This window comes from Scleropages formosus, chromosome 6 (genome assembly GCF_900964775.1).
Source record: "Scleropages formosus chromosome 6, fSclFor1.1, whole genome shotgun sequence".
Lineage (NCBI taxonomy): Eukaryota > Metazoa > Chordata > Actinopteri > Osteoglossiformes > Osteoglossidae > Scleropages > Scleropages formosus.
In genome coordinates, this window is record NC_041811.1 from 20,599,594 (window position 1) to 20,724,772 (window position 125,179).

A 125,179-nucleotide genomic window follows, 5' to 3' on the forward strand; every position below is an offset into this window, starting at 1 on the left:
TATTAGATTGGCATTTATTGATAGTTGTGATTGGTTCTCAGTGTGATAGGCTGTTGTTGTCCCATATTGCCTTGCGCTCAGCATAAGTAAGTTTCTGTACATTGTGAAGGGGGCAGCTGATTGGATAGCAGCTAGAAGTGCTGCCTTTTGGTACTTACCCTAATTTGCTCCAGCAAAACTCACCCAGCAATATAAATAAGTAAATAGTTGTAGGTAGCTTAAAGCTGTAAGTTGTTCTGGAGAAAATAGTCAGCTGTATGTATAAATGTTAAATGAATGTATTGTATTGCATTTTTAAGTTTCTTAAATGTCTCCATGAGTATTGTGTTGATAGTCTGAACCAATAGCCAGGAATGGGAGTTGCCTATGTGGGGTTGACCACAACCTGTGTGGTTGAATTATTGGTTGCATCTTTTACAGGACTGCATGAAGATCTTGAAAAAAATTAAAACAATACACAACATGCAAAAATCCTGTTATACTGAATTATTAGTGAATTGTATAAGAAAATGGCACATGGTTTTATAAGCCACTGTAGCACTTTTTTCATTATATGACTATATAATTTCACCAAAAATTATAAAATACTGAATAAATACTGGTAGGCTAAACATTAAGTTTACTCGGGTATGACAGTTATGACTTCAGCAAAACAAACACCAGTCTTACCCATCTTTGTAGTTAATGACAGTTTCCACAATGGCATTCATCTGTTTCGTGAGTTTAGGAGGGTTTGGGGGAAACTTCTCTGCGGGTGGTCGACCACGCCGTTTTTTCACAATTTCCCCGTCCTCCGTCCTCAGTTCCTTCACAACATGCCTCCTGCGCTTGCGCTTCTTTAGACGAACTTCCTCCATTTCCTCCACGTTTCCTTCCCCAGCCACCTGAGTGTAGACAGTTCAGACATTAGTAACTGGCAAAGTGCCTGAAAATTTTCTTAAAAGCACCAGCATGGAGGTCAGACAAGATTCCCTGGATGATTTAAAACCTACAATGATGCAGTGTCATTTACATTACATGGGTTTCAAAATGTCAAAACCACATTCCGCAAACAGCTGAAGAACATTGCAGAGGTTGTGAACTGGCTCAGTCACATCAAATCCTTTGTAATATTTTGATGTAACAGAAGTTCATCACTGAAAAACGCTCAACATTCTAAGGAAATAACACGTTATATTTATTATGTTGTTCAAGAGAATAAGAAATAATCCAAAAGAGAAAATCCACTTTAACAACAGTCAATATACAGTCTCGGGGTTATAGGGCTTCAGGAAGTCATTGTTGGGCTTTGAACTTCAGTTTTTATATTAACCTTAATAAAATACTCAACAACTACTAAGAAACCATGAACGAACAAAAAACTAGAAAAGTAAAGACTTTCAGCCCAGTTATCCAAGACTTGTTTGAAGAAGTTGGAAGGAAAAGAAGAAGAAACCAGCGAACACATGGATGGGCTCAATAACAGATACGCCCCTTTCAAGCCAAAGGACACAAAAAGACAGATCATTCAGGAGGGAATCTGTGTGGTCACTGAGAATCGACATGAACTCAGCAGCAATATGGATGAGAATCCTTGACAGCAAAGAAGCAGGACAGGAACAACACAGACTCTTCTACAGTGTGATGATAGAACAGACTTTCAAGGATACCACAGACAGTCAGCAAAACAAACAGATGGATCTCGGATCAAATCAATCCAGAATTCTCAATGGAAGCACAAATAACTTCACTGAGCTATCATACCAATCTTCATGAGAAGATTGGACTCTTGAAAACAAAGTAATGTTTGGAAAGATGTTGGGAAAAAATAATAAGTGGACAACTAGCAAGAAAACGCATGGACTCAATCACAGCAATAATGGACACACCCCTTCGAAGCTTCGGGACAAAGTGAATAACAGCTCATTCTGGAACCGCTCCATCTACGAAGTCACCAAGAGTCAACATCAACACAACAGCACATGACAACAACCCAAGTCAGGAAAATCAAAGGAAAATTAAAGTACTTCTAGGTGTCTGAGAAAATGAATGGAAAATTACAATTACAACCCACAACTCTGGTGTCTTTTTCTACCCTAAAAACTGTCCCCCTTGAGAGCACAAACTCAGTCCTGTTAAATGTTTCTTAAGCAGCCACACCTTAATAAATGTCCTTACAGGAAGTCAGGGAAATAGGGGTATGTCCAAGGCAATCACCTACCACCTTGTTTAAACAAAATAATTTTCAAGCTATAAGACAGGAAAAGCTAATACGTACCATACATGATTAATAAATACATACTTAAATAGTTAAAGAGTTAAATATATAATTCATCCTTGCACATTCTACACAATATATCTCCACCATTATAAAACACAAGGTTCTTTAACCAGGTATGAGTACACCATTATACACATTTTCCAAGTGAAACCTTACAGAAGACAAGATTTATTTCAGGAATATATCATAATTTTGGGTTAACAGTTTCCACATTCCTTTTGATCATCTCACACCTGAAAATTACAACTCACTAGGTAATAAATCCTAACTGATAACTGCATACATATGTTCATTTTTGGAAAGTGGGAAAAACAGTTGGATTACAATTGTGCATTGTTTTGTAATGGAAATACTACATATAACACCTGAAATGGATAATGGCTGTGGATGTATCAAGATGCAGCATAAGAACAACCAAAACTGTAGTTATTGCATTTCTAAAGCAGAGTATATGAAAATAGATTTTGATTATTGGAAATATTTTTTTTTACTTCTTTGTTGTCTTAAAAAAGAAAGTAATCACAGCAACACTGTAACAGCCCTATGAAAGACATTTTGCAGAACATTTTCCACTTAAACGTTCCCAAGAACCAAATATAAGCAAGAACACATTTAAAATGACTATCATATTTGGTGCATGATACAGCTTATTACAATTATGATATATTATTGTAGAGTAAACAGACAATCCAGTTCAAGTGGTTTTCATTTCCAAAGTATAAAGTACTCTGAGAGTCCGTCACGGCTGCAGAACTGAATATGTCAAACATCCCTGGAAACGTGCTGGAGATGAAATTAATCAGCCAGGAATTCCTTCTCAATCTTATTTCTTTTGTTCTCACGGAAGAGATGCACCATGAGCTCTGCCTCGTTCCTTTCCGCACACAGAACAAGCTTTCCTCTCTTTGCCTTTTTTTCCATCTTTCACACTGCAGCAGCACAGCAAATGCTGCTAGTGCATCTCCATTGCAGAGCCACACAAAGGCATTTTGTAGGGCTAGCTTCAACAATACAGTATGCAGACAGAGATGTGTTCTAAGAGAACTGCACCTAATACGACCAGTCCACTCGGCTGCAGCGAAGGAGGAAAAAAAAAAAGACGGAGCATTGTGGTTTAACTCAAAAGACTGAGCAGCCTGCCGACGCTCGAATCCGGCAAACAACAAATGCATATCCTCAGGGATCCTGTGGGAGAGCAGGCCTAATAATCAACAGCAAAAATCTCCATCACTCTCTGAGAGAATGCAGAATATTACACGGCAAACGCAAATACGGGAGACGAGCGAACACAGCGAAGACGACAGGGAAAGGAAAATCTGTTAATAATTGGTTGACTGCGGTAAGTTTAAAACGCTTCGAGCGTCTCCTCAGAGAGCTGCAGTTATTTTGGCTGAATTCCAGAGGATAAAGCATAATCTATAAAATAAAAAAAAAAATGCTGCATGCATTTTGTCATGTTTCTTCTCAGCACAGTCGCCGCAAATACAAGGCTGCCTCTGCTGCCAAATATATGTTTGATCTGTTGCACACTTAAATATAGTGCCTGTGATGTAGCCTCTCTAAATCCTGGTAAATGGAAAAGAAAGGAGGATATTTACCTGGCTGCAATCAGTAGGCCGGCTATCAGAAATCACAGTTAGAGGGGATAAAATTAACAACCCAGCAAAGCAGCGTGCAGCAAGTCTCTTCATCAGCTGATCAGTCAGAGAGCTGGGGGAATGCTATGTTTTCAAATACAAGTAATTTTATCTTTTCTGTTTGAAAATTTAATACTGAATGAATTATCCGCTCCAGCTCTGCAATTTCATTCTTCTCAGTGCAAGGCCTGAAATCTTTCTCCCTAGGCTTGTTATAATATTGACAACCACTTACCAGTTTTTTTTTTCCACGTGTTTAAGCGGTCGAATCTCTTTTTTCTTATTGTTATTATTTTTTATTATTATTTCACTGTGCATACGGTTTCATTTGACAAAACACAGATGCATGCTTTAATGCACACTTCAGCACTGCCCCATCTTAAAATCCAATCACTGCACAGGCAATTTGTCAAGCCCAGCAACAAATAGTGATGTAATGGTTGATCAAATCCGTGCCTATAATCATGCTTCATTTGTTGAGTTATAATTGGATAAAAAAAGCAAATATTTTACTGGACTGTATAAGTGCAAGTTATCAGTCCTATAAAGAATGAACTACATTATCAGTTCCTTTCCTTCAGTAGCCAACTCTAACAATCCAAAATAATAATTTACTGAATTAAGTATTTAAAGCTACAGTTACGCATACTGCAAAAAAAGTAAACATTTGTAAAATGAACCTTGCAATAAAAGTTCACTTGAAGTAGTTTCAGTAATTAATCAGACTGCGTTCCGTGTTTCTCTGGAGAGATTTAACAACTTGTGCCAGAAAACATTTCTCAACTTGGTCCTCTGTCCTGTGAAATCTGGACTGTAATTGGTGGGTGCAGTCCCAGCGGAGTCACTAGGAAGCACAGCGGTCAGCTGGGATCAAAATTACAATCTCATGTTCGATGTTAAAATATCATGTCGTCGAGGCGGCAGCCATCTTCCTGGCTCTTGTACTCCTAACTCCTCCTCGTCTACAAGGCTTCAGAAGCTACCGGTTGGTTGCAGTAATAGCCGATATCAAGTTCCTTCGGGAAGTAGGACTACCTTTTAAAAGCACAAAGCGGGAATATAAAAGATGAATACACTACCGTGGTGTTCCCTGCCATTCTGTGACCAATACAGCCCCAGTGGGTCAAAAGAGGAGGCTGCCTGGCTGAGAGCTTAGGAAAGAAAACAGCACTGGTGCCAGTGGGTATTAGGCTCCAGCTGAAACATGTTTTTAATTTTGGCACCAAAAAAAAAGCTGTTTTCATGAGACATGTGGTGTAGCAAAAAAATAATGTCAGTGACAGTTACACATGAGCATGGAGATGATGTACATGGAGAAAACGGTCAATATTTACCAAACTTGTGATTCTACAGAAGGCACAATCATTGGTGCTTGTGTTCTGGTACATAACATCGCTGCGTATGATATGGGCAGGATATGTTTGTTTTGACAGTTGAGTGTACCAGTTATTCCAGAGCTACATACCTGGGTTATTTTATGGTCACAGTTTTAAATCTTTACATGTCATTATTTCAGTTTAAATTACAATTCATATGTATAAGTTAGGAAGGAGTTTATGAATTTTCAAAGCATCTGTTTAATCCTTAAAATATCTTACATTTTGCTGGACTGCTGTGCCTCAGCATAAATATATTCTTCCTCATTAAGTTATCGTCACAATTTACACGTTATAGTTCTATTTCTGTACTTTTTCAGATCCAGTGTTGTTGGAGGGGTCTTGAACTAATTTCAACCTTTCCCTACCTTCTCCTTTGTTCTGTCCCTGCAAAACTGAACTTCAATCCTTCAAAAAAAATCTGAAATGAGAAAAAAGGACAACTGTATCATCAGCAGCACCCAAAGCAGCACATCATCTCAGCACATTTAATAACAAACAGCACGTTTTTATTAAAACATTCTTCTTTAAAACGTAACATAGCAAACGCAACCCAACCCCACAACAAGAATTCCTCCAAGTATCTGGCAATTGGTAGTAACCACTTAGGAAGTGAAGTAGAGTATACCCTGAATGGGACACCAGTCCATTGCAGGACAATCGCACACTCACAGGTAATTTAGAGTCATCAGTTCAAGCAACACGCATCTTTGGACTATGGACAGAAGTCCACGTGAACACAGAGAACCTGCAAACTTGTCACACCCGTCAGAGATGCAGTTCTTCCTGGCTGGCCCTTTAATCACTGTTACCGCTTTGGAGCTCAACTTTTATTTCTCCCATCACAATTCTAAATGACTCATAATTGTTATCAATCAAATATTAAACGTATGCGAATATACAGACCCAATTTTGCAAAATTATGCTTGATGTTTCTTTTTCCTCTCTCTTCTACCAAAACAAGACCCCCAGAGGAGCATTAACATTAATGAAGCTCTTCTTAAAGAGAGAATTATTCATGCAATTTTGAGTATTTTTCATCTCATCCCAACAAAATGGGATAGCATGTTTATTAAGACTATGCTGCTCAGAAAAGTGATCATTTCAAGTGTTGTCCAATACCTTTCAGTGTGTTCATAAACATTTTCTCCTATCTTAAATTGGCTCAATAATCTCCAAGTGTGACACTTGAGTGTTGAACTTAATTGGACAAAAATTTAAATTAAAAAGGTCTTCTAAATAACAGCTAAAACCCTATAAAGCAACTTTAATAAAATACCAGAATGTAATTGGTCACCGGGCCAGTGAATGAACATTGACCAAATGATGGAAAATTACCAGAATTACCTCAACCAACCATCTATACCCCTACAAGTCGTGTTACACGAAACAAAAGAAGGAAAAAATAAAAAAATGCTGGTCTTGAGTTATGTATGGGTTTTGTGCGTATGTTTGGGACAGTAGGTAGTGTAGAATTTAGACCTGTCACCTTGCAATTGAAGAACTTGGGTTTGAACCCCTGCTCTTGCTATAATACCCTCGAGCAGGTACCTTAAATTGCTTCAAGTAAAACTACCCATCGGTGTAAATCGGTAAATCATAGTAAGTAGCTGAGCGCACAAACCAAACAAGACACACTGCACAAAGGTATCCGCTAAATAACAACTAAAAAAATAATAATTTATATTACACAAATGATAGCCATTATTAACAGGGCTTCCTAGAAATTCTCCACACTTAACACGGTATGACCTTATTTACGTCAGTGATAATCACTAGTCACTAAATGTTAAGAAAAATATAAATCTGTTATCTTTAGGATAAAATACCTCATGAGGGCATTATACTTTTTAAATCCTTTTTTAACATAAATATTCTTCTTTTTTTAGTTTGCATTGTTGGGTGACTTAATCTCCATAGTAACTATATGATATGAAAATCATAACACTATATACAGAAGCATGTATTAGTATTTCCCTCACTGAGATGGGAACACGTGACCATTACATTGATTTCCATACTGCAGTCTGGTGAGCCGTGGTAATTCCAATGATGTTTGTTACCATGACAACAGTAAATTAGTAGTGGATTTCACCCAGTGTAACAAATTACAGAGAACTATCACTTTCTGCTGTGAAACTGCTATGATGATTCTGCTACTTTATAGCCACTGTACTGTATCTGAAGCCCCGAGCTTGACTACAGACACAAATACAGCATAAAGTGACAGTGTTTATTCCAGTTTTTACTTTATTTTAGACTATTACGGGTTCTTAGTGTGTGTGGTTGTTTCTTTATCATTCTGGACTTTTTAATTATTGTTTTATTTTTTGGGTTTTTTCAGGAATTGTGCTTTAAGAGTCAGTGCTACAGGTTTCCAAGGACTTATTGATGGGAGGTGAAAAAAAACAGCTTGTCACTTTCACCCTGTTACCTGGTGTCTTGCATCACTTTCTGGCTCAGCTTCTTTTGCTTCATTAACTTCTCCGTCATGCTTCTTACTTGTGGTGAGGAGCTCGCTTTAAAAGACATTGTAGGATGCACATTTATTAAAACTACAAACACATAAGGAAAATACCAGTATTCACCAAGACATCTACCATCATTTCTTTACTTGTTTAAAGGAGAGTGATTCCAGGAGTATTGCAGTATGTGTGAAATTACACGTAGACACAATTAATGAACTCCAGGCTTTATATAATCCTAAAGTACCATTGAGGGAGAATAAACTGTAAGGCTCTCAACCGCATTGCAGCTTTTGTTATTATGTAATGGATGACTTGACCAAATAAGTAAATAATTGAAAGACACGTTCTTCCCTGCTATGACTTCAATAAATTGTATCAGTTTTACTCTTATGTGACTTAATGTATTTTTTGGCTCAACATCTATTGTTTCACCCTCTGACTGTGGTACTGCAACTTGTCAAACACAAGATAAACTGGTTTGCTATCTAGTCACACCCATATTGCCATGAACCAAGAATGGCTGAAAACAAAAATGTGCAACTCCAGAACTGTGTTATTTCAGGGGTATATCCTGTCACATACAGTTAAAGCACTGAATAAATGTCTAGATTTTATGTGTTTGCAAAAACGTGTCACCATGAATAATTAAATTCTCAGAGCATTCATGTTCTATAATGGTTACGTACTTTATCTGAACGTGAAATATGAATACAAACAATTGATTCATTATCTTTACCTCTAGCTCTACCTCACTTCTACCACTAGTATTAAATTTGAATTTTTGTTTGTCAGATTTGTTTAATCTGCAATGGGTATTACAAGTTTGTGGGGGAGGAGGTGTGACTGATCGACCGGTATAAACCAGATCTCTTCCAAAATTGAAGACACAGTCTGTTAAAACAAAATGGACACTAAAGAGAGTTGTGTTCTGATTATAGATTACAGGAAATATGTAAAAACCTGCTTGTTCCGAGAAGTCTCCCCACTGGGTTTGTCAAGGTGACTCTTTCACTGGTCGGTTGAAAAGCATCTTCCATTCCTTGGTTATGCATATTTCATACATGCTGTTTCATAAAAGTAGCATCTCTGGTATAATAAATCATTAGGAGATCAAAGCAAATAAATAATACATAGTCATTTCTAGCATTCTGAAAATAATTCACCTGCATACACCATACACACAGTATCATTAGAAAGAAAAAACACTGTCTTTAAAAGAATATTTAAATAAATACCATAATTTATTCATCCCCTAAGACTGAAAGCTCAATGCATGTGTAGAATAAAAGTCTTTGCTCTCTTTGCAGCACTTAAGATGCTTCATTTTATACATTTTCAAAATCAGCCCAGGTACAGAGACATCGCTTCTATTCTCTCTACAGTTAGTTTTTCTCAACTGAGTGCAGTGCCTTATTGTGTGGAGAGTAAGATTATGTATGTTTTCAGTTGACTAAACCGATTTGTCAGTAGGCTGGGGTTGAAGGTATTTTCATCTTATGAAAAATATGCTTCTTTTGCTGCTTTTTAGAGGGTGCGGTGGCGCAGTGGGTTGGACCATGGTCCTGCTTTCCAGTGGGTCTGGGGTTCGAGTCCCGCTTGGGGTGCCTTGCGACGGACTGGCGTCCTGTCCTGGGTGTGTCCCCTCCCCCTCTGGCCTTACGCCCTGTGTAGGCTCCGGTTCCCCGTGCGCGCGCGCTGCTTTTTAAAACTCATTATCAAAAAAAAAGCATTTAAGAAAGTGTATCCATATACTTCAGGAGATATTTCTGTTCAGGAGAAGCCATTAAAATGTGATACTGAAATACCCTGAAATATAGTATGTTCTAGTAAACTATCTTATTGCTCGTTTCGGTTGTGCTGGAAAGTGACTTTAACGATGCAATATTTAGAGAGACCGCATGAGGGCAGTAAGGCCAAGACATTTCCAATGATTATGACAGTGGAAAAAGCCATCTTAATTCAGAGAATATCCCTGCATAAAAAAAATGTTATACCTTGCAACAGCAAGAAAAATGTTTTTTTGAAAAAATAGTCATTATATTCATAATGCTGGACTTCATTTCCACAGGATCATTTCTACTGCATCTCCAAACTTTTCCAGACTTCCGCAGTACATCGTACATGTGTACAGCCAAAATCCCAAAAAAGAGACAGGTTATGCAGGCACACTCCTTCAGTTATATTCTACCCATTCCACCCTGAATAAAGCAAAAATACATACCACTGATGCTGTCACCACATAGTCCTACAAAAAAGAAGTTGGCCCTTACACTCCTCGAACCATCTGTGGACCACATGTAGATAGAGCAGGACATGCCTTTCGCCAGGCAAGAAATTCTGCATCATGGCAAGATGATCAGATGAACACTGAGGAAGGTAATATGTCAGCATTGTTATACAGTACAGTGAAAACAAACTGCACTGTATACCTGAGGCTGCCAAAAGTTTAGAAAGGCAAGAAGAAACAGAATGGGCAATATTTTCATACTCTGACATTACAAGATTTCACTGCCCTGCTGCAAAGCTCCAGTTTTTTGCATTTACATTTGTATAACCATTAAGGTATCTACAACATGTATATATTCAAAGATTGTTATACAGTAAACATTTGATTTGCTATTATCAAGTGCAAACCAATAATAACAAAAACTTGAATCTGACAGCATATTAAAGTCGCACTGAATAGCACAAATATTAATTCACAAACAAATGCAAATTTAATTCTGGGGCTTTACACAAATATTGAGACCTACTTTTCCAGAAATATAATTAAGACATAATACATTTAAATTTACTTAGCTGATGCTTATCTCCAAAGCAGCTTACACTGTTAAGCCATCTACAATGATTTATCTCATTATACTGCAGGGTAATTTTCAACAGCAATTCTGGGTGAATACCCTGGCCAATGGTACTATAACAAGAGGTGAAATTTTTACCTGTGCCCCTCAAGTATAGGGAAGCAGCTCTAAGCACTTTCATACCTGCTGCATAAACACATAAATCAAAACTTTATCTAAAAACTACATAAACAATTGGCAGAATTGTTCCAAGTATGTTAAATGTTGATAGTTAAATGGTGATTATTGTTACTGTTATCATACTGTCATCAGCCATCAGAATTTCACTTGGAATCCAACTATGAAAAAAAATTAATTACTATTTAAGGATAAAGATTATCAAAAGCATAAGAAATAAGCACTTACTAACAGGTTTTAAGGAAAAGCAGTGCTGAAAACTGAATTTATCAGAGTGGCGGGAAATGATTTGGTACGTCCTTCAAACAGGACCCTCAGGAATATATACAGTATTGTGTCTTTATAAATAGGGCAAATTGACGCATTGCATTTAAATTGTTATCTATGAGTTTAATAACACTTTAAACAGTTTTACTAAGGAAAATGTTGCAAATGTCTTACAAAAAAGGCAGAACTGCTTATTAAGAAGAGTCTTCATGGTTCTGTCAGAAAGGATATCCTATAGTGTGGCAGATGCAAAGAGGGATATATAAAGATTAAAAAAATTGCTACATACATTACATTTTTCTCAGATCTGTGAAATTCTTTGTTACAGGGTAACAACCTCTTTTGCATCTTATTAGCAGCTGTTCACACAAGCTTTGACTTACAAATTACAAGTAAACCTAATTTATGAGAAGGATTGGCTTACAGTATAGCTTTGGTGCACGCAACAGATGTAAGTACATTTTTACATTTGTATTCTAGGCTCTAAGTACATGAAAATAATAGCAATAATATTACATTTTCAAAATGTTATTATACTGCAAATTTCAGAAAAGTTATACATACATTAGGGAGCTGTTGGTAGTGTAGGGGTTAGAGCTGCTGCCTTCACATCCAAAGATTGCAGGTCTAAACCCTACTTTTAGCTGTACTACCCTTGAACAACATACTTACCTCAAACTGGTTATTAATATGTTTAGTTACATGTAATACCTTAAATACGTGAAAAACGTTGAAAGTATTTTCTTTTACCACTCAGCCATTAGGCACTTTGGTCTCATGATTTGCCTGCGGGTATAACAGTCAAGCTGGGAGGGCCCTGCTCCACGCCACCCGTCTCCCGCCCCCTCCCAGGACTGTTTGTACAGACACGGTGTTAATAACGCCGACCGGCTGCTCGGGTGACAGATTGCATCGGCTTTGTTTACTGCAGGTGTTTTCTAAAACAACAAAGTTACCTATGCGCTTTATATTTAGTACTTGCTCACTGTATTTGCATGTGACATCTGGTGCGGGGTTCATTTTCCTTCTGCCAGCGGTGTGCTCGGTCCGAACAGCGGCCTGTGCATTTGAATGACCAAATAAAGAGCAACTACACGACATTACTATTGTTATTTTTAATAACAGAACTGGTTCACAACATCAAAAAAGACAGAAAACACACACAGACCGTATACTAAGAAAAGAGCATTGTAATATTGTGCCTTACTGAAGAACAAGCATGACCTTGAGATTATGTCGTGGAACAAAAGGAAATCATAAAACCGTGAAGGCGAAATATGTTAATAAATAAGGGGAGAAGTTGTTATAGCCGCTTAAGTTGATCAATACTAGGAATACTAGTAGTATTAACAATTTAAGTTGCTGAAGTTGTAGAAGCAGCAGTAGCAGCTGTGGTGATGATTACAGTACGACTTGAAAAAGATTACATATTCACTTAAAAGCTATTCATTCTATAAATTAAGAACAGTACACAGTAACAGGTTTTCAGCCATGTCCGAATATAGCACTTGCTCACGAAGTTGCACAGCCAACAACTGCCTACGTGGACAGCTGGTAGAGCAGTGGTTAGAGCTGCTGCCTTGGGACACAGAGGTTGCAGGTTTGGATTCCAGCTGTAGTACCCTTGAGCAACACACTAACCCTAAATTGCTCCAGTAAAATCACCTAGCTGTGTAAACGGGTAAATAATTGTGAGTAGCTTAACATTGTATGTTTGTTTGGAGAAAAGCCATCAACTAAACAGAAAAATGTAATCTTCAAATCCAAATTACATTTCTAGTACTGAAATAAAGAAAAGTACAAGTACTCACATTCTCTGCTTGATTTTAAAATGCTTCCGTTGAAAGCTTTGCTAAGAAAAACTACATAAAAAGAATATGAAGTACACTAAAATACATTTTTTGAGCCAGGACTTTTTTTTCCATCCATTAAAAAGTAACAAACTAGCATGGCTAGACAAGACTAATAATAAATAATTACAGTGTCATTCATTGCCTATGAAGCGGCAACACTCTTGATGTTATGTCAAGCATAGCCGTTTTTCAATTACTTGACCTCAACTTCTTGACTGTTTATGGGTGATGAATTTTCAAGAATTTTGTAAGTGGTCTCAACAAACCAAGACGTAATACTTAACAGGGCAGAAAATGTTTTTTCAAGATGGGGCAGGAATCCAGAGAGGTCATGTACTTGATGAAACTAAAGGAAAGGATGTCAAGGTAAGCTCTTTGTAGATTTCTTTGTTGCTGGTGCCATGACAGTAATTTTTATAGCTCCTGGATGGTTCATTATCACAACTGGCCTGACATCTGGTAGTCTATCTAAGCTATGGAAGTAGCACTAGAAAAATTACATACACACACACACACACACACACACACCTCAGTTTGTTATTCCCCTATAATGGAAACATTAAAGCTTTTATGAGGATCATAAAAATAGCACTGATGGCTATTTTCCTGTCGCAATAGATTGCAATATTCTGCACTGTACTTTGTTCCTGTAAGGATAATGTGCAAGCAAGCAGCTGAAATACTGCACCTCAAAAAAAACTACATTCCAAAGTCAAAAAAAAGAAAGAATACACTTTTCTGAACATTGCCCAGTACCCTAAGTGCATTATAACCTAAATACCATGAAGCAGTGACAGGTTCTGCTGAAATGTTTTTAAACCCTTTCTGGTGTCGTTTAAAACACCATTTCAGCTAATTTTCCCTTTCAGGTTACAACATTAGATAGATACCTAACAAAAAGACTAGAAGCCCATAACACTGTGTTTCCAACTCTGCAAACTTGTCAAAAAAAAAAGCTATCATTATTCTCAAGTGGTCTCAGCTTGTCACACTAAATACTTTCCCCTTAAACCACACAAAGTCCACTGAAATCGTGCCTAGACTGACACAACTAACACCTGTGACTAACTGGTTTCAGGGCATGAAGATGTATGGCGGCCATGCTGGGTGTTGTTCTCTGTGGTTTTTAGGGTGGTGGGTGGACTGGGTCCTTGTGTGCAGCCGTTGAACCACTGCAATTAGTCAAAAAAATACAGCATAATATTGTAACGACCGAAGTAACTGGGGAGGGTTATGTTTGAGTCGGAAAATGGGTTATTATTGTACATAGCTGAATTGTGGGTAAAATGTGAATTAAGTGTTCAACCGCTATGGGGACTCATGGGGAATTTAAGCCGTGAGTGTCTGCTGAAGGAAAAAAAAAAATATCGAAAAGCTTGACAAGCGTTAAGTCGGCTGGGGAAAACGGGTCCTCGGAACCGATCGAGAGCATTCGTTGTGTTCGCGCCAAAACCTCGCTGTGTGCCTGCGTGCCAATAAACATTCGTGACGAACGCTTCTTCGCCCCATTCGAACCCAGAGCACAGCGCGCAAAAAATGTCAGTCTCTGTCAAAATAGCATTTTTAGCAAGAGAACGAATCTTTCCCAGCGAGAACGTGTGGACAGGCTGATCTTCTTGTGTCTTCTTTACCGCGTCCAATCCCATAGAAGCGCGAGTGAAGTTTTACAGTGACGCTGTGACGGGTAGACTTATTTGCATCCTATTCAAAGCCCAGGAAAACTGAACTTTCGATTTTTTTTTTTTTTTTTTTTAAACAAAAACTGATACTCGTTAACAGTTAACACCCATCACCAAATCCCGTCTAAATGAGGAATGAATTCAACACACTTGTACCTCAACGCTGCTGGGGCCGGAAGTCGGTTCATAGCTCGGAATTGTTCCTTATCTACCCACTCTGTCTTATCTATACAATCCTAATTCGGCTTCACTCTTCGATTTATTTACGAATTAGGTACCATTTGAAACATCGCATAAGCTAGAATAAAGTTTAAATTCCCTGTAAAACTATTGTATTCTATTTTCATCAACTCCTTCTTGTTCAATGGAGGTACGTCGGTTGTGAAGGAGGAAGGAACGTGAGCGCGGCTAGTGTGAGTTTCTTGTCTTTTATGAATTTGAAGCAATATGTTCTTCAGTTTGAGAATTTGAAAACAATAATTCTTTCAACGTCCTATGTCATCCTTCCACGCAGGAGACTGTGCCATGGCGTGTTCCTCCATGAGGTGCCGCAGGTGTATAACAGAGTGGCGACGGGAAGGACACCGAGTTGCTGTGTGTAATGGAGGACCATGGCATGTTTGGGGAAATGAACTAAGTGTTTCACCTTGTCTACAACGCGTCCAGTGACAGAAAGACCAGTGCATCACATAAAACATTTCGGCAGCATCTGGTTAACTCTTTCTCAGTGGGAAAAATCGTGACAGTAAAAACGTACCTGTATTTATTCACTGGGTAGTATCTGCAAAAGTTGTGGTTAAGTAGTAATAAAAAATACGTGGAATCCAAGCCCACGGCCCCCTTTTCCACAGATTCATTTGGCGTTCTACTGTGTCTAGGTGTGTTTTGCCGCCCTCCAATGGAGGAAAGCGGGAATGCAAGACATTCCACTCCACAGAGAAGTTGTAGAAAACAAAAATGTGACGCAAATGGGAATTAAAAAATACCATACAAACTGACAACATTCTTCAGAATTTGTAACACGAGGGGAAAGTATATATATATATATTTCTTTTCATCTACGGATCGTAATGGATCACCAACCCACCCAAGGTGTCTGGCTCCACAAACTCAACTGAATTACTCGACAGGAATAAATTTCTCTATTCATCATTTCCAATAATTTAAGTCTTTATTCAATAAATAAATTAATCCTAAAAACTGCCCTGCAAACAATAAAATTTAAAATAATACTAAAATCAATAAGACCAACTAATATAAGAACCATATAGCAAAACGTTAAAACACTAAAAGACATACCCCTTACCTTGGGGCAAGTATAATTAACATACTATAGAATAGCAGTGTTTTTACAAAAGTGCTTTTTTTTTGAAAGCTTCCTATTTCACTCTAAGCCCCCCTATCGCCACACAATGGTTAGGAGGTCAACCCTTGAACACCCAGAATTCCCCTGTTACAAACTAAGCGTCAGCAACATAACAGCCAATCAGAAAGGAACACAGGACTATGTACAAGAATAGACACTAACATCAACTATTTACATTAATTCATGCGAGCCCCCCTCAGCACCGTTGCAATATTTAAAGCCATCCTGGAAGTCCAGTTCAATCAATTTGTCATAGCAACCGCTTGTGTGGTTCCTCACGCCTGGGAGGAACGGAAGTGGTTTTCCGCTGTGTTCTCCCATGTATGTGGGGTAAAAACACAACGAGAAACAGGCAAACTCCACACACCCCAAGTAGGAGTTGAGCCATGTGTCCACCAAGCAGCTCAGTAGTTCCTAGACACATTATGATGGTTATTAGGCTGCCAAAACTGTCCTGCAAAGATTAAAACTTATGGCTTGTTAAGCTAGTCTCTTCCTATGCAACGCAGTAGCAACATTTTCTTTTCCTAAGCAAATAAGGTTTTCTTCTTCTTCTTCTTCTTCTTCTTCTTCTTCTTCTTCTTCTTTTTCTTCTTCTTCTTCTTCTTCTTCTTCTTCTTATTATTATTATTATTATTATTATTATTGTTCTTGTTGTTGTTGTTGACGATAGTATTGATGATTAAATAATAGTAAGAATAACTATTATTATGTATTTATTATGTTGTTGTTATCAAAATGCCTGTGCCAGTTACCAATTTATTTATTTATTTATTTATTAGGCAACCGTGATTAACAATAACAATCAGGTTGAATACATTCTTCATGAGATTACTAAAACTGAAAATTGGTTGTTTTGTTTCAAAGCATTGATTATATCTATGTAATTTCTTAAGCATGATTTTATTTTTTTATGGATTTGTTACATATTACTGTTTCTTCTATCTACCACACACCTCAAGCCAACTATAAATAAACACTGGATGGACATTTTTCTGTCATTTTAATTGTTTATCATTCGGACTGACTTCACACCACGGTAGCGTAAATCCAGCAGCAGGGACCTTAAAAGCGATATGACAAGTATAGCTCAATGCAAATGATTTTCAAAATTCAAATTGAAACAGGTGATGAAATATTTTCAAAATGGGGATAGTGCAAACATCTGTAATTAGTGCCGAAAGAACTATTATGTGGAATCATTGCTGATCTTTGAAAACTGTTCAAATACATGTAAATAGTGATGTACCAGTAATGTACTTGCCAAGTTTCTGGACTTACGTATAATGTCTGTAAACACTATACAAATACTTTATATTTCATTTAAGGCTGCACACTACAGAAATATTTTAGATTCCAGTTCTTCAGGCTGTAATAGCATTTTAAATAGACAAGTTATAATGGGTGTTATATTTGCATGTAGAAAAACCCACTGGTGATTATGCAAACCTCATCATAGTTGGACACAAACAAATGCAAAATCCAAGCAGTTTGCTCAGAGGCCATCGTTTCACTGGGTCATTATCATATACTTGTAGTCTGAGAATGTATGTAAATTATAACCACCTAGTTTTAAATTAAAAACCTAACAGATGCATCAGTTCTACCTTCCCTGTAACACTGAATTTTCTAAAAACTATTTCCCATTATTGCTTAGCATGTAATACCAAAGATATCGTGACCAGAATGCTCATCATGCCATATGCAAAAATGGCAATACTGAATGTATAAATGTAACTGAATTTTTCATGGGGTATGTTTTTGGGATGTTGTGAAGGACACAGCATCTTTATGGGAATTCTACAGAGGTCAAATAGTAAAGTTTATTAATTGGAATTGAGCCCACAGAAGCCCAGTGGTCATTCACACCACAAAACTTAACCCTAATGCAATGGTTTGGTTCCCAGGTTTTGGATGAGGGTTACATTTATCTGTGTTCGTGTCACACAAAAATCGCTTTTAAATTTGTATGAATTATAAGTTGCCATCGCCATAGATGCTAAGCCAGCCTTAACAGCAGATAAATTTGGCATTGTGTGACAAATGTCACATAAAAAGATATTTTGTTATTTATTCAAAACTAAGGTGGCGTAGTGGTGCAGTGAGAGGAGATATTGAACTAAATGACTCCAACTGCATCTCTCTCTCTGTTGACAAGCTGCAGTCCTGTTTACTCTGAGCTGTTCATTGCTGTGCAGAAATGTATCTGCTGAATGAATAAATGTAATGTTAATGTCAATAACCGGGTCTTAGAGTGCCACGCTAGAGAAAAATTCCCTTATTAATCGATTGGATACCTGACCCAGAGGGAGGTAACAGTGGGGAAAAGAGCAGGACTGTGAATTGTCTCCCTCCCATTAAGGAGATCACAGACAGGGTAAGATATTCCCTGCTTCTGGCAACTGGGGGGATGGCTCATGCATGTGCCTAGGTCAACAAGAGCATTCAGTACTGACTGAGAATAATTTTGTTTTATGTTTGGGGCACAGAAGTTCCCATGATCCTTTCCACTTGTTGAGGTACAACAGGACCATTAACAGTTCTGCCCATATTCTTCAGTGATACCAATAATAGTAATGTTACCCCATGAGTGTATACCACCATCTACTATATCAGAATAACTGTTTATCTGATATATTTGCTGTAGTCCACTGTAATACTACACATCAGCTACATGTGAGTTTGTCATATATTATATATCGATTGGATACATGACCCAGAGGGAGGTAACAGTGGGGAACAGAGTGGGACTGTGAACTATCTGCCTCCCATTAAGGAGATCACGGATAGGGTAAGATAGTCCCTCCTTCTGGTTTGGCCTGTGCCTGCTGTGTGGTGGGCCTGGGGTTCGAGCCCTGCTTGGGATGCTCTGCGGCAGACTGGCGTCCTGTCCAGCGTGTGTCCCCTCCCCCTTCGGCCTTGCGCCCAGTGTTGCCGGGTAAGGCTCGCCACCACCCTGCTTGGGGCAGGCCATTGTGGACGTTACATTACAATTAATTATGAATATTTGTCCTTTGCACATTCTAGTTTATTGTTAAGAACTCAGTCATGTGCGTTTGTGTAGTGACCAGGGGAACAATCTTATAGTTACTTCCCCCATACTCTTCTGTGTTCTGAGGAACCTTGCGTCTACTTCTCTACATTCTGTGAAGTTTGCTGCTGTAGCATGCGGTGATACAATGAAAATCATTCCACCAGAGGACGGTACTACTGAGCTACAATATCATTAGGAATTTTGTAATTATTTAAAGGAACGGCATGAGTATACTTTTGTTGTCCATTGTAGGGATTTGTAAAAGCAGAGGAGTGAAAATAAATAAATAAATAGTGCAAGTTGAAAAGCTTACAGCAGGATATCATGTATGCAATGAATGAGTTGTTCATTCAAAATCAAATGAATAGAGTAATATTTATAATATAGTTAATAAATGCTTTTGATCTGCACCTGAGAATATAACAGTGTAGGACAGAAAGGCCCAGCTGCAGGGCTTGGAAAATGATATTTCAGAACATTGCTTCACTGCTGAATGTTTTCACTTTTAAAACTAACCTTTATTCCACTCACAGACTTTAAGGAGCTTTTTATTTATTTATTTTCTTTCAGCAAAAGAACTGCAAACATTTCAGTTTGTTTAATACGGACATTTAGATGCTCAGGAGGTTCTGGGGAAGCTCCCTTTGCTGGAATTCCCATGAAATTAAGGGTATTTTCTTTCATTTGTTCACCAGCTGCAATTTGTCACAGTCAGCTCATCAAAAGCTCCATCGTCAGGTTACATGTGAACTGCCATATCTTAAAGAGATTTATGAAAAGCAGAATGGAATATAAAATATCATATTTCCATGGTTGTATTAATTTGGGGGGAAAAATTGCAAGGTAAATGAAGATTTTCACACTAGGTAATCCGAAATATTTGGTGTGAACGGCAAGCCTCTAAAGTTAAAATGCAAGAAGCAGAATCTGTCAGTGAATAAAACAGAAGCTGGCTAAACTTAAAACAACAGCAGATACTGAGACCTATTGATTTGCACGTCATTATGCTTCTGAGCTGTCCTGACCGGATTCGTGTATCTTAAGTCCTCTGCGTCAGCAATATTTGTTGCATAAGTTTCATCGACCTTCTGCTTTTTAGTGCATAAAAAGAAAAAATATTAAATTCGAATTTATTGAAACACTCCGAGGGGGGTGCGGTGGCGCAGTGGGTTGGACCGCAGTCCTGCTGTCCGGTGGGTCTGGGGTTCGAGTCCCGCTTGGGGTGCCTTGCGGCGGACTGGCGTCCCGTCCTGGGTGTGTCCCCTTCCCCCTCTGGCCTTACGCCCTGTGTTGCCGGGTAGGCTCCGGTTCCCCGTGACCCCGTAAGGGACAAGCGGTTCTGAAAATGTGTGTGTGTGTGTGTGTGTGTGAAACACTCCAAAAAACCAAAAATCTATAATTGAAAAAACGGACACTGATGGTTATAGTTTGAAGCATTCTAATTTCAAATAAATACACATTTCGCCAAACTATAAATTAACAAGAAAATAAAGAACAATGCATTTAAAAAATAATAAAAACAAAAAATAACAAAATGTAAAATAATAAATATATATTTCTAGCTTGGTTATTTTCATGTGTAATTTATTAACATCATAATGTTTTTGAAGGTTGAAACCTTTGTCACGCCCACCATCACACCCCAAACAAGGACACCTGGTGCCAAGTGGGATGGGAAAATAAGGTACCAAACCACGTCTTCCAGTTGCGGGATCTCAATCAAGACAACCGGCCTCTCTGTGCTCACTAGTCCTCCGAACCTGTTCCTGCTCTTTGTCCCTCTGCTCCCTGCTCCCATGTCCAGTTCCACAACTTGCGTGGTAAAGACCCACGGCTTCATCCCTCTCGACTACGTCTCCGGATTCTCGAACCCAAACAACATTCGTCTTGACCTGACCCTTCGTCTGTCCCCGACTGCGATACTTGCCTTGTCCCTCTTGATCGCAATAAACTTTGATCCTGCATTTGGGTCCACCATCCTGCGTGTGGGCTCGCAGTCTTTACAGAAGGTAGACAGTCGCTAAATTACTCAAAACTGAAGATGTCAGTTTAGTCTCACATTTTGTAAAAACAATTCATTTGGATAATTAACGGAATGCTTGGTCATTGTAATAATTATCTTATGGCTCATTCAGTCACACCTGGACCCGATAGTGGGTGCACTGACCAAACAGACCCGATGTGCCACAGGACCAACACTAATGCAAACAAGCAATGGAAATATGCAGAATGTTCTGGATGAGGTTAGTTCCTCCTTGGGATTTGAAATGGGCTTCAGAGTCATTTTTTTGATGGCTGACTCCAAGCATGCTTGCCTAGGGCCAGTGGAGAGTCCTGATGGCTGCTCTTCCCTCTATCTCCCAGGACTTTGCCGTCTACCCATCACCCCACCTGTCACTCCATTCCAAAACCCATCTGCCATTGTTTAAGCATGCTGGAAGGAAGAGGGGCCCGCAATGGACTGACTGTAAACATCTGGCCACTGCGAACCTGGCAGGATCGAAGAGGATTTGGGCTTTGATATTTCCCACAGATGCAGAATATTTCATTTTCATGTGGCAGGAAACGAGACACGCTGCACTTTATCTATGCCAATATTATACGATCTCATATCAGTCCAAAAAAATTATGTTTTTATTAAAATGTACAATGCAACATGCAAAAATGTGAATAATTTAATGTTATTTAAACTTTGAGGTACGTGTAATTTTAAGTGCATTACTCATCAAATTATTGCCCTGGTCAGTTGTGTGTCTGAATGTTATTATTTAATTGCATTACCTTGGCCTAAGGGGGACAATTAAAATACGTAGCTACATGCATGTATAGTTCATACCACAGTTTACAATTAAAGTAATTTTAGTCACAAAACATAGTACCTGATCCTGAAGAAAAGATCACCTCTGCATTAGCATAATACAATTTTAGATGAATATTGGAGCAATGTTTTCTTCATTACAGAAATTACTTTCACAAGAAGTAACTGCAAAGTTTGATTATGTTTCACCTAAATCCCAAATGCATAGTTCTAGTTTTGGAGTTTGCAGGTTTTGAAAAGTGCTTGTTTGACACATGAAATAACAGTTGAAATGACTTACTATTCAATGAATTCATTTAATAAAGTAATTTTGAGTTGAGACTGAGTGAAATCCAGTACATTCTGCAGCAGACTGGGAGCAGTACTGTGCACCTGAATTAAAACAACACTGTACATATCCATTTTAATGAGATCAATCTTGTCAAATTTGATACTGAGTTATGAAAGGCGTCAAAACACATTGGGTGGGAGCTTGGAGGACAAGATCAAGTAATAATAATAGAAACAAATACTGACAGTTATCTTTGAAAGAAGCCACTGGTAATGTCCTAAATGCAAAAAAAAAAAGAAACATGATTTGCTCTGCAAAACTGATGTCAGTTCATATGGAGAATATAAGGATGCTTTCTACCGCTGAACATGAACTCCGAGAGGTAAAACCTAAAATGCACTGGTATCAAGTTACATTTTTCAGTTTCCCACCATAAAACTCCTTTCTGTTCACTCCCTTCTGAAATGTATGTGCTGAATGTGAAGAGTGGTATTTTGCAGAAGAAGCTGGAGATATGAGTACTGTAAAAAGTGCACGTTTTTGGGATTTCATCTTACATTTCTGGTCAATATCTCTGTTAGCTGTCAGATATCTATCGGCTGAACAGGCCCTTGAATGAAAAAGTCTTTCATCATCATTTTTAATAGTATAAAAAAAATCACTGTTATCCTTTACTTATTTTTGGACTTGATGCAGTCCTTCTCCACAGTATTAAGGTACATTTTTTCTGATTGATCAATAACTGCTTAAGAATGCTTAAGTAAAGAAATAACAAAATTCTTGTGATATTTTGCTATAACGCAAAAATACGACCCTAAAAGCTCACATTAAAATTTCTATAAGTGACTTGTAGGAAAGCATGAAAAATGTACTTCTTTCTAGAAATTGCCCTTTCTGTATTGTCTTAGGTTGAGTTTCTATAAATGTTAAACATTTCTCAGCGAGCTATAAATGCACATTCTTTTTGCTTCCTCAACACTTCTTGCTGAGATACATTTTTTATTAATGGTTTCATTATTCCTTTTCTTATAAGATAAAAACATAAAGTATAGATGTTTTTGCTGGCCAGAATTACCCAATATTTGAAATAAATATTATAGTGAAGATAGATGGCACTATATTCATGGCAGTAGAAAAATATTAATATTTATTACATTAAAGTTAACATTTTGTTCCTTTTTCACATTGACAAGGATCTGGAGTTCGGTATACAGCATGTTTAATTATTCCTGAAGAACACTGAAGAAGGTAGAAGACCTTTGCTTTTAAATGTAATCTTTAAAAAAAAGACTTCTAAAATTAATTCCCAGAGGGCACTTATTACCACATATATATATATAACATAAATGTTTCTTTGGGTAGTAATATACTACCTGCAGCATATACTATAAATCTTTCGTAAATTCTAAACCTCTTGCCTCTCTTCTTAAAAGATGTATGACTGCGGACTTGGACATGGCATCTGAAACACATATGTTGGGATCCCCTACTGCTTGTCAGAGAGTCTTTTGATAAACTCCTGAAGGACGTTTTAAACAGGTACTTACATACCTCAAATTTTACACAGTTTGGTGCCTCTCGCGGTTCCTCCTAACGTGATTTCAGCAATAATCCTGAATGTCAGCAAAGCATGTCATACGGTATGTTGTGTTACAGTGAAAAACCCAAACCAGTGCTAGTGAGGAATGACAGTCGGGGTCTGTTCTGTTCAGGTCATGTGGAAAATAAATGTCACTTATACTTTTAAGCCTTAGCTTGAAATATGCTGTATTTCTTTAGTAAATTCCACATAGACCTACATTAGGTCACATTACCGTTCGTTTCCAAACAATTATTTCACGAAAAACTCACTTTTTTGCATTACCACTTTAAAATCTGTTTTACATTTCTATTTACTGAACCGACGACACCACTGCACTTTATTCCATAGTGTTTTTAGTTTAGTAGTTAGTTATTGTGAATTGTACTGTTGTAGTAATAGTATAGTTGTATGCGTTGTCCTCTATGTCACACCGTGATCCTGGAGAAATGCTATTTCATTCCGATGTATGTTCCAAACACATTGTGGCAGTGACAATAAAGCTGATTTTGACTTTGAAATACTGGGGACCTGGAGCACCATGGACAGCATGGGGAGGTAGGGATGGTTTCCTGAGTGTACATCGGAATCCCTCACCAAATTTTTAAAAGTGTTAAACTGTTGGTCCTGCTGGGGGAAATGATTGCACAGCAGGCAGTGCTGGTGCTTCTCAGCAGTTTTTGATTTTTGCTTTTGTTTGCAGGGGGGTGCGGTAACGCAGCGGGTTTGGCTGGATCCCGCTGTATAGCAGGTCTGGGGTTCGAGTCCTGCTTGGGGTGCTTTGTGGTGGACTGGTGTCCCATCTGAGGTGTGTCCCCTTCCCACCCTCAGCCTTGTGTCCTCTGTTACTTGGTTAGCTTCTGGTTTGCTGTGACCCTGCTCGGGACAAGCAGTTTCAGACTCTGTGTGTATGATTTTGTTTGCATTTTCTCACTGTGTTCATGTGGGATTCCTCCGCATGCTCTGGTTTCCTCACAAAGACATGTTTCGGGGAACTGATGACCGATTTCCTTGTAGTGTGTAAAAGAGTGAGTGACTGCATCCCATCCGGGGTGAGCAGCGGCGAGCTGTTATTACTACATAGTGTTCATTGGAAGTTCCGTTGGAGAAAAGCATTGGCTAATTAAATAAATGTAAATGAACGTGTAATAAATGTACCCAACATCTGACTTCCTGTGTTTTCAGGATATCCACTGGACTGCCATGGCGCCGCAATGGATGATCTATTAGCTCATATTAATGGATCACCATATCATTGTTCGATGTATCCTACTCTCTGGGCTTAAGGTGGAATTTCACATTCTTCCAGCAACAGGGGAAACTGGGCAAAACCATCATGCTGACAGTGCAGACATTCTGGTGAACAAAAAAGCCAGTTTATAAAAAACAAACAAAAAAAAAAACTAATTGCATTGCCCACAACTTCTTGTCCCAAGCAAGGTCACGGCAAGCCAGAGCCTACCCAACAACACAGGGTACAAGGGACCGCAGACAGGATGGCAGTCCACCGCAAGGCACCCCAAGTGAGGCTCGAACCCCACCCCACCACCACATCATCCCCTGTTACAATAACTAATAATAATATGAATTTCAGCATACAGTAATTACATTGTAAACTCCCAAATTTTCAGCTCCCTCACCACTTACTAGCTGTAGACTTTGCAGGCACATCCCCCACATGAAGCTACTATGATAGCGCAACACTGAGATTTAACAGGGAAATTTTTGGTGCTACAATGTGGTGTGGATATAACACAATGATATTAATACTTTTTTGAATTTTCTGATGGTTAATCCCAAAGATAAATAGACGATAAAAACAGAAAACATACCCAGTGATTCCTTTCCAAGGAAGGGTTGAGTGTAGTGCTGAGAACGAAGACACCAGAACAAGTAGATGAAGCAGAAACATTCCTGTTCCTTGTCTTTACTTTTTACAAGATGTGCTCTTAGTAGAAGGGGGTGCGGTGGTGCAGTGGGTTGGACCACAGTCCTGCTCTCCAGTGGGTCTCAGGTTTGAATCCCGCTTGGGGTGCCTTGCGGCAGACTGGTGTCCTGTCCTGGGTGTGTCCCCGTCCCCCTCTGGCCTTACGCCCTGTGTTACCGGGTGGGCTCCGGTTCCCCGTGACCCTGTCTGGGACAAGCGGTTCTGAAAATGTGTGTGTGTGTGTTCTTAGTAGCGCAAAATCTAGATGTGGAGCTGTGTTTCACTCTCTGTGTTAGACTAAAAAGAGGGTTTCTAAATGTACATTGCATAGCTCTTTAAGGAGATTATATTGCCACAATGCCAGACTTTCCAAGCACATACTTGTATGCAAATTTGCTAAACACATATTAGTATGCAAAAATAAATGTGTAGCTCAACAGGGTTAACAAATTTTGCTGTTCAGATTATTTATTTCTGTGCATGTTAAAGTATGCTAATTGTTGAAGTGTTACATGAACAAAAAAATTTGCCCAGGAAAAACTATATGTTTGTGTGTAAATATATATAATTATAATTATATATATATATATCTATATGTATGTATATATGTCTTAATTTAAAGCCATAGTTAATACTAAAATATTACAGAGTAAAAAAGGAAGCACAAATGTCTAGAGCGTAGAATGTTTGCTTTAAGATCATGGTTTAAAATGGAATATATAAGAAAAATTAATACAGACTAAATACAATGCTTACTGATACCTTCTTTCTACATTTTCCCCTCTAATTGGCCTAAAAATAGGGAGGAATTAAAGCCAGAAACACGGTGTACAAAAATACAACCAGATGACATTTCCAAACGTTAGGCAGGCAGTCCTCTGTTATTTAAAGTAATGAGTGTTGCACTGAGTTTGGCCAAAATATAGCATTTTCAGTGTTTCTGTTTTTTTCTTGTTTATTAGGAATTTATGCTTTGGCCCTGGAAATAGTAAGACTGAATACAAAACAGATAACAATCATTGTCTGATCTAGAGGCTATGAACCACTGTATGTCACCAGAAGACGTTTTTTCCATAAATTATGGAAATAAAATGTGTTCTCCATAATAAAATCTGAAAGTACACTTAAGATTTCAAGGCAAGGTCCAATCCTGATAAAATTCAACAGCGGATGACCTTTACTGTGGTTTCCCATTTATGATGTGGTGTATGCTAATCTTAATCTTAAGAAATTACATATTTAAAAATAATATATTATATTTTCACACTTAGGATATAGAGACATACATAAAATGACCTCCACTAGCGAAAGAGAAAAAAAAAAAGGTTCTCGAAAGTTATTTTTGATAATTATTTTTTGTATTAAGTTTAACTGTGGTACAGTTTAGAGGAATGGACTGGAAACTATGTTACTGACTGGTCCCATTTGCTGGTGCTGAAGGTCGTTTCAGGATTGATTCAACAGAAAAAGTTAAAGTCTCCGTGGACGAAAGTCTTGTTTCCATTCTGTTGAATTCCAGACCTTTTCCATTTCTATCAGTGTATCTGTTACTCTGGATTGTTCCAGGAGGGCTCTGGATGTATTTTCTTGGCGCTTCTGCAGGAATCCTTTCGTAGTGTAGTGTCTGAGATTTGGGATCCAAAACATCAGGGAGCTTCTTCTGGACCATAGGGCGGAAAGCACTTGAGTACGCAGAAACCTGTGCACTGTCTTCCCTCACCTTCTCTGATGCATGAACACCTACACTGGGCGACACTGGTACAAGGAAGCTCCTGTACATCGGCATGGGTGACCACTCGTTCGCGGTTTGAGAAAGACCTCTGTGAGTGTGCAACCGTGCTTTCCACAGGTCGCCTGTCCCCAGCGTCACTTGTGAGTCCCTGGGTGCCGAGCGGTTCTCCATAGCAGAGAGCGCTCTGAGGTCAGGCACGGCCCTGGGTTTGGCCCCTTGGAGAGGTGCAATGTCCAGGAGGTGCTGCCCGTAAAGGAGAGCCTCTCTGGTGCAGCTCGGCCACATCAGAAAGCTGGCTGGGACTGAGCACTGCTGGCAAGAGGCGGCCATGCTCACACCGGAAGTCACCAGCTCTTTGCTCCCAGCGCTGCATTGCGCCGACAGGCCCGGGTACCTGGGATGCGCACCCCCAAGGCCTTTAAAAGGCACGTCTACGCTGGAGGAATAGCAGGCTGCTGCCACGTGGCCCACGCTGCTGGAAGAGCAGAGGGAGGGAGCAGCCCCCTCTGCCGATACCAGCATCTCTCGCTCTCTGTGCTCCCGCTCCATCATGACTGCCTCGAGCTCCCTGTCAGCAAAAGCCCTCCTCTTCCTCATACGGTCGCTCAGGAGTGGAGACGTAAAGCGGTTTCCTCCTAAGCAAGAGTCTGCTGGGACAGGGCGATACCCTGAAAAATAAGAGAAATGATCAGCGAGAATCGTGTCTGTTTGGACCGGCAAAGATGGAATTTTGAATCTTTCGAATTTAACAAACATTTCAATAGGGAAAAATGTTCATATAGAAATACCAACAAAAACAAGATTGGAAAATATGTAATGTCACATAATAAACGCAAATGTGGAATTTTAAGGTATTTGGTAATTAAAGCAAGGTCCCACAACATAAAATTTTAAAAAGAAGAAGCTGTGGATAAAGATGCAAGAAGGTCATGTCATTGGTTTACCGTGAAGAGTGTGGTATTATCTTACCCCGGAGGATACTTGATGCCAACGTGCATATGGGTTGAAAACACCTCTGATAGAGTGCCTTTCTTTCCGAGGTCATCGACTTTCCCAAAATTCCCTTCTTGTCCTAAAGCAATATGTCACAAAGTCAACTTTAAGTAATGTGGCCAACAGAAAGTAAGAACTGCAAGAAAGAAAACAGGTCATGAAAGCCTGGTTTGTATTCATGTAAAAAAAAAAAAAAAAGATCCTTTAGCTGTGTATCTGAAAAACCCATATCACAACATTTATATCCCATTACAAATAGCCTGGTGAAAAGTAATATGCAGTTTTGCTCTCCACATGTGGAGACGACGAGCCCAGATTGATGTGTTTTTTCTCACTATACGGTAATACTCCTGCCAAATGAACTGAGGTGGAAGTCAGAACACACACCTCTGTAGCCTGGTGTCTCCTGAGGGCCACTTGAGCTGCCATCACACGCTGTCTCTCCACTACTAGGAGACAGTTGGCACACTGGCAGTCCTTCCATCTGCAGAATCTCTTGTGTCCTTTGAGGGATGAGACCACCCCGTGGTTCCTGCAGCGGGCGCACTTTGGGGTACGACCCAGTTTCCTCTGATCCCCGCACCCGAGTCTGTTTTCCTCCTCGGTTTTTGTGGAGGAGGGACACTCTGCTTGGTCATCACTCACACTCTGCTGCATCTCCACATCTATTTCTATATCTGTCATGATAGCTCAAGTCAAGAAATTCCTAAGGTGTCCGAGATGCACAAAAAGGTCCCCGTCTGACAAAAAAGTACCAAATGCATGAACAAGTTGTTTAATAGCACAGCACGCATGTATCCTACCTCCCACTGGAAAACATGTCGCTTTATACGTCAAAAAGTAGATTTCAAGAATAAATTAATCAGTATGCTTCCATATTTATTGAGTGGTATAAAAAAGTTTATTAATTTTAATCAAGTGTGGAAAAACCAGGCTCCTAATCTTGTGAATACACGTAACTTTGCTTTATTACTGAATGATGAAACTGGAAAAAAGAGTAACTTACCTAAAGGCTTCCAAAAGAAGTGGCTTTGAAAGCCAGAAATAACGTAGAGTCAGTCCTTCGTGTGTCTTTCCAAGAGTTGTTCCAGATTTTTCTCTTCGGAAATGTGAATGGACTCCAGGCTGCGTCCTCTGTTCTGCGTGTTTGTGTCCACACACGCACATGGACTCACTTCTGCCATGGAGACTTGGCGAAGGTGTCCGTACGTCGTCCTCAGGCTATCCCTGGAACATGTCACAGTGTTTGGTCTCCAAGTCAAACTGAGGATGTGAACCTTGACTCGCCACTGGACCCCTTCAACGGGCCGCCCACATCCCGCTGTATATTCATGAGTTACAGTGTGGTTCGTCTTCTTTCTGTTTTCCTAAGATGTGCGTCCCTTTTCAAACAAGTGTCTGCTAAATTAATAAAGGTAAATGTATTTTTTTTAATCAATCCAGCAATAAGCATAATAAATACAAATATTGTGGTCAAATTTAGGTCAATGTTACTATACAGTAGTAGTAGTAATAAATAAATAAATATATATGTATTTAGGGGTGGTGGTGGTGCAGTGGGTTGGACCACGGTCCTCCTCTCCAGTGGGTCTGGGGTTCGAGTCCCGCTTGGGGTGCCTTGCGATGGACTGGCGTCCTGTTCTGGGTGTGTCCCCTCCCCCTCTGGCCTTACGCCCTGTGTTACCGGGTAGGCTCCGGTTCCCTGTGACCCCGTAGGGGACGAGCAGTTCTGAAAATGTGTGTGTGTGTGTGTGTGTGTGTGTGTGTGTGTATATATATATTTAGGGGGGGCGCAGTAGGTTGGACCGGGTCCTGCTCTCGGGTGGGTCTAGGGTTCAAGTCCCACTTGGGGTACCTTGGGATGGACTGGTGTGTCCCCTCCCCCCCTCCAGCCCTTTGTCCTGTGTTGCCGGATTAGGCTCTGGTTCCCTGCGACCCCGTATGGAACAAGTGGTTTCAGATGGTGTGTGTGTCTATATATACATATAAATAAATTTAGTAGACACTTCTTTGAAAAGGGGACAAACTTTATATATAGATATGTATATATATATATATATATACAATATAGAGTAGATGTAGTGGATATAAGAGATGAGTCTACTTGTATGAATAAAAATGTTGTTTAGAGAACTTTCAGTTGCATGCAAGGTCTTCCTTTCGTCAATAGGAATGATAGATTCATATTCAAATATCTCTTTAGAAATGCAAAGGCACATCAAGGTCTTTCACAAGTATTCAAATACAAAGTCAACAGCAAAGTTACTTGTGTGAATAATGGATATTTATTGAAAACGGAATGGTGAAATACTGCTCTGTCGTGATACCAATATATTCATGCAAATAATGAGCTTTCAGTTTACCTGCGGTACCAGATCTCACACTATGTAAACATCACAGCAGATGTCTGTCGCCTCAGTTTCTTTATTTTAAAAAGAACTGGCAGTAAATATAAACTCACATAAACATTGTGATTAATTATAGCACATATGTTATAGTGGAAAACCCACCTTCAAAACAAAAAGACTTTTGAATGAACAAAGAGGACAAAAGCAGCCATCCTTCAGTTTATAAACCCTCTTTTTAGGCAAATAGTTTTGTGATATGAACGAATAACACTAAATTAAATGTAAAATATTCGGTTGCTACTGTTTTACCCACCAAGAGCAGCAGCCCATTGAAATCTAGACCTTTTGGAAAAAAAATACCAAAGCAGAGAATTATCTTTAAGACAGCTTTGTTTTATTAATTTTCAAAATATTCTATTCTGGTTTCTTTTGGTTTCACAGAAGTAAAGCCAAGTAGCTACTGCCTCAAGTTCAAGCAGAAATTAATGAAGAAATTAATATTTAAAAATATGCATTTAAACATTTCTAATTCTTGGTATATGGAAATTTATTTATTTCTTTCCCGGAAAAACAATCAATAAGTCAAATGTTTTTTGAGGTACTTTTTTTAAATCAAAGTATACATGAAATGCACTTCCATATTTCACTTTATACCACTGAACCTACTTATTTGTCTCATGTAAGGACCAAACATGAAAAGCAGGTGAAAAATTTTTATACTGATGTATGTTGATAATTAACTTATAACTTAAAGCATTCTGCTTGATTGTTTTAATCTCACCTTCCAAGTGGATATTAACAGATAATAGAAATGTTAATAATATAGTAATATATAAAAATCATAGGAATGGCACACATTTTGTCTGAAAATGCACCGCAAATCATTAGTAGATGTATGTGTTGCTCACTTGTTTCATCACTATCCACCCTCACCATTCTCATCCCAGCACCTATTACGGATAGATGCCACCGGATGGCGATGTCCCACTTTACACTCTCTTGTCTGAATTTTGTACTGTACAGTCAAGTATTCATAACTGCTGTAATTCATTGCACCATTCATGGCACTGTGACCATGCTTACAGGAGAGAGCCTTGAAGTTGGGACCTTCAGACTGCAAGGGAAAAGCCCGAACCACTACGCCACCTGCTGCCCACAATTGAGGCAAGTGCTTTGAGGAGCAGAAGGGAAGATTGATCATTTCCATGAGGCTACTTATTTTGCTTTGGTTTTGTGCTTTTACTTTTAATTTTTTCTAACTTTTGTGCTATGTGTAGCTTTGGACACGAGCGTTTGCTGAGTGAACAAAATGGAAAAATGCCAGAAATGTTACTGAAAGGATAACACTGAACATAGGTCAATGCTAAGAGATGCTGAAAAAACTAAAACAGTATGCAAAACTTTGAGAACCCCTAGTTAAGCTGCTGTCAAATGTTTTGCCGCACCTCTAAGTGAAAAAAAGTGAAAAACTCACCAGGGTACAGATTTCAACATGTCTTTGTGCACTGTACAATGTGTGTGCGACTTAACAGGCAGAAAAAAAGTGAATTCCGTTTGATCAGCGATGCCCACACTGCTGCATACAGCTATATTCTAGGTTCTGAAGTTCTGCATCTCAGGCTAAGTATTTTTTTTTTTTAATATCTTTTGTTCATGGGTTCTACAGCGATAACAGATCTTATTTACCGGAATGTTCAGTACAATACAGGTGTCCGGACACTGAAAGCAATGTCTTTTACTTCGTCACTACGAGATGTCTGGCGAAAACATTAAGTGTTTTCCAGTATTTCCAGTGTACAGCTGGTTACATTATTGGAAAAATAAGAATGATGACTTGTGATTGATTGTAACAGATGACTTTAGGCCTTTACTTCCATTATGTAATAAATCTGCAGGTTCCACATTAAAACAGGCTGCATGGAGATGGAGTACTGCATTGTTCTGATTTATGTATTCATGCATTATTCCAAAACGCTGTTCACTTGTCACAGTCGGGAGTGATAGTGATTTCAGGGGTGGGCATGGGATGGATATAATACTTTAATTCTGAAGAAATTAAATGTAAGACAGATTAAGTTTAATATGAAATTTTAACACATTTCAGCAAAAAAAGAGACAAAAAATGGCAGAAGTATTAACTGAACTCTGTGGTAATTTTTGGAGCTGTTATTACATGGTTTTTTGTAAGTAGTCTGTTAAGGACCTGTCTGCTGGCACGGCTGCCATTCAGAAAGTCCTTGTGTCCAAAGGGAGAGCACAAAAATGCATGACATAGAGTAACGGGAGCAAAACCTGGACCCCTGGGCAGCGTGGAAAAGAAATATAGACGGATGAGTCCTCTTTTACTCGTTTTCCTACATCTGGAAGGAGTTATGCTTGAAGAAGTCAACGGATGCCTTCGGTGAGATTGTCTGTTGCCATGGGCAGCCATCCCATGGGAGTCATTGGGCACAATAACTTCTCAGCATGATCATATAATAGTGAAGGAATAAAGAGCTATTTTAGGTGAACAGGTGCAGCACCATGTTGTAAGCGCTATTTCCTCCACAATTTTTCCATGTTCTAAGATAATAAATTTATAGGGCTACAGTGTCAGAAACAGAAATGATGAGAAACAGAAAATTAAATACCCAACTTATGTGAAAATACTGACACAAAAAATACATATCATAATTTTATTTGGTATACATTTGCCATGCTACATCATGTGCTCAACTGTAGTCGTAGGGTTTACTTACATTAAATTTTATGCTTGTTTGAGAGAAACAAAAATTGAGAGAAAATGAGTGTGTAATGTTTGTATTTATTATTTATCTAATTCATTTTCCAGACATTCTGAAGGGTTATGGACCATCAGTGATTCACTCAACAAAAGATCTTAAGCAAAGTTTAATATGTTGTCTTCTGCGGTAGATGTTTCATTGTTTTAATACAAAATTGTTGCTTTTATTTGCAGTTTTTCATTTATTAAGGAGTTTTGATACAACACTGTTTTTCGTTCATCACACAGGTCACGCTGAAGAGTTTAGAGTTCGAGATTCGGAGGAGGCAGATCTTCCCTCATAGTCCTCATCTATGTACGTGGCGTGTTTGGGTCCCCTGGGGCTGGCCTCCTCCTCCACTGTAATCCCGTGTTCGTTGGAGAGTCCGGAATGTTGGTGGTGGATGGATGAACCGAAGATGCTGCTGGTAGCGCCGGAGAAAGGAGACACATACTGGGACCTGAGCTGATACTGGTGCTGGAGCGTCATGGTGTTCCATAGGGTCATGTCACTGGGTAAAAATGGGTTGGCCTGGTTCCGGGACATGGAGCTTCTTAGCATCAGTGGATACCGAGGTGTGTGTGAGAGGGCGTGCTGCAGGGGTAGAGCAAAAGGACTGGTAAGTGTGCTGGAGGACTCTGTTGGGAGTTTCAAGGAGTCAGGAACACTGAAAGCTGAGTCCGCCGACCATTTAGATGAGGACACGGGATAGGAGCCCAAGGTGTGTTCAAAGAGATGCCTGTTAGACGGGAAAAGGAGGTTGCCTGTGGTTTCGGTGAGCGGCCTATCCACTTTGGAGGTGGGTCTACTGGAAAGAAGCACCTCAATGGCTCCCACCAGATCTCCTCCACACCCCTTGAGGATCAGCTCAAGAACCGTCACTTTGTGACTGGGGAAAATGTTTTTCAGCACATCCAGCGGCGGACGGTTTGCCTTCAGATCCATAGGGAGGGTTACAGAGCCGGAGAGGCCCTCGATGACCAGGCTTTCTTCTCCATGGTAACCGGGGCTGTTTGTTTGGGCCTCGGTATCTGTGCTACCTTCCTGCGGACTGTAGTGTGGTTCCTTCTGTGCAAGAGAGCCCACAGCAGTGTCTACGCTGTAGCACAAGCTGGTCTTTGACACCTCTGGGGAACTTGAGCGGTCCTGCTCCTTGTCACTGCTGTTGTCACCATGGTCTGCTTCTGACAGCTCCTCCAACTGATCTCCACTGGGATCTAGGAATCAAAGCACCAGTAACCATTGAATATCCACAGCTGAAACAATGATGGTGGAATCTGATGGAAATGAGGAGATGCGTATATGAAAGAGAAAGTCTGTAGCATTGTTTAAGGACACAGGGCTGGAATACAAAACCCACCAGATCACATTCCATAAGCAGCTTTTCAGTAGTATCCCAGAGCAAGGTAATTTATCTGACTTGTTCCAGCAGCAATGTCCCGCTGTTTAACTGGTTTTAAAAATGATTGAATTGTTTTTAATAAAGCTGTCAGCGAAGCAATAAATAATTAATATAGTCGTGAATTTATATTTGTAATTGTTATTCTCAAGGGTTAATTTGAATTTGTAGTTTTCTTGCCTCATCTAAAAACACTGGTAGGAAGATGTAGCGAACTTATTCGTTTAAAAAATGCTTTCCTCTAAAGCTACATGCTGATTTACCCAGGGCGATCACAGGGACAGCTGGTAGCATAGTGGTTAGAGCTACTGCCTTTGAATCCAAAGGTCACACATTCAATTTCCCCCCTTCACCTGTAGTACCCTTGAACAAGGTACTTACCCTAATATTACTGCAGTACCCAGCTATATAAATGGGTAAATAACTGTAAATACCTTAACATTGTAAGTCGCTCTGGAGAAAAGTGTTAGCTAAACGTAAGAAACTCTGGAGATAGCTAGATACCTTTTTCACTCAATCAATTCAGGGTAAGTACTGTGCTCAAGGGTACAACAGCAGGAGGTAGGATACAAGTGTGTGTCCGAGTGCAAGGCAGCAGTTGTAACCACTGCAACATCTGCTGTCCCAAATGAAAATAAATGTTTTATCATGCAAGACAAGAACCATAATTTGTTCATATATGCTATAAACTGAAAAAACTGAATGGTATTTGAGTGAGTGAGTGTATGGAATAAGATATAAGGTAGTGTACACCATGGAGCTACAAAATTTCACAGTTAATTTGCTTAACATTTTCAAAAGGAAACCACGTTTTTTTGTTGAAAAAAGAGTTTTGAAATTTTTGGATTGTCTTTCCTTGGTAATATTTCTTAGGAAATATTATGAATTTGTATTACTCCAAAATTATATTTACATTACATTGTAATTAACCTATCCTGGCAGGAATGTTTTAAAATCTATGCCATGGAAATTATTAAATAAAAATAGATATTATATCTGCCGCTGACAGAAATGTTTTCTCGTAAAAGATAAAGAATAAAAAACTAAATAAGAATGAAAGTCTTCGCTTCCAGTACACATGTGTATGAATGAAGCTGGAAAAAAAGCATTTTACTGCACAAATTACTGGGAAATTAGGTACATATGGTTATTCCTGTAGTTTACAGTTTTAGCAGGAGTGGAACCTTCTGGAACCTTTTTTTTCCTTAAGACACTAAACAGTTGGAAAATGATAGAGGCTGAGGGAATTGACAGAATATTATAAAATTACACATTTTTTCATTTTTCAGGCTTCTAAAAATGAGCAAAATGTACAGCTGTTTCCAATCCTAAATATTCCAGAAGGTAGTTAGTGTATTACATTTAGTATTGGATTAATAACATGCAAATATTAATCCACTTGTATGTCTCACACACACACACACACTTCACTGTAGAATGTCGTACACTGCTTTCTTCACTTATATTCTTTCAAAAAAAGTAGATTACATTTTTGTCATGTGGATGTGAACATAACAGGCCTGTAGAACTTTTAACATGATGATAAGCAGGGCAACAAGCTAGAAGAAGAAAATATACCAAGAAACATATTTTTTGTACTTTTGTACCTATATACAGTATGTTGACAAGAGTAGAAAAAATAGGGCGCTACGCATAAGGCACTAAGATTCGTGTAATAAAAGAGAAGAAGGCTGAGGTAAAGTAAGAGAGTAAATGACGCGAACAAGCTGCCCCATGTTAGTAACGAACGAAATATCCGAGCGCGAGCCCGCTGCTCACACTCCTCACGCTCTTCACGCTGATCACGCGCCTCACGCAGCTCACCCAGGGCGGACTCGGCGGTGTTGCTCCTCTCAGTGACCCCGGCGGGCGGCGCTGCCACGGACCCGTCTCCGCTCTCCTCCGTCCCGGGCCCCCGCCGGGCGGGAAAGGAGCGCAGAGCCTCCGGGATGACCCCTTCCAGGGCTTCGCTCGCCTGGTGCCTGCGCAGCGCCACCTGGGCCGCCATGACGCGCTGCCTCTCGATGATGAGGATGCACTTGTCGCACGTGCAGTCCTTGAAGCGGCAGAAGCGCTTGTGCCCTTTGAGCCACGAGAGCACGCCGTGGTTCCTGCACCGCGCGCACTTCGGGGTCCTCTGCACGGCCGGTCTCGGCTGCGACACCGGGCCGCCCAGGTACAGATAGGGCGAGCCGAACGCGCTCATGTCACGGCACCTTTTTTTTTTTCAAATAATATACTGTGACTGCGATTACTTCCTCCGCTCCGCTCCGGGGTGGTGCTGAGTTCCCGCAGAGCTCGGCGCTGCCTCTTGGCTCGCAGCAGCGTTGTTAGCTGTCAGCGAGCGGCTCCATCACGGACGGAGGGAGATGACCGGGTTGCCCCCGATACAATCGCGCGACCGATGGGATGAGCGAAGCCGTCGGCTTCTAACAGCTGTGCGCGCGCTCGCACAGTGTCACCGCCAACGGAGATCATGGCGCTGATATAGCGGGCATGTCGCCCCTCCTCTTGCCCGTGTGCTGAACGACTGAGGGGAGTTAAGGGCAGCTCTTCGAAGCCCCTTTTGTTTAAGCCCGAGACTCGCCTCTCGCACTGTAGTGCCTGCACTGACACCCCTCAGCCCGCTTTAGTTAGGGGACGAACTCGGGTACGAGTAACACAGCGCTCGCTCACTGGCTCACGTACTGTACTTGTACTGTCCCAGGGAGGTCATGAAGACAACCGCAGTCGCGAAGAGTGAAGGGTCAAAGGGCATTCTGACGTCACCCATAGTTATTGCCACAGGTTTATGATAACACGTTTAAAGCTAATATGATATTGAACTGCAACTAGCTACTAATGTCTACATGAGAACTAGTTTTTATTTTTAAAGTCCCAAGTGTGGGAAAGTATCCATTTTAAAGACCAAGTAACCAACTTACATCTATTCCCTTAGACACTTTTCTCCAAAGCAACTTACAATGGATATGGATACTATGTAGTGTTACTAGCCCACACACACCTTATTCACCAAGGTGACTTACACTACTCATCCATACATCAGCGAAACACACTCTCTCTGTCTCACACACACACACACACACAATTGGGAACCTGAACGGCATGTCTCTAGACTGTGGGAGGAAACCAGAGCACCTGGAGGAAACCCACACAGACACAGGGAGAACATACAAACTCCACACAGACTGAGTGGGGATCAAACCCACGTTCTCTCGCACCACCCTGGTGCTGTGAGACAGCAGCGTTACTTGCTGTGCCACCATGCCACCCTCTTGTTTTACCAGTAGAGATAATTTTACCAGTAGAGATAATTTTCTTGCATTAAATTAAGGTGTAAAAAGCAGATTAATAATTTTTGCAAATGCTGATGTAGTTAACCACTTACTGAGATATTTTTGCTGAAAAATACTTAAATATTTAAAATGATAAATACGAGCTTATAAGAATTTATACGGAATAAGACTTTTCTGAGAGCTAAGGAATAGCTCTGTACCTTGTACATATCACAATATACATACAAAGTGGTAGGAACATTTAATATGAAAAGCTACTATGTGTAACCCCGGGTCCTGCTGAACCAGGACATGATGAGATGAGATGCTGAGCTCAAGCTTTCTCTCATTCGACAGCACGTTTTCACAGCGGAGAAGTGTTTGATGCTGAAATGTGCTCAGTACATTTGAACAGAGTTAATAACACGTTAAGTCCTGCGTCACCCATTGAAAGGGTTTATTCAAGCAAATAATGTGGTCCCAGAAGAGAGCCTTGAAGAACACAGAGCAGCAGCAAAAAACTTCACCACATGAACTCCGTTTCCAGGGCTGTTAATCTTTTAATTGGAAAATGGCAGAGGAATATTAATGTGAATAAAGTCGTTCGCATTTTCCACAGCTCCAGTAAATTTGGTCAAAGTGGTACTAGAAGATGGCCCTGTATATGTTTTCGCTATAAGTAACCCGCATCCTATAAAATGGATCATGCATACAGTATTTACAGGGTAGCAACATGTTGATTAACCTTCAAACTATAAGATTAAAAAAAATGTATTAAAATCCACACCTTTTATACTGTCCACAAGGTTTTCATCCTTTTTTTACTGATATTTTGAATTGTCACTGGAAGAGTTTTTTTTTTTTTTTATTATGTTGATGATTTACTGTACCTCTACTAGGTCTGTTGTGTGCTGACAAATACTAAAATACATTTGAAATATCATAGTGGAACTCTACATACTCTGTTTATGCTGTTTAAATGTATAAATAAAGTGAACCTATTAGGTTATTAACCATTATAATAACCAATTATAACCCATTTAAAACAGCTGCATTTAGAGTAATGCACTTCAATTCTCATTAGTTTTCAACCTATAGAATATGAAACTGTTAACATGGGCAACAGTAGTTATGAGACTAAAACTGTGAATAACATATTAAAAAAAAAAAAAAAAATTACATCTATTCATTTAGCAGATGCTTTTTTCCAAAGCTATGTACATCTCATACAAAACACAATGTGTGCATTACATTAGCAGAAAGAGAGACGTAGATGCAGACGGGTGATTAAGTGCAGTTAGTTCCTTTCCACGATATGAACCAATGTACATCACACGAGTAGGCAGCTGCATAAAACTTCATCTGAATAGTGACAATTCCTAATCACTTTCCTAGTAATAATTTCTTCACGTATATAAACTTGGTAAATTCGATAAAATATGAAGAGAATGACTGGAAGCCAAACATATCATGCAGGCTTTCAGTTTAATTTAATGGTTTTTGTCAGTCAGAATTCACTACATTAGCCTCATCAAATACACATTTTTAGAAAGGGTTTCAAGGAAAGCTTTTAATGCTTGACAAGTAAACTGTTTTACGATTTGTCATTCTTGATGAAATCACTTACCTAAGCTGGAAATAGCATTAAGCATCAATTAAAATCAAGTACAAGATATCTTGTCTGCACTGTATGCATATTGACTTTCATGCCACAGCAACCATTACAATACCAGTATGTTTTAATAAAGAACCCAGATTAAAAGTTAAAATGAAAACACAGACAGCTTCATGTAATTTGTAAACATTAACTGTTCAGTACAACATTATTCTGAACACTGCTACTTGGTAGTTTCTCTTGATGAACAATTTTATGTTTAACATTTCAGTCTCAGATCTCTTTTTTTTTTTTTTTTTACAGCATTTTTACTTTTAAAATTACTTTATCATAGAGAGACATGCAAGTATGGTTTAAACAGCATACAGCTGAACAGAGAAAAACATGACTCACGGATCAGTGTACAGTAAGAAGGAAAAATTGTAGACACATTGCCCTCCACTGTTGCAGATATGGAGCAAATGGAAAGTTGAATTCTGCCAGAGAAGGACCAAACAACTCTAACATGTCCAGACAGTTAAAACCCTGCATGATAAAACTAAATCTTCCGTAAAATCACATTAAATCATTATCACACTGATTATGTCTTCAACTGAAGCCAGAAGTGACTGCAAAGTCTGGTGATACATCACGATCAAATCAATACTGCTGTACAGTCAGGTTTCAAAAAATCATTTATAATGTCAAACATGTATAGGTAACTTTACATTTTTATCTCTAAAACCAGTGGTGGATGAAATTAAAATAACTGCAGCTAAAAACAGCAAGGATATTGATTAAAACATGGATGTTTTACAAGCACAGAACAAAAAAGTGCAAGTGAGTTTCTTTATAGTTCGCATAAGAAATGTGAAACGTGAAATTGAGATTTTTTTTTTATTTCCATAAACTTCATAGAGCAAAGTACTTTCAAATTAAACATATGCCTTTCTATTATCAAAAAGTTTAAAAAAAAAAAAAATCTGTCCCAACCAAAAAATAAGTGATAATTCAGTTGAATCACTGCAGTTTACAAAGCAAGCCTAATAGTAACAAACATAGAAAACAGCTGATGGTTAAATTTCATGCATTTACATGCTAAGAATATTTGCTGAACATATTTCCACTGAACTGCGGAATACCACAAACTTGTCAGGGGTTCTACTGCAAAAGTCCGCTTTAAGAAGTCTAAAAAGACCACAATGATCTTAAAAGCCCTTTAATAGACAAGAAAGCATGGCCTCTTTTGGGAATATGATATTTTACAGGTGTGTTATAGAAATAATGCAAGAAATCTTAGTTTAAAATGTTAAGCAAAACATACTAGTATTAACATACCATAACCAATATTTAGTGGTGTTTATTTCGTAATATTTCTAATAAATGAAAGAAGAAACTGCACACACATTAACAAAATGTTAATAGCAAAGAAAAAAAAAAAACATGTAAATTACGAGAATTAACAAGCATAAAACAGTTGTCAACTATTAACAACTCAGCAAACAGTGAAAATCTTTTCCAAAATACTAAAAACATTTCAGTTGTTCGAGCAGTAAGACGTATAAGACAGTAAGAAATGCATGAACAAGTACAAAGCATCCGACTTTGTCACAAAAATTTGTTAACGGTGCTTTAGAACTACAAATTACAGTGAAGTGTAAAGCTTTTTAAACCTTCGCTGAAAAACTCAAACAATTCTGGAAAATGCAACAATGAGCATCTGCGGCTTAGTGAAGGACACTAATTTAAAAGGTCGCGTTGCAGTTCAAACTGGCACTGATACCTGACAAAACGGCAGGAACATAACAGAAAAACCACTTCCAGTCTAGGACACTGAACTGATTTGATGCCTGAGCTCAAGCAGCACATTGAACGGAAATGGTTGGGGAGCAGCCGGGAAGCGGCCCTTGAGGACACTCAGTCACTTGCCCTCTCGATCACGAGGTCCAAAGGAAAGGCTGCTGTCTCGGCAGTGGTGCTGTGCTCCTGTTTGATCCCGTGGGTCACCAGGGAGTTCATGGACATGCTGGCCAGGTTTGCGTCGTGCCCTGTGCCACTGGGGAACACTGAGAGAATAAAACCACATGGGAATGTTTGCTATTCGTGGAAGCTCACAATTCAAAGTGCAGACAACGATATGAATGGCATAAGAACTGGTAGCTTAACATTGCAAGTCATTATAAGAGTGAGCTAAATGTCAAATGTCAATAATGTAAGAAATGTTTCATCAAGGCAGGTGGACTACTGTATGTATCCTATAAAAAGGTGGTACAGATCAAGTGAGCGGTTTCAGCATCGGTTTAAGAGGAATTACTTTAATCTGCACGGATCATTCGTACCACAAATTTGCAAGCGACAGCACCACAGCAATTTTTCATCCGACAGCCCTCATGACACTACTGATGATAACCACAATACTGACACAGCATCGTCTGCTGGCTCTCAACTAGATTTAATACACCTTAGACTTTCATGTGCAAAAGTGAAACTCATTTGTGTTTTTTGGGGATTACTGAAAAGAAGCCATAATCACCCCGCTTCGTTCTTTGCTATTTTATTGCTTTTGCCACCAAAACTTGCGCAGCAGTTGCTCCACACATACAAATGGACATATTGTTTGTTAAAGAAAGGAAAAAAAAAAAAAAAAAAAAACCTATACGGCAATAGGTAATGTTCATGAAAAATGTAATGGAATTTTGTTTATAATAAGATGTACGTTAAAGCAGTGAATAAGTGTTGGTGTTTAAGATTATCAAAAAAAGTACACACTTAAGTAAACAATGTCCAAGATAGCGAAAGGAAAATTGTGGGAATTTGGGTTAAGTACCTTCAAGAAGAATCCATGTGGGAAAATGGGTAGTAGAAGCAGAGAAACTGACATCTTCTTGTTATTTGAATTAAACTGAAGATCAGAGGAAACAAAGGACTACAGAACAGTACTGTTGTTAAGACTGTTCAACTCAATATTTGATCCTTTTACCAATTGCCTTGTTGTATTCTTATGCCAACTCATCTTAATTTCCTGCAAAGGAATCGATTATCTAAAAAATAAGATACACAACATTCTGAAAGAAAGTATTCTCAATAAGCTGAATCAGAAGAATATAGAATTTAAAATAAAAGGACCACAGTCATGTCTAACTTGTGGTCAATTATTTCTTTCAAGCGATTTAATGCTTACGGAGAGAAAGAAATGCATTGTACACAACTATTTCCAGCTACCAAAAGTCAAAACACACTCCATGGCATTAAAAAAATTTACACAGAGTAGTACCAATTTCTAACAGCCACACATAAAAAGCTACTTATTTAAAATACAGTGCATTTTACCACATGTTAAACTTGTAACAGTGTATTTAACTATACAATTTGTCTTTTTGGAGTTTCACAGGATATACCGGGATGTTATACAACGTAAACATCCTTTTATAGTTCCTGAAAAAAACAAATGAAATCTGGTAAAAAGGGCACCTATCAAGAGCTGACACTGTTCTACCCCAGAGTTTACAAGAAGTGTTAAAAACAAGGCGAAAGGAGATCTTAATTTTCCCTTTGTCTGCTGATCAGTATCTCCCAAGTCCACATTATAAGAGGTGTGTGTGGTTTCTTCAGTCTGCAAAACGCTCAATAGTTCTGCAATAACACCACATTAACAAAAGGCCAGATGGGAAACCCCATGGAGGTCCAGCGAGATCTTTCTGGATTACAGCTTTCAGTTTTAGATCTCCTTGGTGCATCAGACAGGCAATACACACAAACACTTCAACTTACATAAGAAAATCCTCACATGGGCACACATGCATTCATGCCAACATATAAACAAAAATTAAATAATACAACTGGGTACTAGCCAGCTATAATAACGTGAACACCACTAACATTAATATTCAGATTACTATAAACATATGTTTCATAGCCAAGGGAAAAAAGACAAGTGAGAAAATTAACCTGAACAAATTTCTTCCTGCCAAACACTGGATTAAAATGGAAGTAAATATAGAAGTATTACAAAATAAACACTGCAAAGCTATTAACTTGTATCACAAATATTTTCCAGGTATTGTATAAAGAATACCTCCTTATTAATACTTTCATAAACACTTAACATTTTTCATTTTTATTTGTTGCTAAAACAAACTTTGTACATACATTAGAGTCGGTCTTGACATTCATAGTGAGTGTATGGAAAAAACAGCACTAAGACTACAAGATGGAGAAAGAACATGAGGACAGCGGAGCTGCCTTAAACAATGGCCTCATTATGTAGCTTGGTCAGTAGAGCAGTGGCAGGACCTAATGGTGCAGAAACCTGTCGAACGGCAGGGGACAGCTCTTCAAACGCACACAACACTGCTGGCAGAGACTGATGGTCTCCCAGGACGAAACACATTTCCACATTCACACTGCAAGGCTGGAAACAACTAAAAAAAGAAGGCATCATCTAGAGGACATTAGCAAGAATAACTCAAGAGTTGGTACTTTTTAACCTGAGAACTTCAAATTCTATACCTGAAGATGCACATTTCGTTACATGACCAAATTCCTGCGTTTTTCTTGACTTTGTCCTTGTCCTCCTGAAGTAAAAAGAGAGTGCTTTAACTGTCATTACTGCATCTTCAGGAGGTGTGTCCAGTGGCCTGAGAGAGAATAACCATGGGGTCAGAGGCTAATTAAAACATATTGAACTTTAACCATGCGTTAACTAATCTATTCTAGATGAACATGTGCCAATGTTGAATTACTCTCTCAGCCAATGATCCCATCCATCTGAAAAAATACTGCTCAATGATTGTTATATTTTGGTACAGATCTTCAACCTGAACTATAAAAACAAACAAACAAACAAACAAAACAAAACAAACAAACACAAACACACACACACACACACACTGTCTGAAACTGCCTGTCCCAAGCGGGGTCACGGCAAGCCAGAGCCCAACCCGGCAACAAAGGGCATAAGGCTGGAGGGGGTGGGGATGCACCCAGGACGTGACGCCAGTCCGTCACAAGGCACCCCAAGCGGGACTCAAACCCCAGACTCACCAAAGCGCAGGAACCAGTCAAACCCACTGCACCACCGCACCCACTTTTTACTGTGAGAACACTGTAGAGATATTTAACATTTACATGTTTCCTAAATTTAAAAAAAAAACTGGAAATTAGCTCTGCTGCAGCATTCTTTATTACACAAAGTAAACCAATTACAGCGCAATCCGGGATATTAAAGATTCTACCTACATGAGTTGGAAAATGAAACCATTTACCTTTGATCCCTTCGTTTTTGCAGGTACGACAAACACAGGCAGCCATGCGGTACCTTAAGATATTTACACAGCCTAAGGCAAGATGTGACATAAAATGTTGTACACTACAGTGCACAAGTACTGCAGAATGTGGTGCTTACAATGGTATGTGACCGACGCATAGAAGGTGAGTGGGGCACTTAGTGAAAAAGAGGTTTGGGTAGGAACAACACTAATAGGTTGGGTGCTTAGAGCCTGGCAAATGTCAGGAGTTTTCTTCAACATCAAGATTTACATTAGCTGCCTGTGGGCTCTTATCTTCTAGAGAAGACAGTATTTTATTCTTCATTCTGTGGTTTATTGGGTCAGCGATGCCTTTACTTTTATTAATTCATTTAACTGACACTTTTCCTCAACGTGTACACTAAGGTGCAAGCAATTCTTTGCACATTAATAGCACTGGTTAATTGTCAGCTCTAGTAAAACAGAGTAAGCACTTTGCACAAGGGTACTATAGCAGGACATGGGATTTAAACCTTGTTCTTCAGACTGAAAGATTCAAGCCAAGACCAGTCAGTCACTGACACACAACATGCAATTCAGAGTTATCAGTTCACCTAAAACACTTCTACGGAAGGAAACTCAAATGAACATGGGGAGAACATGTAAACACAATACAGACGGAGCGCGATTTGAATTCACATCCAAAGCCACAGGCCAGAAATTTTGAGGCACTAGTGGTACCCGCTGTGCCACAATGCTGCCTTGCTCTCTTCACTAATCTATTTCACAGACCTACAGTACTGTGCAGAAGTCTTAGGCAGTTAGATATTTTACAAAAATATTTGTTTTAGACAGTTAATGTCTCATACATTAGTGTCACTGGGAAAGAGCATATTTTAGATTTCCAAGCATTCCTTTTGCAAAAAGGAATAGTATTACAGTAAAGGTTTTGTATATTGTTAAAGAAAGTACACACACAAACACAGTCAGAAACTGCTTGTGCTGAGTGGGGTCGCAGCAAACTGGAGCCTAACCCAGCAACACAGGGCGCAAGACAGGAGGGGACACCCAGAACAGGACACCAGCCCATTGCAAGGCACCCCAAGCAGGACTCAAACACCAGACCTGGCAGAGAGCAGGACCTGGCCAAGCGGTTGTTGACAATGATTGGTTACTAAGCTTTGTAGGAAGTTTATTAAGGGCATCACTTTGGAAGCATTCTCACCTTACAGCTTTTTTGCCCAAAGTGCCTAAAACTTTTGCATAGTACTGTATGTTCTGCTCCTTTTGAAATTTGTACCTTTTGTGCAGAAAATGGATTTTAAAATAAGAGCGAATACTATAATGTGATACCTCGACTTAATTTTTTTTGCATTACTGCAGAACTGATGGCTTCCAATTCTTTCTATGCCCACTATGTCACCAAGATGCTAATTGCATGTTCTGGCAACATCGGAGCTCTTTCACCAGGTATAAGCTTCTGAGGGATGCATAAAAAGCATTAACCCACTAATTTATGAGTAGAAAAAAGAATCACAAACTGCTTTCATAGTGTATATTTGATCTTCCAATAAACATTGTGTAAAATCATACAGTGCTGTTCTCATACTGCGACACGAGATGTAATTAAAGATGATTAATTACAAGGATACCTGTCCCTTCGCACCTGTATAAGCTACCATCTTACTTGTAAATAGGCCGTTCTGTGATAAGCCTATTTATTGATATGAAATAAACAATGAATACACTTACACTAAGTTCAAACTCAAGTAGGCTACATACTCTGTTATACATGCTTCATAACTTAGACATCTTAATCTTAAGTATAAAAGACTCTTCCACAGAAAGCAGATATTAATTAGACAAAGTTTTTACAAGGCAATGCCATATTATTTCTGAAAAAAATGTTACACAAGCATCTATCTATTTATGAAATCTCGATAAAATGGCTCTTGACTTTTGACATCCTATTTTCAATCACAGACCAAAAAGAAAAACTACACACAGGCTGAAACAGCTTATCGCAAGTGGGGTCATGGTGAACCGGAGCCTAACCCAGCAACACAGGGCATAAGGCTGGAGGAGGAGGCGGAGGAGGCACACCCAGGACAGGATGCCAGTCTGCCACAAGAAACCCCAAGCAGAACTCAAACCCCAGCCCCACCTGAGAGCAGGCCCTGGCCAAGCCCGCTGCGCCACCACACCCCCGTAAGAAAAAACTAGTGTAACAAAATTTATTCAAATTTGTCCAAAAATTTTTTAAAGTTACCCACTGTACAAGTGAAGCAGCAGTGCAGTAATGTACTGTAGTTGGCACGTCTGCATCCAGACTTCTCCATCTATTGGTGTGTTCAGAATGTGAGTGCTGCTTTAAGAGAACAGGGCATTAGGGGAAGTGTAAGAAATTCCACAGGAGTGTCTGTCGGCAATATTAGGTGTTAGATGCGTTATTTAATAGAATGATTGTGGAAACAGCAGAGGAATTATCAGGAAAAGTTTAGCTGATGGTTTTTTGGGTTATGTATGCACCTTTTGGCAACGGCGTGCAGTTTTAGAAAGTTTTTGTACTCAGTGGCTCCCTGCTTTGTTGCAAAGAACTGATCAGTTAATAAAAAGAAAAGCAGGAATAAGTTACCGAATATTTCCTAATTAACGCCCCTGGGGGCGTTACATTTTGGGAGGGGTTTAAATACGGGTCAAAAATCGGTCTTCAGTTTTAGTTCTGTACAGTAACATTTATTCCCAAATCACTTTATTAGAGCATGTATGGTAAAAGTCTCATCATTCCTGTGATGCCTGAAGCCTTTCATCTAAGCCAACTAAGTCATCGAAACTTGCAAGCGCTTGCTAGAATTTTCGGCAAGGTTGACATGACCAAGGGTAACCGCAAGCTGCCCGGAAAATCGCTAATATTACAATGGATAAAGGAATCCTGTGAATGTATAACACCAGAAATTATATGCAAATTGTTTAAGAAGCGCGGCATTACGTTGGCGCTCGATGGCTCTGTAGACCATTTATTCCTGCAGTTGGGCAAAGAAGAAGAAGAGGATTCCGAGTTCGAAGGGTTTTCTCAGGACGATGTTGACATTGGGCAGCAAGTGTTAGAAAATGTGGTGGCAGGAAACAAGGTCATTTTGTTGGAACACAGTGATATTGACAGTGGTTCTGAGGACATGTGCTCTGCTTACGATAGCCCCGGACACTGAACTGTATACACATGCATGCGTATTTAGTTAGTTTTGAAGGATGGTGTTTAAAAGTTTGAAAGACTTGTAAAAAGTTTTAAAGTTTATATTTGCCTTCACTTATATGGATACAATAAAACAGTGATGAACTTAGTCATAACGGGTGAGTGATTCCCCCCCCCCAAAAAAAAAACAGCCAGGGGGGACGTTAACAAGGGAATATTCAGGATGTTATCTGCATATCTAGGAAGGTGTACAGGCACAATGCAATTACTCATTCTACAACATACAAACAATTCAAGGCAAAGCTGAATAAACTTATCCACGACACCTCTCATAAGATACTGTGTAAACAAAATCAAATATAACTATCTTGTACATGATAAACATTATAATTTTTTTTTTTTTTTTTTTAAAAGTAACAAGAAGTAGGAAAAGATTACACAAAAATAAAATATACTGTACCCAGTTGAATACTTAATCCCCTTTCACTCAGTTTTACCCACAGATATTCACATACCATGCCAAAAACAAACAGAAAAACACAGTTAATTGAGATAAAACATATCCTTCACAAACCCTTCTGGAATAAGGATTCCCAAAAATTCCAGAATAAAACACAAAAGAATAACCCTCTGTGTAACATTAAACAAGTTATATGCATCTGTGCATATGTTGCACAGTAGTTAAACTTGATGCCTGCAGGGTGTCTGTATAAGTCTCAGAAGGGGTTCAGCTGAAATACTCTTGATAACCTTTTTTTAAAAAAAAAAAAAAAAAAAAAAACTTTTAGCAAAGACATCCCTATTAATTCAAAAAAGAACAATATAACCAACAGGCATAGCCAATCAAAAAGGCAACAAAATAAATAACCAAAAGTGGTAACTTCTCAACAGCCAATGTGATACAGGGAGAGACGTTTTGCAATATACCGATATACTCCCACAGCTGCATGGAACATAGTGCAGTGTGAGAGATTATCTGCTATGCTTGTACTGCCAGTTCCACAGTTGTGACAGAACAATGCAAGACAGGAGCTAAACTGCATCAGTTATGGGCTGCGCAGCTCCAGAAGGTCACTCTTCCATGTCCTCATACCAGGCTAAGGGTGTACAGCCAAGAACGTAAGTTACATTCTCACACTGCATCTCCTCCCCCCACCCCCACATTTCTTGTGTACAAGAATTAATTTCTGTACTTCTAATCATTTTCTATCTGCTGTTGTATACAAGTTACACTGGGACAAATATGTAAACTAAGCAATAGTAGTACCAATTCTGTCACCTTCACAGACAAACAGAACTTATTAAAATGCAAAATGCTTATTTCACAATGTATTAGAAATTAAAGTAACCATACCATAATGAAATACAACTGAAAACTTGATTTTCTTTCACATTCATAAATTCCACACAAACAACATAAATACTAATATATAAGGAGGAGGAGTTATTTGCCAACTTCAATTTGTTTCAGACCAAGGTGGTTTTTAAAACCTGAAACTATCAAGGTATATTGTACACCACAAGTAACACGCATCAGAACTGATACTCCAAAGCATACCAGCAGCTCGAGCTTGAGAGAAACAGGCCAGTCACACACAAGACCACCCAGCCCTACAAACGTTTTCTCTCCTCGTAACGATGCGTGACCAGGCCTCCTAGCTCAGGGAAAGGGACCCTCATGGGGAAACAACAAGAACTGACAGGGGGAAATGAATAAACAGCCACCGGCAAGTGAAAGGACCTGTGGCTCCAATCCCACCCAACAAGGGCCACACGTCAAGCCACCTCCAAAAGCCCTGAGAGAATTTCCTGTATATAAGTATTCAAATGCAGCAAAAGCCAAGTTCTGTCAAAATTGCTGATTTGTTGTCCGCAGTACTCCAGCCGCATGTGAAACACTGCCGTTATGGTTTGCCCGTCCAAAAAGTGGTCTCATTGCACCACATTAAGCAATTATTATTAAATATATTTTATTCACAAACACCTGAATTCATGACCATTACTGAACGCTGAAAGACTTTCTTTAATCAGCAACCTTCACATGATAAATCCACAGCTTTTACTGGTACACAACTTTTACTGGAGTTGCTCCTGACAAAACTGTATGGTTGTGTACTGATGCCTGCAGTGTGGTACTCACTGGCTGCCTTGGGCTCTGGGAAGCCAGCATTATCATCCAGGGTAAAGATGGGGGACACACGTGATGCTGCGCCAAGGCCCTGGCTCAGGTACGAAGCTGCTGAGTAGTAAGAACGCATGCTGTACGGTGGAGGCATGCTGTGACCAGACAAGAGGCCCTCGGTCCTTGGCACCTGCAACAAAGGCGCACAAAGAGTGACATTCACTCGGATCCCCGTTTTCAAAGTTTGAGTAAGAGACAAGAAAATGTAAATATCTTCCCAATACATCCCATCCAATTTAGAATGTAAAAACTTCATAGTACACCAGGCTGTAGTTAAACTTAAACTTAACACTGGATGCATTCAGCAGTTCAGGCATTATTGTGATTGTCTGAGCAGCCATTGAAACAAGCATTCTCAATTAATTACAATTTTGATAGAATATGTGGCAACAGCACGAGACACAAATGCAATTTACAGACCCCAGATCTTAAAAAAAATACCAGACACAGACAGTGTATATGGTTAGGATATTTTTACATCTCTAACGGAACTAGCATTAGAAAGGGGTTTGCATCCTCATTCCAAAAGTACTAGCAAGACAGGGGCACCAGGCAGCATAGCGGTTAGTGCTAAATGTTAGTGTAAACGTTTGTTATGATCTTGTTACTAGAAATTGCAGAATAATGGATAAAGCTTTACGCAGATACTCTTGTGATGTTCATTGGTTCATATGTATGGTGGAATGTGACAAATTAACTGTACTTTAGAAGCATGGGTTTGCATCCAGGTCTCTGGTTCTGTTGATGTAATGCACTCACTGTATTTTTCTGTAATATGTACATCACTGCGGAGAAGAGTCTGGTAAATGAATAAATGCAAATTTAAATGCTACTGCCTTTTAATTCAAAGTGTGCAGATGTGAAATCCCCTCTAATGCCAAGAGCCGTTTTGCAAGATACTTATCCTAAAATAAAATAGCTGTACAAATGAGTACATCACTGTCAATAGTATAAAAGCGTAAGTCACTTTAGAGAAAAGGATCAGCAAAATGATTAAATGTAAATTTACTAAACCTGTATTACTCCAGTAAAAATCACCCAGCTGTATAAACTGGGTAAATTCACGTAAGCAGCTTAACGCTGTAAAATGAGTTGATGACAAGAATCTGCTAAATGAATAAATTAAATGAACTGACACTACACAAAAAGACTCTACAGTTCCCATGCCAACTTTGCATGTTAAGAAAGAACAGATACCATAACTCCAAAGCCTGAAAACGGTAGTGTTGCAGACACACCGCACTCACGCTGAGTATACAGTCACAGTGAAATTTTAGAAAGCAATTCTAAAAAAAAAAAAGCAGAGGTTTAATGTGAAAACATAGGTGAGGTATACTGCGACAAGCCGGAGAGATTAAAATAAAAACAAAAATTGATTTTTGTCAGTCACTAATATGTCACCATTTATAATCCACTTCATCAATTTCTTCATTGACAGGGTAATAAATGGTTATTTAAACATCTTTGACATCTACAGTATTGCCAGACTAATAGTGACCAATACTGCAGAAATCAAACCTGACACTTTCAATATTTGGAACAAACAAAGGCATGAGAAATAATGATCTAATTCCAAATACCGAGGTATAATAAAGCATACCATGGACCTTAAACAATGAATAGAATTATGGATTTAATTAATTAAATGTCTCATAGCTAAAAAGTTGACTTCTTCCAATGTGTACGTAAGAAAAAACAAAAGTGCAGGAAAAAGCTGGACTCATCATTCATTACGCATCTCTATTCACACTTTTCTAATATTTTCCAGGCTGCCAATCTGAGGCACTGATCAGTACATACCATCATTATTAATGTGCCGCTTCACTTTTCTACCTACCCGAAAGGCTCTTATCTGGCACCATCAGATGTCTGGATTATCTACAGCACCCTGATATTTTCATTCTCTACCTGCATTGCAGCAGGGCCCTCCCTGTGTTGGAAAGGGGGAGATTCAAGTGCTGATAAAGTTCTGCCCAGGATGCTTAAGGACTCATCTCCTATCCTGTGCTCCATCACCTCCGCCTTTGCATCGCCTTTGAATGCGTTAAACACATGGATGGGCAAGCTATGTGTCTGCACCTGCCATCTGTTTCTTTCTCCTCTGCCATTGGAGGTTTAGCATCAAGGGGAAGAGGAGGAGGAATGGGGGTTCAGATTCACAAGGTTAACTGGTGCAATCACAGGGGGGAGGGCAAAGACTATTCGGAAACAACGCAATCCAGAGAAATTTAGCGTGAAAAAGAGCTTCGTGTTAAGACAAATCAAATTGCAAAATAATTACAGCCAGAGGTGCACTTAGCAGACAATACTTGAAAATTACTTTTATAAAACAGACTTTCAAATATATTATTCAAGAACAGTACTACTGCCATAAGGACAATTTTCATTAACTCAGAAAAGTTACTTAGAATAAAATACATCATCACATACAATTGTGATAAACATCCCTGACCAGAGTAGTGAACTCACATTATTACATAGCACATTTGCCCATCTTTTTAAGTATATTCATTGTGATGATCTTTCTGTAAAGTGTAGTCAGATTGAGAACTTTAATTCTTTCAACCATCATTTTAACAAAAAAACAGTAAGTCATATCTGCCTATTTACCCACAAAACAAATTACATATATATTTGCAGCATAAAGAGAAACAAGTACTTTCATTCATTACATCACTATCCAAGACTTTTACAGAAGCTGACACATAAATTGAATGATAGCTATAAATTCTTTGTATTTTGAATAAGTGGAGTGACTTTGGAGTAACAACAAATGGAGTGATGAAAAAGGGGGAAGGAAAAAAAAAAAAAACACACACACACACCTAATGTGTGACACATGACCTCCTTTAAAATGGGGCACTTGTAATTTAATACGGGAAATTAGTTTGGAATGTACGTATAGATATTTCCTCTATTTCAGCTTTCATCTCAATACTTCATATTACAAGCGCTGACAACCCATGATAGTACGACAAATATGTAAAATCCTATACATACACCTGTGCTCTCCAAATACTACTACTCAGTATTTAATGACGACGAGAGCTTTAAAGCAATAAACATATTTAAATTTATAGTTCACCTTGACACATTTACACACACACACAGTCTGAACTGCTCGTCCCATATGGGGTCGCAGGGAGCCAGAGAGTAACCTGGCAACACAGGGCATAAGGATGGAGGGGACACACCCAGGATGGGACACCAGTCCGCCACAAGGCGCCCCAAGCGAGACTCGAACCCCAGACCCACCAGAGAGGAGGACCCGGTTCAACCCACTGCACCACCGCACCCCCCCACACACCTTGACACATTTATGCATATTTTATATGATTTTTAAACAATAACAAAATGACCACAGAGATTTGTCTGAGGTTTCCACTGAAGTAGTCACGATCAGCATTGATTTAAAGAGAAATTCCACAATGTGTTGATACTCGTGTAGGTGCAAAGAGATTAACAGATAAATAAAAGATTATTATTAGCTTAGTAAATATTACTTCATTAAGAAATGTAGTGCTTTCAATAGGAATGCTGTGTATAAGTATTATTTAAGGTTCACTACTGGGCAAGCAGAACTTGAAGGAAAAGGGCTGATGGAGGACCTTGTGTTGAAGCACTGGAGGATGAACCCTCACAGAGCAAACAGGGGCTAATTGCTTCTCCAGGATAAGGGTTAAAGAACTCCCTGTGGCAGAATTAGTTGCAGTTCCAGTCAGGGGGAGTGAAGAAATGTAAACAGTGTTCACACAGGCAGTGCAGCGTAACAACAGCACACCTTCCCGCTGTGCTCTGCCAGTCAGTCGTAACAGCAGCAAAACTGTCATCACGGTGCACCACCCCCTTCCACCCAGAGGTTGCCAACAATAACTTGGGTGGCAGCAGACTAACAGAAAACTCCACGAACAACCCACCTCTGCATACTTACCTGATCGTTGGCGTACAGCACTAACCAGGCTATGACCCGTGTGTGTGTGCGTGCGCACATGCGTGTGCATGTGAAGAAATGCTCCTGCAGGCAATGGCATGCTCAGCAGCAGCACACGCTATATGAATCAACATCTGCTCTGCTCAAGGACAATCACCCTGCTTGTGATGTCACTGACTAATTCTAGATATAGTGAAATAGGCTACTGCAGAAACATACCAGCCTTTATCATCAAAAGAACACACATCATTTGGCATTATTTGGAGGGACAGTGCTCAGTAGAAGGGAGAGCGGTAAACACTGGAGCAATCAGAGCCCAGTCTTTAAAATCACTAATATAACATCAAATCCTGAACAGTCTATTCCAGGACCACAGTTAATAACAGCTGCTGCAGTCACCTGGTACTGCTGGTAGTTGTAGATGTTGCTGTAGTATGCTGGGTAGCAGGAGGACTGGTAGAAGTTGTAGTAGGATGCATCCATCACAAGGTCAGAGGATCCCTCAAAGCACCCCCTGCTGGGGCTGGGCGGCAGAGCAGACTGACTTCCTGGAGCACGAAGCACAGAACACATAACCTCCAAGCAGGAAAACAAAGTTACTGTACAGCCCCATTACGTATGATGCGTGCTGGAAAATGCCTGCTTCGTGACTTAGCATGGTAATACAGTGGGTTTTTCTTTGAATAGCAACAGAGTGGCACACAAAGATTGAATAACTATGCAGTGTATGCACTAATATGGTGATAATTTCAGTACTACTTAAGCAAGACAGATTCAACTTTCAAACTACCACCTAAAAAGGTTGATAGCTTCAATTATGTATATGGATGTAATTGATATTCCGTTACAAACTGAGCCAGGGAGAGAATATGACATTGATTCATTTAGCTATTGCTTTTTTCTAAAGTGACTTACAGTATTATAGTTACAATTATTTACACAGCTGGGTAATTTTACTAGAGCAATTTAGGGTAAGTACCTTGCTCAAGGGTACTACAGCTGGAGGTAGGGAATCAAACCTGTGACCTCTGGACCCAAAGGCAGCAACTCTGACCACTCCGCTATCAGCTGTCGCAACGGTACTACCCATCATGAGAACATGGAACTAAAATCTAAATAACATTACTGCATAAAGGTCACACGAAGTCATAAATACAAACTCATTCTCACTGCATCCGCCTGTGTACAATTCTCAAGAAACCTTTGTCAGTATTCAAAAAATACCCAGTATTTCTGCTTCATGAGCTGAAAGAGAAAACATGTATCATGTAGTCAAGGGAGAGCAGCATTTTTAATAATATCCATGTATAAAATTCTTCTGCCACCACCTGGTAGTAAAAATGCTGATGCACACAGAAAACTTTTCTGCACATTGATGTATTTTATCAACATAACCCACTGAACTGTTATTCCAGGTAACCATGCTGTAAGTAGTAAACACCAGACAGCCTTGTTTTCTGTTTCTTCAGGGGGGAAAAAAAGAGCAAAATTCTTGAATATAATACAAGCGTGTGCCTTCTCGGTAAAAATGTAGTGATATAAATAATTTTTCAGTGTTCATCTGTTCTGACTTCAGTACTTTTTGTGTTCAGAAGGAAAGAATTTCCCCGAACTGCTGCCCTGCAGTTCTGTCAGCAGACGTCAGTCAGTGCTGAACTCCTTTCTGCAATGTTCTTGTTCTGTTACCAAATCCAAGTGTGACCTCAGCAGAGCGGGGTGGCCTTCACCCATCTGGATTTCCTCTCCCGAGACCACTATCAGAAAAGCAGGAACAGAGTGTTTTTGATGGCCTGAAGAGACAGGCGCCCTTGGCACCACACAGCTGCTGCCCCGAAACATACTGTATACCAATCCCACGCAAGCCGAATGAAATTCACCATGATCCTTCTTTTAGACATCCTTGTGACTTACCTTTGAGTTTAAAAGTTCATTTTACCTCTAGTCAGTCATAGGGCTAGAAAGTCAAACAACATGTTACAATAAAGGGATCAAACTGTGCTTAATTTTCAGTGACTGCACTATCTCCACTGACAAGTAGGTTCAGCCCCATTATTAATATTCTATTTGCTGTGCAGGACAATGATGGTTCAGAACACTCAGGGGAGAGACACACACACACACACACACACACACACACACACACACACACCTCTTAACCTGTACCAAAGAAATATTTATCAAATAAATTTCAGAGCCTCCCAGTCCCAAAAATCACCATCTGAGCTCAGGGAGTACACTCTATTAAAATGACTTGGTAAAAGGTTGACTGGTATCCAACTTGCCTCTCAGAAGTATAATTAATATTTTTTTTTAATGTGACAGTTTTGCTGTACTTTTCAGTAAAAGTTTTAATACCCTAAAAGAGAACACTTACTGTAAAACAAGGGAAAAAAGTGATAAAATGTACATGGACTGTACTGCAAGTAGCTTTGCAAACATTACAAACCTGAATATCCTATTTATTCTTGTATGAATATAATTGCACAAAATACCATTGCTTGTACTGTAATTCTTTTAAGTCCCCCAATCCTAAAATAATGAGGGAAAAATATTAGACAGTGTTACCTTGCTTTTCTTAAAATATGAAACTGTGTTTTATACTGTAAAACTCCTACAGTGTCCCTTATCTTTACATGAGCTCTAATGCACTTGTTGGTTCAATAATAAAAGACAGGGTGTTTTATAGATACAAGGGAGAGTTGGTAGCAAAGTGGTCAGAACTCTTGCCTTTGGACCTAAAGATTGCAGGTTCAAATCTCACCTCCAGCTATAGTACCCTTGAGCAATATACTTACCCTAAATTGTTCCAGTAAAATTAACCAGCTCTATAAATGGGTAAAAAATTGTAGGTAGATTAACACTGTAAGTTGCTTTGGAGAAAAGTGCTACATGAATAAATGTAACAAGGGATGGATAAAATATTGGGAAGAGATGGAAAAACTTGTCATACTAATTCCCATTGGCAGTCACAGATGAGGAAGTGTTCGCATTCAGTACACGGAACACCAGTCCGTTGCACAGTAGCCAACTTAGCGTCACCAATTCCCCTGAACCGCATCACATTTATTCATTTGGCTGACGCTTTTCTCCAAAGCAACTTACAATGTTAAGGTTACAATTATTACAGTTACAAGCTCACAATTATTAACCTATTTATACAGCTGGGTAATTTTACTGGAGCAATTTAGGGTAATTACCTTGCTGAAGTGTACTACAGCTGGAGGTAGGATTCGAACCTGCGACCTTTGGTACTAAAAAGAAGTAGCTCCTACCACTGCACTACCAGCTGTACCGCATGCATTTGGACTATGTGAGGAGACCAGAGCACCTGGAGGAAGCCATCTCAACATGATTAATATCTGTTACGCATTATCAGGATGAGGGAAATACCTAAGAACATTTCATTAATATTGTCAGTCAAAAACAGGAAGGTGGAAACACTAGTCTTTAAGCTGGTGCAACATCTAAAGTATTCCTCATACCTGAGGCAGAGGAGGACACACCCATGCTGGATGTGGACATGGTTGGGGTCCTGTCCTGCACCATCACTTCGTTCTTCACCACAGCCTCAGGGTCAGGCAGCGCCACTGGACTGCAGATGCCCAACTCCTCCTCCTGCGCCTGCTGCCTGCGGAGCGCCACCTGGCGGCAGGGAAAAAGTGGTGCGACAGGGCGCCAGTACACACACCCTATCTGCAGGTGTACTCTTGTATAAAAGATGTATTTCGGATGTTTAAAAATTTAGGTGAACCAAAGCATTTTTTTTGTCGCAGAACAGTAGCTCCTCGTGGATGGTTTGCGAACATTTAACCTGTTAAAACACATAGAACCAATACGTTGACTAACACGTAGTGAGAAGTCTGTACTAGTGGGAAAAACGTGACGTTCGTCTCGTGCCTGTTGAGATGAGAAATGCGATGAGTTTCCCCGGTTTAAAAAAAAAAAAAAAAAGAAAAACAACACTGAGGAAATTTATAAAAAAAAAAAAAAAAAAAACTGATTAAAGGAGAAAAACAGCAGTGATACAAACTGCTGAACACAAAGTATCGAGTATCTGCTTTGAAATCAACGTTAAACGTTGGCAAAGGAGGGACGATCGTCATGATTTGTCGAAGTTGGACTTTACAGACAAAGTTAAGATCGCCTCTCAAGGACGGCCTCCCCGCACACACAGTCAGTAAGTGGAAACGCAGAAAAGACTGAAACACAGTGGTGTTTCGGGCTAAACTAGCGAGGTCAGGCAGCGTGTAAAAAATAAAATGCGCGCGAAACGAATGTCGCACGAGACAAAACAAGCTATGATTAGCGCGTGAGCACCAGGTCGGTAACTATACTGTATGGCCGAAACGCCATTCGTCGTTTTTCTGCCTAGTCAGCCTACTGTTTAAAACCGAAGCTGTAGAGGTGTCGGGGGGCGAGCCGGAGCGGAGGAGGCCGCATGGTACCTGGGCCGCCATGACGCGCTGGCGCTCGGAGATGAGGCGGCACTTGGCGCACTGACAGTCCCTCCAGTTACAGAAGCGCTTGTGGCCCTTGAGCGGCGACACGAAGCCGTGGTTGCGACAGCGCGAACACCTGGGCGTGCGGTGCGCCTTCCTCCCGGGCGGCCATGGCGGGCTGAGGCGACCGCAGCCCAACGGCTGCTTGCTTTGTTCGTCGTCACTCATCTCGAGCGCGGGGGAAAGAAAGAACGAGAACGAGGCACCTCGTGGGACGGCACGCGGCGGCCCAGAAATGACGGGCAAAAATCACGAACCCGGCGATTTAAGCGAGCAGCGGCTACTGGCTCGCTATCGCTCGGCGTCGTCGAATGATCTCTCTCTCTTTTTTTTTTTTTTTTTTTTGTCTTTTTATTATAAAAGATGGAAAAACGGGCTGTCCTTGGAAATGCAACAAAGCTGCGCTTGTGGCATCGAGCTCGTGGCCCGCTCACTCCTCACGGGTCACTCCTCAGTCAATCCGCACGCTCCATTTTGGCGCGCTTGTGCAGCGCGGGGGCGCGCTTCGGGACGGAGCGAAGGCCGCTGCTCTCTTCAATCCATTAAACTACAAATTATTGTGTGTGTAGCACGCACTTTGGTCCAAAGCGATTTACGACATGGAACACAGCACCTGACACAACAACTTGCAGTATATACTCATTTTATTTTATATATATACACATATTCTCTATACGTATTCTCTACATATAATTCCCTGCATAACCAGGAGCGTTTCGCCTCTTGCATAGAAATAGCATATAGAATTTGGAATTTGACGTAGATTATTGTGTTGCGTCGTCAATTTTATGATGCAGACAGATTTTGCACAAGTGTGGGCTGTTGGATTCAATGTGACCTCTTTTGTGTTCCTGCCCTGCAAGAAGAACCTTTAGAACAACATGAAGGTTTTTCAGAAGGTACCTATTTCTTTGCTGGATGAAAAAAGGTGTTTCATAGAAATGTTCACTTCCTAGGTGGACTGGTGGTTGGGATTGGATAGGATAGGTACTTTATTCATCCCTAGATAAATTCACACACACAGCAGTTTTACACATGACACTTAACAAGGTGTACAGTTATTCAGAAACAAAATAAATAAAAATAACAAAATAGACAATTACAGTTACACTAGACACTTAAACATGTGAAACAGCTCTAAGGTCACCAGGTACTTCCCTGCTTCTTTGTGTTGAAGAGCAAACAGGCCCTTGAGTGGCTTTATGGGACCGGATGGCTGTTGGTAAGAAGGACCCTCAAAAGCATGTGTTTTAACACTGTATCTGAATAATCTGGTGACTAAAGGAGCTCTTTGCACAAGGGATGTGAGCCATTGTCCAAAATGGACAGTAACTTCCTCCTCATTCTGGCTTCTGCCACTGCCTCCACTGAGTTGGGGGTCAGACCCATGATAGAACCCGCTTCTTCACAAGCTTGTTGAGTCTGTGGCTCTTGCCAGAAGAGATGCCCCCCAGCACACCGCAGCATATGACACCGGCAACTACAGCCTGATAGATCATGTGCAGAATTTTGCTACAAACATTTATCAGCCTAAGCCTTCTAAAAAAATACAGTCGGGTTACATCTGTATTGTGAGACCAGTCCAGGTTGTTGTTGATATGGACCCCAGGTTGGAATGAACAACCTCTGCAGCTGTACCCTCAACGGTATCTGGGTGCAAGAGCTCTCTAATGGTGAAAATCAACCACCAGCTTCTTCGTCTGCATGCTGAGCTGAACTTGAAATGGTTTACTTTACACCATGAAACAAAGTCATCAGTTTGTCACCTGTACACCATTTAACCACATTCCTCTCCACACTCAACTATTGGGGGTAATTGGAGAACTTCTACAAATGCCACAGTGGTCCAGACTTGCACTTGAAGTTGGAGATGTAGAGGGTGAAGAAAAATAAAGACAGTACTGTTCCCTGAGGGACACCTGTGTTGCCCCATCATCTCAGAAATACATCCAGGAGTCATTTTGATGAGCTTGTTCCTCAACAGCTGGATAGTATTAAAGGTACTAGAGAAGTGGGGAAAAAAAAAAACAAAAAAAAAAACCACAGACTGTGCTACCAGATTTTTACAGGTGGGAATAAGCCCTGCAGAGCATGCAGATTATTACATCATCCACACTAATATAGGCCTGATGAGCAAACTGCATGGGGTCCAGATGTTCTTATATGAGGTTTGAGAGCTGCCGCCTTCCATTCAGAAGATAGGTTTGAAACCCATTCCTGTTGTACCCTGGGGCAAGGTACTTAACTCTGAATTGCTCAACTAAAACTTACCCAGCTGTAAAAATGGGTAAAGGTACAAGTTGTTTTGCAGAATAGCTGACACAAACTGACATTGACTTTCACTTTGACTTAAATGTTAATACAGAAATGTTTGACATCCAATTACTTACTGCCTATATAAAACTTCCTGATGTAACAGCACTCCCAACTTTCTCCCGATTTTGTAACTACTCAAACATGTATGCGTTTGTTAGACTTAATTTAATAATGTAGAAGCCTCTATACTCCTTCTTCTGTATTGTATACTGGTTCATAAGGTGGAATGTGACAAATTAACTGTACTGTACAATCACGTCTGCATCTAAATCTCTCCTTCCGTTGATGTAATGCACATTTGTATTGTTCTGAGATGTATGTCACGTTGGAGAAAAGTATTTGCTAAATGAACAAATGTAAATATAGGAGTCAAACCACAAGAAACTTAGTAGGCATGCATCCTAATAAAGGAATAGGTTGTTACATAAGTCACTTGCATTTAAGATTGAAAGGTATGTTCTTAACCTGTAAATATATTACATGGCTATGTTGTGAATGTGGATAAACATTTATTCTACATGCCATAACTCATCTGTGTGGAAGCCAATGATACCCAAATTTCTCTTCCATCAGTGAATGCACTTTGTAGTTTTGATGAATTTCTGGTACTTTTCACACACAACACAACTCCCAATAAAAATTTTTGGCATTCCTCACAGACCAGCTTTACAAAAACTTTTAAAAAAGCTAGAATTAAACAAGGCCACTTTACTGGCCAGTTATATGTGGAATGTTAGAAATGTTTAATCTTTTCAGTCTCTACAAAACTAATTCTTTACAATATAACCATAATATGACCACCATTACAATATAGCCATTTTACTGTAACACCATATTACCTTGCAATTTATAATATGAAGACAAAAACAAAATCAATAAAATAATGGGCAAACTCAAAACTGCTGCTCTGTTGAAAGCTGATGAAGTACAGCAAAGTGATAATGCAGTAGACTTGCAGTAAAACAAGCAGAATTTAAATTAAAAAAAGAGAGCGCAATGACAACATTTATTCATCTAGCTTTTCTTCAAACCATATACGTTAGACTATCTTACTGAAGGATACTACAGCAGTACTTAAGGATACTACAGCAGGAGGCAAGTTTGAATCTCGACCTCTTAATTCAAAGACAGCAGCTCTAACCACTGGTAGCTGCTGCCCCAATAACCCCTATAACATACAGCTGACCCTTAAACAACACACTGGTTAGGGGCACCAACCCCCCCCCCCCCCCCACGCAGTCAAAAATCTGTGTATAACTTTTGACTCCCCAAAAACTGAATATCCTACTGTTGACCGGAAGCCTTACCAATTAGTGGATTAACACATTTTCTATATGTATTATAGACTGAATTCTTACAATAAGCTAGAGAAAAAAATATTTACAGTACTGTATATATCAATACTGTAAGTTTACATCTGTTTACAAGATGAATCATCTGTCAGTACTACATCAATATTGTCTTATATGATACATATAAGATCTACAGTGTTTTGTATTAGATATATATTTTATGGTAGTAAATGATAAAATAGTCTAGTATCTACATATATTTTATGCATTCATGACATACCTAACTTTTTTTTTTTTTCAATACTTCTAGGCTAAGCAGTTCATGTGTGAGTTTTCAAATTGTTGCAAATCTCCACAAAATTTTCCAAAATATTTTTTGAAAAAAAATTTGAGTATAAGTGCACCTGCACGGTTCCAACCCATGTTGTTCAAGGATCAACTGTATTAAATGGTCAAAGCTTCTAAGATGAATTATATGTCAGCAGAGGGAGCCACAGTTGTATGAACTTAGCAGCACACATTTGAGAAGTATATGAACGGACATAAATATCTTACATTTCCAAACATAAATTTTAAATAAAGATTCAACCCAAGTGTAAAATATGTTTATTGAAAGGCTGCAAATGAGGCACTTAATTTAAATCACTTTAAATATTCTACAAATGTTGAATGTATATAAAAGGCTATTTATTGATTCTAATTCTTCCCCAAAATATATTATATACAGTGACATAATATATATATATGCATTTAAGATAAGATACATTTAAAACTGAAATTCATAGAAAAAAATTAAACTGGTAAAAATTTGGATTTTGCAATAAGTGTTACAGTAAAGCTTAATATGCATGTTCAATGTACATTTTGACATATAAAATGTCTACAGGCTCTACATAAATTGCCACCTTACAAACACTATCATCCAACATAAGAAGGAAAAGAAATGCGGAAATCAAGCTAATACTGTAAACATACAAAATGACAGCAATCAGTATAGAAAGCAATTCAATTAACAGTGATACATGCTTTAAAAAATTAAAATCCTTCTCTGCTGGACTAATAACCAGGAATTAAATGTAATAGGCACAAGTCAGGCGACCTAAGTTTAAGTCTAAATTTCATGGAAAATATTTTCAATCTACAAAAAATTTCCAGTTTTCAGTAACTCATTTTACTGCTTATCGTTGCTGGTGAAATCAGGCACAAAATGAAAATACGTGACAATACATTCAGCATCTGTTCAAGGCAACGTGCACCAATAGCAGCGAGGGAACGGGGGAAGAGAGCAGCCGTGGCACTAATCAAACATGCTTCTCCCACTGGTACTTGGGGATGTCTTCCTCCCGAGACGGGGCGTCCCCTGTGAATACAGGGCATATTCAGACATACTGAAGTTAAATGCAAAAGGGCGTTGAATTGTGTTCATTTGTACAGCTTGTTTTTGAAGAACCTCAAGGTCAGAAGAGGTTTGTAATGTCAAGTAGCCTGTCCGTCCACTGAGGACTGCACACTGTAAAAGTGGGAAATGACAGACATACTGGAGACTGGGCTTTGGAGAAGTTGACGTGGGCATAGAGCAGCACAGCAATGTCTTTGTGTCCTGCTTCCAGAGCTATGGACAGGGCATTACTTTCATCCTAGACATCCAAGGAGAGATATTTAAAATTAAAATGTTATATTCATTTTAATCAGCTTATACATACAGAAAATCACCTCTGCTCCAAAAAATTAAGATTACACTTATAAAAACCTTGTAACAAATTCAAATCACACACACACACACACACACACACACACACACACACACACACACACACACACACACACACACACACACTTTCAGAACCGCTTGTCCCATACGGGGTCGCGGGGGAACCGGAGCCTACCCGGTAACACAGGGCGTAAGGCCGGAGGGGGAGGGGACACACCCAGGAGGGGACGCCAGTCCATCGCAAGGCACCCCAAGCGGGACTCGAACCGCAGACCCACTGAAGAGCAGGACCCGGTCCAACCCACTGCGCCACTGCACCCCCCCCAAATTCAAATCATGTAAATGCAATACATTTTAACTACCCTAAATTTTAAGTAAAGCCCAACTGAACATACTGCTGGGACACTGCTGAAGGGTGATGATGTGGTAATGGCTGACTGTGAGGATGGAGGAGGTGAGATTTGAGGGAACTCACATTGTCGCTCAAGGTGGCGTCACACCCGGGCTGGGCTAGCAGCAACTTGACGATCTCCACGTGGCCATGCTCGCTGGCACACATGAGGGCAGTGGAACCCTCATCATCCTGCACATTGATGTCAGCACCGCACACCAGCAGAGCCTTCACCATATCCATCCTCCCGTGACTGACAGCCAGCATGAGGGCCGTCTGGCCTGCCTAGGGGCCCCAGCAGGCAGCTCACATGTTACAAGTGAGTCTCGCAATTATCCACATACAGATCTGTTTAAAGAATTACTCCAGGATGCTATCTGAAGTAATTTAAGCCTTTCAGCATTCAACAGTGCAACATGTAATTCTCCCCCAAGGGAAGGTGAAGTAAAGTCTAACATTCTATTACAAAGCAATTTTGTATCTCAGTCTTTAGCCCTAGATGAGTACAGAAAACTTTGGCACTTGACAAATGTCTTTCTTATCCAAACAGAGGTTTACAATTTAAGGTGTCAAAACTGACAGAATAAAACCCAGCAAGAGCAACAACAAAAAAAAAAATCCCCTGTCATAATAAGCCTTTAAAAGCCTCAGTCTTCAAAAAGCTTTTCTTGCTTCTCACCATCAGAGAAAGACGAATGGTGTGCTAACCTGGCTGGCTTTGGCATTGACGTCCCCTTTGCTGAAGAGCTCTTCAACCACTCTCATGTCCTTTGGAGCATCTACTGCAGCCAGGGCAGCGAGCATGATGGGAGTGTACCCAGCCTTGTTCTGCTGATTGACGTTGCAAACATCTGCAACAAAAGCAGCAGCAGCAGTTCCTTTCAGACCCAGCACCATGAGAGAGCTCAGACACAATGTTCCGTGTGTGTGTGTTGGGGGGGCACTAAAGCAAGTGGGTGCCTTTCCAAAGAGAGTAGGAAGGCCCAACATCTAAACCATTTCAAAAGCTACTTCCGGAAATGAAGCTCTGCGTTGGCGGTGATGAACGAAGCACACAAAGGCCAGCCCTTCCTGCACAATGAAGCAATATCACGCAAGGTCAGAACACAATCAAACCAAGGCCTAAGACAACAAGTTTTAGTCCTCCTGTGTGCCTTACACATCACCATGTTTTACACCACATTTACTGCACTTCATATGTCCACCAAACAAAAGTTACTGACAAGTAGGCTGCAACGGATGTATCACACATTCAGCTCCATAAGGTTATGCATTGACTCAGACTCTTCAATGTGACCTTGAAACTGGTATTTGCTTATAATTTGAAATTCTACTCCATAAACATAGGGCAGTAATGAATAAGAAAAAGGAATTTACTCATTTGTATTAAACAGCTTTGTATGCAAACTCAAAATTGTATACAAACTAAGCTGCTATGAAGAAAAGCATCAGGTAATTAATAATAATAATCATCAAGCACAAGAAGCTGGTCAAAAGCCATAATATCCAACTGAATTGCAAGACTTTCCGGAAACATCGATCCAGAAGAGACATCCAAGTATTTTGGTACGGAAGAGAGCAACACAGCATACCCCAATGAAAAACAAGATAAAGGAAGAGTACCATCGTCAAGTCAGGCACATGCTTAACACAGGGAAAGAGAAGACCTGCCCATTCACCTAGCCATGATGCATACATTTCCTGAAAGAGGCTGAAAAACTGCAAATATAAGGCCCTAGAAATTGAGTTCAATAGAATGTGGAACATCAAAACCAGGGTGGTAGCAGTAGTGGTGAGAGCATTGGAAACACTCAAGACGACCTCTATAACAACTTGGAAATGCTCCTAGGCCAAACAAATGCCTCTGAAGTTCGGAAGATCACACTGATAGAAACCACAGAAATCCTACTCAAGATACTTGGATAAACTCCTTTGGTTTCTTGTTGAGAACTGCATTCATCAACAACCAGTTGAAATATTTGAGGAATGATGAAATATAATTAAGTAACAGTAATATTCTAGTGGCAATTTGTACATTTATATTTTAGTTCATAAACATACAGCAGCATGTCTTATGTATAGACAAGTGAAAGGTGTAAAATTGGCCTTCTCATACCATGCATAAATCATAGCAACAGATGAGCTATACAGTACCAGCATCCAGTAGTTTCTTGACAATCTCAAAGTTCGAGTGAGACACGCTGTAGTGCAGGGCTGTGTTGCCATTGCCGTCAGCCATGTTGACGATGTGCTTCAGCACTGAAAATGACACTGCTCTGAATGCAGCAAGATAGTCCTCCACCATGGCTGGCACTGCAGACTTCTGACTGGACACCCTGAACCACTCGTGCTGGAGGGTGTTCATGCATGCCCTCTGCAGGCCACATAGAGAACTTCAGTCAGTGGGACACTATGGTCAATAAAAATACTTGAACTGTGGAAAGCTATTTTGTAATCTCTCCCTCACACTGTCTCTCACACACACACACATACACAAAGCAAGCAAAGAGCCTTGATTTTAACTGCCACTTTCCAAATGTTTCCATAAACACCAAAGAGGGCTGTTTCATCCAGTCATCTAGAAGACATTTTGAGAAGCAAAAACAAAGGTTGTAGTATAGTGCCGTATCAGTACCATAGCTGGGCTTGTCTGAAAATACTTCCCTCAAGAGCCACCGTACAAGGCCAAAATTCTTCTGTACCACATCCAAAAAAAAATATCAAATCATCCTGCTCCTTACAAACCACAGTGGTAAGTCTTGACAAAAAGGGGTTTCTGGTTAAAAAGCTTGGCTTTTTTGTTGTTGAAAATAGTGTGGAACACCAGGATACGGCATGGACCAAAAAACACCCAGTAAACATACAAAGATATTTCACCAGTCAGTTCCCAGAAAAAGAAAGATTGTGTGGAAGTAATTAAGAGATGCTGTACATTCCACTGTTAGCTGTTGGTTATAAATAAGAACTTTCACCCTTGAGGATACTAGCCTGAATTACCTACAGTTGTAATATAAAAACTGTACTCGCTCTTATCAATCCCAGTGTTTCCACTGCAAAAGGTTCCATAACAGACAAACAAAAGGAGTTTTAAAAAAAAAAAAAATTTCTTGTACCACAAAGTTCATTCGGGGGCACATTGCTCACCATGTCCTTGCTGCTGCAAGTTTTTGAGTCATTCAGGTGGTTTTTCAACATATTGCACGCCGACATCATTTTCTCACTTATCTCGTACCTAGGGGAAGAGAATGGTCCACTCATCTGTCCGAATTACACAGCAGAAACATGCACAAAAATTAAGTGTCGTTAAGAGATGATTTGGACTGAACTCCATTTGGACTCAGAGCAGAACCACCCACCTCTCTCTAATTTCCATCTTCTGCAGATCCTTCTGTTCATCACCAATATGTTTTTGTGCCACTGCTTTGTGACAGAGCTCGTCTACCACACCTCCCGGCACGCTCCCATCTTCTTTGTAAGCGCACCCGTCACTTTCAGACTCCTCTGAGCTGCTGTCCTCAGAGCTCGAGTCCTCACTTGATGTTGTTTCGTACCTGTACCATATTAAGGTCATGCATAAAAATTCTTCACTGAACAACATATTTTGCAAAACTACAAATTTGAAGGTAACTTTTAAAAAAAAAAAAAAAAAAAAAATTACCCAGACAAATCACTAAATACAAAACTAAGACCAAATTAAATGTTATATACACCAAACTCAAACAATGTGACATATACACGTTATGATCCAACACATCTATTTCATGTGCCTCACTGCTGTGGTTTTGGACAGTGTTAATTTACAGTTCTTGACTGCTTTTATCATTCAGTTGGAGAAAGAAAAACAACAGTTTGCAATTGAGCCATATACAAAAATGAGTTTCACAGGAATAATGTGGATTAGACACAGTGGTTAATTGTCGTTTTGAAGTTTCTCTATGACATTGAGAATCATTTTTTTTATGCGTGACTAATACACTGCAAAACCCTTGGTGGATTTATGGTAGACAGCAAGGATTATTGCACTGCCAACAAAACCCCCCATCCAAAAACACCCACCCTCCATTGACGCCCACAAACTGCAGGTTCTTTTTAGTGCCACTTGGGCCCTGCCCTCCATCTTTCTTCTTCATGATGGACTTCAGAGTGTTCTGACTGCACAGCTGTCCTGGAGCAAGTAAGGGGGTGAAAAGTAGGTAGGACAAACAGCACTTTTACACAATCAACAGCAAAGGGCAGCCCTTAAATGTATCACAGCTGTGTAAACTGCCTGACTAAAGGCTTCTAGCACAGACCTAACAGTACCGTAAATCACATTAACATGTAAGCTATATTTACGCAATGAAATTTGGTTAATTTCTTAATTGATCCGTTTCCTACAGTAGTCTATCGGTATGATATAAAAAAACTACTACAACAATTTGATGAGTCGTTACCAAAAATAAACTTTGAATATCAATCATAAGTGTGGGGGGGGGGGAGTGGAATTACTTAAGCATGAATAAAGTGAGTTTTTTTTTTTTTACTGCCCTGCAGTTACTGTATTTATGTTTAACTTAATCATCGCTTTAACACAATTTTAAAAGCATAAAATGTAAGATTTGCAAGTGAAAATGGTTCACGTCCCAGGTGGCGTCTTGTACTTATACCTTTGAGATTGTACTAATGTGCATTAATGTACAAGTAAGATGTTCTAGATTTTTCCAGACAATTTCAAAAAGCTGAAAAGTGCAAATATCTTTTTTTCTTTTAGCTACTGCTTTCTTTTCTTACAAAGCATTGTGAAGTCGCAACTGTGGAAAGGTTCTGCATCACAGCACTGAAATGAACATGGTTTTTACTTGAATAAAAGTCCTTTCAACTCAAAGTCTCCAAGTTCTGAAGCTGGAGCATATTGAGAGCATTTTCGGTGAAGTCCACCACAGGCCAAAAATTATTCTCAAAATGAGACGTTTACAAAGCCAAACACTCTCAAAAATGTTAAGTACAGGTCTTACAAGGCCAATAATACACCATAAAAGGGATCTCTTCCTCTGTTCAACTTGCACCAGCAGTCTAAATGAAGAAGGGCAGACAGGGAGTAACAGAACAGCCAGCAAGGCTCCTCCCCTTCCTATTTGCAAGAATCCAAAGAACTAGATAAGTTGTGAGGCGTTCATACAGAAATACACAGGGATACCATGTAGTGCAGAGGTCATCTGCTGACCCATCAGGCTCTTCTGCTCCTGCTGCTGTGACAGAGATGACAGGGACTCTGTGGCTTGTGTCTGGGTGACCTCTGCCTGATCCTGGTCTGTTCCAGACAGAAAAATCCCAAGTCCAAAGTTGAAACACCACAGACTGACAATGCCGACCGCAGTCAAAGTCAAGACAAAGGGACTAATTTAAAACTTTCTTCTAGTTACCACATTTACATTCTTGTTCACACTGTATGTTTGGATTGATGCAAAGTGTTAGAGTGATTTATCTGGGAAAATATTGAAACAAATTTAGTACTTCTTAAACTCTCCCTGTGAGCTGCCATGAATAGCTTATACATTCCACTGAATTGCAACATTACATTTCATTGAATTAATACAAACACAAGAACTATTTGTTTTCAGAAATGTGATAAAGTATAACAATTGCATCTGACAGGAAAACAATTTCATAAGATTTTAAAAACACGCTTGTGTTAGAACACAAAGGTGTGGTACGTTTTTTGTAAACTCAAATGAAGTTCTTTGTTTATTCCCAAAGGGCTATTAGGTAACAACTACATCCTTCATTGGTTGTTAAACATATTTTCTGAAATAGATTGATTTTAAAACAACATGTTTGAGAATACTGAGAGTATGCAGTCCAGTAATGCAACTATCTAGGCATCTTCTAATCTAGGATAGTATCTCAGTTTTGATTTGCTTCAATAAATTTTAAACATGGCAAAGCATACAGTGAGCAAAGGGAAATGGAGACAGGTAACAGCATAAAAATCTTATTCACTTTGAGAATATTCAACTAGCCCAAATTAAAACCTCCAGGAAAGGAGTCCTGGAATATTTGGGGAATAAGTGTCTTATTCTAAAATTATTCCACAACAGTAAGTAGGTACGATGAGTGAAACAGTAAAGTATACATGCTAGTACAACATTTTGAATAAATGCACCAGTTTTGTTTACATGTCTCTTACCCCTCACTGCGATTGTGGAGCTTGTGCAGAGGTTCAGGATGTCCTCTGAGCTGCCACCCTTCATCACAGAGTTGATAGATGATAAAGTACTGACCAACTGGTTATTGATAGAACCAATCTGACTGTGGGGCTGACCGAAGGCATCTGCCAGCTCACTGTAGTTCTCTGCCAGTAGCATCTGCTGCTCCTGAAGGAGCTTTTGCACTCTCTCGATGTAGTGATCCAACTCGGTTGACATTTCAGCCCTTGGCTGCCAAGGCTGTTGGACAGGTAGTGGGTCAGTCACTCGTTCTTCTCCCACTCCAATGCTTCTGGTTTTGGTAGGATCAGGGAGCACAGAGGGACCACAAGCAATGTTTCTTGTCTTTATGCCCACCAGAAAGTTGTCGTTTATGTTGGCCAGGCCAACTCCGCAATCTTTGGTTTTAATGAATGATGGCTTGTCAGAGGCTTCTTCGCTTACAGAGGTACCCACGGCAACAGAACGCATTTTTCCCACCTTTTCAACATCTCTGATAAGGCCGTCTCCTACAGAAACTGTTCTGGTTTCTGTTGGTGTTGTACTGGTATGCTTCTCTTGAGTGTTCACCCTTGTCTCTGCACTACAATTTGCAATACTGGTGCTTTCAGTGTTGGTGAACTTGGTTATGCCCCCAAAATCAGTATTTGCTTCTTGGGAAATGGTTTCAGGTATGGCCATCATTTCAGAATCTATTGTACACACCAAATCTGTATTTGTGCCAAGAGAAACCATATCTTTTCTAGGACAAACCGTCACATCCACAGAACAATCGCCACATCCTAATGACCTGCAGTTCTTCATCTTTTCATGACCTAACTTGCACAGACTTAAACTGTCCTCAGCCTCCTCTGTATTAACTCCAGTTTCACAAACAAACAGTTCCACTCCTACATTTTGGTTACACATTTCAACATGGCTCCCAACACACTGATCATGGGTTTCAAATCTTTTCTTCACCATCCACTGGTTCATAAGTACATCTGGACCTACAGCAACATGCTCCAGCTCTGGCTTGCATGAAAAACCCACCGAACGTGACTCAGTAAAGTTTCCAGTGCAAGCATCACTGAAATCCACATGGTTTCCCACACCTTGACTTAGCATTTGCACTTTGGCTTCTACAGTAGTGCTGTACATAGCTGGTTTGGCCATAGACCCTTTATCAACTTTCTTCCTCAACCCTGCTGCCTGAAGTTCAAGTTTCAGCTTGCCCATTTCCATCTCATGTGTGGTTTCCTTCAGTTGGACTTCTAGTCTGTAGATCTTCTCTTTCAGGGCCTCAATAGTCTGATGCTGCATTTCAATCTCCAGCTCTGCCTCCATGGTCACACCCAGCATAGCCTCTGTCACACCAACTGCTACAGTTCTCACCTCCAGCTCAGTCGCCACAGCAATATCTCGACAGTGTTGTGATGACTTGCGACAAAGAACATTGCTCATGTTCTCACCCGCACCAACAGACTTATGCTCTTTCGTGCTCTCCTCCCTCTCCACTGGATGCTGAACGGTAAGGCTCTGCTGTCCTTCACAGCCATTTTCCTGTATTTTTCTCCCCAGCTCTTGCATTTCTGCTGTCAGCTGTCTGAACTCCTCAACCCTCTGGGAGTTGTGCTTGGTACTCTGCAGCTCGTCCTCAGAATCAATGTGCAGCTCTGAACCCTTTCCAACCTGGGACAGCTGTTCAAAGTGGTCTACACTGCCAACGCTGTATGACCGCTTCCGGAAAACACTCGCTGAATTCTGGCCACAGGGTTTTTGGTCCTTTAGCTGCAAAGTAAGCTGCCTCTTCTCCTCCTGCAGGACTGAGATCTTAACTTGAAGGATGGGTATGGTCTTGACTTGCTCCTCCAGTTCTTTAAGCCTCTTCAGCGCCACCACCATTTGCTCCCGGATTTGCTGCAGGTGCATGGGGCTGATGCCAGTGACTGGTGTGGTCATTCCTGAGCTCACGGGACTGTGGCGAATCGAACTTCCAAATGATGGGTTGAAACTAAGGCTGTAATCCCCATTAGGCTGGTACCCATTGTGGATGATCTGATTTGGACCACTTGACCCAGTGAAAGAAGAAAGTGAACTGTTGGAGCCCATCCCTCCGAAGCTAGCAAGTCGGCGACGGGGAGGCTCTTTGAAATGGGGCTCAAGGAGCAGTCTCTCCTGCTCCAGACGTCGGCGCGTCTCCATCAGCGTCTTCTCCACTTGTGGATTGTGTCTCAGTATGCTGGGGGATGGTGGTAAAGGCTTGCCTTCCAGGTTGCTCAAAAAGGCTACAGGAACTTCGTGAGTCTGGTAGGGCCTCGGATGACTGAGGGGGAGGTGCTTCTGGGTTGCACTAAAAAGTGAAAACCGTTTGCTCTCATCGCTGCTAGAAGAGGACAGCGAGTCAGTCGATGCCCACTCAGACCGGGTGCTGCTGTTCCTCTGTGCTGCCCGAGGCTGGACCACTTTGGACTTCCTCTGAATCTTTAGCTTCTTGATTGTATTGCCCCTCTCTATGTCGTCCACATACTTGAGGAAGTCGAGGTCTAGCTGATAACCATAGGGGGTCTCCAGGGAGTAGGATGCCACAGAGTCCTTATCTTCAGCAATACTCTCACATTTTTCTATAGGAGCAACAGATTCAAAAGCTGAGTTACTCAAAAAGGTTAAAGGGGTTGAGAAGTACAGAGAAAAAGGTTTATGAATTCAAAATAAAAAAAAGAAGCATTGCAAAAGTAACCAAGATTTAAATTCTTTTTTTTTCAAAATTCCCAAAGCAATGTCAGGATTACAAATTGACATTTTCCTATTTCATTCTCATATCAAACACAAACTTTTATGAGTTTCAATGAATATGAGATTAAAATGTGTACCTGAACTTCAAGTACAGAGTGACAGAGGAAGTCAAGTTTGTAAGTATATGTACAGAACAGAAAACCATTGCTCCTGAAGTTTTCTTGGTGCTCATTAGTACAATACCATCCATTTTAATTATACTGATGGAATATCAGAATTTTTATCTGAACATTACCTTAAATTATTTCCCTGGTAGTTCTTTAACTACCAGCACGTTCCCCCCCCCCTTTTTTTTTCAAGCACTGAATCAGTATACATACAGTATCTTTGCTAATACAAGTTAAAAGCAGTACGTAAAGCCAGGCTGAATTTTTTTTTTTTTTTTTTTTTTTTTTTAAATCGAAAGGTATGGTGGGGATGAAGAGTGTTAATTTACTGAGTAAATGTTTACACCACAGGCACAGGGTAAACAGGCAATAGCAAGGCACACAGGCAAAAATGGGAGTATTATTCAAATTCACTTATTCACTTGTTTATGGAAAGAGCAGGATCACAGCTACTTTACACAAATTCCAAATTTCATTTCCAAAATTTTGTAACCATGTCTTAAACAAGCTCCCCATAAGGTGAAAACTGCAGCACAGAATAATATACTTGGACTGCAGCCCCCTTCTCAAAAGTTCAGAAATCCTGGAATGTCAGGAACTTCTGACTGTAGGCATTTACTAAAAACAAACTACAGATTCACTTCAGTGGATCTTGCACAGCATGGCTCTTTCAGTCAGACTATTCAATGAGGCAGGAGCATAGCAAAACAGCTTAGGGAAACCTGTTCACTCTTGTTTTTCAGTCCTTACTTACCCAAGCCTTAACGGCGCCCCTCGGTCCCAGTCTGTCTGCACACTATCATCTGTTGCTGCAAGGAGAGCAAAAACCAACTCTTGCCCTGGTCTATCTCAGCCTCTTCAATCCATAATGGGGAAAAAAATCCACTACTGGTGTAAACTTGGTTGAGCAAAACACGATCTGTGATAGGCTGATCTGGAAGTCCAATCAAACTGTGCCATCCATCATTCCCTCCTGTACCCTGAACCAAACCTCTTTTCAGCAGCAATGTAGTGAAGCTAAAACGTGTATCTATCGCATGCACTCAAAGCAATGACCTTAGCTTACATACAAAACCAGGTCACTGTTCAACACCAACAGCAATGAAGTTTAAACAACAAGGATTATCTAGCTCTTCACCAGAGACATTATTGAAGAGATGCAGTAAATAAACTACTTGCTCAGATCATATGGGGGGAGAAAAAAAACATGGATTTTTCTAATAATGGAAAATGGGAACAGACAAAAACAAAGCAGCTGTTTTTAGTCTCTTCCTAGATTAATCATAATAGCTTTTAGTAACTAAATTTAAACATTAAAAATCTAACATAACAGAACAGGTGTCAGTGAATGCAGTGTCCACTAGAGAAAACTGCTATGCCAGTAAGGAAAACTGCTAGGTTGTATTATATCTGTATAAATTTTCCATAGAGTACATATTGCCAGACAATACAGACTGAGTCAGTTTGACTCAAAAAAAAAATACTCATGTTTTAAAATATCTTGAATTAATAAATTGCTATCAGAGTAAAGTCAGGATTAATCCCCTTAATTTGCCTGGCAGGTCTGGATGCCTCTGAAGTTTTTCATCATTCACAGTGGTCATTTCATTTTAAATCTGCCTCAAGCGATAAAATACAGCTGATCCAATACTTAAAAAAACACACATACCATTTACGTAAATACTGTAAGGATAAATCAGTGCAAGTCATCTACACTAATTTAACAGAGTGCTTGTTTGACAAATTCTTGAGTTGTCAACTAAACTATTAACTTGCTTTTTCATAATAAAATCAGACCAAAACTAGACAAAACTAATAGAAGTGGTCAATTAAATTTCAGCACATTCTATAAGTAATGTTTTCATGAAAAAGTAAACAATGCTTTCTTAGAACACTAGAAACTGCACCAGTTTAAACCTAATAATATAGAGACATTTTTTGGTACATTTAAGAGATGTTACGGCAGGATTCTAAACTAGATAACATAAATCGCAACAAAATAATGTCAGTTTCTGACTGATTTTCATTGCACTTTACAGCAGCAGAAGGTAGAAGAGACAGGCATAGATGGACTGTAACAAAGGTGACAAGCCTTTGCCAGCTGGTATAGGACTAGAATCAGACTGCTGTGTAATAGGAACTGGCTGTTCATTGTAAACAAAAAAAAACATCTTTATCACATTCTGAAATAAGGCAGTTAAAATCTGTGTAAGATACAATATTATTTGCATAAATAAAACACTTACCTGAGGTTTATACAGAAGCACTATAAATTTTTTTTGTCTCCTTAAGAACTCATAGCCCTCACTTGAAGAAGACGCCCCACTACAGCCCACTTGCGCCCTTACGGGGTTAACTGAGGTCTGTGGGAAGTGCTGAAAGCTTGCCGCCCTTGGGAATGACTCTGGGCTGGGTGCAAGGGAGCCATCTGCACATCCTGACACATCAGCACGCCACCGTCCTCTGTCTGCTGGGAGGGCCCTTTCTCATGCGCGCGCCCCTGGAATTTCCTGACCCAGCCCTCCGGAGCCCCCGTTTGCCGGACGGCGCTTGATCACCCCGCCCCTAGGCACTTGTGACGCTCCTGCTACTGCTTTTGACGCTGATAAAAAGGTCTGTGCAAAACACGCCACAGCGACATCACTTTTACAGGCCTCTCTCTCACAGAGGAAATAAACAGAGGCCTTAATTAAACAGTAACCTATGCGCAGAGCGAAGGAGGGAAACGCCTTCCAGTGGTAAGAGAAACCTGGCTCAACACTGCCATGAACAAGGCACAGGAAAGCAATTCCCTTTCCTTTGTTCCCTGGTGCTTTGTACAAAATACAATATGAAACCACCTACCCAACTTAACTATATCATTTCCTGTTTAAAGCGCCGAAGTAAACGGAATTTGAAAAATTAACACAATGCAGCAAATACACAACTAACACCTTAATACCAGACTGCTGTGTCTGGAGTAGCAGGTTCATTTCCTGAACATTTACACTCCATGACTAACCTAAATGCCCATTTCAACTCTAAGGAAGTCGACAGCAATCAGAGTTCATTTTGTGCACAGCCCATAAAGACAGTTCAATAAAAAAGACTGAGGAAACAGAAGCCAACAAATGTTGAAGATCTTTTTAAAATTTTACCCAGGTAACTTGGCTCTGAAAAAGCCTGTTTACTGTGAGACATAAACCCTACATTCTGGAGAATGCCCTCTTGGAAGTGACAGGTAAAAGTCCAAAAAAAGCTTGAAAATGCTACACTTTCAGTAAAGTGAAATAAATTTCAAGAAGGTGTAACAAAGTAAACATTTGTGTATTAATCTGTGTGAAGAATACTTCAGAAGTGAAGATATTTTGAACCATTGTGTATTATAGTTCATCAATAAGGATGCAGACACCTAACATCCTGGAACCTGCCCACAACAGAACAGTAAGCAACCACCTTCTGAAAGAGTCATTTCTGCCACTGTTCTGCTAAAATGTAAAGGGTTCTTTTTACAAACTTTGGCAAAGTCGCAGCTGAGCCAGCTTGTTCACAACATGGAATATAAGCCCTCTACTGGTCGGGGCAGCTTGTTTTCTGTGGCCATTGGCCAAAACAGCAGGCAGCACAGTTTCCCTGTGTTCCATTTACACAGCAGCTATGCTGACGGTGAACAGCCTGCAGACTGCTCTCTCCTTCCTCACACCTTAACACAGCAGACACAAAAAGATTTGGATATAGACATCTTCACCGAGACATGAAGGATATTATCGTATTGTAACGACCCGTGTTACCATGAGTTTGAGTGGGAAAATGTGTCTATTCTAAATAGTTGGATTGTGAGTAAAATATGAATAAAATGTTGAACCGCTGGGAGTGGGGGACTTACGGGGAATATATGGGGCAACTGTGTTTTCTGGCAAAGAGGGGGTTCTCGGACTGAGAGCATTATATTTCCTTTGTGTGCTGGTGTTCCAATAAACGTTCCCAATGAACGCTGCCTGTGTGTCCTTCGCTCCATCCGAACCCAGAGCACTGCACGCCACAGTATATTGCCCAACACAAATGTGCACATTAGACAGACTCGCAATTACATTAAGTGTTACATATACTCTGTTTGCTCCCCATCCCCTACAAAAAGGGGAATGGACAAAAAAGAAAAGGGGGGGGGGGGGGGGGGGGGAGAGAGAGACAGCTTTTTCTCGTGGGGATCTCTCCCGTTTTATCATGAAATTCCAGAACAGACACACTTGCACCATACTTAACATCAGGCTGCCTAAAAACATATTTGAACATTACTGCTAGCCAAGGGACTGTAGTACAAAGGGTACCAAAACACGGGCAACCAAATTTCTTAGAAACCTTTCTGCTGACAATGTAATGTTTTAACATTTTTAGTGGAAAAAATAAGTAATGGACAAATGTTTACAACCGTAATGAAAGCCATATGTTCATTTAAAGAATTTTCCACTGTCAATTATCAATACCATTCACAGAATTACTTAATAGCCTTGTTTATAACCACCAGTGTTTCCATAAAGCATTTAAGACTTCCTGAACTGGTCAAAATTTTGGTTTTAAAAGATGTCAAAGTCACACATGGAAAAGGGTAAGCATTTTAATGTTTTTTAAAATGCTTGAGCTTCATGGAGATGTCACAGGGGCACCGCAACAGTGCTGCTGCCTTGCAGTCCCTGGAGTGTGGGCGTAGGCTCAATACCCACTCAGTTTATGTGGTGTCTGCATGCTCTGTTTGTTTTGGTTTCCTTGCACAGCCTAAGGACATTTGTTTTAGGTGACTTTAGTGAGCCTGCAGTGAGTGTGCACATATGTGTTTGTTACATTGACCTGTAATATGTTGATGGGTCAATGATTCTAAGGAGTAGCCTAGTGTATCAAGGATTTCAAGTTGGTTTGAGTAAAGGCATCAGCTAAATACTAATAGCCTATGACACAAAAACCGATGCCATTTTCATCTATCAATCCAAATCAATAGCTCAGTTTCATAAAATTCTTATTCACAAAAATGTGTAACTTTATGTAACAATCTGGCTTACAGTTTCACAGTGACTTGTTGAATGATCATGGCCATTGCACACCTGTCATTCAAACATAATAGCTTACAAAAGTTTAAAACTGTAAATTAGGTCTTGTATGAGGGAATTAAGGCAACGTTGCAAAATAAAAAAGCCATAGAAATCTGATGATGAGGACACCAGCAATGCAGAAAGGGGTAGCTTGGATGCCAGAGAATGCAAATAACTGTGCTCGCTCTAAATCACTCTAGTGGTCTGTAGGGTCATTTGGCTCTTCCACTACTGCCTAGGCCAAACCCCAGCACCCTGGTTGCCAGGCAACTAGCTACATGAGTACACCGCACAGAGAGCTCTTGTCCTGCATGCATGTGAAGGCCCATTTTCAGGTCCAACTTTCTGAACTGCAGTGAGCCACACCTTATTATTAATTACTACAAACATATCCACGGACAACAGTGGTGATTTTTTTTTTTTTTTGCGTTGTGGACACATTTGTAGTAATTAATAATAAGGTGTGGCTGGGGCATTCATCAGTGTTCTAGACTCCCTCTGTATGAGTGCATGCATAGCTCAGCCAACAAGTGACTTGGAAAGGGGGGGGGGGAAATCAGTGAAAAGGAAGACACTCCAGGACAAATTCTCTTGCTTGGCTGACATGATGCTGCCTTTGCTGAATTATAAATACATGCATTCCCGGACTACAAGCCATCAGGTGTGGCTTTGAACTTTCCCAAAAAAAAAAAAAAAAAAAGAGTAACACAGCAGAAAGATTACCTGATGAACTTCCATTATGGTGTGTCATTTGAGCCATGGGTGCTGCTGATCACTGCAACTTCCACGCTGGAATGCAATACAAAGTCATGCAAATGTCATGCATCAAGTCCTGTTCACTGCTTTCCATGCAACCTGTAAACTAAGGGAAACAGGATGTTAAACATTTGTTGGATTAACAGTGCCACCACAAATAGCATGAGGCATTTAACATTTTTGTTTTTACTTACAAAACAGTACTATTACCTTAGAATTCATGCAATATTCCATTATTACTGTAAACAAACATGCTTGAAACAGATGTATAGGCCAATGTCTGTTTAGACAAAACCATTTCACCCTTTGGTCATTTCTCTGTTCCCATCCTTTTCCAGTCTTCCTTGATTACTACTAGTAATTTTCAACCTCAAGCATAACTGAAAAGTTACACCACTTGAGAATAGATTTGTCCTAAATAAATTAATTGTATGTAACAAATCCAGAAAGGAATTTGTGACATACACTGCACACTGAGAAAGTGAAAACAGCGTAGACTTGTGAAATTTACATGTGACGGAGTCAGCCAAAGTCTGAATATCAAAAGTAGGTAACTTTACACTATGCTTCCCATTGTTGTAGTTGCTAGTGCAGTGGAGCTTCACGAAAGCACAGCTGCCTGAAGGCTTATGATCAAAATATGCTCTTATTGTTCATTTATGATCAAATTTCAAATAACCACATATTTACTATAGCGCATGTTCAGGCTGGACATACGGGTTTTCAGAGAACATGGTGAAGATCACAGCTACCTGGATAAGGAGCTTCTGGAGGGCAAAATGGTCAATCAGTTAAATGCTTATGCAATAGTACTACTTTTCTCTACCTATGTAAAGTTAGAGAATCCCAGATTGGTGGCCATGGCCCCTCAAAAAAAAAAAAAAAAAAAAGGAAAAAAAAACCTCACCTGTACAAACTTTGGAGTTTTCTTTTCCCTACTACTTTGACTTTTTGCCCCATATAAATTAACTATATTTTAGTACTAATGTTAATTGTTACTACTTATTATTGTTGCTACTTGACATGTCTCCAGAATGAAGCCCCCTGATGCAGACTCCTTAAAAAGAATTTTTAAACATACAATATATGGGTCTCACTCAGTCTTGTCCCTATATACATGTTTGGTCTTCTATCAGTGAAAATTTAAGTCATTGTTATTTTAATCACAATTTATATTTGATACAAACAAATGTGGCTATAATAATAAACATTGAATGGATTTGAAACAAAAGCATCTAAAAATATCATTTTATAACTATGCAGCTAATGGAAACAGCAACTGGTAATTCATTCTTTTAAGTGTTAAAGTTTACCCACGTTTAGCTATAATGAAAATAATCATTTATAGCCTTGTGGAGACCAGATGCAAGCATCGTCAACAACAGAGACAAACTACTACAAAGTTATCAGTTCATGTTTACCATATATGGAAAGACCTGCCACTAATTAAACATGCATTACAGCAGTCAGAAACAGTTAATTTGGAGATTCCAATAGCACATTATTAAAGGGTTTGTTAAATGAGAAATTAAATCTCTAAAATATTAGTTTGCTTTTATACTGGAACATTTAATGAAAAGATGCAGATGTACATCAATGAATACTTCAAGTGCGTACATGGGGTGGAAAGAAACTCATTTCTGTAGACCAAAATTTCAGAAATTCTGCATATGAAAAAGCACTTTGAGAAAGGCTCAACCACAAACCACACCAAACTTTCCAATAAATGGAACAAAAACTAAGATGTCTAAGAATATTTCTCCAGCACCCCAAGTCACATTGAGCCTGTGTTGCACTGTATAAATTAGAGATTTCATACTGAGAACAAAAATTGTCATGTACATATAGTTAGGAATCAACCACAAGGCCTTGCATTAAGCAGGAATTCTACAAAGTCTAGAAATATCTAAACAAACATGTCTAACCTTTTCACAGTTCTAACAGAGAAAAATGTCACTGAAGAGACAAAAGTATATAATGTAAACACCAAGCTGTATAATATTATATCTTAGACAAGCTCCCTTTTCCTTGGAATGAGGCCATCCTTTATTGAAAACTGAATACAAGACAACCTGGTCAAACCAATTAAATCCCAGAAACTGTTACAATGATCACTTCCAGATTCAAAAGTACCTGTCCTACCTGGGAATATTTAGTGGCAATACCAAACCAGCAATAACAGAGGATTAGGACTTTCAAATTCCGCCAGAGCCTGTTCAGTTCACTGTAAAAACCGCATTCAAAAACCACAGGTGCTTACCTGAATCCTTCATGACCACACACACCATGGGCAGCAAGGGTGACTAGAGCTGTTACCAGACAGAATTAGCCATACTCTCATCATGCTAAAAGAGGTATGAGTTACAGCTAAGTTTAGCTAAGTTCCTTCCATGACAGGGGTCTTATAGGGGTAACTAGTCCTTTACCCCAGAGTAGGGGCCTTGATATGATTGCTTCCAGGTATGGAAGGAGGGGTGGAGGGTATGTGAGCTTATAGAGCTCCGTTCATCCAATAATTTACCCCCTAACACCACAAAACATAAGCTGAAGTGCAAAAGGTTTTGCACTGGTAGGAAACATTAATGCACAGTGTATGGCAGGACCCTGTGCTAAAACAGCAAATTCCATTAAATTTGCTTCATGATATCTTATGTAAGATGTTGTGACTTTACTCAGTTTATCAGATGAAGTAAATTATCAAATAGAAACAAACTAATGGAGCAGGGCATCATTTCAGAAAGCAACATTTCATAGCAATAACATTTGTAAACTTGTCCACGGTGTACCCTGACTAGGCCCCCATGCTTCCTGGATGAGCTCCAGACCACTGCGACACTGACTTGGACAAGCGGGTGAGTATAGTGAGGGTGTCAGAGAGAGAAAACATTCGTAAACAACAGAATTTTACAATAAAAAAATTACAACAGATTCTTATGGAAAACGTTCACTAATTGCAGATCATTTTCACAGTGCTGGATTTAAGTAACCAAGATGCAAGTATGCCTAACAAATGTTATCCAGCTAATCTGAGTAACTGTGCTTGAAGAAACAGCTCCAGGGTAAACCAGAGGACACAATAACTGAAGAGTTATGGAAGCTGGGTTCTGCTCTTAGAGTTACATCAGACAGCTCAATTGCCCAATCAATAAAATGACAAATGTGCACGTTCAGTACACACTGTTGAACAAAGCAGGACTTGTTCTCTTCAATAACATACAAACATGTTGTTTTCTACCAAGTGAAATTTTAAGGTGACTCTTTTTCAGAACCCAAAATGCTGAATTTACACAATACATACTAGTTACAGGACTGCTTTTCTGTGAGTTTTAATGTAGCTCTTACTCAGTATTTCACTAGCTCTGTGTTAACTTGCATTTTAATTACAAATGGACAAAGGAAGTTCCACAGCCGTACAGACAAACTCCATTAATCAATATGGTAGGCTGGCCAAAATATGAAAGAAAAATACTGAGTACTGGGTTTAAAAAAAGTGCAGGTGTTAAGATGTAGGTACACTCCCAATGAAACTTAATAACCACTTTTCCTAGGCAAGGTTGCAGTAGGTCAGAACACATCCTGAAATCAGAGAGTACAAGGCTAAGCGGGATACAGCCCAGATGGAGACATACTCTATAGAGACTGAACAAGAACTAAACCCAAGCCTGATCGCATAGCCGAGGCACTGTAAGACACCTACATTACCTTCTGTGCCACCATGCCACCAACTACCCACTTTATTTAAAATAAGCAGCTTCACTCCATTTAGCACAAACTTTCTTAAAGAATACAGGTCCACAGAATCACTAACATAACCCCTGTACTCTGCTATTTGGTCTTCATTAACAAGCTACGAAGTGTTTAAACAGACAAGGGATCCACATGGCAACATGTTTGAAGGATGCTCCAGGGCAACCTTCACCAGGCGGGCAGAAAGGGTGCCAGAACAGCTTCCAGTTCCACCCAATTCAGCGACACAGAACAGCCAGAGCAGCTGGAAGCCTGTAGAGCGACTCGGCCATGGCAGAACTGCAGAGATTACAGAGGAGGCCTTGTGGACAGGCCAAATTACACTTGGGGCTCTTCTTTAAGTGGAAAAGGACATTTTTATGGTTTTAAACACATGGCAGATCATCACAGATGTGGGTCATAAGTCATTCTGCTTCTTTACTCATGACTGGAATCTGAGGAATCATACTCCTAATACCAAAGCCAGGCCAGTATCTAAAAAGTAAGTAACCTTCAAGGAATGAAAGAGTTTACATTTGTGCACTACAGCAAAAAGAAACTCGCATAAGCCTCTCAAGCCATCGGAAATAATTATATTTCTTCTTCTGGAAGAACGAAATATTAATGCCAAGTTGGCAATAAAACAGGATGAGATGAGATGTTCTTACAAGATTCTTCAGCCTTTATCACTGAGCTAACCACAGCACTTTTAGACCTTCCTGTGTTTTTACATTAAATCAAGAGTTTTTCATTAGGGTGCACAACAGCAAAAAAAGATGTACCAAAAAAATTAAAACTCAGACAAGTCCCTTGGGGTCAGAGCAGCACTACACATACGTGCAGACTTTCAGTACAGTAGGAAACACACAACAGCACAAATATTAATGGGGGGGTTTGAAAACACCTGAACCTCACATTTAGAAGAAAAAAAAGACAATGCCCCTGTGTCCAGCAAAAATAACCCATTTCAGTATGCACTCTCTCCTAACCAGGACTGAAAGTGGGCAATTCAGGGCCATTGGTTTGGAATGCTGGCTTGGCACTGTCACTTCTCTATTTTAGGAAATGGGTTTATCCGCTGGAGTTCTGGAACATCAACCAGCAGCTCAACAAGTCTCACACTCACACACACACACACACACACACACACACACACACACACACACACACACGGCCCAGAAACATTCCTCTTCCACACGAAAGAGCAGAGCCAAATCAAGAATGCAAACCTTCAATTACTTCCAGGAAGTGTGCAGCAGCGGGCTATTTTCACCTCGCTGGATTTAACTAATTGAGGCACAAACAACGCCCTTGCAAAACAAAGAATTGTGTTCTCCATACCATGGCGGGGGTGGGTAGTGTTGCATTTAAAGGACTGTTTTGTTTGAAAGCAGAACTGGCAAAGACTGTTATTTACACACAGCAAACACTGCCTCGATGTATAAACAATTCCGGTGAAATGGAAAGCTATTCTTATGGCCTGTTCACTGTTACTGTCTCCTTCACTGGCTATATTTAATTAAACATACTAGACTACATGGTTCTGAATATTACATTTATTAATTTAGCAGAAGTCTGTCTCTTAGTGTTAGATTGGTATACTACACCTTTTCTTTTTAATCATTTATACATGTTATTTTTACTGTATCAACTCAGGGTGAGTACCTTGCTTAAGGGTATTGCAGCAGGAGCAATGTTCAAGGCAGTGCCCTTCAGTAGCATGGGTTCTAATGACTACTGCCCTATTCAACAGATTTGGCATTGATGACTGCTGTCATGTTCCCCTACGAAGCAGAGTCAGCCACCAGAGAACTTATTTCTATCTCTTCAGTGGAACTCCTTACTAAAACATTCCAGTTCAGTAAACATAACACCTCACAGTTCTATAAGACTCATTCAAAATGAAGCAAAAGTTAGCAAGATGACTAAATACACTACATTTATTGTATTGCAATGGCTACAGCAAGAAAATCCACAATCCAGGTTTACGCCATGGGTTGTTCAAGTTCCATCCAGCAACACTGCCCTCTAGAGGTCTATTGTGTCAACGAGCAGAAATCTGAAACACGCTCAGGGTCTTTTGGAGGACATCAAAACACAATAAAACTTCTGCATACAGATGAATAAAATGCTGATAAATTTGGAAATACATTCTGTCCACCAGTGAAAGCTCTGCAGTTATGGCTAAACACATGGCTGCTGGAGATGGAAAATGTTCTTGAAAAGGAGAGGAGTGATAGAGCAGCACAGCATGCAGCCCCCAGTGAGAAACCTCCAGGAAAACATACCTGGCACATCATGTCACTGTTACTGGTGTAGCAAGCAGTGGTTAAGGTAATGTAGGGCAAGTGCTGTAGAGTCAAACCTGACTCATGGTGACCACTTGCATGGTTTTCATGGTAAGGGAGGGTAAATAATTAGTTTAACACAGCCCCCATCCAAGAACATCTTGGGACTGCGAACACTGGAAGAACTCTACACACCCCAAGTCAGACTTGAACCTACACCTGAACAGCTCGGGCACTATGATGCACCAGTTTTACCCGTTGCACAACTGTGCTGCTCATGGTTAAAGTATTGAACTTAAAAAGGCTCAAATTCAGAAGCTGCAGGTTTGAGGTGAGTCATCATACACAAACATATTCTGTTTTCTTTGCTTAAGATAAATGCAGGCTTTGCGCTTGGTCTTCTTACCTATTCACATGTTAGTTTTAGTAAGGACTACAGGCTAACAAAGTTAAATTGACCCTGTGTAAATATTTTCTAAATCTGAACTTCGGAACAGGGACACGATCTGCAAACTACAATTACTGACCGGTAAAATGTGAACATACTCACTCACTACACACCATAAGAAAGAATCATTTACAAGAAGAAATGCTGCAAAGGGACTTAAACATGCACAATTATCAAAAAGCAAAAGTCATCCAATTAACCACTATACAGAGTACACCTTTCCAGAATGGCCTATAAAGGGGTTAGTCACATGAATAACTCAATGTGCTACAGCTTTTGCCAGAGCTAAGACCTGCAATTATATCTGTGGTTATATGTAAGCAATGGAGAAGTGGAGCTCCTCACGCAAACAATCTTGGCAGTTATTACAGCTGAGCATCACCAAGTCTATATGTGGAGATGATTTGTGCATTTTTTTCTCCCCCACACAAAGAACAGGACTGGGTGGTTGCACCTAGCTACAGTTTTACATCACCTCTATTATGATACAGTGCAGGGAGTAGTCTATTTCAAAGGCATGTCAGTAGCTGTTACATACTTTGGAATTAAAAAAAGCTGTATATGTAAGATTAAAAAAAAAAAAAAAAAAAAAAAAAAGTGGACTAGTTTTAACTCTGGAGGAATACCAGTAGAAAGAGGCTCATATCCATACACCACATTGTTCCAAGTGTACTAAGTCACTTCTTGACAGAAAACATTTAAGCCAAATCAACTGCTTCTTCTAGGTTCTCTGGTTTCTGCCCACAGTTATATAGAAAATTTTAATAAATAAAAAAAAAAGTTTCAGGTGAAGCAGTGGCACTCACTTGCTCTCAGTGAGTGTATGAGCATGTGAGCGACTGCCCTGAAATGGATCGTACCTTGTGCCCTATGCTTCCAGAATAAGCTCTGGACACTGTAACCCTGCAACAGGATTAGCTTTTATTGATGATCATTTCAATATTTTGGTAAATGATGCAACCTGGTTCATGCTAGACATTTCCTCATCTGTTCTAGTCAACATTTCAGCCAACAGTTTAACAATTTTTACATTTGAACAGAGCGCTGAAATGCTATCCTTCAGTTTCACACCTCTGAGGTGTCAATTCATTGAAATTTATCCTCATATCCGATACACAGGCCTTGAATCAAATTAATTGGCAAATTCAATACTCATGTCAATTCCCCTCACCGTTTCCTCTTTCTTCTGGTCATATAGAAAGCTATATAGATCAGGATGTCTGAAACAACTCCGCTGATCACCATAAATCAAATTTAAAATCCATGATGTTAATGCATTGTATTACTAAAACAGAATGTTAAAGGACTTTGTGGCTTCTAGAATACAATGTCAATAGGCTTATCAGGAGAACAAAAGAAAATTGGTTTGACAGTTTGGGGAATTATGTGACCTTAATTTGTACACACAGTCCCAAAATAACAGATAATCCCCATATTTCAAAGTATGTTTAACACTTCTGTGCTGGCTTAAAAACCCAAATACTTTTCTACCACTTTATGTAAGAGATGTTTAATGTCAGCCAGGAAACAAAACCTTAAATACATGAATATCAATAATGTAGCCAAAACACTGCAATCACAACAAACTTTTCAGCATTAACAAAGTTTGCCAGCGTAACAAGAGTAAAGTCTGAACTGTGGTGCTCCATAGCAATTTTCTCTTTAGTATAAACCTCAGATGTGAAATAGTACCAAAGTCTTTATCATGACCATTTTTTTTTTTTTAAATGATCCAACATGATTTAGTATGTGTAGGTTACTGATATTTCTTTAAGCTTACTTAAGTCCCCAGAGAATTTATTCTACCTCACATTAGCAATCATTATTTCTTAGTCTGTTTCCAAAAGTGAAAGATAATAAATACACACTGATCCCTCCCATAGAAGGTGCAGTAACTCCAGTTCATTTTCAAACAGGATATTTCACCACAATTAGTTGCATCCAGTATCCAAACAGGAACAGTTCTCAAGGTGAAACCCGGGATTGCTGAAAAATAATCTAATGACCATGAACTTGCACAGAGGCCCAAGCACAAGCCTACTGATCTCACTTAATAGTGACCGAAACAGAAATGTATGTTATTGCGCTAGTCCACACCAAAACCTTCAACTGCAAATGTGTCGTGGACTCAGGCGTCTAACTTATTTCCAACAAGTTAACTATCAACATGCACCACAATTCCAATGAATTTTAAAAGATTTGTCCTCGTTTTTTGAAATTTGTTAAATAGCACCAAATGACTACCCATGCCAAATATTGTAACCTTTAGCTGTATTTACTTGAATATATCTTGCAGTACAGAAATGCCACTTGAGAAATGGTGCCGGCACTTCTACGAAAAAAGGGAAAGAAAGAACTAATCTGATTTGTCCCACTCCTTGCAAGAGGGGCACGGTTGTATGGGACCAGTTTGAGGGCGGACCATGCAGTTGAAGTAGTCCGAAACCCAGTGTACAGGACTTGTCAGGCACATATGTGCACCCTTGCTGTCTGAACAGGAGCCTCTTGTTTGCCTTGACATCACCCCCAGTCGAGCCCCCCGGCTCACTTGCTAGTGCCTGAAGTGGGGGCAATTGAATTCTGCACCAAAAAAACACATGAAATTTTAATTAGTTCCTGTAATAAAATAAAAGAGAAGAGTCAGGCAACGTGCACAGGTGTTACAACAAAAAAAGAGTAGGCGGTGTGGCTACGGCAAGCAGACGGGCTCAAGACATCATGTGCCAAATACTCTCAGAGCTGGTTTGTACTGCTTGTGGCATTTTGGGAATGCTTTAAAACTGGCACCTAACTCAGACATTTTTGTATTTAGAGATCAAGTCTGCCAAGCAGAGGATAAAAATAGACAAAAAATTTCTACTGTGTTTGAACTGTTTCAGTCTGATCCAAGTACAATATTACACCAAAAGGAAATTACATTAAGAATCAAGTTCTTGTTTTACAGATATTGCGGTACATGCAAGAAAAGCCTATGAGAACTGGAATAAAATCCACATTACTGAGCATAACAGTTTATTTTCCTGTGACATGTACACACCTCTGTACTATAACTGTACAGTAGAGGTGTGTACATGTACTACACTCTGTACTGTACTATACCATAACACACAAAAGACACCAGTGAGGGGCATTTACTGTTTATCGTAAACAATACCACAGAGGCAGTGACCCATGAAATAAACAAAAACCTCTTCTTTTTATGAATAAACATATTATAGTAATGTTTCCGCCCAACATGAGCCGCAGCCCACGAAAAAAGTGGCCACCTCATGGTAGTAAGATGGAAGTAACAGTGCCCGCACACACACACACACATTTTCAGAACCGCTTGTCCCATACAGGGTCATGGGGAACCGGAGCCTACCCGGCAACACAGGGCGTAAGGCCGGAGGGGGAGGGGACACACCCAGGACGGGACGCCAGTCCATCGCAAGGCACCCCAAGCGGGACTCGAACCCCAGACCCACTAGAGAGCAAGACCGCAGTCCAACCCACTGCGCCACTGCACCCCCCTGTAGTAACAGTGCAATAAATGATAAAAAAAAAGTAAAGCAAAGTTTAAAATAAACAGCAATTTTTGAAAACTGCATTCACTAAATTTCATTTCACTCGAAGTCTACAATGTGTCTGGTGTCAGATCTTGATGACAATTTCAAAATTGAGTGTCCATCTCATCAATTAATTTCTTTTGATTGGGTAGCAAAATAATCAAAAGATACCCTTAATTCATATGTGATATAAGCTCTACACACATTTATCAATATGAAAAAGCAGAAAAAGCATTCAAGAGCATCAATTCAGTCTACAATACATACCTTGAAAGTGCAGCAAACAAAATCAAAAGCTGATGAATAAAATTCACCTAATCTATACAACATTTAGATTTTATAAAGCACGAGAGCTATTAACCAACACATAAAATATTTGGTACAGTAACATACCAAGTAATAATAAAAGTTACGTTCAAAGACTGGCCACTGGACGCTGCTATGGTTACAAAAGAATTATTACACATTACATATAACACACATGCTGACAGTCTGCAACCACAGCAGTGTTACAGAAAGGCCACCCTTAGAATTTATTGACAAATTGTTCACTTCGTTCATTTCTGAGAAAAAGAAAACATATGTCTGGTTATACAAAACAGTAGAAACAGAAGGAACACAAAAGCAGCAGCCGACAATGTTATGCGTAAAGAAGCCATCATAGGAAAGGTGATTTCTTGCACAAAGGATGCCCTAACAGTGAATCCTTGTGTCAGTGCTACTGAATACTCAAGACAATACCAGAGGTCAAAAATGGCCTTATATCTATAATAATACTAACATTCCATCAACAGCATGGAATTCACTAGTAAATGGATGCAGAGGAAGAATCCACTCTTGCAGGAGTAACACTGAAATAACAAGAGCTTAGCAAGCAGCAGGCTCTCGTGGGGTCAAAGAGTGTTAAAACCAACCCTTTCTCTCTTCAGCATGGGAAAAATAAACACAGGTCAGTCATAAGACGCATGCCTGAAATTCACTTTAACCCATGCTGGCATTTTCCCTGAACATGACCTTGCAGCCAGTACATAGGTTCTTAATACAGCCAATATGATGTGTTCCACTGATGTATGGATGAGTGACCCAGTGTAAGTAGTGTATCTAGCAGTGCAGGTCACCTTGGTGAATAAGGTTTGTGGGCTCATTACACTACATGGAGTTCACTGGAAGTCGCTTTGGAGAAAAGGTGTCTGATAGATAAATAAATGTAAAAGTAAATGAGTCTTGCTGTGTAAGGTGAGGGGGTGCGGTGGCGCAGTGGGTTGGACCAGGTCCTGCTCTCCGGTGGGTCTGGGGTTCGAGTCCCGCTTGGGGTGCCTTGCGACAGACTGGCATCCTGTCCTGGGTGCGGCCCCTCCCCCTCCGGCCTTACGCCTTGAGTTGCCGGGTTAGGCTCCGGTTACCCGTGATCCCGTCTGGGACAAGTGGTTCAGAAAATGTGTGTGTGTGTAAGGTGACAAACAACATTTCTCTGTGCTCTGAAAGAATAGGCTTCGCCACTGTGCCAACACAGGGCTGCTGCATTAACTGGTAATATTATGTAACCATGTACGACACCTTTTTGTGCCTTTTTTCCCCCCCAGACTTCATTCTCTTCAGAATAGAGTCATTAAGAAAGGCTTGTTGATGGCCAAGGAATGCATGGGAATGAAAACTGTGGTTGTGTCAGGCTTAACAAATCAATGAACACTGAACAAATTAGGCAACTCATTGTCTAAAACTTACACACCCAACAAACAATGCCCTCCGAGCTATGAGGACCCTTTCACTCTTGTGTAAAGAGCCAAAAGGAGACAGTACTGAACGTTGCAATGATGACAGAGAAAGGACTCCAAGATTCTGGATTCTGAGTTTAATCTCGCATCAAAAGATGTGATTTATTTTTTAAATCATATTATAGTTCAAGTTAGATATTCATGTTAGAACTGGGTAATATAAGCTGATTTAAAAATGCACTCACATAGTCACAAACGTACAAAAGATTTACTGGATATAAAAAAAAAATACAAAATGTGAAAGTACACAAAAATCCCAGGCTTATATATCCTTGTAATACATCCAAAAACAGTGCAACTAAATTATTTTAGGAGCCTCACAAGAAACATTCAAAAAGTTATACAAAAGCAAGAAATCATTTTCATTTAAAAATAGGTCAACAGACGATGTATACATAATAAACATGTCTACACAGAAAATAAAACAAAAAAACTTCATCTTAAAATCTAGAGGGGCAAAAGCTGCAAAAACAAAAATACTGCATTAGACTGGTGAAAATTTTTACTACTTGTTGTAAGGGATCGTTTAGGTCAGTTCTTAAAATTTGGTTAGTTCCTAATCATGCCACCTCCATGGACAAGGAATGTTTAATTAGGACATCATGCTGAGGGGCTCTTTCAGTACCCCACTTTACTTTGTGAAGTGCTATTTACCACAGCCTACGCTCTGAATGGACGGGAACCGAAAGCATTTGGCATTCTTTAGCCAAGGATGCAAATTAATGACAGACCTACCCAGACAACAAATATCGAAAGCTAATTTAAGTACAAAAATTGGAGACCAAAAGGAAGCTTTCTGGTGGACATTTGAGTTTTACAACCTTGTACCTGTAGAAATATCTTAACTCCGCAAAGATAAAATCCACAACATTAAAAAAATCAATATTAAAGCAAATAGCTTTTAACCATGGATCAGTTTCTAAGATCAGACAAAGGAATAAGTTGTTTGTGAAGGAGGAAGTTTTGCACCCAAACAGACAAAGCTAGAGGACAAGCAAAATTGCCACCTGTAAATGTGTCTCGATGGTGAGAGCTAGAGGTCATGTGTTTTTCAGCATACAGGAACCTATATCTCCTAAACAAGCAGACAAAATGGATTAGCTCAAGGGCACTCCATGAAATCAGGACATCTAAACAGACTAAACTGGAGAACCTTTAGGAAACCTCTATGTATGTAGCAACTGTATGTTTTATTCTGCCTTCTTAACTACTTGAAAGTAACAAGATACTCTTGTAAATATTAATAAACCACTTTATGTCTTTGTGCAATCTGAAACTTCTCACCCCCAGCTGACATTAAACCTAAGTTATGAACCTAGAGCAACAGTATATCCTTCTTGGGGATCTTAAATGCACATGAAGCATGTTATAAACTGGCATTGTAAAACAACTTCAAAAACAGTCCCAGTCATAATTTACCTGACAAACATACTCTTTCAACCCTAAATTTAAGGAATATGTTAGGAATCCGTTCAGCATGGAAACCTCTGCAGTTTCCAGGGTGAGACATTCGAATGCCTTCTTTGTGAATGCAGAAACTTGAGAAGGTCATTACTTGTACAGCTTCAAAGACAAAAAGGTCAGCCATTGAAACGCATGTAGACATGCATACGTGGTAATGTGCAAACATGAAAAGGAACGACACAACCTACTTCAGCAACCGCTGCAAATTTGTACAATTTGTCATGCAATTAAGATCCTTTTAGCATCTGGGTAAATATGAAATGCATCTTGTCACGGAGTTGTTGCTACAGAAAAGGAACCAATATGAAATTACATTCTGTGCCTTGTTAAAACTGAAAACAATAGGTTGTTGAATATGAGAACCCCTGCATGAAAACAGTTTTGTAATGTGTGTGAAAGTATCACACAATGTTAAGGTTGGAAGGGTGACAAAGTCCAGAATTACAGGGTGGTTCGAAGAGTAAAGACCTACAACAGCTAACGTGTAAACAACCACATGGCACATTTCATCAAACTCAAGTGTCTACCAAATAAAATGCTCGTTAACCAGAATTTTAACAAAATAAAAACAAGTCTCTGCACAACAGTAGTGCGAAATATTACCAAGCAATATAACCTTAAGATCAAGTTCAAAAACTTTCATTTGTTAGAATAAAAGTTCAAAGTAACATCAGTGTAAACATTTACAGTAAAAACTGATAGACCTTACACTACAGAATAATCAGCTTTACAATGATTTATTAGTTTTCACAGCAAAGTATTCTTAGTGGATGGATTAGGGTACCTTAACAGCAAAAGGGGATTTTAACTGGAGACCTTTGCCATGACATGTGACAGCTCTACATACTATGCTACCCTTAGTTACCAAGAATGATTACAGCTTACTTAGGCTTATTTCTGTCAAATTACTAGTTTTACAGTTCAATTTTGACACAGCGATAACTTTTTTAGAATATATTATTGTACTTGGGCTTTTAATTTTACACAAACAACCTACAATGAGATTCAAAAATGTAATGTGCTACCCCCAGCTGTTTTCAGGGTCTATGCATGTATATTCTTTCTGGGAACAACCCCATATGGACCAAGAAAGGAGCAACTCTTCACAAACAAGGGAAAAATCCATATACATGTAACAGATCTCCCCCTTAATAAACATCCGTCTTTCTGAAGAATGCAGGTTCCATATTTCCACTGAGAGAGCCGTTACTTGCTCTGCACATTGCCTGAATGTGGACCACAACTACACTACAGCACATGAATCGATTTAAAGGGCAGAAACACATGCTCCCTAGTACAGACCCCAATGTCATTAAATTTGGGTGTGAAAGTAACAAGTATATTCTGTGTGACATTTACCGTTTTTCAGCATAGTCTCCTTGTGAATTAAAGTGACAGCAAATCATTAGATGAAACATAACAGACATGCAAGTTCAGAACCAAGCAATAGTAGAAAAAGTGCCAAGTTAACTATCAGCCTAACCTATCATATAGATGAATACATAGGTGGTGTTTTGGAAACAGCAGGAATTCCAGATACAGCACACAAGGCACTTTCACGAAGACCATGTTTTCACAAGGTGGTCACAGTGAGGTCTGTTCACTGACCGACTAGAGCAAACAACAATGGTTTCACCGTGGGGTTCTTATTGTAGGTCTCATAGAAGAACCAAGGTGAAGTGTGTGCCAATCTAAACTCACCTCACACTTCATTACCTTGGACACATGGTAACATCAAGCCAGGAAAGTTGAGATACAAAATGCATTTTCTGCTGAAAGCCTGACCAGAAGATTAAAATATTACTTTTAACCAATAAGAAATAAGGAAAAGTAGGACAAAAGAGGACACCTAGTAATTAGTGGTTATGACAGGTTTTAACACCCCCCCCCCCCCCCAATACCTTTAGAGGAATAAGTGCAAGAGAGAGTGAAAGTGGTTAATTCCTTCTCACATAGCAGACCTTCACCAACAACCTGCCTCATGTCTATACATGCCAACCGCAGTCATTTCACATTTTTTCTGATTACTGAAAACAACTAACAAGCCAGGAAGAGCAAATCATCCAGTAAATCATGACAGCACAAAAGATTAGAAAATTACGGGTAATGACATCTTTGCACTGTAATTTCACAGTAATGCAGGACATGCCTTTGATAACAATGCACAGACAAATGGCCATTTATCTGGGCAAGTCAAAAAACATTAGCATTTTAACAGTCTTTTAACTGCATTTTTAAAATCCTCTTTGGTGCCATGAGTGCCTTGCCATACTGCATTGTGTACAAACAACTTGCAAATGAAATGAGAATTTAGAAAAGGTAGAGCACACAAGACTACATAGTTACTGGAAATGTACAGTGCCATTTACTCCTCATTCCCATTTCCCTTAAAATTTGAATTTTTCAATAAAGCTACTTATTTAAACAGTAAACTTGGCAGAATAGCATGCTTATAATTTCACAGGTTAAGTAAAAATCTGAAAAATTCACATTTTCAGTTGTAGAAGGCTTATTTATGGAAAAAAGCAAATACTGTTGCTACACAGCCAGTTCATTTTCAATGATATGTTGATCAATATATAAGATACAAAAACAGCTACCAATGCAGTTTAAAGAGCCAGTTAATTTTTTTTTTCTCCAACTGAACACTTCCTATAGATAATGGAAAGGAAGGGGATCTGTTTTAACGGTTTTTCCACCAGGTCATGTTTTCATTCCAGACTCAAAACCTCAGGGGTAACTTACATGCAGTAATGTACTCCTTAAACATCATGCGGTCAATATGAATGAAAGGGGGCTAAAATTGCAGTGGAATCTGGTATGTAGAAGTGTCTAAATTGGTACATTCCTCTCAAATTTCTGTACAACAATCTCAAACAATTGACAGCACATAAAACAATACACACGAGCTCCTAAGCTGTTCAACTGAAGAACCACAAGATAATACTGCAAGCCCAGAATTTAGCTTGAGGCTTGTTTAAAGCATGATACTCGGATTACCACACACTTTACCGGTACAAATTACTTTGCCCATATTTTCAATTTGTCCATCACCATTTTAGCCTATAAACTTATCTTTAAGGGGATGAAACTACAGAGAGGTAATGGAAACAAAGTGAACTTATTTCTTCCTTGCAAATCTGCGAAGGCCACTTGAAAGAGTGCAAAAGTAACCTGAAACAGTTCTATGAATAAAGGGACACTACATATTTCTCCACTGGTTGCTGCAGTCATCTGATTTCAAGGTCTTAAAGTCCTCTAGTGAGGACTGGAGTTTAACCTGTAACAACCAAACAGAGAATTACTCGATATAAAATATTTTTTTTCCCAGTCCTTGCTGTTCCCCAATATAACAATGTTACGTAACTCATTGTAAAATAATGCACATTTACACACTGGAGGAACAAATAAGATATACAAAGAAGATTTAATATTTCCAGACAAGCCATACTGCATACTTGCAGCCACAGGTAGATATGCAGCAAATATGGTTAGAGCCTTTGTCTTGCTAACAAAGGACGAGGGCTGAAATCCCATCTCCCACTGTGGTAAAAATGAGCAAGGTACTTAGCTTAAATTGCACCAGTAAGTTGCCTTGCTGCAAACATGGGTTAACCATTGTAAGTAATTTTACAGAAAAAGATCAAGAAAAAGTGTATAAATATAACACCTCAATAAGCATCTGGGAGAAATTAAGTTGCAGACCAAATGACCTTTTATAAAAAAAAAAAAAAAAAAAAAAAAAAAAAAACTCAGCTAAAAAAGGAATATATTTATGAAAATAAGATATTGTTTTATTTTTGATAAATGTACAAGCACACGTAAAACCATACCTAAGAAGCATTTCTGGGGGGAGACCTTCAAAATAGCAGTACTCTGAAGCTTATATTAAATGAATCAAAGTCGGTTGTGACAATGCTTCATTCCAAGCCCAACCAGTCAAGCCTGAATAACATGAATACGGTTACCTTGGAAAACATTCAAGTAAAATAAGTTAGAGATGAAAACCCTATGTTCGTTCTGGGCTACTGAAGTTTAAATATGAAAGGTAGCAAGCGGACATGAACAGTAAAAAACAAAAGTGAATATTAAAATGGTTTTACACTCATTTCCTTTGATAGAAGGATTTTGCAGATAAAAACTATATATATATATATATATGTGTGTGTGTGTGTGTGTGTGTATATATATATATATATAAAATTGTACAGAGTTCTTCAAATCTCCACTGTCCTTGAGTCTTAACATAGCTGAGCGGCACAGCTTACAGTCTGCTCTGATTTAATGAAGATTTCTACACAATTCAAGGGCTTGAATACCCTCTCCACAGGCCAAGTGAACTCTGGAGGGGTGTTCAGGTGGCTGCAAACTCACTTTTAAATCAGGCAGCTAAGTTGATGCAGATTGCCTGCTTGGTGCCAAGCCGCCCATTTTCAAATTCATAAACCCAGCCTGTCTACCTTAAACAAGATGCTCTCAAGTCCTGCCAAGGTTCTTGATAATCCATATAACTTCCTCTTACAATTACTGAAAACCCAAAACTGAGACCAGTGGCTTAGTGACTACAGACACCACAAGTACATCCACATAGCTCACATGTTGCCACTTTCTTCAAATGCACCCATTACCGCCCACTGCTCCTCATCCACTTTAATCTTAATGTATGCTTCACTTTCATTTAATCAAAGAGCGTATCTTTAAAAGGAAAGAACAAACCTGAATATTTTGCGTTTTTCCACTGAGAGGTACAATCATGAGGACTTGCACCAGCTGATATTTCTTTCCAAGCTGCCATCTGTACTGCAGAGCACCCAGTTTGAGGGAAAGGACAAAGTCACCATGTTCTACCATGCAGGTGTAAATCCCACATTTTAACAGGATGATGCCATGACAAAACCTTTCTATATGAAAAGTACCTCTCATGGACATTAAACTCCAATCTAAGGACTGGATACTATATAAAGTATACAAAACTACAGAACTGATTAGTATCCTTCCATTTAGTGATGACAAACAAGCACACTAAGAACTCACCACTGTAATATCACATTAAATATTACTTCTTACTGATCTTTGTTTCCATCACCATTTCCATTAATTGCCTTTTTCTCCTTCAGAAAATTTTAGATGACTAGCACATAATCATCTGGCACATAAGGAAGAAGTGCTTCTTTGCACCCTCCTCTGAATGCACCTCTCACACCAAAGACAAATTAAGCAGTCAAACAGCAATCAGCAAAGTGGAAGTAATCTGGCCTTTAACAAACACCACAGGATGGGGCCATTTAACAGCCCCCCACTGGAGGTGACACACAGTGCTGACAGCAGGGAAAAACCTTTGATGCTTGGGCCTCACTGCAAGATGTAAAATCTGGTCCTGCATCCAAAGAGGTCAAAAGGGGGGATCAATTTAAACATGTGTGCAAGGCAAAGCAAACAGCTGCAGCCAGTAGAGTCCTTTGAACTAGTAATATCTTGCTGAATTATAATGCAAATTCAACTTTGCCATGCCAATATATTAGCTTCAAACAAGTCACGTGACATGTACACACATCCAACCTCAAAGGAAATGAGCAAATAGGAGAATTTGGTAGCGGTAAAAAAAGATAGAGACCTGAAACCAAATGTGGAATAATGCCCAACACAATTAGAAAAATCAGATGGACAGTGTAAGGCTCACACTGACAAGATTTATGGACAAAAGGTAGTAGAGCCATAAAAGACAGACACTTGTAATGTCAATCCATTCCACTCCCACAAAAGGCCATGCTGTACAACCCTAAAGCAAGGTAGCTAGCCTGAAAAGATCCAGTAAAATGTACACACTGGAAAAAAAGTCCCTTTCAATAAATTATTAGCCAAGCAAAGAGCAAATACACTGAAGAAAACGATAATATGCAAACTGTCTGGCAGCAAGAAAACAGCAGAAACCAGCAAGAACCACACAGCTGTGTCGCTGCAGTAAAAAGCAGATTCAGGAATTGGTAGAATGTCTATATCTTGCAAACCAGATTTTTCATGTTGGATTTCCTGCAAAGAGAAAAGTGTATGGGCCTGAAACTCATATTCTTACATATTTCCTTTCATTACCCAACTGTCAAAGTCTTCAAAAAGCTGAGCTCACACCAAGAGTTTCAAAGGACCTTTTTGTGCAGCTGGGAAAGTCTCCAGCCTCTGAACTATTCAAATCTAAGCTGTGCACAATTGATACCTTTGACATCCCGCAGACAATTTACCTCATAATCCACGGCCTCACAGGCTCGTCTGGGTTCTCAAAGGCTGTCTTAAAAGAAAAGGAGAAGAAAGATTGGTTGGACCAAAATAAAATATTATTCCGCGTTGAAAGGTTCAGGCGAATGCATCCAAAGCAGCATATCTGAAAAGGGACCAGTGGCCGTCTCCCCCCTATTACTCCCCACAGAGGCTTCATTTACACACAGCACAACATTCGTACGCTGTAGACAATTCCTTTCACCAGCAAAGAATGAGGCTTTTGTCAGTGCCCAGCACAGTGTATCTGGGCCATGCCACCAAGGTAAGCACAGGTACGATCTCCAAGTCAGAATCATGATATCAATGGTGGCGTCTGCCGGTCAGAGAATCAGAGCTTTTTATGCACAAAGATAACATCCCAGAAACAAGTCAGTCTGAAAGAGAAACCCCTGGTCATGAAACCGTCCTGCTGATTACACAGTTCACGAAGAATATCTTTAATTTGTTTCTGAAGGGAGCTGTGTGCATTTATGTAATGAATATCTAATTACAGTTAATTATTTACAGAATGCAAAGAGAAATCAAGCCATGCATCCATTCTATGATGTATCTGTTTACAACCATTTTTAGACAGAGGACAGAAACAATGTGTGTAAACATCAAAACTGTAACAAAGATGTTCCATGAGACACAGATCAGGTGTGATCTAAGATCTGATCTGTTACTGAAGTATGAAATTTACATGTATTTCATAGTAAGAAGCCATACAATGGTTACTCATAAGCAGATTATACGGTGACTGCTATCACAAAACAAATAATGTTAACAGTCAAAATGGGGATTGAGAGCTGACAGTTTTGGGACAGGGATGTAATATGCAAGAAAACACTATTATTGCAAGGAATAAGACAACTGAAAAGAGAAGGAAAAAAGGGACACACAGTAACAGCAGCTGTGACTAAGTCCAAGGTACGCATTTTGAACAGAACACTTTTATATACAAAAAACCAATAACTTTCCTCCTCATTCGGACGGATTGTGGCACATATATATATATATATATTGCCAAAACAGAGAAGGTTTTGTGCGGCAGAACGACAGTGTGTGTAGTACTGAGAGTCAAGAAGATAGCGCTTTACCGCGGTAATGTCACACATGGAGGGATGCGACTCGAAGGCCCCGATACTGAGTACTCAGTACAGTACAGTACAGTGCTAAGGCTATACCAAGGCTTTCGTGATCCGATTCCGTAACGCAAAGTTATAAATTTATAAAAACACTCAACATGTAGCAACAGCGGCGTCTGGCGCTGAGAACCACAAACATACAGCTCACTGCTTTCTTTTTAATCAGAATTTTTAAATATATCATAATACATATTTTTTTTTTTTTTTTTTTAATAAGCCCCAAGTCCCGGTGCGGCGCGGTTCCTCACGGCAGTGAGTGAGTCACGCAAAAACAAACGGAGCTAAAACTGAACTAACTAAAGTCTAAATAAACTAACTTGGACTGGGAAAGGACAAGTTTAGCCTAAACTTTAGATGCGAGTGGCGGTCCGTCTTCTTCGCTCACTCGCTGTTTGTGGAAGAAGAGTGCGGAGAATAAGAGAAAAACGATCCCGTCTCTCGTGTTCGGACAGCTTCTCTTACCGTTCCTGTTCGGACGTGTGTCGCGTGGCTGAGTCAGTCTGAGGCAAACAAACAAACAAATGTCGTCGAAGAGCCGGCAGGATTTTACCTAGTAGTTCAATTAGTTCAACTGTTTTCTTGCAATATTTAATGTAATGTAAACCACTCCCGTTGCGACGTGAAAAATAAACTAGGTAGGTAGGCGGCTCACCGGCGGACACAGGTCGAAATCTCCCTCGGCTCGTGTTGCCTCACTTCTCAGAACTGCTCCCCTCCGAAACCAGCGGGAACGCGGTGAAGTCCGCTCCACTCTGTTTTTCCTTCATCTGCACTGACTTCTAACTGCAGACGCCGGCGTTATTGTGTTTGTTTTGCGTTTTTTTTTTAATTTATTTTTAATTTTTTAACACAAACTAGTTCTTGAACGAGTCCTTGTAGTTCGTAGCGTGCGCGCGCGCACGTCCTGCTTCACCTCTCAGGGCAGCAGACCGAGGGGGTGGGGCATGACGTCACACCGCGGGGACTGTCACAGGTGAGGCGTGACGTCACTGCGCGGGTACCGTCACAGGTGACGCGTCGCGGTGGCTGCGCGCGGCACGAACGCGTCCGAAGGCGGGAGGGGGAGGACTGACAGCGCGTTGGTGGTCTGCTGTGCGGTGCGCCGTGAGAGCGGTTCTGATGAAGTCTTCACCTGCCTGCAGACGGTGCTTTAAGTTAGGGTTAGGCCGGGTGACAGAGGGCACAATTTGCGGTCAGGTCCGGGTGTATCTTCACACAGGCGCTGAACCCCTCGCGATCGGAAAAAAGCGCTAAGGCACAGCACAAATATTAGTCCATCTATCTAAAAACACCGGAATTAGTTATTCGTTCGTAACAACTCACATAAGGCTTAACCTTTGGGTTTAAAAGAACATATTTGCAAAAAAAAAAAAAAAGTTGCGGGCAGATAAGAAGAAATGCGAAACGTTAAACGGTTTAATTCACTCATTTATCCGATATTCAAAACGGATAAATGAGAGTACTGGGTCGAGGTGCTTCGGGTCTTATTGCAGAAGCACAGGACGTGACGCTGTGTGTTCGGGTCGGAAACTTTTCTCCCGGTAACCTTTAACTTGCGGAGCGCTGCACGGTCTCTCGTTCCTCCGCTCCCCACCCGGAAAGCTGGAAAACTCTCGCTTGACATTTCAGTTGTGGAGAAATGCTGTAGCGCGCGGCGCTCGGCCTTCGGATGGGGACAGAGGGGCGCGCGGGCACCGCTCATCATGAACGTCTATGGGGACACCGCCGGCACACAGCGACAGGGTTCGGCGCCAACCAATGGAAATAACGCTCTTGGTCCGAAGACCCTTTTCCTCAAACACCTGCACCTCCAGGGCCCTTTTTTTCCCACAGAATTCCCGTTATTCCCAACTATTTATATTTTTTAATCTCCAAACTTTCTTACATAAAATGAATTGAAAACACTGGAAATTTCAGAAAAACACATCACACCCACATCATACATTAATATAAAATCTTTACCAGCATAAACACGGTATGATTCGCTCGTCACATGAATTTAACTTTTCAAATACAGAAAGTGAAAACATCAGAGGCTAAAAACAATTATAAAATAGCCACTTTCAGAGTAAATAGTTATTGATCCCAGTTATTTATCCCAGCTTTTTACAGTGAACATCTCGAACGCGACGCTGAGTAACGGGGCTCATAAAATCGATCTCTTATAAACAACAAGATGCTCATTTTCCCAAATTGCTTGTTGTGATACTGTTAATCCGAGGTTATCTTGGATTTAAGAATAATATTTTAATGATATTTATATAAGAATGATATTTTAAAATATTATTTGTACTTTTTCCTTATTTTTCAGTAACAACCGCCGTCTTCTTTCTAACTGAATCAGTAGACTGAGCCAAAATTCAGTCTGAGTTAAACGTGTTTTTTTCTCTCTGTACTGACGTAAACGATTGTTACACCCCTTGTGAACAGCAGATGGCAGCATTACCCAAATGTGCACAAACTTTTAAAACTTTTAATTTAAAACTTTTTCAAGTTTGCCAAAAAAATGGAAACTATGAATCATTTTCATTCCCACTAATTTTTACTTTCACCAATGAAAATAATTTTCTTTAATCTTTATATACTTACTTCTTTATACTTACTGTCTTTATATACTTCCTGTGTGTGAGTGACAGAGAGAGTGTGTTCCACTGATGAATGGATGTGTGACTCATTGTAAGTAGTGTATCTAGCAGTGTAAGTCACCATGGTGAATAAGGTGTGTGGGTTGATAACCCTATATAGAGTTCATTGGAAGTCGCTTTGGAGAAAAGCATCTGCTAAATAAATAAATGTAAAATGTAATGTAAATATACTTATTGTAAGCACTATAGTACAGCACATTCATTACATTCATTTTTGTATGAGAATCTCTGATCTTGTGCAAAACTTACCATATATGCGGAGATCAAATACATGTGTAAATATAATAAGTGCCTTTAATACATGTCTTTCTATAGTGCCGTGCACATCTTAACATTGTAAGCAGGATGTGAAGCACAACTGGTGTGGACTTCAGGGGAAACTGCTTATCTCCCTGACCAGAGAAGTGAAAAATTAAATGAATATCTTAGATATTGCCCTGTGTTCTTCATTGACAATTAACTCAGATAACATTTCGTTCCAAAGTTCAAAAGGGCTGTAGTTGTGTAACCTGTGCTACACATTTCTGCAGTCATTTAACAAAAGTGTTTCCTTTTATTAATTCATTCTTTTGCAAACGTTTTTATCCAAAACACATTACAGTATTTGTTCCACTATACAAAATAGCATTTTGTACTTTAGCAGTTCAGGTTAAGTACTTATAATGTTTTTGAAGGGTACAACACCAGTATTGCTGGAATTGTAGTAGTTTTTTTTGGTCCAGTGTCATTCTATTAAAATTTAGCATGTATGTAGAATAAATAACACACATTCCATTTACTGATATTTTTTTAAAAATTATGTTTGTATATTCATATAATTTATTATCAATAAGTTTGTCTTGTGCAAGGTCGCTGTGCTCTGCAGCCTGTCCTGGAAACGCAGGGTGTGAGGGTAAGCAGGACACATTCTGGATGGGAAGCCAGTCTATCCCAGAGCAATTACACACAATCTTTCACCGACACACAGTCCCTCTGGGACACATGTCTTTGGATTGGGAACAGACCCACACAGACTGAGTGCTACCTAGTACACCGCCACGGCACCCAATTATGTGTTTCCAGACAAAATATGTGCAATTTTCTATACACCTTTACTGAATATTCTGCAATGGAGAAATACAACCTATGGAAATTTGCCCAGATTGACTAGCTCACTTGCTTATTCTAAGTAGTAGGACAAAGTAAGTGAGGGAGTCTGCTTGTCCAAGTAAAGGCTGCAGCAGTCTGGAGGGTCTCCCAGAAACACTGGGCAAAAGGCTGGGGGAGTTCACTCTGGACCAGATGCCAGCCCATTGCAGGGTAGCCAGACATGGACACACTGACTCACTCATTGACCCGCTACAGGAAATTCAGCACTACTTGAACTGCATGTCATTGGACTGTGAGAGGTAACCTGAGCACCCAGAGGAAACTCAAGCGGAAACGAAGAGAACATACAAACTCCATACAGACTGAGGCGGATTTGCACCTATACCCAAACAGCCAAGAGGCTGTTAGGTACCAGCACTACCCTCTGTACCACAATGTAGCTTCACAGAGTGACTTCTTTGTATTTTTTCTACCCAGTTCAGTGATGGCCAGTTACCCAAAGCTTTGACTCCTCCTGTGCATATATATTTTTTTTAAATTTGAAATTAACAATCATACTTTTAAATTATGACTAAAAATATCATTGCTTTGTGATGATAACAAAAAATATTAATAAATATAATAGCTGTGTAATGACACTGCTGTACTAGCACCCTGCGTTTTCTAAGCTTCTACCTAATGCTGTACTCCTGAGTGGATTCCCTAACCAACTGATCACAGACCAGTTTGATCATTTAGCCCACACTGGTTAATCAGTGGCCTAAGCCAAAAATTTTAGGTCAGTAAGTAACTAGGTCCCCTGACTCAAAATAAACAACTGAGGCCATTTGCAAAATTTTGTCCCATGCAGATGCAATAATGGAGATTGTATTTTATCAGAAATTACATAAGAAGTACATATAATAATCTTAGGAACAAATACTTGAGAAGTCACGAGGTACAATTTGTTGCATATTTTCACTAAATTTTGCCCTTTACCTGCAAAAGTTAAGCAGCGAAAGAGATGTACTTTTAATGTAAAGGTTGCTGGACTCTGCTGGAGCAAGGTTCTTTACCCTAGTTCAGAATGTCCTGCTGCATATGTGGGAAGAATAGTTGCTTAGGGTTAGGGTCGGAGGGTGCAGTGGCGCAGCGGGTTTGGCTGGGTCCTGCTCTCTGGTGGGTCTGGGGTTTGAGTCCTGCTTGGGGTGCCTTGCGATGGACTGGTGTCCCGTCCTAGGTGTGTCCCCTCCCCCTCCAGCCTTGCGCCCTGTGTTGCCGGGTTAGGCTCCAGCTCCCTGCGACCTCGCATGGGACAAGCGGTTTCAGACAGTGTGTGTGTGGGTTAGGGTTAGGGGCGCTCGCTTGGCCCAAGCTGTGCTTCGGTTCGGAAGAGAGACTGCTGTGCACATTTCACCCAGTCACCAAACATCTCCTTCTTTCTCACACAGGACATATTGTGATATCAGCTGCTTGCTTCCTCCAGCAGTCCAGATCAAAGGTCAGCAATACACTCTAAACACACTTCGGTGTCTGTAAACTGCAAAACTTCATTCCACTCTATGTGGTCAGATGGTAGGGGTATATACTGAAAATAAAGAATGAAAGGTGGACGAAGGGGGCAAGGAAAAAACTGTATTACAACAGATTATACTGAGTAGGAGTATACAGACCTCTAAAATGTCACAAAGTTAAAATGCACTCACAAGGCAGAAGTGAAAAAAAGCTATGAAGACAGAATTTATTTGCAAGACAGTCGTTCAAATGACAAATTTTAATGACTTACAAGTTTCTGTGGCTTGACTTTCTTTACCAAAAAGTCAAATCCTTGCCATTCGAGTATGACTGTAATGTGGGCGATTTAGGAGAAAGACTTACTCAAAATATACTTGAATATTAATAGCATAATGCATATATGGTATGTAAGAATTGGCAACGGTTTACTTTCCAAAAGTCACCTGAACAAAGCAAGTATGAGAGTCGTATCGGCAAAGCGCAGTAAAAATGTATTTATGCTGTTATGTAGTACATTGAAGAAGCAGAAACAGCTCAATTCAAGGAAATATTCGTTCAATGAATAAACCCACCCTGTGAGAGTGATATGCGGTCAAGATTCAGCTGGGTCTCTGCACAGTATTTTATCCTTCCAAGATCATGCAAAGGTGAAAAATAAAATAAAAACAATTTTTTTTGTTCCGGCAAAATCGTGCCATTTTGTTAACGTCCGCGTTACAAAACGTGCGCAAGGTTGTACAAGCAACACACGTGCTGACGAAGCCGTATAAACGCACAGGTCAGCTGTCCACCTGATTACAAGCCTGAGAGAGCCCATTATTCCGTGCACCTCGTTCCACTCTGCCTGCAGTTATCTCCTGATCCATGATCTTTGCTCCCCCTGTACTCGGCAAAGCCAGAAGTGTTTGCATTCACCACTCCTCCCTGTCGTCACTCTGGATTGGCTCTCAGGTCCGGAACACCCCCTTTTTGTGCCCTCTCTCCATCAAAGTCCTGTTAAGACCCAGGCTCACCTCCACCTGTCCCACCTGGAGCAGGAGACCTCGGCAGGGCCGCATTCTCACGTGAACCATCATGTCGGACAAGGGCGCCTTCGACACCAATGTCATCACCCTCACACGCTTTGTACTGGAGGAGGGTAGGAAGGCCAAGGGGACAGGAGAGCTCACCACCCTGCTCAATTCTATGTGCACGGCCGTAAAGGCCATTTCCTCAGCCGTAAGGAAAGCAGGCATTGCAAACCTGTAAGTACAGTACTCGTGACAATATTTACTAATGAAAAATACAATCTGAATCGCCTGCTAGTTATGTCAGCATATGCAACGTGTAAACATGCAATTATATTTTACAATAAAATGTTTCCCTAGCATAGGGGGTGCGGTGGTGCGGCGGGTTTGGCCTGTGCCCGCTCTCTGGCGGGTCTGGGGTTTGAGTTCCGCTTGGGGTTGGGTGCCTTGCAATGGACTGGCATCCTGTCCAGGGTGTGGCCCTTGCACCCTGTGTTGCTGGGTTAGGCTCCGGTTTGTTATGACCCTGATTGGGAAAAGCGGTTTCAGACAGTGTGTGTGATGTTTCCTTAGCACTTTTTTTTTGATGGCATACGTTGAAAAAAACATGAGAAAATTTGGTTGTATCAGCACTCAAAATGTATGGGCCACTGAAATAATTAATTTCTGTAATAGAAACTCAGTTTTGAACTTAGAAAAAACAACAAGTAGCTGAATGACTCCAGTCATGCAGCTTTTACAGTCTTGTCTCCAATTATGCAAAAAATGGGTATTCAGAAAATTTCCCATATAGGTATCCTTCCAAAAAAGGGATATCTTATGCCCTCAAGATGAACCTGTTATGAGCTACCTTTCTAGCAGTCTTGAGATGGGACCTTGCTTGCATGATATGTGGCGTCTTTTTTCTGGATTCATTTCTTTCTTGGAATGACTGCATGCTCTGTTACGGGACGATTTCTGCCCTACCTGTTGCTCTTGTTATGTGTGTTAACAGCAGAATTCATTTCAGCTGCAGCGCAGCAGAGTTACTTTTTCTGACATCTGAGGTTTGTGGAGTTTCACGTTTCCCTTTCTGATGTGGTGAAAGGATGCTGTGCTACACAGTTCGGTGTTTACTTGCCTAATATTTCAGGATTTAAGTACATGGGTCATCTAATTCCCGACAGAGAAATTTAGAAACCACAGTCACGTTACTAAAGTTTTCATTATCCTGACAATTGTTTCTTTTATTGCCAACCCCGTTCATATAATGTGCATTCATGACCACCCAATGGAGCATTGATGTACTTAGTGTATCGGTCCTGCTAATTCTCCCTTTTCCCTGTAAGATATGGCATCGCTGGGAGCACCAACGTGACTGGGGACCAGGTAAAGAAACTGGACATCCTCTCCAATGACCTAGTCATCAACATGATCAAATCATCCTTCACCTCCTGTGTTCTGGTTTCGGAAGAGAATGAGAAGGCCATCATCGTGGAGCCTGAACGAAGGGTAGGTGCAGTTCTTAGCCCTTCCTTGCATTGGAGCTGTGGAGAGTCTGTGCAGAGACAGAGACAAGGATGCCATAGTTCTGCTGGGACTTGTTCCAGGAACACATTGCATTGACAGACATTATGGTTCCAAGTTGAGCAGAATAGTACTTATGCAGTTAGATCATATAGGTTCAGCTCCCAGAAGAGGGGCCAAGCACTTTACTTTAAAACATTTCATCCATTTCTGTTTTGTGAAAGGAATTAAATGCAGTGTAGCTTGATTTATATGGAAGGAAATTTTCTCAATTTCAGTAGACCAGCATCAGATTTTACCCATTTATATGGCTGACTTTTTACGGGAGAAGTTTAGGTAATATTCCTTTCTTAGCTTCCAAGCAGATTCCTTTATGGTACATGAACTACCAACCTTCTAGTTTCAAGACCTTGTCCAATATCACCTTCCTAATATCATTTGCATTGATTTCACATTTTTCATTGCTTTGATATTTTTGTCGTTGCTCTTTACCAGGGCAAATACATTGTTTGCTTTGACCCCCTGGATGGTTCTTCAAATATTGACTGCCTCGCATCTATCGGAACAATCTTTGCCATCTACAAAAAGGTCTGACATATTGTTTTCCCACCAATCACATTTCCACAAATTTAGTCCTTGAACCTTGCGATGCAATTCTCAAACTCTGCAGCAAAACAAGTATGAACTATAGTTATTGCTGTTATGTGGACTTGGACTTACTCGCTGCATACTCAACGCGCATTGACATCAATACGCTGTTACTATATTCGCAATAAATGGATCCACATGCATAGCTTTTACAGATATTAGTGAATGTAGCAGTGGTTATACAGAGGCATTAAAAATAAAGTTCCTAGAATGATGCATTTGTTCCCAAGGCGACGGATGATGAGCCCAGCGAGAAGGACACCCTGCAATCAGGTCGGAATATTGTGGCGGCAGGCTATGCGCTCTATGGCAGTGCTACCATGATGGTGCTTTCCACTGGCCAGGGAGTCAACTGCTTCATGCTGGACCCTGTGAGCCCCCCTTCTTAATATGCTTCAGGTGGAACAAAATCTGTTATCACAATCTCATTGACATGTGTAGGTAGGAACCCTCGTGATATTATTTTACCTCGCTGTCATTGATCAATCATTACTCCACCTTCAGTGTCTGTCTTGTTTTAGAGGAGGTCTACCTCTGTGTCGTTCAATCTTTTCTTCAGTCTGATGACAATATGAAGAATGTGTGTCTGAAATGACAGCCTGTTTCTTCAGGCAATAGGGGAGTTCATACTGGTGGACAGGGATGTCAAGATAAAGAAGAAGGGTAAGATCTACAGTCTCAACGAAGGCTATGCCCAGTACTTTGACCCTGCGGTCACAGAATACTTGAAAAAGAAAAAGTTCCCAGAGGTATGTTTCATTGTTTGTTGGTGCATCACTGTATAGAAGGATTAATTTTATGAATAAATGGGCATAATTAAGCATAATGTAACCTGGTTAACAGAGCAGGAAACATTTCTTCTGATATGCAGGATGGCAGTGCCCCTTACGGGGGAAGGTATGTGGGCTCCATGGTGGCTGATGTACATCGAACCCTTGTATATGGAGGCATCTTCCTATACCCTGCCAATGTGAAGAGCCCTAAAGGAAAGGTAAGAAAGCAACTTGCTCACAACAAATTATTTTTACGGCTTCTTGTTTGTCCATTTCAAATCAACTGAACTGAAAGTATCAGAAAACCCTTTTAAAATAGTCCATTGTGCTCAGCTATTTGCTTAGGACTGTCCCAATAATTGCACTTCTTTAAAATTTTCTTGATTTTCATCATTTTCATGATTTTCATATATTTAAAAATAAACTTAAATCAGAACCGCTCATCAAAATCAGGAAGTTGTGGGAAATAACCCTTTTTGTTTATTGTTGTTGTTTGTTGTTGTTATAACCAACTAATAAGTCACAGCTGGAACCTGTGCAAAAAAGCTGGGACAACTGCTGCTGAATTATTTCTATGGCATTGACATTTATTTATTTATATTTACTGAAAGATTTATGAGGATAAGATCCTTATACAGACCTGCACTGCTCAGACACCTGCAGTTTGTTGACGTGCCTTTCCTCGACCACGGGGCAAGCCTCGGGGAAAGACAGAGCTAGTCTGGGTGGGCTTTTGACATAGTTTGCGAGATGAGCACAAACAAACTAAATTGCTTTGATTTCCAGCTGAGATTGTTGTACGAGTGCAACCCCATGGCTTACATCATGGAGCAGGCTGGTGGAATGGCAACCACCGGCATCATGAACGTCTTGGACATCCAACCCGAGAGCATCCACCAGAGGGTCCCTGTGGTGCTGGGTTCCCCTGATGATGTGCGGGAGTACATCTCCATCTTCCAGAAGTGTGCCAAGTGAGAGCTACCCTCAAGGGAAGGCACTGCAGCCTGAGAAGCAGCTGACTCAGGACTGGTCGCAGCACAGGATACGTCCCACAGAAAGGGACGCTTTAGATCAGACTGCATGCAGGGACACCTTTTTATAACATTTTCATCTGTCTTTGTCTGATACTCAGCTGTGTATGCAATGGGTCTTCCTCAGTGAACATGTCAAATGACTTTATAATAGTTATATTGGCACACATGGTTGACCTTAAATGTCACTCTGAATAAAACATTTTTAAGTCTGTTCTCAGTGTTTCCTTCCTTCTCTGCAAAGCAATGCAATCTGTAGTCCGTATGTAATTGTTGAGGTCAAGAATGAATTCATAATGCTGAGAGAATGCTGTTCACCAGCAATGATGTGTTTTGAAACAGGTATTCTGATTGTTATGAGAACTATTGTGAAAATGTGTTAATGGTTTCAGCTTTCGTTTCTACAGAATTATGAGACAGAAATGGAAGTCCACCCTGAAAGCCTTTCTGTTCATAACAGCTCTTTTGTCGCTGGCGCATTCTGTAGAGACGGTAGAGATGTCACAGCTGCTGTATCACTTAAATAGTAACGCTAATAGGAAAAAGCAGAATTCTGAGCACAATAGCCGAATTTCAGCTCTACCCAGTCAACCACAGTACTGGCAGAGACACGAGACATTTCATTTCTTCTTTCAGTAGATTTCCAGTGAAATTTTGGCATGGATGAAAAACATGATACTGGTACCGGTTATGATACTGACACTTGACATCCTGAAAACTCTGCCTTCCCCCCGATTCATTTTTTCCTATTCCAATCATAACTCTTGAGTGGCATATATATGGTCTAAATCTGCTTCTTAATATGCACTTGCATATTGCAAATTAAAATTAAAAAAACCAGCTGATATTTCTATATACTTTGCTAACTATTCTCAATAAAATGAAAATTAAAATAAAAGTTACATAAAAATGAAAAAAATGTAGAGACACATGAGCAATTTAAAATCTGGACACGGATGAACAAAAAAAATTTTTGGACGTTTCAAGAAGATCTTTGATGCTCCAAAAGCTGCAATTGAGTTTTATTTTAACAAGAGTTTTACACCATATTTTCAATAAGGAATGTGTGACTGGTAGGGTGGAATTATGTCACATTGAGTAATGCTGTTGTCTCACACTGGTTGGGCTGTTGAGGTGTAGGTTTAAACCCAGCTTAGTACATATGGAATTTGCATGTTGTCCCTGTATCTGCATGGGTTTCCCCTGGGTGCTCTGGTTTCCTGTAACAGTCCAAAGACATGCAGTTCAGGTAAACTAGCAATGCTGAATTTCTGAAGTGGTCCCTAAGATTCATAGAAATTAAAGTTTTAATTTAATTTAATGAAATGACCATGCAAAACAGGCCATAAAATCTTTTAAAAATCAACACTGCCAGGGTTACTGTATGAAGTTATACCATAATACATCTATAAAATGTCATTATTTTCAGTTTTTGTATTAAAAAATAAATGACATAACAAAAGATTTCATGGAAAAATATGAAAAACGTTATCAAGAAATAAACATACAGATACTGTTTATGGGTATAAGCATAAACAGCATACATCTACAAAGACATGCAGGGATCTCTTTCTACCATTGAGAGGCGCTGTAAGAAAGTAAATGTACAAGAGACGTGATGAACATTTTGAAGGGGTTTGGGAACTTGAGTTACACAGTAACATGTCAGCACACTTGTGTATCCCTGCTTACTTGCTCAGTATGTCAGTGCAAATTTTATTGTATGCATTAAAGGATGAAATTCACATTTTGAAAGCTTGCCATGCTTTCTAATAAAATCTGGCCTATACATCTCAGTTTATGATGAAATTAAGAAAGAATATTCACATTACTGTAGTTGACATTCCAAGACATGCTGTTCAGGGTCCTTTGCCATCTGGCCGGCGCTACAGAGCACTGAGCACCAGAACAGCCAGGCACAAGAAAAGTTTCTTTCCTCAGGCCATCTACCTTATGAACAGCTAAATTCCCCCTAGAGAGTAAACCAGTGCAATACACAACGCTATTTATACTTATAACTATTTATCACATCAGAACTTACTCACACTCCCCTGCATTTGTATAGAACATACCTGTATATACATATAATGTCTTGTGACTATTTTTTGTATATTGTGTACTTTATATTTTTTTATATATTTTTTATCCTTTATTCACATATTCTGTCTTCTCATCTGTGTCTTGTCACTGTCATTCTGTCTGTGCTGTGGAAGTTTCTGTCACCAAGACAAATTCCTTGTATGTGTGAACATACTTGGCAATAAAGCTCGTTCTGATTCTGATTCTGATTATTTCATTATTTTGTTTTGCTTTGGGGGGAGCGCGGGGGCGCGGGGGCGCGGTGGCGCGGTCCTGCTCTCGGGTGGGTCTGGGGTTCAAGTCCCGCTTGGGGTGCCTTGCGACGGACTGGCGTCCCGTCCTGGGTGTGTCCCCTCCCTCTCCGGCCTTATGCCCTGAGTTGCCGGGTAGGCTCCGGTTCCCCGCGACCCTGTATGGGACAAGCAGTTCTGAGAGAGAGAGAGAGAGAGAGTGTGTGTGCGTGTTTTGCTTTACTTTTGATCACCATGACTCTGCTGAATCCCATACGTCATGCAGTTACCTGCATGCTGAGAAGAGCTGACTGTGTTTTTTGGACACAGTTACATTGTGTCTAATAGGAGATGTGAAGGGTATACAGTCATCTGCTGTGCTCTGGTTAAGCTTCTGTAAACATTCAGTCTGTATCAGTCTTCCATGTCATGGCACTGGAGTGGATTTCTGACACATATAAGACATGTTCTCATAAATGCTGACTTCCAAAGTATTGGGCTTATAATAAGGCACATAGGAAACAGGGTCTGCTCTACCTACCTCAGCATTCAGATCACATAGGGTGCTACGTCTGGAGCAACACTTGTTTGTTTGAATCAGAGATGCAAAGAGTTTGAAGGTGCGTGTGTAAATATACACACACACACATTTTCAGAACCGCTTGTCCCATACGGGGTCACGGGGAACCGGAGCCTACCCAGCAACACAGGGCGTAAGGCCAGAGGGGGAGGGGACACACCCGGGACAGGACACCAGTCTGTCGCAAGGCACCCCAAGCGGGACTCGAACCCTAGACCCACCGGACAGCAGGACCGTGGTCCAACCCACTGCGCCACCACACCCCCCTAGTGTAAATATAGATATATGTAAATTGCGATGCGGTAATGAATAGCTTAGTGGTAAGGACTGCTGCCCTGTATCGCCCATTGCCTGATCCTAGTAACTGTGAGACTGGCTTCAAACTGCCGTGATCGTCACCACGACACGCAGTAAATGAAAGTGAGGGAAAAGTGAGTGAGTGCTCCAGCAAGAAAGTGGGTGCTTGAATACATTGAAAGTCATCTGAGACAAAACCATGAGGCATCTCAAAATAAAATGGACCACAAAAAATCAGTCAGGTATCTAGTGTCAATGTGTTCAAATGCAATTTTGAACTATAGTAAACTGCATCCACATTTATCACTGTTTACAATTTTATTTACATATGTGTTTAAATCAATCCATCCATCCATCCATCCACAACCAGTTTTTCTGTGCAAGGTCATTGTCATTGGGAGCTTACTCTATAAATACAGTGTGTGAGGGAGGACACATCCCAGATGCCAGTCCATCATAGGGAAATTACACACACTGATTCAGTCGCACAGACACAAGCAGTTCAAACATAAGGCATGGTGGCACAGTGAGTAGCACTGCTGTCTGACAGCATCTGGGTGGTACAAGAGGAGGTGGGTTTGATCCCCACTCAGTCTGTGTGGGTTTCCTCCCACAGTCCAAAGACATGCTGTTCAGGTTCCCCCATAGTGTGTGAGTGACAGGAGAGTGTGTTCCACTGATGTATGGATGAGTGACCCAGGGTAAGTAGTGTATCTAGCAGTGTAAGTCACCGTGGTGAATAAGGTATGTGGGCTAATAACACTACATAGTATCCATTGTAAGTTGCTTTGGAGAAAAGCATTTGCTAAGCGAATAAATGTAAATCTGAAAGATATGTTTTTTGATGGTAGGAACAAATTCGAGAAACCAACAGAGACTGGGCTGTATTTGAACCCACTTTGAAATCTACAGCCGAAGTGTGAAGCCCCAGTGCCTCTGTGCTCCCCCATATTTGAACATTAGGCAGTAACATGCAGGTAAAGTTAAACAATTTAATTCTAAAAGGTGGGTAAATTATGCAAAAGAAGTCTCCTGGAAAAATTGCCAAGCTACAGACTGACCAAAACCAAACAAATAAAACCTGTTCAAGGAAATTTAAGGACATTGTTGTTATTGTTTACGTGTTACCTAACTATCAGTGCCTCAGCTAGACCATGACATCCATGGCTTCATGCTGTTGAGTTTGCTGTATTAGCTCTTTCCGGAGACCTTCAGCTGGACCTAGCCGGAATGCAAGTATCACATTTCCGTGTCAGTCATGGATTACAAATTGTGATGAGTCAACAGCAAAAAGAGGGGCCATGGTTTGGTCTTGGAATACATGGAAACCCTTCTGCAGCCACCGCAGATAAGGGTGGAGTCGTGACAAGTTGATAGCAAAAGAAATATTTTGCCAAAACTGAGATCCTCTTATAAACTTTTAAAAAGCTGCTGAGGGTTCATGAATTAGTATAAATGAATGTCTTCAACTCATTAAGTTCAAAAACTGAGGAATATGACATTGCAGAAACATGTCTCTGATCAGTTTTTGACTCAGCAGTAAATAACACATGACTTAGTGGTTTTTGTGCCTTTTTCATTACCATGCAGTTTAACAGTCTATTTTAAGATTCTGCTACTAAATAATAGACTTAAAACAACATTTAGGTAATTGTAAGACTTGTAAAAAGAGCCAAAGAATTCCTTTGTATAAACAATTTACTTGTTTATTTTACTTTACTTAATTTACAAGGTTCATTCAGAAAGTATTCGCCCCTCCCTGATTATTTTCTAGGTTGTATTGCAAAGTCAGTACAAATAGGATAGTTTTTCTATTTACTGGTAAATCATTTTAAATGACTTAAACATTGAAATTTTTTGGATTAAAAAAAAAAAAGACAGTTACTTAATTCAAACATTTTCCATGAACAGCATAAGCTGCATAAGTTGTTTCCCTTTTTCTTGAGAGATCGTATTGAAAGGGAAATTAGGTCCACCTGTACTGATTATAAATCCTCCTCTGGTCAGTGTTAAGAATGAAAATGACTGAGTTTGAAGGATTCTTACAAAGAAAACAACTTATCATACGCTTTGGCAGCAGGTCACGTCCTGGTCTGAGCTGTTGTCTTGCAGTCTGACCACTGGTACCTGTTCAGTATGTCACTCCAGCTGCAGGACCCTTGATCAAGGTGCTTGCCTTGAACTGATACAGTAAAAATACCTTTGTGTGTAAACTGTAAAATCAGTTTGCATAGGACTGTCAGTTGCCTTGGACAAAGGTGCAAAATAATAATAATAATAATAATAATAATAAGAAGAAGAAGAAGAAGAAGAAGAAGAAGAAGAAGAAGAAGACTGCTGTGAAGAATATGGAACTGCCAACATTTAGGTCATGACATCACACCTACTGTTTCATTGAAGATATGTGTATATGTCAGACCCCTCATACAGGCATACCCCAAAAATTCTGAGCTCTACGTGGTGCCAGTATTCTGCATTAAAAGCACTGGGTGCTTTTGTAAATAAAACATTCTAGTTCTTTATTTATTTATTTATTTATTTATTTATTTATTTTTTAAAGAACTCCAAAATAACCAAAATAAATGTTCAAGGGAGTGATAACTTTTTGAAAACACCATGTTAATAGTAACTTAAAATTTAGTCTTTTATGTGATTCCAGTTGCAGCTGATGACCTTCCTCCTTATGACCCTTAGGCTTTGAAAAGTCTTTAAGACAGAGTATACTGCCACTGCTTGTGAGCTGCATGCATATTAAGTTACAAGCCTGACATCTGACATTGGTGTAAAATTGTTATATTTCAGTTTTACATTGTTGTACTCACGCTGTTTTACTTTCTTTCTTTGATAATTATAGGACATTTCATACAGTGGAAGTAGATGGGAAAATGAGACATAAGTTTATAGCATGAAGGAAATGGTTATATCAAGATGTTATGGACGCAGGATTTGTGTCTCAAAATTCAGATTTAAAGCATCATTTAAGTAAGAAAAAAGTGAGTACTGAACATTGCTTTCGCTTTTTGACAAGATGAGGTCAATGTCAGCATTCACATCTGTGTCAGTACAAGTCTAATCATTGCTACTGTATATAATTTAACAAATACACACACACACACACACACACACACACACACACACATACCGTCTGAAGCCGCTTGCCCCGAGCAGGGTCGTGGCGAACCAGAGCAAGGCTGGATGGGGAGGGGATACACCCAGGATGGGACGCCAGTCTGTCGCAAGGCACTCCAAGCAGGACTTGAGCCCTTGACCCACCAGAGAGCGGGCAAAGGCCAAACCTGCCGCGCCACCACGCCACCCAATAATTTAACAAAAATGCTTAACAATTTCCTGAAATTCCTGCAAATCTCAGTAAATCTGTATTGGCTCTTACCTGGATTAATCCAGCTGTTAACTGAATTGGTGAAAGTCTGAAAACCGAGCAATAAGGGTTTAACTGACCTAATAAACACTGTGTATTTTACTGTAAGAAATAAATACAGTACATTTTCACCATTAACTGATAGTGAACTGAGTGTTCACTATTAATGTGTTTTATTGTTTGTTTTTTTTTTGACTATCCATCATCAGTGGTTCACTGCAGGGTCACAACGATCCAGAGCCTATCCCAAAAGCACAAATTGTACAAGGTACACGAATGAAAGGGTGTATGTCCATTGTAGCACAGTCACACACATTCAGACAATATGGGCAATTTAAAGTCACCAGTTCATCTGAAACATGTCTTTGAATGGTGGGAAGAAACTGGAGTGCACAGCTGAAGCCCACACAAACATTGAACAGATAGAGTTAGACTCAAACCCACATCCAAAGTATAATTCAGGGGTTGTGATGCACCTACAGAGCAGACTATAGAACAGGACTGAAAACCATACCAAAAGTGTACCGTCTTGGCCACGCACACTTGTTTTGGCCTTTACTCAGCTCTAATGTAAATTGTACAAGTCACATTCATGGTGTTTGTGGTGCAGAAGGTTGGCCTGGAGAGCTCATAATAGCTATTAACAGGCAATAAAATGTTCACGTTTTAACACCTGCAGGACCTTTGACACTGAGGGTTTCTCTTCTGTCACATGCTGCTCTCTTGTTCGCCTGAAACTGAAATGTTTGCTTAAGATGATTAAGTACACTGTCGCTCTATTTTGTGGCTGTCTTTTTTCCTGACAATACAGCAATGGATGTGCATGAGAAACATTCTATATATACCTTTGAACCAGTCTGAAATATCAAAAGTAGTACCAGTTTGAATCTACAATATTGAGGGAAAAATATCTCCATAAAATCCCATCTTTTAAACCTGCATCATTAATACAGACCAGTAATAGTGAGAATAAAGAGGTAGGAGGAAATCCTTGCACAGGGCCCTCGAGGAATTGTATTCAAACATTCTTGAGAAGCAGAAGTGACCTGCTTCACATTGTTTTGAAACTGGTCACATGACTTCTCTATGGGGGATGGTGTGTTAAATTTCCTAGCTTCTGAAACTACATAAAATGAGGTCTGCATTGTGACAATGATAGCTTAGTTAACTAGATGACTTTCTGAAAGGAGTTACTTAGTCTTGTCAGTACAGCAGTATTGTCCAAACCGAAGCTTGTAGTTTCCTAACAAGACATCCCGCATTATCATGTAGCATCACAAAACTTTGCTACAAGCTACTAGGCTTGAAGACAAGTCAAACGTTAATCTCAAATTCCACCTTCTAAATTTGATTTGTTCAAGATTCCCAGGAAACCAACCCTTTATTGCTTCAACACTAAATCCATGGAAATGCCTTGGGTTCTTCTGAACTTCCATCTCAATCCTTGGTTTTCCTCAATTAATTTCTGCCACATTAAGATCAAGCAGAACTTAGAGCATGTAACGCTCCAGGAAAAGTACAGTTTGGAGCAGGGCACAAATTTGCAAAGTACAAAATCACAGCACGTTTCATCAAGCCTGTAGAGTTTGAGAATGGGTGGGAGAAATTATCAGCATGGCTTCTAGTGTACAGTTAAGTGTAAATTTGCTTTGGAAAAATGACAATGGACTGAATAGAGGTGAAATTTTATGGTATTTAATTGATCACTGCTGTAAAAGCCACCTTTTGCCCATGAGCATAAACAATCCAGGACTGTACAAGACATTCAAGTAACCAGAATATTTACAAGGACACAATTTTTTTAAAAAGCTAAAAAGAAGTTGACACCAACGGAATTGATAAACCACAAATCAAATGTGGTTTTGTCCCCTGACCTATAGTTAGGCAAGCTCTCAACACCATTAAGATTATTGTAACAAGGCCATTTTCAGTCAAGCTACACTAGAGGATAGCTTGCAGCAGTTGCAATTCCACAGTTATTGTTCCTGTCCTTGGCCATGTAGATGTAGCCTTTCTTACCCCACCTCTCAGTCCAGCTGAGGAAAGAACCAAAGCAACGGTTAGCATTTTGTCAGCCACAGTACATGGAAAGTGGGTTGTTTTACGCAAGAACTGATGGCTATAAGGTCATTATCAGTACCTGTTCTTGATGATCCAGTACTTATTTCCATCAACATTTTGGCCCTCATAACCATAACCAACAACCAAGACACCATGGTCCAAATTCACACTGCTGCAGGCTTCTTCATAGTAGATTCCTAAGAGTAGTAATTAGAATAGTCACTTAGAGTAATGTGACAAGTGAACTAAGTATTGTGTTTGCAGTGAAAGTTATATTGGCTCAAATGTCAACCTTGACATGATCAGAACAAAACTTACCAGACTGATAAAACTGGAAGGACTCATGAGAAGCATCAATGGCAACGGAAATTGGACCAATGGCAGCCACTGCCCGCATCAGCGCTTGTTCATTCCCACTGGGAATGTCCACAAAGCCAGTACCATTGGCAGCACTGTAATTAGGATCATACTGGCAGGGCTGGTTGTCCTACAAAAGGAAAACAATGAAGCAAATAAGCACATTTTGCATCACTGCTTTTATGAAAATTCTCTTCAAATATGAATTAGTTTCACTTCCCTGCTCAGAAGGGCTTACCGTTGCTTGATATGGGTAAAATGCCTCTGTATCCAAGCCATTGTTGTCCTGAACGTACTGGAAGGCTTGGTCCATTATCCCACCATCACAGCCGTGGTTCCCCTCTGGCTGAGAGCAGTCCATCAAGTTCTGCTCACTCAGGGACACCAGCTTACCAGTTTTCCTGAACATCTGACCCTCTATGGCACCTGTGGAGCTGAACGCCCAGCAAGAGCCACACTGACGCTGTGGAACAGAGAATAGGGAGGAATTTAGTTCAGTAGGGGAGACATGCACATAATGAACCAAGTTTGAACATGCAAATGAGAAGCTGCACAGTACAAGCAATGTTGTTCTATTCAAACTCCCACCACCACTTCCAAAGTATGATGCTTTTCTCCAAAGCAACGTGAAAATGTCACGTTTGTGTATAAACTACTGCATTATTTATCCAGTTACACAACTGGTGAATTTTAAGGGACAATTTAGGTCAAGTACCTTGCTTGAGGGTATTGCAGAAGGAAATGGGATTTGAAGCCTACAGACTGAAAGATGATAGTCCTAACCACTACAGTATCTGCTTCCTCTTATATTTCTACCTACAGAATAATATGTTCAATTTCAAATACTAGTGCTGCAAAACACTAAAAAAAAATTCTCTTCAAGTTGCTGTTCATTTCATAGCTCTTACCTGGTCCTTCACAGGAGTGACATAGCCATGCTTCCGCCAGTCAACCTGGTCTGGTGGCATCAGGAAGTTAGGTTCAAGGAACAGTGACCCCTTGACCTTCTTCTCAGCCTTGTGCTTGTAACCATTAATAAGCTGTTTGAACTCTTCATTTGTCTGAAGGAGGGCAAATCATTAGGAGCATGCCTCCACATACACAGCACTGTCTACTGTTGCAAGAAACCAAAGAGCACACAAACCACCTACCATGTCACCAAACTGGTTCATCCCAAGGCGAAACAAACGTTTTCCAAGGGAATGCTCCAGGTTGTGCAACTCAATCTTTTTTAAATTCTTCTCCCAAACCACTCTCCTCCAGCTCTCTTCCGTCTACATAAGAAAGCAAGTTTAAATGTGAAACATTACACAGCTTCATTGCAGAAGCATCTAATGACATTACTTGCAGAAATTACTGAAAATATTAGGCCCACTGATACTCACAACAGGGGCTTTTATACATAGACACAGACTTTGAAAAGCACAATACAAACCATAGCCTTAAGATATAAAATGAACTCCTTAAACTCAGTACCTAGTAGACTGTGTACATACCTCATAGTATTTCTTACTATGCCATTGTTTCCACAAATGCCAGTGCTTATCCAGCTGAGCATCCAGTAGAGGAACAGCTACAGCTGCACTCACACACACTGCAAACACTGCTAAACATCTCATGGTGGCACAGCTGGGGGAAAAAAAAAAAAAAAGACAATCATGCTTTCCGCTTGTTGGAAACAGATTTATAAAGCCCAACATTAATAGGACTTTACCTGTATTTTGAAAGACAGCAGGAATAACTTTCAATTGTCAGAAAAACTACAATAATGCAATGCGGCTTTCATTACGATGCTGACGTGATCTTAGTTGTGCGTTTCGAGCAAAAACAGAGAATGTGGAATGTGATAACCTCACAGAGAAATGGATTTTGTAATAGTTAACCAATCCCGTTCATTAAATACAGAGAATGGATGACCGAGGCGTTTAGCTTCTCCCAAAGATTAAAAAAAATACATATTTTTGATCTATAAGATAATAATTTACGTGAGTTTCGGAACATTTAGACATCTTTTAGCTACCCCCTCGGTAGTGATCAGTTTCTAAAAATTCTGTAATCTCTAGACTCTGGAAAAAAAGGTGGCTAGATTAAGAGGTCGAAAAACAAATATATAAAAACCGCTGGCAGTACTTGCTGTGTAATTTTGGTCATGTCTCAATTTAAAGTTTATGCAGAAAGCTCAAGTCTCAGAGGTGACACGCACACACGCGCACACACACGCACACACACGCACACACACAGTGGCTGAAACCCGAGGTCGCGGCGAGCCGCAGGCGCCGGCAACACAGGGCGCAGGGCTGGAGGGGGAAGGGAAAACACCCAGGACGGGTACCCAAAGACTTAGAAAAAGCCATAGATCCCCTTCGAGGGAGAAAACGGGGCGTTTTGCTCGGCCGACGATGAACGAATGATGCCAGAGGGAAGGACACGGACTGAGTCGGACCGGCGACTGAGCGCGAAAACCGAAACTGGAAGCGCGCGCAAATCCCGTGCAGCCGAAACGCGCTTCCAAAGAGCAGCGCGACAGCCGGGAGCAGTTACTCCGAATTAAACCCCGACTGAAAACCCCATCTGAACACAAACGATGATATCATATAGAAAAGAAAACGCAAACGAATGTTGGTCACCCAGCCCTAGTAAATGTGCTAGTGGGTGACTAAAGTGTGGGAAATACAGTATATAACTAAGTATATAATATTATATAATAATAACTAAGCACATGATGATGCCGCGGGATCATGGAGAAAAACATTATTACTCAGCCAACTCGCTTGACCCTGAAAATAAAAAAGCTAAAACAGACATACCTCCAGCTGAAAAATACTAAGTCTTTCAGGAGAGCGATAAAGGTTCTAAAAAAAGTTCTCCTTGCTGCTCGTCTGTGTGACAAATAAAAGAAAAAAAAAAAAAACAAAGGCAGCAAGCCCCTGTTCCCGATTGTCTTTATAGAGCTCGGCATACGAGCCGGTCCGCCTCCACGTGCACTCAGTGGGCACCCTACGACTCCTTACGTGACGTCACTGTCCCACAGTGGAGGGACGCGTGCATCTCGAAACCTGCGACCCGAGCGCAACATTCCGAGTAAATGCAGATCAGCTTCACATTCCTCTTTCTTGTCCTTCGCACATCTCAGTTTTGGAGCCTTTGCAGTAACTTTTTCTTCAGAATATAATGCCGAATCTGTGAATAAAGCTGCTTAATTAACTTATTTAAAAGGTCAGCTTGTTTGTTTTTCTGTGTCACACGGTGACGGTTCCTTTTCATTACACACGACTGCTGTGTCTCCAGAGAAGATACCAGACAGATGGATGGACTGAGTGCACCTAAGAATCCTGAAACGATTTGCGACAACGTTTGTGAGCAGAATATTTTTCTAACGTTTAATTCTGAAATATAGACTAAGGTAACTGGTTTAACTGGGCAGCACGTGACTCAGAAGTGGTGCGAGAGGTTGTGGGTTCGATCCCCGCTCAGTCTGTGGCGTTTCCTTCCACGAACATGATGCATGTTCACATGGATTGCGGCAATAAAACCACCCACTGTGTGTGAATGACAGAGGACATGTGTTTTGCTGCTATGTGGATGAGTGACCCATTGTAAGTAGTGTATCTAGCAGTGAAAGTGACCTTGGGTGAATAAGATGTGGGTTGGTAACACTACCTAGTGTTCATTGGAAGTCACTTTGGAGAAAAGTGTCTGCTAATGAATAAATATATATAGGAGTAAGCTACACTGCACCAACCGGAGCATGTCTCACATTGCAGGGTGAACTCAGGGAGCTGATTTACAGTTTGTCTCCTCTAGGAAACAGCTCTTATTGGAGATGGATGGTTTTCCTGTGGAACCTTACCACCAGCAGCCATTAAAAAAAATTGTTTAGCCCTCTGGCTGATGATGCCCGTGTTGATCATATTCAGACTATTCGTTCGTCTATTTATCTGAACTATATGTGGCAGATGGGCAGAAATAGGATGCAGCACACTAACAGGTGGTATAGGTATTTTAAGGCATTCTTGGCCTGGTAAAAACTACTTCACTGGTCAGAGGAATATAAGCATCATTGACAGTGAACCTGTCAAGAGTCATTACTTGTTGTTACTCTTCGTACCTGCAAGTGGTACATTCCTCACCACGGCGGCTGGAGTGATGGGGCCACTGTCAGGTTCACCCATCAAAGTGCTGGCATCAAGTGACAGAAATGATGAGTAAAGGGCTTAGGTGCATTTTCGGAGACTTCGTCAGGGTCTGGAAAATTCCTAGCAACGTGTTTTGGCTGATTGGCCCATCTCAACGCTGCAAAAGTGAGAACCCATCAGTGTGCCTGTGCTTGTCTTGTGTGGACATGTGAACACCTTTGACAGTAAATAATGATTGCTGGTAAGTACAAGTTGAAAATTGGAGTCTACGCACTGTCTAAGCCCAGTTCAGGCCTTTTTTTTTTTTTTTTTTTTTTAAACCCCATCTGTGAAGTACGTGCCAGAATTTTGTACATACATACAGAAGAAACGTGAGTGTACATCTTTTGCTGACTAAGTTCTCACAAAAATATCTCAAAGTCAATCTTTCAAGGTAAAAGAACACAAGGACATTGTTTCACGGAAAGTTATCTTGTCCTTTTTGCCTGTCAACACAATGAAGTTAGAAAAACCAGCCTGCAGCATATCGATTACACTCCATCAATACTGCCAACGGTAAGTTTTTCAACTTGAAATACATCAAACTAAACAAAGATACAGTAGCTAAAGACAGCACCCAAAGAAAGCCTCACACAATGCCTAAATCGCCATTCAGATGATCAAATCGTTGCCCAGTACCCTTGAACAGTTCATATGCAGTGTCAGTGATAAGGTATAAAAGCAAGTCAGAGAAAACATACAAGTTTAGATAATTAGGCTTACTTTATTATAAAACCACAACACAACATTTAAGAAAATACCAATGCATGCTTTAAGAATACAATACATATTATATACAGAAAGTTGTGTGCAAAAAAAAAAAAAAAAAAAAAAAAAAAAAAAGCAAAAAAGTACTGTTGAAGTTACTTAACTTGTTCTACTCCTGTTCCCAAAATGTAACATCAAGGTCAAAGAACAGGTTTTCTTTAGGTAAAGAATGTATAGGTCAAGCTTCAAACATCCAAAAAACATTCAATTTTAAAGTGCCTTTCAAAATTAAGGACTTCCCTCTTAGTACATCCTATATAAGGCGCCCGGTAGAGAGCAGGAACAAATTGTTTTGATTTCGTTATTTTATTTGTCTCCTGCTCTCACAAAACACTCATACGTACTTTAAAACACACTACATTGCATGTATTGTATGTATGTATGTATCCACAGCTTTACACATTTATTAAAACACTAGAAAAGTGCTTATCACCTCATTTTTTAATTCAATTTAGTTGTAAAAATGGGTCTGAAAACATTTTAATGCTGTTTTTCAACTTTGTAACGTTCTACACATTCCTACATTAAAGATTTTGTCGTATTTCAGTCTCCACAATTTTAGTAAATATAGTAAAATGTTGCTAATATTAATAGGTGTTTAATTCATTTATGGCTGCAGGTAAAGACAAGTAAAAGGTTGCAAATTTCAGGCACCTATTTTTTCCTTTCATTTCTTTTGGGGAGGGTTAGGATTGAGAACTCAACAAAAGCCTAATGTGCTGTACAAAGGCAGTGTTATTGCAAAAGTAAACAAGAAAAGAGCTAAGTGCAGGTATGAAACTACAAAGACAAGATTAGGGACATTCAAGAATCCAAATTGAGGAAGGGGGGAAGCAAACTCCAAAATCAGTTTTCTGTAACAACAACTTCTAGGAAAGAACTAAATCTTCAATTTCCACTTTGTGGCATAGAGGGGGGGGAAAAAAAAAAAAAAAACAGTTTATCCTTCCACGTTTCTGCATTGGACCTGGTCGGGCTCAGACACACGCTACCGCAGTGTGTGCAGCTTCTTCACGTTTTACCTCATGTTAAAACTGGGTCATACTTTATTGCACCAAAATTCCCTTTTTGCGAGAACACGGACGCCACTACTTTCTGAAAGACCCAAAAACAAAAAACTTGATGGGTCACTCAGTGGGAGCTGTCTT

At 40.0% G+C, this 125,179-nt stretch overlaps 7 protein-coding genes across 14 annotated transcripts in view; 1 reads left to right on the forward strand and 6 right to left on the reverse strand.

Annotated features, from left to right (window-relative positions):
• LOC108924974 (probable global transcription activator SNF2L2) overlaps positions 1-10,219 on the reverse strand; it is a 15,857-nt gene extending 5,638 nt beyond the window's left edge. Inside the window, exons 1-5 of one of the 4 annotated variants that reach the window (XM_018736666.2) lie at positions 9,963-10,219; positions 8,702-8,805; positions 7,708-7,792; positions 5,642-5,694; positions 670-884 (exon numbers count right to left, since the gene is read on the reverse strand). In XM_018736666.2, coding sequence (XP_018592182.1) covers positions 670-857 — 188 coding nt within the window. In that variant the 5' untranslated portion in view covers positions 858-884; positions 5,642-5,694; positions 7,708-7,792; positions 8,702-8,805; positions 9,963-10,219. Of the gene's footprint in view, positions 1-669; positions 885-4,132; positions 4,473-4,976; positions 5,037-5,641; positions 5,695-7,707; positions 7,793-8,701; positions 8,828-9,962 lie in introns of those variants that run through there. The other 3 variants (XM_018736667.2, XM_018736665.2, XM_018736668.2) reach the window with 3 other exon arrangements.
• Positions 10,220-26,921: 16,702 nt separating this feature from the next.
• Positions 26,922-28,922, reverse strand: LOC108925005 (doublesex- and mab-3-related transcription factor 2-like). Its single transcript, XM_018736698.1, has 3 exons — positions 28,626-28,922; positions 28,215-28,317; positions 26,922-27,913 (listed from the first exon to the last, which is right to left on the reverse strand). The coding sequence occupies exons 1-3, from the start codon at positions 28,920-28,922 to the stop codon at positions 26,922-26,924; spliced, it is 1,392 nt and encodes a 463-aa protein (XP_018592214.1).
• Positions 28,923-33,462: 4,540 nt separating this feature from the next.
• Positions 33,463-37,469, reverse strand: LOC108925006 (doublesex- and mab-3-related transcription factor 3a-like). The gene is made up of 2 exons (XM_029252619.1): positions 36,572-37,469; positions 33,463-34,565 (listed from the first exon to the last, which is right to left on the reverse strand). The coding sequence occupies exons 1-2, from the start codon at positions 36,951-36,953 to the stop codon at positions 33,598-33,600; spliced, it is 1,350 nt and encodes a 449-aa protein (XP_029108452.1). The 5' UTR covers positions 36,954-37,469; the 3' UTR covers positions 33,463-33,597.
• A 3,092-nt stretch (positions 37,470-40,561) lies between these two features.
• dmrt1 (doublesex and mab-3 related transcription factor 1) lies at positions 40,562-59,151 on the reverse strand. The gene is made up of 5 exons (XM_018736790.2): positions 58,614-59,151; positions 57,651-57,810; positions 54,568-54,716; positions 50,196-50,367; positions 40,562-41,682 (listed from the first exon to the last, which is right to left on the reverse strand). Exons 1-5 carry the CDS (start codon positions 58,833-58,835, stop codon positions 41,534-41,536), a joined length of 852 nt encoding a protein of 283 aa, XP_018592306.2. The 5' UTR covers positions 58,836-59,151; the 3' UTR covers positions 40,562-41,533.
• A 3,789-nt stretch (positions 59,152-62,940) lies between these two features.
• On the reverse strand, positions 62,941-101,191 carry LOC108925076 (KN motif and ankyrin repeat domain-containing protein 1-like). Of its 5 annotated transcripts, none has more exons than XM_018736807.2 (13): positions 100,565-101,191; positions 98,749-98,795; positions 79,231-79,296; positions 70,544-73,165; positions 69,554-69,667; positions 68,434-68,542; positions 67,734-67,928; positions 67,522-67,609; positions 66,532-66,751; positions 65,086-65,228; positions 64,462-64,662; positions 63,814-63,912; positions 62,941-63,635 (listed from the first exon to the last, which is right to left on the reverse strand). In XM_018736807.2, exons 3-13 carry the CDS (start codon positions 79,265-79,267, stop codon positions 63,573-63,575), a joined length of 3,891 nt encoding a protein of 1,296 aa, XP_018592323.1. In that variant the 5' UTR covers positions 79,268-79,296; positions 98,749-98,795; positions 100,565-101,191; the 3' UTR covers positions 62,941-63,572. The 5 variants fall into 5 exon arrangements, with proteins under 5 accessions (XP_018592323.1, XP_018592321.1, XP_018592319.1 ...); XM_018736805.2 differs by having other exon boundaries at positions 79,231-79,369; positions 100,565-101,190; XM_018736803.2 differs by lacking the exon at positions 100,565-101,191 and adding an exon at positions 100,298-100,386 and having other exon boundaries at positions 79,231-79,369.
• Positions 101,192-106,103: 4,912 nt separating this feature from the next.
• On the forward strand, positions 106,104-110,320 carry LOC108925027 (fructose-1,6-bisphosphatase 1-like). The gene is made up of 7 exons (XM_018736729.1): positions 106,104-106,384; positions 107,476-107,638; positions 108,149-108,241; positions 108,532-108,672; positions 108,913-109,050; positions 109,173-109,292; positions 109,861-110,320. Exons 1-7 carry the CDS (start codon positions 106,215-106,217, stop codon positions 110,047-110,049), a joined length of 1,014 nt encoding a protein of 337 aa, XP_018592245.1. The 5' UTR covers positions 106,104-106,214; the 3' UTR covers positions 110,050-110,320.
• Positions 110,321-118,537: 8,217 nt separating this feature from the next.
• Positions 118,538-121,964, reverse strand: LOC108925074 (cathepsin L1-like). The gene is made up of 8 exons (XM_018736800.2): positions 121,896-121,964; positions 120,585-120,717; positions 120,240-120,362; positions 119,997-120,149; positions 119,327-119,551; positions 119,050-119,218; positions 118,811-118,928; positions 118,538-118,706 (listed from the first exon to the last, which is right to left on the reverse strand). The coding sequence occupies exons 2-8, from the start codon at positions 120,705-120,707 to the stop codon at positions 118,607-118,609; spliced, it is 1,011 nt and encodes a 336-aa protein (XP_018592316.1). The 5' UTR covers positions 120,708-120,717; positions 121,896-121,964; the 3' UTR covers positions 118,538-118,606.
• Positions 121,965-125,179: the final 3,215 nt, after the last annotated feature.

Coding starts and splice junctions, on each gene's coding strand:
- LOC108925005 (XM_018736698.1), bottom strand. CDS start 28,922: ATGACAGATATAGAAATAGATGTGGAGATGCAGCAGAGTGTGAGTGAT. Junction 28,318..28,625: donor GGAGACACCAGGCTACAGAG/GTGTGTGTTCTG, acceptor ATATTGCTTTAG/GACAAGAAGGGAATTTTGGG. Junction 27,914..28,214: donor GGCATCAAGTATCCTCCGGG/GTAAGATAATAC, acceptor CTTATTTTTCAG/GGTATCGCCCTGTCCCAGCA.
- LOC108925006 (XM_029252619.1), bottom strand. CDS start 36,953: ATGAGCGCGTTCGGCTCGCCCTATCTGTACCTGGGCGGCCCGGTGTCG. Junction 34,566..36,571: donor CACCGCCGAGTCCGCCCTGG/GTGAGCTGCGTG, acceptor TTTGATTCCTAG/ATCCCAGTGGAGATCAGTTG.
- dmrt1 (XM_018736790.2), bottom strand. CDS start 58,835: ATGAGTGACGACGAACAAAGCAAGCAGCCGTTGGGCTGCGGTCGCCTC. Junction 54,717..57,650: donor TGTGTCCTCCTCTGCCTCAG/GTATGAGGAATA, acceptor TTCGTGCTCCAG/GAAGTCAGTCTGCTCTGCCG. Junction 50,368..54,567: donor ACAACTACCAGCAGTACCAG/GTGACTGCAGCA, acceptor CCTTTGTTGCAG/GTGCCAAGGACCGAGGGCCT.
- LOC108925076 (XM_018736806.2), bottom strand. CDS start 79,267: ATGGCTCAAATGACACACCATAATGGAAGTTCATCAG. Junction 65,229..66,531: donor CAAGAAACTACTGGATGCTG/GTACTGTATAGC, acceptor CTTTTGTTGCAG/ATGTTTGCAACGTCAATCAG. Junction 63,913..64,461: donor ACGCCACCTTGAGCGACAAT/GTGAGTTCCCTC, acceptor TTGGATGTCTAG/GATGAAAGTAATGCCCTGTC.
- LOC108925027 (XM_018736729.1), top strand. CDS start 106,215: ATGTCGGACAAGGGCGCCTTCGACACCAATGTCATCACCCTCACACGC. Junction 106,385..107,475: donor AAAGCAGGCATTGCAAACCT/GTAAGTACAGTA, acceptor TTTCCCTGTAAG/ATATGGCATCGCTGGGAGCA. Junction 109,293..109,860: donor TGAAGAGCCCTAAAGGAAAG/GTAAGAAAGCAA, acceptor TTTGATTTCCAG/CTGAGATTGTTGTACGAGTG.
- LOC108925074 (XM_018736800.2), bottom strand. CDS start 120,707: ATGAGATGTTTAGCAGTGTTTGCAGTGTGTGTGAGTGCAGCTGTAGCT. Junction 120,150..120,239: donor TGAACCAGTTTGGTGACATG/GTAGGTGGTTTG, acceptor GCCCTCCTTCAG/ACAAATGAAGAGTTCAAACA. Junction 119,219..119,326: donor TTTACCCATATCAAGCAACG/GTAAGCCCTTCT, acceptor TTCCTTTTGTAG/GACAACCAGCCCTGCCAGTA.